Source organism: Tauraco erythrolophus, chromosome 18, assembly GCF_009769465.1.
Source record: "Tauraco erythrolophus isolate bTauEry1 chromosome 18, bTauEry1.pri, whole genome shotgun sequence".
In the NCBI taxonomy this organism is placed as follows: Eukaryota; Metazoa; Chordata; class Aves; order Musophagiformes; family Musophagidae; genus Tauraco; species Tauraco erythrolophus.
This window is the reverse complement of record NC_141482.1, coordinates 17,307,948-17,444,871: the sequence shown is the minus strand read 5'-3', so window position 1 is coordinate 17,444,871 and position 136,924 is coordinate 17,307,948. Positions and strand designations below refer to the sequence as shown.

Genomic DNA, 136,924 nt, shown 5'->3' with positions numbered 1-136,924 from the left:
TCAGAGGAGGGGGGTAGCAGCTGTCAAGGGTAAATGATTTCAAGCCTCGGAGACAGAAATCCAATGCAGCATTGGCCTTTCTGCCAAGGGCCGGGGAAAAGATCACTTTATAAATGTGACACATGGATTGGTATAAATCTAGAAGATATTTGCTTCCTGCTGGCTGTGTCCTGTTTGATAAAAAGCAAGTGCTGTTCGCTGCTGCAGGACCGTGTAGGTTTGTAAAATACCTTTGTCCTTTGCATACGGCGTTGTTAGCGTTGGTCTCTGAAAATCTCCCTCGGTTTTCTGATGTTGAGCTGTTGCCATTCCAGTTGTTGCTGATAGTGGAGAGAGCTAACGTGGGATTTCTGTAGTGTGCGAGCTCCAACGAGGATGAATGGATGTGGCCACGATTCCTTGTGACTGGCTAGTCCAGTGGATTCCTGCAGTGTACCAGTCCCTCCTCTTTGTCATGTGGAGTTCTCCCATCCAGACATTTTAAGGACTGGGAGTCCACGTTTTTTTTAGAACCAAAATCTCTTGTTTATTGTCTTGGAACGGCGTGAATGTAAGTGCCATCAAAATGCACTTAGTACCAGTAAATTTGATGGAAAGAAGCTCATCTGTAGGACACTTAGTCCTGAATGCAAATTAAATAGATCCGAAGCGGATGCTGCTAGAGATATTGTGCTGATATATGTTAGAGAAAGCAAAGAGTCAAATCAAAGAGAGGGAAGCAGTGTCAGCACGTGAGACAGGATCTTTCTGGATTGAAATCCCACTGCAGGAAGAATATGGTTTGAGCACTGTAGTATTGATTACCTGTATGGGATGGTGACATGAGTGGGATGGGGCTAAGACAGGTTGGGCTTGAGAACGTAGGAAATCCAATAATAACGGAAGACTTGGACTGGTGGTGTTATTGTAATGGAGTTTGCTGAAGAAATTGAAATTTTCTCTCTCATACAAGTTTGCTGCATAGAGTCGCTAAGCAAAGAACCTTCAACACCAGAAGCAGCTCGGGATTTAATCCTGAACAGGAGATGGGACACAAAATGTGGCTTAAGGTGTGAAGGGGTCTGGTTTGTTTTCTTATTTTGAGAACCTCTGTTGAATAGTGAATGCAACATAGTCAAGTAGAGGAGAGGGAAGAGGTTACACAAGAAAATCTATATCGTCAGTGTTTTATTAAAAGAAGGGCATTGAAATCAAGAAACAAGGAAAATAGCAGGATTGTGTTTATAGGTGTCAGCGAGGTGGCTAAAGTTATACTACAGTTGTACAGTAAATGTACAATGACAACAAGAAACACTTTACAAGGATTTAAAAAATAAAAAGAAAGTACTAAAATAAAATATTGATTTTTCTTTTTCTTTAGAAAAAGACTTGAAAATAGAAGTGAAAGCTTATCCAAGTGAGGAAAACACAGAAGAACATAAGCTCAGGGCAGTTCAATGTAGCCCTACAAAATGAAAGAGCACAATGGACCTTCTGGAAAGAAGGTGTCCATGGGCATAGGCGGCTGGGGCGGATTTATTGTAACGTGGCAGGAGCAAAAAGCCCCAGTGTGCGCTGAAGAGAACTGGAAGGAAAACGAGCCTTTGCCAAACTGTGTTGGTTTTTCGTTGACACTCACTTTCAGAAGGTGTAGGGAAGCTCTTGTGGCTCTTTTCCAAAGAGCCTTCCGTTGGTAAACCCCTCGTTTATAAAAGCCCGGCTCACCCAGGTTTGCTTCCAGTGCAGTGAGGCTTCCAGGGGCTGCTCTGCGTTCCCGAAGGGTCTGGACCACGTCGCTGTACTCGCTCTTCTGCGTTTTGCTGGGTCATTGTTCCAGCCATCCAAAGCTCTGTTTTCTGCCTTTCCTGCTTTGGTTAGGAGGAACCTTTGGATGAAAGTTCTGTGAAGAAGATGATTCTCACCTTTGAGAAGAGATCTTACAAAAACCAGGAGCTGCGGATCAAGTTTCCTGACAATCCAGAGAAGTAAGATTATGCCCAGCCCCTCTCTATTACCCTGTTTTCCTTTAACTTTAGGTCTCAGCCTGAAATAAATTTCTTGACCATACAGATGTGTTTAGTTACATGAAGTTTATGTTGCAGCATTTATTGCCACTTAGTTCTTCTAAACTGTATTTGAAACTAACTTGGTTAGTTAAAAATGGCGTTGTTGAGATGCTGGTGGTGGCCGGAATATGGGCGGCAGTACGAAGAGAATAATTAGCAGCAAAGGGAAAAAGTTGTAGTTTATTAAATTCTTGCTGGTGTTAATATGTTGGACTGGGAAACTTCCCTACTAAAACTCGAGTTTATGTTTTTATTTTGGGAGTGCGCAGATTCGGTCAGGGTTGGTTAGTTCTGGTTTAGGTGTCCCAGTAAGGGACTCGGTCTCACTTGGGGTGGGCTGGAGGATGGAGATCCTGGACTGGTGAGCTTTACTTTCCCAGTAATTAAAGATTTCACGCCACCGGTCTGCGCGAAGGCGTGCTTGCGTACGCAGTCAGCGGTCCGTGTGGGAAGAAGATAGTTTTGTGTTATGGAGCTTTCGGACACCGTGGTGCGCCACACGGCTGGATGGGGTCTGAAAGCCAGGCTTGGTGCGTCATTCTTTCCACTCCTGTTCTGGTGTGGTTCTGGGGAGCCTCTTCCACCTTCCGTGGAGTTTTGTTAAGCATACTAAATTTAATTTCTTCCTGCACTTGAGTGCCATTATTTTTTTCCAGTTTACTGTCCTTTCCCTTACCCAAATTCTTTTTGTGAACTTTACTTCAGACTAACGCAACCCACATACTGGTACGTGGCAGCTGGGGAAGATGCATCACTCTGGAAAGTTTATTTTATTTTATACACAAGGCTTTTTGCATGTGTAGCTACCACTGCTTTTTTTAAAAATTTTTTTTAAGTTCTAGAACTGATGTACAGAATTGGAACAAATCTGCTTATTTACTCTATGTAAATCACATAGTGGGAGGGCTTATCCTACGGCGTGATTGAGGTTCGAGGGGCAGGCTGCCTCTGGGAGTTCTGGAGCCAGCGACGTGCCGGGCTGCGAGCAGCTGGGGTGGCGAGTCTTACCCGGTGTCTCCTGGGAGGTGCTGGTCTCTGGTTTTGTACGTTGAGCACAACCGATGTACTTACTGCCTTTTTGTCAACCGTTTTTGTCTTGCCTCAGGTTCATGGAATCCGAACTGGATTTAAATGACATCATTCAGGAAATGCATGTCATCGCCACGATGCCAGACCTGTATCACCTGCTGGTGGAGCTGAACGCCGTGCAGTCTCTCCTCGGGCTGCTGGGACATGACAACACAGATATCCTTCAGCTGTTAAAGCAGCTCTCGTGTGAGAGGCTTTCTGCAGACTTTTCTGTAATCTCTGATTTCCTGCTTGCACCGGCTCCTGGGTATGTTTCTCGCTTCTTTCCCACCGCACTGAATTTGTCTTTTTTTTTTCCAAGTGAAAGCCGCCTTTGTTCAAGTGATATTGATTCTGAATTTTTGCAGTGCTGTTATTCTCCTTTCGTGTTTTATGGACCTTTCATCTAGGCTTGAGTGGCTGTGTTAGTGTGAACAGACGAACGACACAGGGAAAGCTGAAGTGTGGGCTCAGCAGCGTCTGGCCTTGAACTGTGTGGAGACTGGATCAGGAGTGGGACCGATTTACCCCTTTGTGTTGAGGTCGGCACGTGTTCAGCTGTTTGCCGTGAACCAGCTCACCACAGTGCTACACCTGAGTGTGTAAATGCCGTGAATTCTTCATGTGTGCAGACCTTTAGTCCGGTGTGCTCAGAGCGTGAGGCTGTGGGTGGCCCCTCTGGTGTGTAAATCCAGAGGCGATTCCGTGCTCAGTTAGTTCTGGTGTCTGTGACCCTCATCCCTCGGTGCACCTGTCCCCTGCTCCTCTAAAGATCTGAAGACGTTTCAGAGGGAGTTTTCTGCCTGTACTGTTCAAGATTTTGGTAGTTTTGAACAAAACCTGCCGTTTCTTTAATATCCTGGTGCCTTGACGCTCAGCTGGTGCACGGAACCCCGCCTGGCGTACCTTTGTGCGGTCTGCAAAAGCAGAGCTCAGCCCGCGTTGCCCGTAAAATGCCCTGCAGGAGGTTAAGCTGAGAAATTGTGGCACGGTTTGAGAGATGGTGTGCCCGCGTCCTGGCAGACGTTGGTGAGTGGAGGGAGCAGTGAAGCGCGGCGGAAAGGGCACTGGACTTAGATGTGGGACTACAGCAGGCTTTTCTTTTCTCTTTTTTATTGATTCATGGCCTTAGGAAAGTAATTTATTCTTTACTCCCATTCTTTGTGTGAAGTAGATAATGCTCCCCAGCTTTTCTGAGGTGTTTTGAAACACGCAGTATTAAAAGGACTGTTAGTGCTAAATGTTGTGGTTCGATGCACAGATCTTGGTTTTCTTTTGTATCACTTTTCCTTATAGCACTATGTGTTAAGAATTCATAATTCATTCTTTCCAAGTGGGTGCAGTGATCAGAAGATAAAACCAAAACATAAATATGTTATTGCATACCGGTTTGTATTAGGGAGCCCCGCTTATGTCCTTGGCTATTTTGACTTATGTCTAGCTGAACCTTGACGTGGCAAATGCTGGTCCCTGCAAAACAGCAAACACCACAGCTCTCCTTGTCTGTGGTCTGTAATGTAATTTACTCTCAAGTAAATGTTTGTTAACAATTTACTGTTGTGCAGCGGGAAATGCCGACCATGCATAACCAGTTTCATGGCTACCATAGCTTCATTACTTGTTTTTTTTACCAGACACCGCAGGCTTTTTGTGTGCTATATGCATGGCATGAAAAGCTTGTACAGAATTTCTCATTCAAAAGGAAAATATAAACTGTGAGGATTTTGACTGGGATAGCGGAGCTGATTCATAGCGGAGCGTGCAGGAATACAGCTCGCTTTGTCCTTCCAGCCATGACAAGCTGTGTCCTGGGGTCACTGCTGCTGTCAAGGGCTTGTCGGTGTTTCCACTGTGAACTCTTTTTAATTGGTTTGCAACTTGCCTGTCAGTTAGTTTATGGGTAGAGATTTGGCCTGTGAATTGCAATTTTGGGGAAAGTGTATTTCTTGTTATAAAACTGAAGTGTTTTCAGATGGATTGGAAGCAGGACCCAGGCTGTAGTAGTGCCTCTTCACTCTTTATGTATGGAGCAGCTTCTGCTGCTGCTTATGTGCAGGATAGAAATGCTGTTAAAGTGAAGCACCTAAACATAAAACTAAATTGATACAGCTCAAGTTTTCTAATCACTTTTTGTTAAAACAAATGGAAAAAGATTTTTAAAATGAGTTCTTCAAGGAGAGAACTGAACAAATGGCTCTTCAGATGTGATTTAAATGTAGTGTCTTGAGGGACTAATGCAAGGAGACAAAAGCAATGTCGAGGGACAGCAAATAATCTGCTGAATGATTCATGCAGTTTTACACAAAACATGTGAATGAAAGATGATCACTGACAAGAATTTATTAATGAGACACAGGAAAGCTTCAAGTGAGGTTTTGCTTTTCTATCTCCTTAATTTTATAGGACAACTGATACTCTCACTGGAAGCCTCAACAGAAGCTCCCTAGACAGGAATGCCTTGCAAGATGAGCTCCTCTGACTGCTGGAGTTCTTTCCTGTGTGCTCTCAGGAAAATCTGGCTTAGTTGTCCTTATAGCACGGGGTAGGCAGCAGTAGTCTTCAGTTAGTTCCTCCCACAGCCTCTTCTGCGGCTTCGTGAAACCCCGGTCCCTCAGTCTTTCCTCATACACTGTGTGCCAGCCCTGACCACCTCAGTGGTCCTCCACTCTCCCGAGTCCAGTATTTCAGAGTCTCTCTTTTATTGGGAAAGCCCACAACTGAACAAAATATCTAGATGTTGCCTCATGAGTGCCAAGCAGGAGGCAGGAATCCCTTCTCTTGACCTGCTGGTTTTGCTCCTGCTAATGCAGTGCAGGCTGTGATTAGCCTTCGTCGCTGCATTGGCATGCTGCTGACTCGCCTGCAACTTGTCCACCACAACTTCCAGATTCTCCTCCGCAGAGCTTACCTCTCCAGTCAGCCCCAGTGCAAGGGCTTGTTCCCTCCCAGGTGCGGGACTTCGCATCTGTTGAACTTCACCAGGTTCCTACTGGCCTGTTCCTCCAGCGTTTCTTAATTAATAGTTGATTCCATGCAGAATAAATGTAAGGCAGGTTATTTTCTCTCAACTTGCTTATCGAGTTGCACTCCAGCTTGCTTTTAAAGATGGTACTTGCACCTGTGACCATGTGTTTGTACAAGCAGGAGTGACTGCCCAGTGAGGAATAACCACCCTTCTCTTCGGGTCCTGGTGGCAGCTGCAACTGGAAGTGACATCTACCCATCAAAAAATGTACCGATTGGCTTGGTTAAGGATTCATGTAGAGCGTACAGACAGCAGTGGTCTTACTGATACACATCTTCTGCAGCGCCTGGACCTAGGTTAGCTTGGGCTGGGACAGGCAGCTCTCCTGCAGTCTGTCCTGAGACTAGATAAGTCACGACCGTAACCTTGCTAAGAAATGATACATGAAAATACTTTCCCTGCTGCTGCTTGTGTCTGAGCAAAGGCACAAATAGGAGAACTGGGAGGCTGGATTGTTAGCCTGTGCATTTTAAAGAGATTCATCACAGAGTTGTTATATAGGACGTGCAGAAAACTGCGTATCCTGTTCTACCCCAGGGGGACGCGGGCAAGATTGATCAGCATGTCTGAGAGAATAGCAAAGTGGGTCTAATGAGGTGGAATACGTCTCGACGTACAAGAGAGCCGTGTAGCAGTCAGGGGAACTGTGTGTTATGCAGCCCAGAGTTAATGAGTGAAAATTGGGCTGGCAGAAGCTGTGCTGCTCCTGCGAGGTCTGCGGTGAGAGGAGCACGCTGCCCTAATTGGGCTGGGCAGAAGGGGGTGATGGCTCCTGCTTCCTGCAGCGGCCTCGTTAGGTGTGTGCTCTGGCAGGGTAGCAGGGCTACCGCTGGGAGCAGAATACCCAAATGGGATTATTATAACTCGTTTCTCTTTGCCTATATTCAGGCCTGACAATGCAAAATGGTGCCTAGTTATACCAACTCCAGCAATTTTGATTTGGAAAAATAAAAAATAAATATCATCAAGAAACAGAAAAATTTCCTGATACAGTGAGCACACAATCATGTTTGTTTTTATTGTTCCTAATTGTTAGGATTCCCTGATTTCGGTGCTTGTGAGGACTGTCTGCTGAAGTAGTCTCTCTGCTCTTGGCTCTGACGTGCCCGTGCCCCACTGCTGTAACTTACAACGGGCTGTTTTGAATCGTGTCATGAGCTCCCTGGCCTAAGAGCAATCTGCTCGTGGTACTAAATGTGTGTGTGCCTCCGTGTTGGTCGTCCTTAACGTCTAGCACATGTTTCCATAGCTGTGGTCGACTTACTTCAAGAGCTGACTGATATAGATACTCTCCATGAGAGTGAAGAAGGAGCTGAAGTCCTCATAGACGCTCTAGTAAGTAGTAAACTCCGGATTATTTCAGTGGCTGAGCAACGTCTGCCTTGCACAGCGCGGCAGCACGTACTCTGAGCTGCCACGCTTTCTGCACCTCTGGTTATCCGCATCGCCAGCACCGCAATGGAGTTAGCCAGGTCAGGAGCCTGCTCTCTTGGAGCTGAAATGCTGTGTGGAGGACCACGATGGTGTTTTTGATGGAATGCAGAGTTTGAGGTGGAGGTTCGTCTTGCACCTTGTTAGACCACTTCTTTTTTGGAAGGAACACGCTCATATTGCAAAATCTGTGTAGGCTAGGAGATTTTTTCATGCAGGGAGGGAGAATGAAGTAATATTTGTGACTTGGACAGTGTCCTATTGAAAATAGGAACTTGATTTGCATTTTTCTTGCTTCTTGTGGAAGAGGGTGACTCTGTTCAACAGTGAAAAATTGAAGTTTGTGGCAGGGCTCGGGTTATCTGAAGGACAGCGGGGCCATTGTCATCTTTCAGTCTGACCTCTTGCACGGGAGATCAGTTGTCTTCTACCCAGTGACTTTTATTTCAAACCCAAAAATCTGTGCTTGAACTGGGACATCTGTTGTTGTAGTGAGGGTGCACGTTTTTCTTAATAAGAAGTAAAACCCTGGAAGTTTTCATGTAACAGAGCTAATGCTCAGAGGAGGGGCTAGAGGTAATGATGCTTTTTGGCGTAGAGATTAACCCCAGAAAATTATCTACGTGCAGTAGAAGGTGCATTGCTCAGTCTTAAGTGCTCCCTGCCTGGTTGACTCTCTTGAGCCTCTCGACCTCCGTGGTGGTGGACTTCCCCTTTTCCCAGAATTTGCGCTGGATGCCTCCTTCTCCTCAGCTGTGGGAGGAGGACACCGAACCGAGCAGAAGCCCTCCAGAGAAGTGATGCCCAGCAAAACTTGAGTTTTGCACATCTGTGAACAGAGCTTCTGCCAGCGAACCGCTGCATTTGCAAATCGCTGGGGCTGCAACTTGTTCTGTAACTGTTGTGTTGAAATTGAAGGATGGGGAATCTCGCGTTTTCTTGTGTTTGCTTTGTTTGGCTGCTCTGCTTTCTCCTACAGTCCTTCTTGTCCAGTCACTATAATGTTGCCTTCCAAAGGTTAATGACGGTGGCCCGGAGCTGAGTTCCTCCAGCTGGCCTCTGGGCTGTTCTTAATTACTCTGCCTTCGTGGAAAGATTGCTGGATGAATGAAGTGGGAGCGAGGAACTGCTAGAGAAGATGTTTTCTATAAAATGTACAGAGAGGTAGTAAATCAAGCAAAGTTCTTTCTCTGTTTTCCTTGTCACCAGACCACTGATAATAGCCAAGTTTTAGAGGTTTTATTGTCCTCTTTGAAAGAAACAGGTCAGGCGTATCTTGGGAGAAATGTTTAGATGTCTGCATTTTACCTTTTTTTTTAAGAAAGTAGGTATAGTGTAGGGTGTCTGTGAAGATTGTTGCACTGCCTTCCACAAATACTTGCATTTTTTCTAGGTGTTCACTGAGCCCAAAGCTGGATAACAGTGTTTGAATTGGAAATGTTATTTTGTTTGACTTTTCCAAGCTCGTGTCTGCAATGGAAAGTTAGCCAAATCAAGCTGGACTCTGTCCAACTGCAGCTTTCAAAGCATACTTCTCGTGTTAGCTTTTTGACTGGGAGGCTCCACCTGCAGATGTAGGTTCTTGCTCCTGCTGTTGGTTTGTCGGGGTTTCGTTAGCTTGCTGAAGCCAGCTCGATATGTTCATCTTGCTAGGATTTAAATGCAGGGCTTCAGCTGGTGTTCCTGCAGCTTTTGGATTTGAGTCTGCGTGTGTGAGCGTTGTTCCTTCAGCTATTTGCACCTGTTAAGGTGGAAGACGCACAAAAATGTCGGCAGACCTGCAGTAAAGGGCTGAAGCGGAGCTGCTTGCCGAGCTGACAGCCGGCCCATCCGTGGTGGTGTGCGGTGCCTCGCGCTTAAGAATTCCAAGGGATTATAAATCAATCAGGCTGGTTCAGGAAATAAGACTCTGACAAGGTGCATGCTTTCCTCCAGATGTTTTTTCTGTTTAATCTGAAACACAAAAGTTGTTTAATTAATTAGGACAAACACAGTGGCAGATTTACTTGGTGATTCCTTCGCTTCCTCTGAGATTTTAGAGGAAGGTTGTTAATGTCTCCTGATCATGTCTAGCAGGATTTTTCAGTAGGGCTTAGTGATTTTTATTATTCATTAACCCCTGCCCGTTCTTTCTCCTTCATCTTCCTTTTTTCAGTCATCTTTCTTTTTATCTTCCCCATAACCCCGGTGATGTAGGTGGAGGGCCAGGTCGTGGCCTTGTTGGTCCAGAACTTGGAGCGGCTGGACGAGAGTGTGAAAGAGGAAGCCGATGGTGTCCACAACACGCTGGGTAAGTGGCTGTTGCACAGCCTCTCGCTTCCTGCTGGGTTTTGCACAAAGGGGAGATGAGTTATCCCTCCTGTTCCTTTCCTCCCACCCTCCTTTCCCCTTGAGCTGCCGACACGAGGGAGGAGGACCTGGTGCAGCTTTCGCTTGAGCGCAGCGTTGGCTCGCGGCAAGGCCAGGTCCCTTCAGCCAGCGTCTGTCGCGGGCTGCTGGAAGGGGCTTCTCCCGAAGCAGTTACGCAGGGAGGTGCTGCTGCACGGGTGGAACTCTGCGCTGCACCAGGAGGAGTGCTCCACTGCCTGTGTAATTACCACGTACCTATCTGTGAGCTCTACGTACTTCGTTACAAGAGCTGTTTATATCTTAGCAATATATTTAACTTCCAGGTATTAAAACATTTGGATTTTGTGTAAGCACATCGTTACCTCTGTTCTCCCATCTTTGCACAGCACAGTCCCTGCCTCGCAGGGGGCTGCTGTTATTAGCGCTCCGTTCACTCATCCGGGGGTGTGATCTCCCGAGCACCGGGAGGATGAGAGACTGGAAACATGAGTTTTGGCATTTTTGCTGCTGCTGTTGTTAGTTTAGTTCTGTGCAGTGGAAATTGCTGCTGGAGGCAAGGGAAGGTATCCTCGGCTTCTTTCAGCAGGACCTGGTGTCGCACTGAGGACGGGCTGTGTGGGCCGTGTAGAAGCTGAGAGGGCATCGTACACCTGAGCTTAAGTCTCACTCAAAAAAAGATAGTTTTGCAAATGATGCAACTTTGAGAAGAGCAATGCAGCCCTAGGAAGCACCTGTCAGGGCAGTGTTGATACAGGCCTGAGCTGAACTGCAGGTGTGGAAAACCAGCTGTTTTTTTGTCTTTCTTCTCAGCAATCGTTGAGAACATGGCAGAGTTCCGCCCGGAGATGTGCACGGAAGCTGCGCAGCAGGGCCTCATGCAGTGGTTGCTCAAGAGGCTGAAGGTGAGCGTGTTTTCCTGTTGTCGTTTGGGAGAGATCCCAAGAAAAACTGTCAGGCCACTGCTCTGGAACCTGCAGTGCTTCCGACGGTGTTTGGTGCAGCGTTCAAGGCCCTGGCTCTTGCAGCCTGTGCGGGTTATCTCTGGGATAAGTTCTAACGTTTGTGAATACAGTGGATTCAAAACTCGCCTCAAACCAGGAAGCGTGTCCCTTTGAACTTATTACAAACTAGCAAAATTGAAGGATTTGACTTTATGTGTAAGAAGCTCTACACAATGTGACACAAGTCTGTGAGCAGAAGTGCTCTCATTTTCGTAGTGTTTGCCTGGAGAAGTGTCTAATGTTGAGTCTTCTTGAACTTCTTTGGTTTTTACTTGTTTCTGTGGGAGTTCTTTTTGGTTAACACTTCCCTCATCCTGCCGTGAGAACGATGGTCTTTCCTGCAGAGCTGGACCCTTCACGTGGCTGCAGAGCAGCACTGGGGCTGCAGCCGCCGCTGTGCTCGTCCCCAGTAGCCGCAATCCCGCTGCACTCCTGGCTCACGCCTCGGGAGTGCTGCAACTGCCAGCACCCACCTTCCCCCGACAGCCCAGTGCCTGGGAACCTGCACATCGCTTAAAATAAGCCAGTTTTGCATGTGTGCGTGTCGGAGAAGCCAAGTTAAGGACAAAATGTTACAATTCAGGGTTTGTATCCTCTGTGGGTTTAGTTTAAATGGACGTACTTTTGTCTTTATGCTGTAAACATCTTACAGTAGAAAGTGTCTTTTTTCTGTTCGTATGATTCCTGTGGGGTGGATTTCTGCTCTGTGGCTAAGACCTGTAGGAATGTAAAAAGCTGATCGGTGAGCAGGGAAACTAAGAAAGACCATTTTATGCCTTTGCTTCCTACATCTCTAATGCTGTTTCGAGTTTCAGGTCATGTCTTCGTTTAACTGCTGCTGGCAGTGGCTTTTTCTTCAAAGTCATCTAATTGCCTTTTGAATTCAAAATTGCTTTTTGATATTCTTAGCATCCTGTGGCAGTGAGTTACACAGCTTAACTCTGTCTTGTGTGAAAAGATGCCTAAACATTCCCTGCAAAATACTGTGGGAAAGGAATGGATAGCTCAGCTTTCTCACAGAGCTCGTGAAGGGAATTTAGCGAACAGATTCCGGCTTTTTCTAGCCCCGTTGGGAAGGCATTAGCCCTTCCACACTTCGGTGTCTTTATGGCTAGAAGGCCTCTGAGTCACGGAAATGCTCTCAGCTTCCAAAGTGTGCACATACCCGTCTGTGCCCCTCCGATGCTCGTTAGCAGAAGCAACCTATAATTTCTCACTACAGGTAGGAACGGAATTATGTTCCTTTTGCTTAAAAACACAAAGTGAAGTTAATTTTATTCCAGGCAGCTCTGTACTGCTGCCTGCCTTGTAATTACTGTGGCAGCTGGCAGGCTTGGAAAGGAAAATAATCACAACTTGGATTCCCCTGCCTGGTGCCATGGAAAATGGATGGTAAAGGCCCTCGAAACTTGGTGCTGAGTGTGTCTTTCCGTTGCCTTGGCACGCGTTGACTTTGTCTGGCTGTGGGGACGCGGGCTCAGGCAGTGGTTTTTCTTACTTAGATGCTGTCGCAGGGAGCCGCGCGCTAATGAAACCCTCGCTCAGGCACCTTCGTGTTGCAGCACGTGGTCTGGAATCTCTCGCTCTGACAGATGTGGTTAGAATTAAACCAGGATCTCAGCACCTGGGTGGAGCGTTGTGCTGCTGAGGAATGCCTGTGGGATGAGTTTTAAAATCAGGGTTCTGTCTAGGCACAGCAAGGACATCTGGCACACAGCGGAGTGTGGATTTCTGTTCTGTGACTACCTTTCAGTTGCATAGTTGTGTTCTGACTGTCAGAACCCCTTCAGAAAGCTTAACAGCTCCCTTCTCCCAGTATAGGCTGGGTTTGGTGATGCTGTGTGCAGCCTGGAGAGAGCAGAGCGTTATTTCCGTAGGACGGCGGTTGGTGCCCACTGTGGTAGGAGCCCGCAGAGCTGCGCAGCCCCGAGCACCTGCCGCCTTCCCCAGCTCGTGCCACTGCCCGCTTGCAAGTGCTACGTGGCCGCCGTAAGCACCGTCGCCTGCAGAGCAGTCGGGGCTCCCGTCGGATGAAAAGCTTGGTTTGAAGGCAGTGCTCTGTGGCGTTTGGGATCTTCCTGCTTTTCGTGTTTTTGGGGTGCGTGGTGCCCGTGCGTTGTGACCGTGCCTTCGGTAGCAGGTTGGCATAACGGGCCCGCGTGTGGCCTGGCGCCGGCGGGTCCGCTCGGTCACGCCGCAGCTACTCGTGCGTTTGGGGACAAATGCTACATTTTAAGCCTAGTGCTTATTGCTCCTCTTGAACAGTGGAGTATAAATAGCTGGTAACTGTATTTTTTAAATTGTTTTGTTGATTTTATGAATTCCTTCAGTAAACAGTTTGTGTTATTATCTGATGAGTTCATATTTGGTCTTTCTGTAGAGGAAGCTGCTTTGGCAGCATGCAAAAACATTGGATCCAGTTCAGAATCCCATTTCAGGGATACTTTTTTTCCTTCAAATTCAGCATTTTGATTTCATTATAAATTTTTTTTTAACATATTTGAGTATAGAGGGAATGTAAGAAATGAAATTTATGTGCAGACTAAAGCCATCTCACGTTCTTCTGTTTGTGACATTGTGATCCTCATACAGAGGCAGTTACTATTTAATGTAACTGTGATGTATTTTCTGAAATTCTGGTTTTGATGGCAGGTGCAGACTTTTAGAATAGGGAGAAGCCCCATGTGCTCATATAACATCATGGAAAACTTTATCACAGGAAAGAGATTCCGTGTTGCAAACAACTGGAGACCGTTTGCAGGGGTTTTGAGCCTGCTTATGTAGGAGGGTGTGAAGGAGCAGAGCTGAGCTTCTACGCACGCGTGCGTGAGTGCGCGCCCTCGCCCCATCACCCCTGCGTCGGAGAGAGCGGTTACTGTTTTGTCACTGAGCCCCACAGCAAAATTACTGCTCTTGTATTTGGGTTTGTGTTGCTCATACCTTTGGTGATTTCATTAATGTGTCCTTCAAATCAATGAAATGCAGAGCCGTGCCCTGATGAGTCTCTTGTTCCTTCTTCACCAACAGGCTAAGATGCCTTTTGATGCCAACAAGCTGTACTGCAGTGAGGTGCTGGCAATTTTGCTCCAGAATAACGATGGTGAGACCTGCCCGTGGTATGGATGTTCTGTTGGGGTGGGATCCAGGCTTCCTTCAGGTCACAGCAGCACTCTCCTGCCTTTGGCTTCCCTTGGCTTGTGCCCTCTCCCGTACGCATGCGCCCTCTCTTCCTCTGCAGCGTTGCTACTTCATCAAGCCGTATTGATTTTGGTCGTTGATGTATCAGTGTTAGATGGCTGTAAAATCTGACAGTTAGCTTCATTTTTCTTTCTCTTTTTCCCCCTTCCCCCCACCTCCGTCTAGACAACAGAGAATTGCTTGGGGAGCTGGATGGGATCGATGTGCTGCTTCAGCAGTTATCCGTGAGTAATTCACATGCGCCCTCTGTACCGGCGGGAGGCTGGGGCTGGGTGTGAGGGGGGAGCACACTGTGGGTGTAGCACTGTCCTAGCAGCCTGTAGATTCTGAAGCACAGCAGTGCTGTGTGTTTAGTGGTGGCATAGTCCCTGAGTAACTTCCACGCAGGTGTGTCATCCGTGGTAAGTGAGGTTAATCCCCGTTTTACAGATGTTAACGTGCAGGTACACAGAAGTTAAATTATTTTGTTATCGTGACATGGCACGTTGGAGATAGGCAGGGTTACAGTTTGGCCATCTTCAACATTCCTCACTCCAGGCACTGGGCTGCATTGTGCCTACGTTTGAGCTAGCTGAAGGTAATTCTTAGTCCCCTGACATCTCTTGAGGCAACACTGTTGGGAGGTTCGGGTGCTGCAGAGCAGACCCCTCACGTACCCGTTATGCCAAGGAGTTCTCCGGTAACGAGCGTATCCGCACACTTCTGTGAACCGTGCAGTCGGTGAGTTTGCCCTTCCCTTCGCAGGCCCTGCGTTGTCTTCCAGCTGCACAGGTGTGGGGTACAGTCAGGGCAGCAAAGAGGGCAGCAGAGTTACGAGAGAGAATGCATCAGCGACGTGTGTGGCTGCTGCTCTGATGCCTGCAGGCTCACGCGCGTCAGATGCTGAAGGCTTGTGATGTAAAGTGTTCGTGTATGCTCTGAAAGGGAGCCCTCCCTTTTGGGGTAATTCTGCTTTCTTTGCCATGCAGGTGTTTAAACGACACAACCCCAGTACAGCAGAAGAACAGGAAATGATGGAGAACCTGTTTGACTCCCTCTGCTCCTGCCTAATGCTCAGTTCGAATCGCGATCGCTTCCTCAAGGGCGAAGGCCTACAGCTGATGAATCTGATGCTGAGGTACCCGGATAACTTCGTGATTTTCTTGCCTGCTTTTGACTGGATATTTGTGGTTTTCTGTTTATAAAATTTCTGCGTTAGCATATTTGTTTGTTTTCTGTTTCTTTTTTTCCAGCATGTAAGCTGAACCTTCTCAGATGTATGAGCTCCACTCTGTGTCTTTAGCTTTGTTTCCTGACAAATGGGGTTACTACATTAGGTGCTGGAAAGTAACAGTGCGGGTCTGTGGGGCAGACACCCAGATGAGAGATATGGTAGGTCAGGCTGCTAATCCTCTAAGGATTTAAGAGACCTCCGTGAGGGCAAGCGAGACCCTTTGGATGTCTCTGGGGAAAACGTTTTTCCTTTTGTTCCACAGTTCAAGCTTCACTGTGTTGTGTATCCTCTGAGCTGGTGAATTTTTTGTGGATGTTGATACAAAAATTGCTTTTGTGAAATAGGCATAAGTATGCATTTCTTCTTGCAACGTGTTTTGTCACACTGTGAATCTCCAGGGCTTCTCTGCTCTCTCTTCACATTTACTTTTGAGCTTGGTATTGAATCGTCTCTGAGCTGGCTGCCTTCCTCCAGACCTCAGGAGTGGGCGCAGTGGGGCTGGCTCCGGCTTTCCCGGTGTGCTGAGCGGCGTGCGGTGCCAGGTTAGCAAACGCCAACAAGAAATGATGTATTCCTGCAGTGCGTGGCTGGGTAATGTGCAGCAGCAGGGAACTGAATAAATAACCAAACGTAGATTATTCAAATAGGAACACTGTGTTTTCTTGAGGCTAATTAAAGAAAATCTCCCAAACTAAGAAGGAGAGGGAAGCCTTCCTCCGCCTCGAGTACTAAGCTGCTAAGCTCGACTTGCAGAACTAATTACTTGGCGTCCTTGTGCCATGTGGGTGGGACTCAGTGTTTGGATTTTTAATAGTTTTTTTTCCTCATTTTTGGACTCTACTGTTCACCACTTTCTGTACTAGGACCCCAGCTGGAAAATTATGACAAGAGGAAAATTTCTCCCTGGATGCGTTTCTCCTCCGCCCCAGTAGTTGTGAAGGGGTTTGCAGGGACAAAATGTGACTTAACTGCCAGCAGCAGCTGTGTCTGATGGAAGGACTTTCCCAGACCTCAATCTTTTGGTGCTTAGGAACCTAATTAATTCTACAGTCTGAATGGGATTGGTAAAGTGGCAATGGAAGAAGTAACAATTCATGGAATATTTTCTGGAAGCCTATATCACTACTGTCCATAAGCACGGACTGTACTGACAGTTGATTTTTATTTTTTTAAACTCTTCTGTCTAGTTCAGATAAGTAGAAAAGTTGAAATTCTTCTTACCTGGCTGTGAGCAAATAATGTGAGTTGACAGCTGACTGAGTCTTGTCCCCAAACGGTCTCTCTTCTGGCCCTGACTTGTCCTACACTGCACATCTCATTTAGAGAGGGCAGCACCTAGTTGGACAGAGCGAGTAAACTTCTTGCTTCTAGTGGTGTCTTCAGACTAGAGTTGAAGGTGTTCAGCTGGTGCTTGTATTGCTGATTCATGTTTTTCTTCTTTTGAAGAGCTGCCAACCACTTCCTTAGTATTTCCCACTATCCGTGTTGTTGACGTGTCAGTTCTTTCCTGTGCATGATTTTCTTCTTTTAATACTCCTAATGAATGAAACGTCAGGATTCTGACACAGGTGATCATGCATGTAACCTAAAACACGTGAGAGCAGTGATGTCAGCACATCCTTAAAGCTGCTTCTGTACTTCGGAGTGGCTGGCTGGGTCAGAGCTGCGATGCTGTTGGTAGGTGTGATATTTCCTTATCGGTGTCGGAAGCTTGCTCTGGTAGGTGTGACACAGGTGGGGCTGCATCTGTCTTGTTTAAGTAGTTAACTCAGGTCTTCAGAACTGCAGGGACGTGGTGCTGAGCTCTGCCGTCGCTTGGCATCTCTTGAAAACCAGCTCTTTGGGTTCTGAGTGTTGGTGCTTTGCCAGTAGTAAGTAGCAAGAGAATGAATGACGTCGGAGTCCAGTGCCCTTCGGAGAGCACGGGAGACGATTGGCGCGAAAGCACTGGTTTGTGCTGATGAGAGTTAGGGAATGGATGCTGGGAGAAGGCGGCTGCTGGAGGAGGAGAAGCTGTGGGCACGCTCAGCTGCTGCCGTGGGCCGTTACTTGCTCCTGCAGGTGGTGGTGTGATGGAAGGGAGAAAGCTCCGCGGGATGCGGCGCTCCTGAGGAGAGCAGAGCGCGTTTCTGTAGCTTTCAAAGCACCGAACGAAGCAAAGCGCCTGAGAACCGAGCTGCTGGGTTTTGGTGTGTGTTTGCTTGTGGGTTTTTTACATATTTTAATATCCAGAAGATATTAAATGGCTCTTAGTTCTGTTAACATTGATATCATCAGGAGCTCTCTTGGTGTATGCTTCAGAGCTCCGGCAGGTGCTGGGTTTTGCCTCCCACTGCTTTGGCACCGCAGGCTGGCACTGGGAGTAGGGAGGGGGCCCTGGTGGGTGTTATCTGGAGCTGCACGGGAGTGTCACGCTTCTGTATCTTCTCGATAACTTCATGATAAACAACAAAGAACAGAAATGCCATTCAGCTGTGATTGACCACCTCGCCCACAAATAGGGCAGAGTATTTTTCTCTCCTGTCGGTGTCTTCTGAACACTGGAGGGAGAGATGTGTTATTTTTTGTTTTTACTTTGAAGGCGGTTAATCATTGTACCATAGTCTGTGCAGATGAAAGGACAAATAAGCAAAGTTGAAAGTTTATTGATGTGAAGTGAGATAGATAAGCTGTGTGAGAATAAAGATATCAGGCTTGAATCTCCATTACTGTCTCGGAGAAGGTAACATTCTGTATCGTGCTACCCGGTCCATCTTGCCAGGTTGTTCTCTTAATAACGGTCGTGCACACAGACCTGCGGAGAAGTGCAGCACCTTTCAGCTGAGCATTTAACATGCTCGAGAGGTTCCTACGGACAGTAACAAAAACAGGACTGCTTTCCGTCGCGCTGAGCCTTGGACGGTATGGCCAGCAGCGAGAGATGTTGTTCTCTGCGAACGTCTGCTGGTTTATGGGGAGACACTGGTTACACCTGGAGACGAGCGTGATGTAGCTGATGTGCTTTCCGTGTGTGTCCTGGGCTTGGTGTGGTCTCGGACTTGCAGTGCTGAGGGGGACGTGCTGTTGACCATGGGGAGTGGAGCTTCACCGAGCAGGTATGGGAGGTGAGCCGAGGGGCTTGGGAGGAGACCAGGCTGAGGAGAACAGAGCCCATGACAGCAGAAATGAAATGGGCAGTTTTGAAGTAGGATGAGAGCACGGGTGTGTATAATTATTTGGTTTGCACCTCTGCATCAATGGAGGCTCGTTTGTTTTATGGAGCACCTTTATCAAAAATAAGATGTTTTGTGAAGGTGGTGGCTACCAGCGGAAGGTTTATAAATGTCACACAGAATTAAATTCAGGGTTTTTTTAGGTCAGGAAGCACTTTTAGTACACAGTCCCTCAGCCTTGCCTTGGTAACCTAAATGCAGTTTACCTTACAAAGCCAAGAGAGAAAAACAGGCTTGTAATGTCGGTTCCCTGCGCACGCTGACAGGAGGCTTATTGCTTTTGCTGTAAAATCGTGTTCAGGTTTGGAGGAGACGCGGCCGCTCGGCTCCCAGGGGATGTGTCAGGAAGATTCTCTTGCATAGGAAAAATGACACATGGCTTTCCCAGTTACTCACTGGAGGTGTGTGTGTGCGCGCACAGACGTGCAGCACTGGGAGCTTACGGAAACGCGCTCCGTCACTTGGGCAGCGCCGCCGTCCGTTCCGCAGCGGTTCGGCGGCTTTTGCTGACCCTTGGAAAAGCGTTTGCTCCTGCACAGCGAAAACAGGCTGAGAATGGACAGCTCTGTGCAGCTCCCCAAAGCTTGACTGTAGCTATTTCAGGGTATATTTTTCATGATTATTAAAATCCTTTTATGTTTTCTTGTCCTGCTGTTCCTAATGACCCCATGGAAACTTAGACTGTCTCTTTACTAAATCTTCCGGTTAATTAAACAGAACTGTTTATGCAGCACTTTTCCAGGAAATCTAATATTCTGCTTTTGCAAGCGTGTTGGAAAGTGAGAGGTTGCGTTAACGCTAATGTGGAAAGTCCAAACAGTGTTAGCAGCTCTTCTTTTTGAAATAATAACTGCACCAAAAGCGTTATCTTGGATGCAAAGGTGTTGAAAGGAGGAAAACAATGGTCAGCCAATAAAGTTGTAATTGGGAGTTCTCTGGGAAGGCTGAGGTCACTCCGTTCGGTGAGACTCACGTACGCTTGTCTCTGAATTAGTGTTCAGCTGAAAGTTACCTCAATAAGCACAGATGAGACTAAGATAAACTGCTTGCCCTCTGGCAGAATAAATATTTCAAATAAAATCAACTCTAGACAGTCCAGTCAAGCAGCTATTGATCTCTAAAAGCCTGAACTTAAACCCAATGAATATTCCAGAGATCAGCTCTGTGCAACCTTCCTAAATGCTGATCAATATGCAATTACTTCCCTGAAAACATTTCTTATATTGTCCGGCCTAAGAAGCACTTTATTTTTAGCTCCCTGTAGAGGGAGGGTGGGGGTGCTGAGCCACCCCCCTGCACTGCTCTTCGCTCCTGGGTAGAACCCGCTGCTGCACCAGCTCCCAGCTGCACTGGTGCTTCCAACAGCCGCTTCGTGCCCATTGGAAGTGCCCGCGGCTGCGCTGGGCAAAGCACTTTTCTTCTAGGCCTGGGGTTAATGTGTTGGGGTTTAGTTTGCACGTTGTTATGGGCTCACCAAGTTTGGTCTGTGGGGGGGAGGCGTTTCTGCAGCTCTCCATGTGCAAGCTCTGGAGGAGGAGATGCTGCTGATGGCCACGGGGGCCGGTGGCCAGTGGCCAGGCAGGCTGGTCCCGCACTCTTGGGTTTGGCTTGGTGTGTGCAGGGGCAGTGTGGGTGCTGCTGCCTCTGCGGGGGAACGAGCCAGGGGCTGAACTGCCCGAGCAGTTTGCTCCTTATGGATCCTTATTCCGGGTCAGCAACAATCTGAGCGCCGTACGGTCGTGCAGAGCAGCTGGAGTGTGTCCCAGCAGAGCTGTGCCCCAGGGGAAGATCACGGTGTGTTTTGGGGGGGGTTATTTTTTAATGTGTGCACGTAGCTGTGTGTTTGTTAGAGAATGAGTTATCTTAGAGAAGGGAAAAGCAGAGGAGATTGCCGTGCATGTGGGGTGGAAAGTGGTGGGGCTTGTGACCATCCTGCCCCGGGGCGAACGTGCTGCTGGGCTGGCCTGGCCTGGGGGGTGCTGGGGGCTCTCGTTCCTCAGCTCACGTTAGCTCCTGCTGACGTTTTCCTGCTCTGTGTGTTTAAGGGCTCTATTAGCGACTACTTTTTCAGTTCACATTTCACAAGACATTTTATTTTTTTCCTGGATGAATTATAAATTCCTCTGTTTCTGGTTTGAGAGGTACAGGACTTGTGGAGATGGCTTTCAGACTGGCTGTGCGTTATCGGTGTGAGCTAACCAGCGCCAGCGTTCCGAACGCACGTTAAAACACAATAGCCCGGAATCTATCTGCGTCCTTCCCAACGGGATTTCCGGAGATGGGGCTTTCCGCGTTATCGCTGACCACCAAGCTACGCTTAGCAAACTTGCACCTTTTTGAAACTGAATTAGTACTAGATCTAAATCCTGATCTTTTTGGTGGCGGTATTTGCCTCGTGTACCCCACCCAGGCTCCCCTGCCGTTTTGTGCTAGTGTTTGCAAGGTGGTGAAGAAATAATTTCTTCAATAGCTGAGAAATAAAAAATAAAATCATAGCAATAAAATGTATAAAATGAAATAAAAATAAAATAGAAAATAAAAATAAATAGAAGACCTTTAAAAAGGAATAACCAAGAGAATATTCTCAACTGCAGTTTTGGAAAGATAATTTTTTTGATGTAATGTTTTGGCTTATGGAAGAAAATCTTGCTTAGAGCTTGTGCTCAGACTCCTCCTGCTTTCCTTGTCATATTCACTTCCCTTTCCATTGTCTCTTTAGTGTGGTCCAAAGCTTCTCATGTCCCTGAAAAGTTTAACTTGCAGCTTTCTTTTCACAGAGAGAAGAAGATTTCCCGCAGCAGTGCCCTGAAGGTGCTGGACCACGCCATGATTGGGCCCGAGGGCACAGATAACTGTCACAAGTTTGTCGACATTCTTGGTCTGAGGACCATCTTTCCACTCTTCATGAAATCACCCAAAAAGATAAAGAAAGTTGGAACAACTGAAAAAGAACATGAAGGTAGGTGTGCTTCCACGTCCTCCTTATGGTAGCGGAGGAGGCGAGCGGAAGGCCAGTGTCGGAAAAGTACCCGCGGCGAGGAGGGAATGGCACGTCACCAGTCTCTTCATGGCTCCTCCTGCAGCTCCTGGGTCCGGGCAGCCTGCCCCTGGCTGGTGGCGACACACTTGCCCTGCTTATTTGGGCATCAGCAGGTCCTGGCGGTTCCGTTTCATCTGCTGTTAATAAGTTATTTTACTCCTGTAGGGTCTGTTGTTTGAAGCTCTTGACTCTTTGATGCAAAACTCTTTTGAAGAGAGTAATGAGGCAACTACACATGTCACCTCAGAAGCGGGGTTTTCATGGCTCCGAGCACTGAAGTGTGACTCGATGAACATCAGGCATAGCAGAAATAAACTGCATGCTTTTGAAGTTGCTTTTTTTTTTCTTCTGTTTTTTTCCTCTCTACCCTGGAAAACTCCACTTTAACAGAAATCTGCTGTGGAGCACAACTGCAAGGCCTTATGCTGAACTGAATCTAGGGTCAGTCCCTCCTGCTTCTGGTAACACCACCTTTTCCGTTGTGTTAATAATTGACTGTGTCTTGAAAGAAACTTTGGATACTGCCAGTGATGCTTGAGGTTTTGTGCCAGTTCATTACTCATCTTGGATCCGTAAAGGGTGAATATCGTCAAAAGCTGAAGAGGAGTGAGTGCGTCTCAGGCTTGCGTGGTGTCCATCCTTTGCCTCTTGCAGCAAACCAAGGGAAAACGAAGGAAACAGCAACAAAATGGGAGCTCTAAACCCAAGTGCCTTGCTGTGATACTGTCCTCGCAGCTCCGTTGGACCCGATGTCCCAACGAGCTCCAAAGCAGAGGCAGGGAGGTGCTGCGTCCCGCAGACCCCGCCGGGCGCTGCGCTGGAGCACCGGCTGGGACTGAGCAGTGGGGTGGGCGGCTGCGTGTTCTCGTTATCCCTGAGGACAGAGTGCTGAGGAAGAGGAGGGGCAAATTCAGCTGGCAGCCGTTTTCTTCCTGAAAAGCGGGCCAGTGGTGAGCTGGTGACTACGTTTGTTCTGCAGCACCGACGGTAAACGATGAAGTGCTCCGCTAACGAAGGTGGCGGCGTGGCGAGGCACGCGTGCCTGCGATAGCCGCCGGGGTGGGCTCTGGGGCGGCAGTGCCAGGGGCTGTGCCACCCGTGTGGCCGCGGCTGCATTCCGGGCACGGGTGCAGAGAAGGGCTCACCCGCAGCCCAGTGCCCGCCTGGCGCCGGTTCACGCACAGGCTGCCGGTGCCTGTGTCGTGCTGCGTGTCTCGGGTGGGTGGTGGTGAGGGAGAAATGCTGTTCTGGGGTTTGCGTAATAAAACTGCAGGGAGCAGTTGCACTTAGGTGATGGATTTAGGGGATGTTTTGAAATCTTCATTTGCAGTATGGAAATAAGGTTGTTTAATTCTTACTGAGAGAAAGCTCGAGCTCCAAAACGAGCTTTTGAGTAGAGAGATTTGGGTCTGTGGCTCGTGTCACTGACTTAATTTTTCAGTTTGGGAAAGTAAGTTAATCTCTGTCTCATCTGCTTCATCTTGCGACTGCAGGTGACATCTGTGTGCAATCTTGGCTGCTGTGGGATTAGGTAGCAGTCTGGAAAGCCCTAAAGGGGTCAGTTCCTAACTATTTCTGTGATAGGAAAAAAATCAAATCTGCCCTCAGGAAAATGGAGCGATCCGTGCAAACAGTCTTCGTATCGTACCTCCATCTCATTAACATTCAGAAGCAATGGAGGACATTAAGATGAGTCTAGAAATCAGTTTTATTAAAATAAACCCTCCCTAAAACGCTGCGGTAGTAGGTCCAATTTTCTTTGTTTTGCATCGCTGGGCAGGTGAGTTACTGAATTTCTAACGATGGGAGTTAATTGAGATGTTTAACAGGGTTCCCCGGAGCCCGTCGCAGCCATTGTCCTGACACGTGTACAAGCAGCACAGTGTGTGTTTTCGCTTGGCCAAACGTTGCACCAGCACCGCGCCGATTGCGCCGTGCTCGGGGGCACTGCCGGCTGACGGTGGGCTCCCGAGAGCCCCCGGCTGAGCGGGAGCACTGCAGGCTCCGTGCTGCTGGCCGGTTTTAAAGGCAACGGTGCCGGTCTGGCGTGACTGAGAGTCGATGCCCGCTGTGCTGATCCTCAGAACGTGCTTCGTTCTGCGTATCTCTGTGTTTGTTTATCAAAAAGAATCGTACGTGCTGGTATTCAGTCTTCTCTTGTCGTCTCTTGTAAAAACTTCATCCCGTGTTCAAACTGTTTTAAAAAAAAAACCAATAATGAGAATGAACTACTTCTGCTAGGGGAGTGTTCCTGTGTGTCAAATGGAGAACATGTTCCTTTACAGGATTAACTGGAATGGCTTTGTAGCAGAGGGAGCAGTATTTGTTAAAAAGCAGTTCTGAGGAGCTGCGCTGTGAACGCGGTGGCTGTAATGCCGTCGAGACTGCGTCGGGACAGACGCCCGTGGTTATGCTGCTAAAAATGGAATTCTTAATGGGCTATTAACCCTGGAGCCTAATTACAGCTGCTTAAAGGACAACCTTGGTAAAGTGCTTCAGCAGTGGGTGAGGTACCGCACAGCTCTGCCAGCGGGGTTCGTCCGCCGAGACTCTCCCTCCGCCGTCTGTCCTGGCGTCCCTTTGTCTGCGGCGGCAGCGGGGCTGGGGGCTGCTGTGGTTGTGTTCCTGGCACAGACACTCTCCTCATTGGGCATCCGATGCTCCTTCATTAGAGCACAAAATCCTTCCTGTGTGTCGGATGGTGGCAGGAAGATACTCCCCTTGTCTTTGTTCTATAGTAATATTGCTTTTACATAGCAGATAGTCCATAAAATAATATTTATTTTATTGTCTTGAAGGTGGTGTTCTGAATGCAACAAAATAGTAAATACCCTGGTGAAAAAAAATCTCAACGTGACTCGGCGAGCTTTTATTTATTACAGAAATTTATAATCCAAATTAAATTTGATAAGAATAACTTTTCTGTAATGTATTTCTCTCTTTTTTTAAAAAGCTAGCATAAAAGTGCCAGTGCTGGTTAGCTATGTTTTAAACACTGTCAGTGTTCAAAAATTATTTTACTCTAGGGAACCTGTGAACAATTTAAACCAAACTGCACATATTTATGCTTTATCTACACTGTGTAATTAGGAGAAAAGAAAGAGAAAATTTCTTAACCATCTTTATGGATGATCTGAGCCTGAAGATTTGCCTGAAGATACACGTTATCTACCCTTAAATTTTGCCTGATTTTGTACAGATCGTGATATACTTCTGAGAGTGTTAGTTTTGGGAGAAAAATCTCCTTTGAAGCAATTTCCCTTTTTCGGAGGCAGTGAAGCAACTCAAAACATAAATATTTTGCAGTTGAAGACAAAAATGACTTAGAGATTTCCTGTGTTCATGGGGCCAAAATACTTGTGGCCATCCAGCTGGGTTGGCCACCCTGAAAGAGAACCAGCCCGTCGTTGCGGAGGGCCGTGTGTCTCGGGCAGGTTTGTTGTGGGTTCGAAGGGTGGTGGGGAATTAATGCCGAGCACTACTGCAGAGCGGCACTGAATTCCGCGCGAAGCTCGGGATTTGGTGTTGTGATGGACGGCTCCCTGTGATCTGCTCGGTTAAGGACTGTGATCCTTCTAAAAGCGCCATCCAGACGGGTGTCAAGCCAGGGACGGAGCGCTGCGTGCGAAATGCGGTACGGCGTAGCCTGGCGGCAGCCTTCTGCTGTGGCGTGTCTCCGTGCTGAGCGAGTAGCACACAGTGGTGCCGTGCAGCCTGCCCGCAGTCGGCAGGTACACGCGTACGTCGTACGTGTGAGTCGGTGAGGGGGGGTCTCTGCGTTCTGACGGGGCACCCCGGGGGCGCCCTGGCTGCCTCGTGGCTTCCGTGGAGCTGAGCTGGAAGGGCGGTGAGGCGAGTGTCCAGTGTGTGAATTTGGCTCGGGTGGTTCTTGGCGTAAATATAGGGTAAGGTTTGGAATAATCCTTCTGTATTGTGGGTTTTGAAAGGCGGGGATGCTGCGCGAGTGTCTGTGTTCCGAAAACTCTTCTGTCACAGAATGTTATGGTTTGAAGTGGGGGGGGGAGGTCCGGGTGGCAGAAGCTGCCCATCACACCGGACTCCCGTCCCCCTCGGGGCTTGAGCCAATCGGCGCCTCTGCGAATTGCCCTATTTACGTCGGACAAAGGAACCGGAAAGGTGTGCCTGTGCCCAGGAGCAAGGAGAAGGGAGAGGGTGCGCAGCATGTCCTTGGAGGTCACCTCCTGAGACAAGCCTTTAATTCTCATCAGTCTTCTCTCCAGGGATGCTAAATACACCTCCGAATCACTCAGGGGTGCCCAGGGCTTCAGACTGGTTTGGGAAGAGCCAACTGATCCACCGCCCTGGCGTCCTCCATCAGCCCAGGAATCCGTGAAGGAGTCTGTAAAAGCATCGCCAGCATCCTTCTGGTTGGGATGTGGCAGGCACGAGCAGATTTCAGCCCAGAGCTCTTCACTGGACCTGGACCTCCCCCCCCCACTTCAAACCATAACACAGAGCCACGGGCCGGCTTATCCTCACTGTCCACGAGGGTCCAAGGGCTCTTGGCACAGGACTTCCCGCTGCAACAGTTGAGCCCAAGCGTTGGGTGATAACCTGGAATTCTTGAACAGTCGTGGTGCACTGAAAATGGAGAAATGGAGAAAACACAAATTCCTTCTGAAGCGGAGAGTCCGTAGCGAGGCCATCGTGACTTGATGGGCTGTACGTTCTCCTGCTCTTTCTCGGGGTGGTTATTTGCAGTCTCGTTTTGCTCGCTTGGAGAGTCTAATGAACTAAAAAAGGATGTTTGTCCGATTCATCTTCATTTAAATGCTTTCTCTTGTCTTAGATGTCGGTTTTACTTAGGAATGCTTAGTTTGATAACCTGAGAATTAGTTCAACAAATTTCCAAACGAGAATTCCTGTCACTGCGGGTTTTTGCCTGTTCGCTCCCTGACCATAAAGAAGCCTCTTCTGGAGATGCTCAGCTCTACGCTTCCTTGAGAAAACAACTGCAGCAAAACCCAGTTCTTGGGAAGTGTGCTCTTGCCCCTTTGTACCACCCACTGAAAGGCAGCAAAGCCCTTGGAATGAGCACCTCCTGCAGAACTAGGCTCCCTGGGCACGGCAGAGCGAAAGGCAGCGGCAGAAAAACGGCCTGATAGAGAGTTGTCTTTGTGAGCTGAACACCCGCGGCCAGCCAGCACAAGGTATGGCTCATTTGGTGGTCGTCTGAAGCGAATGCGTAGGGCAGGCATCAGTCTGTTTAAACAGAACTTTACTATGCCAACTTGTTATTTTACCACCAGCCTTCTGGAATTCGGCAGGAATCTGTTAGTCGAGTGAGCCACGATGCTGAATGCAGAGTTCAATTTATCTCAAAGTTAGCGTTCTCTGGTACAAGAACACCACAAAAGTAAACTTGCTCAGTTGATAGAATTTTGGTTTACATTCAGCGTGATGGTTGGATTCCAGCTCCCCAGGGGCATTGTGTGTGGAGCTTTTCTACCTTTCCAGACCCCACTGTACCCATCAGTAAACCCAATATTTTAAGATTTTTCTTGGCAAAATACCATGATATTTGAGTGGACTGGCGGCCCTTTGGACATGCCACGGGCTTTGTCCAGGTTTCCCAGCAAACAGACCTGAAGCCACCGAGTTTTGTGCTTAGGAAGGGTAGAAGTTTCTGAAAGAGGTGCCTTTTATTTTTTTTTCCCTGGTACTTTCCTGCTCCGAATTAGAAACCAGTTTATCTTCAGAGTTCTTTACAGGACAGAAGGCTCTTAAATGTCTTCTACTGGCTTCACCGGAATACCAGGCTCACCCACCTGCACCCAGCAGCTCTCGCCTTCCCCTCCTCGTCTGCATCAGTATTGCAGGGGAGCGTGCTTGGGCTTCCTCCCCTGCGAGGCAGATGTCCGTTCTAATGAAATAAAAAAAAGGGGGGGGAGGGGAATAATAAAGGCAGAGGAGTGTAATGTTACGGCTTGATTTGACAGGACCTCCTGCTGTTGCAGCTGCCAGTGCCAGCCATGGAATAGATTAATCTGTATTCCAACACGCCGCGGCTGAAGTCAAGATCGATCTAATTAGGGTGTTTTAAACACTGCTTGCATGCTGAAGTCTTCGTGCCTGTCTGGAGAGGGAAGGGCTCCCGAGAGTCCGAGGGGATCCGGCTCGGAGCAGGACCCCGGTGCAGCTGGGTGGGCACAGGTGGTGTGACCTGCAGAGGACCAGGGACGTGGCTGGCATGGTGCACCGCGCTGGGGCGTCGGTGTGGTGGAGAGCCGCAGCATGGGCCGGTGAACCAGCCGGTGGGGCAGAAAATGGGATTGTCTGCTATGAATCCTCTGTCTTCCCATGTCCATGAATTTGTGAGACTTTTGGATGTTTATATGAAAAACCCCTTGTTCCTGATGCATACTAGCTGCCAGCCGGGGACTTATTCCTTTGAAGGAGCCTTTGGTGGTGCTGAGCTCGGCTCGTTTTGGTGTTTGCCAAATCCATTTAGTCGTTCTTAGAAACGGGGGCCAGGCAGCAAGCGCTGCTGCCCGCCTGTCTGCTGCCATCCTTGAGTGACTGCTCGTTGTTGGCTGAGCCTTGCCAGGTTATTCCCGAGCTCCCAAAGCGCTGGGAGGCAGGCAGGCTGCCCGCGGCGGCGCCCGGGGGCCATGTGCAGCTTGTGGCCTCTGTCAGCAGAGATCAAAGCTGGGCGGCTGCAGGTTTTGCTTTCTGAGGACTCGAACAACACCAGCTACTAGTTGTTTTCCAAAGAAGATCCAACCCAGAGCAAATGCTGTGATTATGGACTTGTGAGATTTGGCATACGGGAGATAGGTACTGGTGCGGTTCGTGGGAGAGTGGTGAGACCCCCCCGTCTGCCCAACGCTTCGCTCCAGGTCAGCACTCTCACTTCTCGTTGCTTGTGTAAATGCTTTAATTTGTTGACTAATGGATTCGGGCACTTATCCCATAGCACTTCTCTTACCCCAAGGTTTGCCCTGATTTGGCCGGTGTCCCTGCACGTGGATGTTGGTGTTTATTGGGCCAGGAGTTGCATTACGGCATAATTGTGATTTCTGGGGGGGAGCATGGAACGCACTCGTGTGCCTTTTCAGGAAGCTGATCAAGAAAAATGTTTAGATAGGCCAGAAGTGTTTCTGTACAGTATTTTTTTTAATATTTTGACCAGGCAACTAGGTATTTCTTGGATTTTCTGGAGTGATATATTGAAAGAATAACCTCATTCTTAAAAAACCTGTGTCAGCTTCTTTAGACTTCTCAGTAGTTTTAAAGATTTTATTGATAAAATGGATGAATATCTGCATATGAGCACCGAAGCAAAAATGATGGCTAAAATATGTTTCCTAGTAACGGAGTATTGAAAAAAAGCAATGAAGATATATCATTGGTGAGAGTATTACTACTAAAATACTGTGTCAACACTGCTAAACACTTCCAAAAGAAGGAGGCTTGGGAAAAAAATAGTGTGAAATACAGAACGCTGGCTTCTTTCTGTAACAGCAGAGCATCTGTTGGTGTGTATTAAAAATAAGTGTCCTCATTTTTTTTAGGTTTTTTTTTTTTTCACCTGAAGAAAATAGGATCTTGCAAGGACTTCGGAGGCTTTTACGGTATTTTTTAATGCAGGCACTTAATGTGGTGTCGTTTTTTGTGGAATAACCGTTTCTCCGCAGCGAGAGCGTGCCCCGACATACCCGGAGCCATCCTTCACCCCGTGTTATCCTGTCGAAATGACGGAGCAGCCGCACGGTGCTGGCCACCCGATAAACCTGTTATCTCCCCTGCTCCTCCTGCCAGCAGCTCTCCCAATCTCTTTGGTACATGAAAAATTGACACCGCCTCAGGCAGAAATCTGTTTCTAAGGAAGCTACATTTATAAGCAGCTAACGAAACGGGGTGGGTGCGTGTGCACAGGCTCTTCTGTGTGCTGCCCCCGGGTAGCGCGCGGAGAATCTGTCGCAGAGCGGGCAGAGGCGGCACGGAGCGGAGCGGCAGGCTGGGCGCTTCGCCCCTCGCGGGAGCGTACGCTGGCGGCGCGGGAGCTCCCCGCAAACGCGTCCGTGCCGCTTGGGCTCTGCACGCCGCGGCAGTCGATCGGGGCTTCTGGTGGCCCCGGGCTAGGCAGCGCCGTGGCAGTGCACGTGAAGGCAGTTTGATGGCAATAAGATGATGTTCCCTTTCCTCTGCGCGGGGCGTTTTCCTCTCCGAAAATAAGAAATCTTGACACCCCTTCTCCTCTCCCCACCACAGCGGGTGAGGAAATGTTTATGGCCGTTATTGTTCGCGTGTCTTAATCAGCAGGATTAAAGTGAGGACATCTTGGAGAAGTTACAGCTTTGAATGTGTTGAAATACCTAAACCATAAGGTCTGTGCTTAACGCAGACTGTAGGAAGCAATTCCAAACGATTTGGCAAGGGAGGGAAACTCCTGCCTCTCTCGTTTGCTTTGTGCCTCTGTGCCTGGTTTTGTTTCCCCGTATCAAAACCGTGTGCTCCTTGGTGCTGCCAGTGTCGTTCTGGTGTTGCACATTTTGCAAGTGATTTGCACCTCTGCGTCTCCCGTGCCTGCGTAGGAGTGATACCGGGGTGCAGGGACGTGTGGCCTCTCTGCCTCCCTTTCGCAAGGAGAGGAACGCGGACACGGTCCCCAGGCTCCATCCCCGGCTCCCGGGGCCGGGCAGTTTCCTCCCCCCTGGAAACGTTTGTCCACGGGCAGAATGAAAGAGAGCCAGAGCTCGAGGGTTGTAGCTTGAGAGCTTGACTTGATGTTTCAAACCAGGTATGAATTTATGTGTATATTGTGTATAAATTGCACATAAAACTGGTGCATCCTTCTGAAGAAACACGGCCAGAGGAGCACTTCTGTACCGCCCCGAGGTCTGGTACAGCCAAATGTTCGTGGTTAAAGAAGCCAGAGACACCGTGTCCGTGTGAGGAAGCGTGCTTTTGGAGAGGATGTTCTGTCCCTCCAGGGCACAGAGCTCAAGCTCCCGTCTGAAACGCTGTTCTCAACCACTGCTTGAACCCGGTGCTTCGCAGCAGCCGGCGGCGGTCGGGCAGCGCACCGTGTCGGTGAGGGACGGCGTGCGGCGGGGGTGCTGGCACGTGTGCTCAGGTGGGGCTTCTGCAGCAATGCCACATGGCCGTGGGAACCTCCTCTGGTGGTCCCCCACCAAGGGACATCCGTGTTCCTGCAGAATTCCTCAGAGCTCGGTCCTGCTCCCCAGGACCCAGTGCTGCTCTGGGTTCGAGCACTGGTTCGGTCACCTTTCCCAGTGAAGCTGTGGTTGGATGTTAACACCGACGTCTCCCGTGTGCTTGCAGCGTTGACTTTCTACTTGGCTCCAACGTTTGTGCTGTAAAATATGACCCCCAAGTGCAATTGAGAAGCTGTAGAACACGTTTATTTGATTGTTTCTGGTTTGTAGTGGCACATTCATATTCAGTGCACGGGATTTTCTGTAAACAAAAGTGGTTTGTTTGAGGATTTTTTTTCCTCTGGCTAATACCAGTTAGGTCTCTGCAGGAGTGGCACGCTGGCTCCTCAAGCTTTCCTCTTTCAGTGACCGTTCGCTGTTGGGCAAACTGAGGGTCGTTTGAGTGGCAGCGCGGGCTTCAGGGTGCTGTGCCTTTAGCTGTGACGGAGGGTGCCAAAAGGAGAGCGTGTGCCAACCTGGGGAGGTGAACTGGAGCAGAACTGGGGCTTTACGTAAGGCGCTGTTTCCAGGTCACCGAGGAGAAGCAGGATGTGAGCAGCAGGAGCGGTGTGGCAGTGCCCTGCTCGCTGGGCTGCGATGGGTGAGGAGCCGTCCGTGCTCCCCGCGGGCACGGCGTGCGGCTCTCGCCGCCCCTCTGCCTCCGCTCACCGCCATGGGAAGGAACCAGGGTTCCGCTTATCAATGGCTACGCGCGGAAGCGCTAGTAGTAAATTTAATGGCATGTTACAGAGAAAATAAGCTCCTGTTCCTGCTCTCAGCATGCAATTTTCATTTTGTATCTCCAGAACATGTCTGCTCCATCCTGGCCTCCCTTCTGCGAAACCTGAGAGGGCAGCAGAGGACACGGTTGCTGAATAAATTCACAGAGAATGACAGTGAGAAGGTGAGTGCTGAGGCTGTGTCTGCAGTGTCTGGGCTGCCGGGCTGGGAGGACGCTGGCTAACGGCAGGGTGCCTGCGCGCCCGCCGAGTGCCTGAGAGCTGGTACTGTCGCTGCCTGGAGAGACTGGTGCTCTCACGGGCCGTGGTTCTCACGTTCATGTCGTTATCTGCAAACTGGAGAACTGGAAATGCCTTTAGAGCCCGGCCGCTCACACACGTGCTCCTGTTTCCGGGTGCTCTTGCACAAGGTGGTAGCGATTCTCAGTGCCGTGTCTCTGCGCTGAAGGCTGATCATGTAACACATGTTGTGTGGTGTGACCTCGTGCTGGCTCTGCGGGACCAGGGCAGTGTGGAAAGGTGCCGTTTTTTTCTAGTGAAGCTTTTTTGCAGAGTTTAGGAATTGCTATAGTACATGTTTAACATTACCCATTCCTCTCCCAGAATGTGTCACTTTAGTGGTGTTTACTCTGAGAAGTTCTTTCCAAATATTTACATGGTGGTGGATAGATCAAACAGCTGCGGAACAGAAACAGCAGCTTTTGCAAACCAGTAATTCCCAAGAGATTTGTAAATTCCGCCACTGGGGAAATACTGGTTCCTTTGTATTCCTCATTAGTGTCTCTTAAAGGTGTTTTTCATAACCTGTTCTACCAATTGCAGAAAATTCCCCGTTACTAGATAGGCTTTCAGTTGCCTAATACAGCTCAGAGGAGAGCAGGAGAGCCGTGACACATCTGGTACGTTTGAAGTAAGCCTGGCTGCGTGCAGCACAGACAGACAGGTCCAGTGAAGAAACTGGGAGAACTGGAGAACCACAGCACAGGAGAGCGAGCGAGCCAGGGACACGTGTCTATTTGCTGCCTTTTAGCTGGAGCTGACGAGACCATATTGTGATGTGGGATTACATCAAATGCCTGCAGACTCAGCGTGTTCATCCAACCAACACGTGTGCCGTCCGTCTGTAATGTATTCCCTCCTCTGAGTGACAGAATTGCCTGTTACTTTCTGAAGACTGCAGCTGGGAGGAAAACAACATAGCATGAAGGATTAAAGATGATTGCATTGTTCTTTTTTCTTGCTTAGGTCTCTCTCTTCTGCCCTTGCAGGTTGATAGGCTGATGGAACTGTATTTTAAGTACCTGGATGCCATGCAGGCGGCTGATAAGAAGATTGATGGAGAGAAACATGTACGTATTGCTTAAGTTTTGCCAGCTCGTGTCTACAACACCTCTGCGCAGGCGTGTGGTCTGTACACAACTTCTGGCTCAGCCAGGTCACTCTTCTGAGCCGTCCCCTCGTACCTGTGCTGTTACCTCTCAGTTCTTGTTGCTCCGCTCTCCAGTTCCCAGTTAACCTCAGATAAAATGGGCTGAGAACTTCTCTGTGGAAAGTGCTTCTGGCCTTTTCTTAGAGTGAACTTTGCTGCGAGGGCCCGAGTCTGTGCTTCGGTTCGCCTTCGCTTTTACTTGGCTGCAGTCCTGCTTGGTTTGGCAGATGGGGAGTAAGTGAAATGCAGAGAGACAATTACATGATAATGTGCGAGACCTCCTACCCTGGTCTGTGGAGTTCAGATCAGCCGCGAGAACGCGTCTAGTTTGATTAGTTAGATGAGGCTGCAGCCAAAGGCTGGTGCGCTCCCTGCACACCAGCAGTGAATCGTTTTGAATGACATGAGCCTTGGTACCACACAGTACTTTCTTGGAACCGAGGCTGGAACAGACTTTTTGAAAGAGGACGAGCTGTTGGAGTCAGGAAGCAGCTTGCAGAGCTGTTAGCGAGCTTGGCTGCCTTCCCGCAAGATTATCAGTATCAGCACTGAAGAGGGTGTGAGATTGATTAGCGCTGACAGAGAGTAATCACTGCAGCCGCTGTCCCCGCACGCGGGCAAGCTCGGCGTGCCACGGGCCACAGCCCCCCACCAGGCTCCGACACACAGCTGTCTGCCCACGGCCAAAGCCACTTCTCTGGGCACTGGCAAACATTCCGAGGGCATCGGAGCTCAGCAGCACTGCTGCTGCTCAGAAAGGCACAGGGGTGAGTGATGAATGGAGATGCTTTTGCTGCCAGCGTTCGCGCTCCATATGGACACCTGCAGCTTCAGAAACGAACGGTGGCCTGAAGAAAAACAGCCTTTACCCTTTCCTGCCATCCCTCCGCGCTCCATTCATCCTCCTCAGAACAGAGCAAGAAATTGTTTTTTCTGTACACTTTAGTGTTGGTGTGTGGGTTTAGAACTCAAAAACCAGAATGAATTTCTCTGCCTGAGGTCTCACCGTGTATGGGCAGCTGCTCTGCAGAGCCCTTGAACGTGACGTGCAGAGCTCATGTCCGTGCCCTTTGTCCAAAAAGATCCTGAAGCGGCCTGCAGGTGCTAAGCAAGGGAGAAGGGAATTTGGGGAGAAGCTTGTGCAGAAGCTCTTTCATTAGTAATATTAACCCATTCATGTTTACTGATGCACAAAAGAAGAGAAACCAGAGAACCTCAGATTTTCCTCCTGTATCCAGAAGGCCACTGTGCCTTTGCCCCACTGCAGGGCTCTGTGGGCAGGAATGGGCAGAATAAATGGATCTCGATTCTTCCCTCCTGTTAGAGCTAATAATAGGATTTGGCAGAAGCATCTCATGTGCGCGATATATTGGGCACAGTGTGTAAGAAAAACGATGTCGAGGTTCATTCCTGGCTTGGAACACTCTTGGACTTACCACTTGCTGTGTTCTGTAGCGTTCTCAAATGGTCAGTGGGAGACGGTCTGCCGAGATCTGAAGTGGCTCAAGCGTTTTCCCCACGCAGAAGTAGGCAAAAGCCATCGCTGTGTGTCAAATCACGGCATCGTCTGGCTGTGACAGGATTTATGGAGCACTTTAATGTTTCTAGTTGTGGCACATGAATCATTGAAGTGGATGGTAGGAACACTTGGTCCTTTAGAAACTGTGCTATGTCGCTTGAGGGCTTTTGACCTTTCTCTTGCAGTAGAGGATATAGTACCCCAAAAATCTGTTACACAGATCCTCACCGTTCTCCCTGCCCCAAAAAAAAAGTACGTGATGGGATTTTGCAGGTTCAGCCTGTACTGATGAGAGTGGGGTCCAAGTCTGATGGATGGAGTGTCCTGGATGGAGTGTCCTGGTGTAAGTCCTGCGTTACAAGAAGTTAAAACCTGATTATACAAGGAAAGAGTGTATCATACCTGATGTTCTGTCTTTAGCAGTGCAGCTGCCATGAGAAGCTCCTGCTCTTGCAGTTCTCTTCCTTTTTCTTTCTTTTAGCTTGGCTTATTGTAGTGATGTGGTTTGTAGCCCAGCCCTGGATAGCTGAAGGTGGAAGGGAGGGGGGCAGTTTCCGAAGCCAGCTGTTTCAGAGGAAGAACGGTTGTAATGAAACTGTACCCTGAATCTGGACAATGGAACAGGATGAGGTCCACTGAGTCCCTTCTCAGTGTTACCCACTTGTTTGCTTCTGTGGAATCTGTTCAGAAGTGATCAGAGGTGATAACGTAGTGATTACCCTGATTGCCATGTGAAACGCGGGAGTGAAGTCGGTGGGAGTGTTTGTCTCCAACACCTGGTGCCTGTCTTAGCACTTTTCTCAGAGTTAGTTAATGAAACCTAGAAAATATCTTGTCTGCCTCTCAAATTCTTTAATTCTTTCTGTAGGAAATGGTGCAAAGCCCTATGGCTTTTATCCCCCTCTGAAATGAGGCATGATTACAGGTGGCAGCAATAGCCTTGGTATCTCTAACGATGGTAGGAAAAGTTGGGAGATGGTTTAATATTTTTATAGTTCCACAGAAATTTATGCTCAGCAGGTCTGTTTGATAAAATATTCTCACCAGACACTTTGCTCCGTAATGACTTACAAATTACATGCTAATTGTGCTACAGTTAAGTCATTCCATCCTTGAAAGGGAGAGGTGGAACTGCTAGCATGAGAGCAGTGTCCACAGATCCGGGTACCTGGAATAGGGGTTTGCATTAGCCCGTCGTTTCAGCTCGGTTCAGAAGGACCGAATTGCCTGGAGTTGTGCTGGGGGCAGGACGGAGGTCCGGGCCGGGTCTGCGTGAGTGCGAGCGGAAGGAGGACGGTGGTGTTCACGGGAGGGCGTGCGTGTTGTGGGGCGCAGCCAAATCCGCGCTGTCGGACTGCCAGCTCGTCCGGCAAACGGCCCGCCAGCTGAGGTGAGCTTTGCTCACACTGGTGGCTGCTTTGCTCAGACTGGTGGCTCTTTAGATGTCATGGCTGCCCCAGCATGGTTCCCGTTTCCTGCTGCTGAGGCTGAGCTCGTGCTGTCGCAGGAGCTGTTGCTCTGTTCCTCCTGGCTCGAAGCGATGGTTTGCTTTGTGGCAGTCACGACGAGCTGTCCAGCTCCTGCAGGTTGGTAGCTCAACACACAGAAATTCAGGCTTGTTTCTACTTGTAAGGCAGAAATGAAGGAAATCCTTCCCACGTCAGAGGGCTCTGATGTTTTTTTGTGTGGTTCTGAGAGCTTCTTGGTGTGACCTGGATGCCTGCCTGCTCCCCTGGCTGCAGCAGCATCCATGACTTGACTGGGGCTCGATCCTCACTGTTCCATGTTTCAGGGAGAACAGTGGTCAGTCTGCTGAAGAGACCATGTCATCCACATCCTCTGCTTCTGAAAGAGGCTTCTGGGGAGGTCGTTGTCACAGCTGTGAGCTCAAAGCAGATGGTGCTGGGCAGTCCTTGTCGTGATGGTCTGACTTCACCCGAGGCTTCTGCTTGCTCCTCTCCTGTTGCCAGTGTATCCTGCGTGTCCCTTCTGACCAAGGGCTTAGCGCTGACCTTGACTTTAGCTATCTGCCTGTGGTCTGGAAGCACCTCCTGAGCATGGCTGCATCCCATGCGCCTCCCCGGGAATACAGACAGGAAGTAGTAAGGGGAGAGAATGTGCACTTGGTGTAGGAGACAAGTTGGGATAGTTGTTTTCATGCACGGCCTTTTGGAGCCTTCTCATCTCTGGTGGCCTGGAGTGGCTGCGCTGTCCCACCCGGTGAGGAAGCAAAACCAGGATCCTGGCATGCTCTTGTTGATCAGTGCCCATCAGCTGAGTGTGCTGGGGAAGGGCAGCGGCAGGGGAGGGAGGAGGAGGAGGATGAGGATGTGGAGAATCTTTTGGGCCCTATTCCGGTGACTACGTGAAGCAGATGTGATCTTTTGTATAACGTTGGCAGATCCATTGTATCTTTAGGTTTTCAGTCTCTACTTGACACCTTGAGTCCTGTCAGTCCTGCCTCATTAGTGGGAGAGAAGCTCATTTTAGCTTCACAGAAGCCCATCTTACTGCTGTCTTCTCCCATCAGCGAGGGGCATCTCAGTAGATATTGTTGGCAGATTAGAGATGGCATCTGAGTGCTCATTTGGAGGTGAGCGACTTGACAGCTTTGAAAGAGAGACAAAGTGGGCAGGCGGCTCTTCGGTACTGTACCGGCAGGCACATTAGCATGTAAAGGGTGGTTGTGGGTTTTTGTCAAAAAAAAGACTGTGGAGAGACACCTTAACACTGTACTTGTCTTCTAATTCGCATCTGCTTAATTTACTGGCACAAAATAATCTTGCTTCTGTGTCGAGAGGGGCTGCTATAGCTGCTGCCTTCCCTGCGTAATCAGGACGGCAGTTGCCTGGATTGGGCGCCCGTGCTCGCCGCGCTCGGAGCAGAATGCAGAGCAGGCACGGCCTTTGTTTCCTGCTGTGGAGATTCAAAATCCTGGCCTGTCCGTGTTTTTCTGTGCAGGAATTTAGCACTGTTGAGGAGAGCAGCCAATAAGCCTGTGTGCAGTGAGGAGGGTAAGCGGTAGATTTGGGAACGAGTGCCTTGTCCTCTTTCTGGAATGGAGTTTTTGGATATTTCAGTCAATATTCCGGTCTCTTGCCAGCCAGACTCAACGTTGCTTAGCTTTAGAGACCGGGTTTGGTCAGATTCATGCAATTGGCAGGGATGTAGGGAGAGGAAAGTCACTGCTTGCGCAAAACGGGATTTTTCTTTTCACTGGCAAGAGCTTGCATGAAGTTTTGACCAATCGTGCCTGTGCCCATGATTCTGAGAACCTGGAGTGAGTTACAGTGGTGCAGGTGCTGGAATCTACAGGATCTGATCCCGAAGCATCCTGGAGTGTAGCAAAAGCATTTGACTTCATGGCATTGGTAACTAGGCGTTGTTTTTTAAACTCAACTTGTTCTCTCACTGGCAAGCGAGATTTCTCGGAGGAAAGCAGAAGAATTTCATTACCTGTGCTCTCCTCTCTCGCTTCGGCAGGCAGTGGTAGACAGCGGTGCTTCTAAGTCACTTAACCAGCTTTCTGTATGGTGAGCATCCCGTGCACTCTCTCCAGTGAGAAGCACACAGGGTTAATTTTCCTTCTTGTGCCTAAAAGACTCTGCCTGCCATTGTACCGAGGACTTGGCTGGGCAGAGCAGGAAGGTTTGGTAGCCTACATCAGCTTTGGTGCCGGTGACCTTGCGTGTGTTTGCCTGGAGCATGTGCACCCCGAGGAAGCACGTCTTGTTGAGCATTGCCGGTACGGTGCTCTGGTAGCTGGTGATGGCTCTAATGAGAAAATATTGCTCGGCTGGCGTGGCCCACCTGCCAGCTGGCTGCGTGATCCATCACGCGAGCTGCAGCGAGCCAGTGGGGTCTGACAAGCTGCTTCCTTTATTTAAGAACAAAACAAAAAAACCCCAAAATGCAGAAGGTCACAGGTGACATCAGTTATTTTGGCCTGTCAGTCTTCGTGAAAATGGACGGCAGGTTCAGCTGGTGGACGTGGCCGGCCCTTCTCGGGGGGAAACCCCTCCAAGCTTATTGCCAGGCTGCTTCTGCCAGTGTTTTGGAGAAGATGCTCCATCCGAACGAGGCGAATGGAATGGCCTTGTGCCTTCTGCCGTCGGCCTCCGTCTGCGCAGGTCTCGCTGGAGAAACCAGCGTCTGTGGTTCTCGTCTGTGCAGAGAAAGACCGAACCATTGGCGTCCCTGCAGAAGCCAGTGGTCTTCTGCTGCCAGACCCCAGCTGGGGTTTGGCCCCGTCAGTGTCCTGAACAAATAAAGCTGGAAGAGCAAGGCTGGGCGTGGTGAAGCTGTACTCGTGCAGCATTTTCAGACCTGTTTTCTCCTTCACCAATTGGTGATAAAGTTGGAAGTCTGATAGAACTTTGAGTCTGCTGGAGTCATGTTCTGCACTGCTTAACAGCACCCTCAGATGGCCAGTAAAAGAGCAGGTTTTTCGTTCCATTTTGACAAAGAACTTGCAACTCATAGATACGCTGGTTTGTTCCATATTCACAGTCTCTAATCGCTCAATTTAGAAATGTAATTTGATGTTTAAATTAAAATTTTAATTTGCAGATGGACACACTTCACAACCAGCAAAGGCTGAACCTTGTCAGAATCGAATGAAATGGTTTGTGAATTTAAATGAATTATTAAAAGACGTACTTCTTTGGCGGGAAATATATGGACGTTAACGTTTTGGGGAACAAAGCATTTCTTAAGAAACGGCAAATATCACCAACGTTTTGCCACTACCAACGGGAAGTACTTGGAGAGACAGTCATCACAGCTTTTCTTTGTGTTGCTGTGCAGGACATGGTGCGCCGGGGAGAGATAATAGACGATGACATGGAAGATGAATTCTATCTCCGTCGCCTGGATGCTGGCCTCTTCGTTCTACAGCTCATCTGTTACATCATGGCAGAGATCTGTAATGCCAACGTTCCCCAGGTAAAACTGTACACGAGGTTGGCAGGTCACCTGTGTTTCCATCCATGATACAAACAAGACTAAGTCCGTGCAAATACTGCCTCATTGAATAATCTCCTCTTGAATTTTTTTGAGGAGGAAACCTTCTGCTTATTGCGCTTGTGACCATTCAGTTTCGTCGGGTTGTAGCAGTCAGGAGGACGTCAGTGGGCACAGAAGCTGATCGTTGTCGCTGAATTCATACAGTCTGCCACGAGTGAGGTCACAGTCTGAAATGGAAAGGCCCTGTTTATGCTGAGAGGGTAGTGGAAGGGGATGTTCTCTCAGAAGGTCTCACAAAGGTGTAGGCTACAACAGGGGGCTTTTCTTGATCCTTGCAAAATACTGCATCCCTGCCAGCGTGAACACATTGGGGTTGGTGACTATGTCATGTGGTTACTCGCACCTGTGCCACATGCCTTCCCGAATGTTTCCGAGTACGTGTTCTGGGACTGTGGACTAGCAAGGCTGAGTTGGGCTTCATGTTGCTCAACGTTTTCTGCTCTTCCTTCAAAGAAAGTGAGAATAAAGAGGTTGTGCATGGTTTTGTGTTACATTGGTTATTACTTTCTTCTCTTTCCTGTCCCTGGTCAGATTCGTCAGAGAGTCCATCAAATTCTGAACATGAGAGGCAGCTCCATTAAAATTGTTCGACACATCCTAAAGGGTGAGTTGAGATATTCCTATGCATGTGCCTCGTGTCTACCAGGAACTGCTTGGTCATCACGTTCTGGGATGAGCCTTCACATGTAATTCTCCTTGACTTCATGAGCATCTTCAGGCAGCAGTTGAGGGGTGCTGGGAGATCTGGGCAGGGCTGGAATCACCCTGATAAGAGGTGTGCTGTACCTTGGAGTTAGGACACTGGCTGTTGTCTGCTGTCGTGGAACAGCTCATCACTTCATGCTGCCATCAGCTGCAGGCTGGCTGGAGCTCGCTGCTGACATTAACGCTAGAGTAAATATTTAAGGGAGGTGTGTATGCATGCTAGAGGGAAGAAGAGTGGCGTCTCATCTTTCATTAACATGGCCCTGCACTTTACCAGCTGCACCATATTAGTATCCGTGGTGTATTTGTCTTCTTCTTAGTGTCAGATTAATATGGATTATAGCATTAAAGTATCCTCTGTAGCTTTAAAATGTAGCTGTTGTGATTTGCAATCCCGATTTTAAAGTACTGCTTGTTATTTTTAATGCTTACGTTGAACTAGAGCCAGGCTCATTTGAGCTGTGGCCCTTGTCTGGAGCCTCCTGTCCGCCAGCAGAGGCGGCCGATTGAGCGGGGCAGGCAGAGGGCAGGACTGGCACTGCCCACAGCCCGCTCTGCGCTGCCAGGCTCAGCGAGAGGGCTGGTGGTCTGCTGCCCACAGGAGGTGCCTCCTCCTTCGGCAGACGTGTCTGCTCCTGAGGGGCTCTGTTGTTTTCGGTGAGGGGCAAGAAGTGTCTCTCTCTCCTGGAGAGGAAAGGAGGTGGGCAGCACCTCTGGGATACTGGGCTGTAGGTTGTGTTGGTTTGGGATCTCCGCTTTCTTTGGGAACGACGACGAGGTGGTCCTGGCCTTTTCTCTGTGCTCCCCCTGCCCCACAGTGCTGGCAGGTACAGGCAGCTTTTTCCTTGCAGATCCTGTTGTTTTTCCCTCTTCCCATATGCAGGAAGGAAGGGGATCAGAGGGATGCTGGCGTGACGAAATTGAGAGTGATTTTCTGACAGCGGGAGGTTGCCCGCAGCCATAGGCCATCTCTGGCCCTTGTCCTTTGCCAGCAAGTGCGGGTTGATGCCAGCTGATGAAGAGGGGACTGGATGATGGCATTTCTGCTTTCAGCTGCGACACGTGACAGCTCCTGCCTCCAGACTGTCCCTTTGCACCCTGGGGCACGGCTCACGTCTGCTTTCAGGTTCCCACGCTTGACCTGGGCCGCAGGTGCCGCGGGGTTTGCTGGCACACCTCAGGGCATGTCCTGGCCTTGCTGACTGGCACCCCCAGCTGCATGGGAGGGCAGCTGCCTGAAAACGTCGCCTGGTTCTTCCTTTCACAGGCAGCGACTCACATGGGGAAACTTTCCCGGTGGTTTCATCGCGTCTCGCGCGCTGCGCGTGGTACGGCAGCGCGGTGCGCTCAGCGGTGGCACGGCCTCGTCCTGAAGAGGCCACAAGTGGCACATGGCTGTTACGGGTGATGGATACAGTATTTTGGGCTCTCCCCCGCGCTCGTGCCTGTCAGTTTGAGAGACTTGGGCCATCACAACTGTCAGTGACCTTAAATTTGTTGGTGAGCCCTTGGGAAACGCTGGAATGGGGCCCAAAAGATTCCTGCCAGGCAGGAGCAGCACTGAGCTTCTCTGCAGGCAGTGCTGGTGAAACTGGAGTTTGTCAGTAGTTGCACGACAATGTCCATGTCCGCTGTCGGTGTAGATTCACTCCGCTTTTAACGGGAGCGATGCCGCAGAGAAGCAGCCGCCCCCCGGAGGAGCCGGTTCCCTGAGCACAGCGTGTCCCTTGGAGTCGTTCGGTTGTGAACCCTGAAGTGTGGCTCCTGGGGGGCTGGGGGGCAGCAGGAGATCTCCGAAATTTAATTGTTGTCTGAACTGTAGGACTCTCTATCCCAAAGGACTGAGAGATCAGGAGCCTTGAGCCTTGGCTGGAGCATTTCCAGGCCACCTTCAACTTGCTCTCAGGACATGAGGGCTGGTTTATTTTTACTTTTCGTTCTGTGTTTTGCTCTTGTTCAGTTTTATTTTTCTATTTTTGCATACTAATTAGGTGCTTGGTTTTTAGTTTGATTTTTATGGCCTACATATTCTCCATGTTTCTCTGGCAACCTGACAGCTGATGGATCCCTTGGGATTGCTCAGAATTACTTATGATGCAAGAGAGGAAGCAAGACTGGTTTCTTATGGTAGGGCTTTCAAGGGGGAGGAGTGGGCAGGGAATAACCGAAGGCTCATTAAATGCATTCCTGCAGGCTGACCAGTCCTGCCACAGTTCCCTTTTCCTAAAGATCAAGCATTACTTGTGATGGGACAGGTAGTTTATCCTTTGGAAGAAAACAGCTGGATGGTGTGTGCCTTGACTGGGGCAATGTTTTGGGGGATGGAGACTGGTCTTCATGTCAGCAAGTGGTGTCTGTATCTTGGCAGTTCCTGGTCTCCAGCTCTCTCATCAGGAACGGAGTGAGGCACAGACCTCACTAATTGGTGATACTGGGCCCCGGAACGGGAAAGCAGGCCGTTCCTTACTGATCCGGAGAGACCAGCCTTTGGTACCCGCTCCCTGGGGAGCCCTGCAGAGCCGAGGTGCAGAGGTCCCTCCCCAGAGGCACTGGCAGGTGATGCCCAGTTAAACATCTGGTGCCAGTGAAGGTAATGGGCACGCCAGGGAGCCGGGAAGGCGGAATGGCACTACTGAGTGTCATGAACCAAACCTGCTCACATGGGTGATGAAAAAGAAAAGGGAGGTGTGTTATGAGGGCTGTGCTAAACTTGGCCTGTGGTCTCTCAGTGTGTGCAGGCTTTAGAGCTTCCAATATCCATTGCCAGCCTCAATATTTCCCTATTGATTTTTCCTGTTCCGTAACCGTTGTGTTTTGTCTAATGAAGCAGAAACCAATCTTCGGTCCTTCCCCTTTGTGTAGCTACAGCAGTGCCTGAGCTCTGTTTAACTGCTGGCTTTTGATTTTTTTTTGATTTAGCTTACATTTGATTTTTTTGCTGTCTCACTGAAGTGGTGGAATTTTAAATAAAAAAGTAAATACATAAAAGCTCAGTGGGAGATTTATTTTTTTTTCTCTGAGCCTGGTTCTGAGGGTTTTACCTGATCTCTTCAAATCAGCATTATCAACTGTTGGTAGCCCAGTAAACAGCCTGCCTTGGAAGTGTCTGGGATTTTAGTCGTGTGTGATACCTAAACGTTTAGAAGGAAAAACACGGAAGTTTTGGACAAGACTGGAGGAATCCATGGCTTGCCTTTGTCTGAGTGATCTCACTGGGACAGTGGAAGGGCAGTGTCACTAGTGGCACTGGGCAGCTTCCCTGCTTGAGTGGTGTGTTCAAGGACTCTGGCAGTCCTTACAGCTAAAACCGGCGCTGGCCATCGCCATCCCTCCTCCGTCTGAGGGAGGAGTTCCCTGTGCCAGTTCCCTGTGCCAGTCCCCTGCTCCGGGACACAAGGAGATGAGGGTCACTTGCAGCAAACCTCAGCGTTACCCGCCTGCTCTTGTTACAGGTACTGTAGCGGTTTATAAATATTAAAAAGGTTTCTCCCAGAGGCCTGGCACAGAAGTCTGCTTCTTGTACACGGAGAGAGGGAGTGCACGTGGGAGGGAAGACTCCCACATCAGCTAACTTCTCCCTGTCCTCACTCCTTTCAGTGCTCTTACAATAAAGGCTTTGATGGAGCTCAGAAGCATGTAGCAGTGCTGAACGTATAAATATTAAAGCAAACTTTCTACAGCAACTTACCATTCAGATGCTGAATACAAGCTGCTCCGTTGGTTTAGGAAGAAGGGAAAGGATGCGAGAAGGCGGAGGCTGGAAAACACTGCCGAACCAGGAGGCAGTCTGCTCCTGATTTACTAAGATTTGTTCAGCTCCTTGATTTCGCAGCTCAAAACCTGCTTTTCATTTTTTCTTTTTAAACTGTCTTTGGATACGCAGGTTCTGGTGGCAGGAAGGAGGGAGCTGGTGCGGGATAAGAGCTGCCAGCTTTCCGTGAACGTCAGGGAGGAGAGCTGCAGAGGGAATTTTTGGTTCCACAGCGTTTGGCTGTGTGCGTGGATGGGCAAGACCGTGATCAGGGTCTGGTGTCCTCTGCCTGAAAACATGGAGTTTGTTTTGTAGTTAAATCTGAACTGGTGTGTTTTCTTCCGTGTAAGTTAAAAGCACGTGTAGATTGGGGAATTGGTCTCCACGTGACAGAAGTCCTCACCCAGGAGGTTTGGAGAGCAGACAGGTTAAACCCAGGGCGAGGGGTGTTTGACGGGGTGTCACCGCCCCTGCCTGGCCTTCCCTGGGGCACTCGCACTAAAAGGGGCCTGGAAAGCCGGTGCTGTCCGGGACTGGTTTGTGTTTCTTGGGCTGCGAGAGGGCAGCGGTACGACTGTCTGCTTCGAGCAGCTGCCAGTGGGCTGCTCGCCGGGATAATGGGGAGCCGGGGGAGCAGCGGGACACGCACCTTCTGAACGGCTCTACACCGGGGTGCCGGTGCTGCCGCGGGGTGCCGGTGCTGCTCGTGCTCCGCGGTGAGCCGAGCTGGAGGTTCCCGCTGCCGTCTCCGTTTGCTACAAACGCTTTTAATGAGGGGTCAGTAGGTGTTTATTATGCAAAGCTTTAACCCTGGGGATGGGAGGGAAACCATCGATGCTCCTGGCATAAATCCCCGTTCAGTTGTTTGCGGTGGGCGCGGGTTTAGATTCTGCTGTGGTGGCTGCAGGAGGAGTTGCCCGTCGTTCATTAGTGTCTCACTCAAAGCCTGTTGTCTGTCTGCTTTCTCCCCCGCAGAGTACGCGGAGAACATCGGGGACGGGAAGAACCAGGAGTTTCGGGAGAGCGAGCAGAAGCGGATCCTGGATCTGCTGGAGAATTTCTGAAAACTGGGGGGGCAAATTCTGTGTCAGCCCACGAGGACGCGGCATCTGGTTCTCCCTCTGCCTGCTGCCCTCCTCCAGCCTTGATCACACGATGAAAGTGATGTTTCTGTGAAACTGCTTCTCAATGGGATTTTGGAGAAATTAAAGATAGTTTGGGTTTTTTTAATTCCTTGTTTGTTATTTAAGGAGTCTGCTGCGAGTGAGGCTGCAGCTGCATCCCTTGCAGTAGAGCAGCATGACATTTTTCCTTTTTTTTAGAATTTTTTTTCCCCCAGTCAAAATGCAGACATCAGTGTGAGACAGTACTGCAGCAGGGTGGGCGTTAGAGGGAGGGTGAGGAGGAAGCTCAAGAGCTTGTTAGCAAGTTACTCCAGCCTGATACTTCAGTGGGAGCGTACAGCCCGCTGTGCCGGCGCGATCTGGGGAGGTGGAGGCGTTGGTACGTGTCCAGTTCAATTGTTCTTCAGTGGCAGAGGGAAACCAGGAGTCAACCACATTAGCTGTTCCTGGGAAGTCTCCCCAAAAGTGAGGCAGAGTCAGAGGCAAAGTTTGGCACAGGGCAGTTGGCCGTCGCCCCTCCTGATGGGGACGTTGGAGTGAGTCTGTCCACGTTGTGCTCAAAGCCAAGAGGAATCGACGAAATGCCCAAGTTCCACCGGCTGCCTTTGGCAGTCGGCTTTAGGTCTTGGCTGTGCTTGTTCTGTGGAAAATCAGTTTTCTGATCCCTGGGCTGGGAGTTTGGCTTTTTATAGCAGCGATAAGTTCACCAGTAGAAGAGGGAAGCCCCACTGGGGCCCTGGGCAGGGGCTGTGGGAGCTGCAGACAGGCCGAGTGATTTGCCTCTGACCGACGGAGCGGCTGCGGCGGACAGACCGCGGCGCGTTTTCCTCTGACCCTGCTGCACTCGCCGTGTCGTTTCAGACGCCGGCGTGCCAGACCCCGCCGCCTCCCCGAGCAGCGGCTCCCAACTGGGACCAGAAGTAGCGGAGAATATTTTCCAGCATCCTCTTTTCTCCTGCTAAAGTTAATGACTGTCATCACAAAACATCGCAGCTCCAGCAAGCTGGGCCGTGCCTCATTTGGAGAGATTTGCATGCTGGCAGCATTCATTTTTTATCTCCAAGAAAAATGCATTGTCAGGGAAGCTTAAAGGCTTCCTTCAATCATGAGCGCGCCGGCACTGCTGGCCTGGGTGCTATCAAACGCCGTTATTCCGGGCATCAACGTGGAAGTCATGGTTTCAGCAGCCACAAAAAGCTGCAAAAATACATTTTTGTTGCAGAACTTGTTTGAATTCCTCATTTTTCTTGTTTTCAACCTCCTTCCTTAAAGGTTTTTTTCCCTTTGTCTTTCGGATGCGTTTAGTTTTTTACTTTACTTGAGTCTTGGAATTGTTCTTTTTCTGCACCACGGGCAGTGGATTCGTGGCCACAGCTGGTCTCTGGTTTTCCTCCAGGAAGATGATCTGTTGTTCCCTGTCTCCTGGGGTTTGAAAAGCCAAGGAGAAGGGGAGGGGGTGGAGGAAGGAGGTTTATGAAACAGCTTTGACTGAAAAGGGCCACGTATTTGGGGGGGAAAGGGCTGGGAGGTTCTTGAAAATTGCTTGAGCACAAGATAAGTTGTTTTTTCAAGCTGAATGTACCACCTTTAACCCAACTTCACCGGGTTTGCCACACGTGTGTGTACGGTCGTGAGCGGGTGCGGTGCCCGACTGCTGCTCCGAGTGGGCTCCTTTCGGGTGGGGAGAACCAGCGGCGTTCCTGGTGGGAGGGAAAGCCTCTGTCCTGCGTTGCTGCTCCGGCTGCAGTTTTACTTTCGGAAAGTGAATTTCTCCTCCTTTGCCGTTTCCATTCCAGGTGCGTTCGCTGGGTCGCTGAATGGGGAGACTCTGGGCTGGAAGCCGTTCCCCGCTCCGATGGCTGGCCGGCTCGCTTCCCGGGAGCGCTGCTGCCGGAGGGAGCTCAGGCTGCTCGTAATGAATGTTCCTCTCGTACCAGACAGCTTTTCTTCGATTGTTTTTCTTCCCTTTTGTAATTTGTTAGCTCTTCACAGCGCTTCACCAAATCCTTTAAGTCTCTGGATGGTTCACTGAAAGAATTGGGATCGAAGCAGTGGGGATTTAACGTGGCGCAGACCCCGCGATTGCGGGGGGAGCTGCCGCTGCCGGGGCGAGGGTCTGTCCTGGAGCGGGTGTTGGGAGCCAGGAACGCGCCCGAGCTTTAACGGCTCTCCCTGGGTTGTTCCATGGTGGTCACCTTCTGGGTTTTTTCGTTTGCACCGTGTCAGTGGCTGCTACGGGTTGTGCCAGTGAACCCTGGCCAGGGGGGTTCGTGGCAAGGGACGGTGGGTGAAGGAACCAAAGGTGCAGTGCCGTGGCGGTGCTGTGGCGTGTGGGCTCGCTGGACTCCCAGCGTGGTGGGGAAGGGTCCCGGCATTGCTCTGGGGGCCAGCGGTCAGTGCTGGCCTGGCTCAGGAGAAAGGGTCATGACTTTCCCACCTGGAATGGGGACAACTGATGATGGGGACTGGACTCAGCATCGTCCGGTGAGCTGGTGTTCGCTGTGCCGGGCAGCATGGGCTGCCAAGGGGTGGCTGGCGCATGGGACAGCCAGAGCCACTGCCTGCTCCCTAGCCCGGGTGGCCGCGGTAGGAGCCAGTGCCCGTGCCATGGCCCGAGTTAGAGGTGGCACTGGGAGATCATGGCTTTCTCCCGGGGGCCGCAGGGCTGGGGAGGTGATGCCACTCCCTGGTGCCCCTCATGAAACCAGGGCACCGTAGCCGGCAGGGCACTGCCGCGGTGCTGCACCGCGACGTGCCACAGCCGCAGCCTCTCCAGGGGATGGCACGGGAACCCAGGGCTGAGTGGCCTGATGGCAGCGGCAGCTCCTGTGCCAGCAGGACAGTTCTGCCTCGGGAGAAGGAACGCCTGGGAGGGGTGTTCTCACTTTCCTTTTCCTTCCGGAGCCGAAGGAGATGTTTGCAGGGACTAGAAAAAGCCGAAGCGCCCATATCCACCTGAGCACAACCCGCCCGTCGCGTCTCTCCGATAGGTCTGGATGCTCCAGATGTTGCTGAGGAATTAGCACGGAGCTTGTTAGTGCAAGTCAGGCTTTTACCAGATGGATGATGGATTATTCTCTCCTCCTAATTTCCAAACTCCTTCAGAGGGAGAAACCCCACTGCACAGAAGTTGGGATCCTCTGCCTGGCACTCTCGGTGCTCCGGAGGGACCAAAAGCAGCTCCCTGCCCTGTCTGGGACGTGGAACCCGTTACCTTGTTCCAAGTCCTGCTAAAGCACAAAAACCCTTCAGCCTCCCCAGGGCCCGATGGGTGTTGGTGACCCGGGGTGCTGCATCGGGCTCTGGCTCCCTGGCACTTTGGCACTGCCCTGGCACTGCCCCAGCACAGACAGGAGGTTGGAGCCCTCTGCTCCTCCCTGTGCCCCTGCTGTGCCCGGGGCCGTCCCTATCCATGGGTTGGCCTCTGAGCTTGCATTGCTGCCTGGAGAAATCCTCACTCCATAAGTATTTTCAGCAGATAAATAATGAAATCCAGTGAGGAGAGGGAGATGCCCAGAGAGGGCAATAACCAATAAATCCTGATTTTGGTTTGGGCCTGCGGAGCTGAGCTGCTCTCTCAAAAGCTGGGTTGATGTGTGCGGTGCCGGGGGCAGGGAGATGCCTCTGCCCCAACCGCGGTCGGGGGAGCCTTCGGCACCCGGCTCCGCCGCGCAGCTGCGCCCCGACCGCGAGCCCTGCTGCTGGGAGACGCCGGATCCTCTGCCTCGGTCCTCGGGATGGGTCGGATGCCCACCTGGGCCCGCTGTTATTAATTAAGATAATTATTCAGCCTAATGTGCCGCTGCAGGCCAGCTCATTTTGGCTGTAAGGCCGAGCGGCACAGAAGAGCCTCGGAGGGACAAGGACGGCCGTGAGCCTCAGCAGCTGTGGAGAACGTCGTTACTGTAATTGGGGGATTAAAGGGTTGAGCTAATAACAGCCCTTTTCTTCACAAAGCATTTGTGGGTGGTGGACAGTGGGGTTTGTTCCCAGGTTTAACCCCTTCTGCTTTTTTTTTTGACCCTGGGTTAAAGTTCGGGGCAGCAGCACCACTGTTGGCTTTTGGGTGGGATGGTTTTTGGGAGCGGGGCAAGGGGGCGGCTGGAGGTGGCGGCGGAGGCACCTCACTGGGTGACGGGAGCTGGGTGGCTTCGTCTGGTTCATCCGTGAGCCCTCGGCACGTCACGCCACGCGTTCGGTCCCCTGCCCGCCCGAGGGCTGGGGGCTGGTGGGAGATCTCCGTACTGGGAGATGCGAAAACCTTCCCAAGGCAGGGATGGCCGGAGCAGCGCCGCGCCGAGCAGCAGGAGCAGAGGCCGGAGTGCCCCTGGGAAGAGCCCCGGTGTGGGTTTTGGGCAGGACATGGGGCTGACGCACCCACCACTGCCCATGCTCTGCCGGTGTGCCGAGTGCCAGCTGGGCTGCAGCACGGAGGCAGCGGAGCGTGCGGGGAGGGAGACCAGTCTCCATCGCGCCGCTCGTTGGGCCGTGTTTTCTTGTCTCTGATTGTAAACAGATTTGACTAAAGAGGTAAATTAGAAGTTAATTAGAGGGAACATGATTGATGAGGCGCTCTGGCGATGGGGAGGTGGGAAACCTGCACTGGCAGAAGGAGAGGGGAGGGTGTTCTGCAGCGGGAGCGTCGCCCCCGTCCCCGCAGTGCCCCACGCTCCCCCTTCCCTCTGCAGCAGGACCCTGGGACGTGGGGTCGGGGGCTCTGCTCCCCCGGGGAAGCACCAGGGCTTGGCCAGCAGCAGCAGCTGCTGCAGGAGGGGGTGTGAGCCCATCACCTGGGCATCTGGGCTGACTCCAGAGCCACGTGCCAATCCCAGGGGGTCCCTCTGCGGTGGCACCGACCTGGGTTGGGTACTGGGTGCACAAAGCTACTGAGCGTCGGTGGAGGATTTGGAAAGCTGGGGAGGAGCAAGGGACGGGTGGGGGGGATGCTGTCCCGGCTTTGGGGGGCTGTCTGCATCCTCTGTGCTCCGTGCGGGCACTCGCCCCGGTGGGGTTTGCCCGGGCCAGGACTTCTGGGCTCAGCCAGGGCTGGGGCGAGTCCTGGGGAAGCTGGTGGGGGATGGAGGAGGCAGAGGGATGGTCCCACCAGCCCCACGGTGGGTAACTGGCCGGGAGCCCTGGGGAGGGTGGCGGGCGGCACCGGCGAAGGTGGCGGAGCCCAACTGCAGCAGCGCCGGTTTCCTCCCGCCGGAGCTGGCGGCACTTCGCCACGGCCACAGGAGACCAGCGCCGTCCTCACCGCGTGTCTGAACCCGCTGAATGCGAAACGGGGAGGAACAAGTGCAAATCATGACTGAGGAATAGCTCTTGACATCCCGGGAGAGAGGCCCAGACTGCACTAAATACAAAGAGACACTGTCAAAATTGGGAAACAAACCTTCCGCACCACAAATAAGTCACTTAAACTATTGATTTTTATCTTTTTAGATAATTTTTTTCTCATAAGACCTGGGCTTCAGGGCAGACTTTTCTCATATGGCAGTCAATAACCTGGACGGGGAGGGGATGGTTGGTTTGGCGTTTTGGTTTGTGGGGTTGGGGTTTTTTTTACATTCAATTTTTGGTCCTTAAAACGATGGTTTGGAAAGAGGGAACTGTTGCCGAAATGACTGACGCCTGTGACAGCACTTCCCTCCTTCGGGAACCTGGCGGTGGGTTCTGCGGAGGAGGAAGGAGTTAATGGACTGGAAATGGGCATGAATCGTTCTCTGAAGGAATGGTTCTTCTCCAGTAATTTCCTTCTGAATTTTATGCTTTGGATAACCTCGCCCTGCGCGGGGGCTGCTCTGGGCAGAGACCTGGGGCTCCGGGACCCCACGGTGGTGGGTGGAGGTTCCCATCGCCGTCCCCCACACCAGGACCCCTGGGGCTTCCCCAGAGCGGGGGGCACGGGGCTGCAGGGGTCCTGAGCCGGGCAGGGGGATGGAGCCGCTGCGCTTCCATGCCCCAGGGATGCTCTTCCAGCTGCGGGAAGGGCTGTGCCCGTAGTGGCAGGGGAGCCCCTGGCGGTGCTGGAGCCCAAACCCTGCGGCTGGCATGCCCGGGGCAGGGCTCCCTCTGCACCCAAAGCCCTCCCCCAGGCCTGCCCCCTGCCCGACTTATTTTTTATCATTATTTTTTGTTGTTAAGGTGTGCTTGGGTTGTGTTTGCCCCCTGAGCTCCCACCCCCCCGCCTCCCCTGCCTGCTTCACGTCGGGGGGTTTCACATGGGCGCTGTCTCCGCGGCTTATTGCGCCGGGATGATTTGCGGAGGAGGCGGTTGTAATGTTGGATGTCGTAACGTTGTTCTCCTGCAGCGCACGCAGACCTTTGCAAATAATCTAATAACACAGGAATGTCAAACTTCAGCTGTGGAAGGAAATCCTTCCATACAGGGATTGTCAAGCCTCTAAACAAGTATCAGAAACGAGCTCGGTGTCAGCGTAGAGGGCGTTTGTTCTGCCCGTCAGAGAGATGAACAACCCAATCCGCTCTCCCAGGCAGCCGCGGATGCGAGTGTTGGCTCACGGGGCTCCGTGCCCGGCCCCGCAGCTCGCAGGGGCGCGGGACTGGCTGCCCTTGGAGGGGCAGGGGGGGCGAGAGTGGCGGTGGGCAGAGCACGCAGGGTGGGCAGTGGGCAGGATGGGCAGGGTTGCCAGCAGGAAGGACTGACCCCCTCTCCCTTTGGTTCTGGGTGTCCTTGGGGAGCACCGGGCCAGGGCCATGTCACCGGGTGACGGTCCCTGCGCCCCGGCTGCAGCGAACGGATCCTCCCGGCTGCCCCGCAGGGTCTGGGTCCTCCCGGAGCCCCAGTCAGGGGGATCCCCCAGGAGGTGCCACTGATGGGGCTGGGTCCTCCCACCCTTCCAACCTCTCATCCAGCTCTTCAGAGCTTCACTGCAGCCTCTGGCTCCGCAGGCTCGGCTCTACGCAGCCCAGGGAAAACACACACACGAACCCCGCGGGAGCGCGAGCTGTGATCGCGGGGGACGTGGTGCCACTGGGGTCTTCACGGTGTTCCTATATGGGAACAGCCACTGGTTTCCCCCTTCTTGCAGATGCCCACCCTGAGCAGTACCGATGGCACATGCAAAATTGAACAGTAAGTGGAAAACCTGGTGCTAAGGGAGATAAGGAACGTTTCATCCGTGAGAGCAAGTCCCTGGGCATGTTCAGCTGGAACAGGAGCCCTGCGAGGGAGGCACCAGCTATTTAAGAGCAAGAGCGAGCGCACAGATAAGGGACCTCGTTACGCAGCGAGCGCCGGCGCCCGTCTGCTCCGGGAGCCGGGGGCTCTGCTCTCGCTCCGTGCGCGAGCGACCTTCCCTCCTATCCCTGTCAGCCGCACACGGGTTCATCGGGGCAGCGTCTGCTCTGCGCCGTTTCACTGATGAATTAAAGTTGAGGAGGAAAATGAAACCTTCCAAGTGCGCCCGAGACGCGCGGACGCTTGGCTCTTGCCTTCCCGTCTGCTGGGCCCCGGCACAGACCCGGTGCCCGTTTGTCATCCTGCTGCGGCGGCAGAAAATCAGCTGGAAATGGGACTTAATTCAGGCTCCGCAGCTGGAGGTGTTCCCAGCTCCGGGAGGAATTTATGCTCCCTTTGCTTCCTTGTGGCATGATTTAAATATCTCTGATGATGCACTGGAAGATCCCGGCAGGTTTCAGCTGTTGAGGTGCAGTTACGCACCTCAGCACCCACCGTCCCAGTGGGTGGGGGCTGTGCCAGGGCTGCAGGAGCTGGGATGGGGATGGGGACCCTGCTGTGCCTGGGACACGTGTCCCTGCTGGGTGACGTCCCCGGCTCCCGCTCCAACTGCACCCGCAGGTGAGTCCTTTCCAAAGAGGGGGTGTCAGCTCTGCAGGGACACCCTTCGTAGGTGTGTTTGGAGCATGGGGTCACTCAGGTCCCCTCAGCGGACGGTGGCATGGGAGGGACCCTGAACCATGCAGCACCACGAGCCCGGACTGCCCGAACCACGGGGCTCGCTCCTGCTTGGCCTTTGCCGCCCCCTATTTCGGTGTGCAGGTGGTTTTCCTCCACGTGTGACTCTGGGCGATCCGGTGCTTTTGCTTTGCTCAGGATCCGGCCCCGAGCTGCTGCCCAGCGGCAGCTGTAGCTGTTTGCCAGCTCCCGGCTGGGGGCACCGTAATCCACCATCCTGGGCAGGGGCTGGAGCCTTGTGCTGGCCCAGGGTAAGTGTCTCTGCTCAGAGCACGGAATCCGTCCCTGGGACCCCACTGGGGCACAAGGGCTGTTCCCCCCTGGGCACAGCGAGGAGCTGCCCAGGCCCAGGCGGCCAGTCACTCCCGAGCTCCTCCAGCATCCTCCTCCTCCTCCTCTTCCTCCCACTCTTCTCGGCATCGTGCAGCTGCCACTGGCTCCCAGAAGCTTTCCCTCGGGAAGGCCAGAGCCCTTTGCTGCTGCTGCTGTCTCGCTGTCCCAAAGCAGGACCCTCCTGGCCCGTCCCTCACCGCTGCTCCCGGCGTCCGAGCCCAGAGCGGGTGACGGCCTTGGGCAGAGCCCAGTGCTCCGCGCCGCCTTCGCGGGGCTTTGTTCTGACACGCGGAAAACGCTGCAGCAGGTAGAACGTTTTAAAGCTGTTGGTTTGTAACGCAGGTTTGAGGCAGCGCAGCTGCGGCGGTGGGTCGGGCGCGAGGCTCTTCCCGCCGAGCCCAGGGCTCGGCCTCGCAGGGCGGCGATGGGAGAAACACTCCGGCTCTTTCTGCTGGAGCATCCCTGCTGAGGGAAGGGCGAGGAAATACAGTTTGTATTTTCAAGTCCAATTTAAAGAATCTCTTTGCAGCAAACATCTGTCATCTCATGGCAGAAAACACCTGAAATCATCTGATTTTTGCTGTTTATCTAGAGAGCAAACATCCTTCGGATTGCTGCGTAACGCACAGGTGACACCGCGTGCGTGAAGCCCGTGTCGGTGCCTTCGCTCCCGCCGCGAAGGTCGGTGTTCAGGGTGGGGAGAAACTGCCCCCGGGCTCCTCTTTAGTCTTAGACTTTTTGGAATCGGTGTATAAATTGCTCAGGTCACGGTGCCGCGGTTCCGACCCGCTGCCAGGTGCAGTCTGGGGAAAGGCTGGTGCTGTCGGGGCGTTTGGCTCGGATTGGCACAGCCGAAGGGAGAGCAGGATTAATGCTTTTCGTGGCAGCAGCAGGTTTTGTTCCCGGCGGGGCTGTTCGGAACAGCCTTTCCCTGGGGGAGCGGTTGGTTCGGGAGCTCCCGGCCTGGCTGCACTGCGACCGGGTCGGGTTTGAGCCCCCGCGCACCGGGGGGGCTCCGGGTTTGTCATGTCGAGATGAATCTTGCACGGTCCGGGCAGCGCTCCCCGACACCCGCGGGGGATCGTCCCTTAACGTTTGAAAAAAGGAAAAAATCCGCATCGCCCCCCCCCCCGAGCCGCGCCGTGTCCCTTGTTCGCAGGGGGGGTGGGGGGCAGCGCCTGACCCCGCTCCCAGGGCTGCAGCACGAGCCCCGGGGGGAGCGGCCGAGGGGGCGGGAGCCCGAGCCCCGCTCCGGCCTCGTCCCGCTGCTCCAGAAATCGTTTATTTTCCCCGGCGGGAGGGGCGAGGTGCGTCCACCGGCCCCGCGCCGCCCGGGGAGGGAGACGGGGGGCGGCAGGGGCTGCTCGGGGCACCGCTTCCCCCCCCCCAGGTACCGCTCCCCCCCTCCCCGGGCACCGCTCCCTCCCCCGGTACCCCCCCGCACCGCCCCCCCGGTACCGCCCCCCCCGCACCGCCCCCCCGGTACCGCCCCCCCCGGTACCGCTCCCCGCGGGGCCCGGGCGGGGCGGGGCGGGCGCTGTCCCGGGTGCTGAAGCCGCCGCCGGGCGCGGGGCGGGCCGGGGTCCCGGTGCGGAGCCCGTTCCTGGCGGGGCCCCGCGCGGGGCGGGGGGGGGGGGGGGGGGGGGGGGGGTGTCTCGCGGCCCCGCCCCGCGCAGTTCAAGAACGAACCGTGGGAAAAACTTTGGGGCGCGCGCGGGGCCGGGATCCCTCCGCCGGGCGGGGGAGGCTCCGGGCGAGCCGCGGCACCGCCTCGGCGCGCGGCGCCCTCCGCGCGAGGGAAGAGCTCCGCAGCGCGGCGGCGCCGGGACCGCGGCGCAGCCCCGGGGACAGGGCTCGGCCCGGCGGCGCCGCCGCCCCCGGGACGGACGCGCCCGCGGCAAGATGGGCGCCCTGGCCCTGGCCCTGGGGATTTTCCACTACCTGGGGCTCTACCTGCAGCTCGGCGCCGCCTCCCGGCACCCCCCGTGGGACGCCCCGGCGGCGGGCAGCGGTGAGCGCGGGCAGCGGGGCGGGCGGCGGGCGGTGCCGGGGCGGCGGCGCGGGATCCGGGGCTCCGGCGGTGGCTGCCCCGGGCGGGCGGGGGGGGGCGGCTGCGCTCGGGGCGCTCCCGGGGCTCGGTCCCCCGCGGTGCCGCTCCACAGCGCTGCCGGTCCCCCGCGGGTGCCGGTCCCTGGCGGTCTCGGCCGCGCGGGGCTGGCGGCGGGTCGGGGCGGCCCCTACCCGGGCAGCGGGACGGGGGGCGGGGGGTCCGGATGCCCGCGGCGGCTCTGGGCTCCGCCGCCGCGGGAGGCACCTCGTCGCGGTCCGTCGCGCCGGCGGCTCCGGGGAGCCGGGAGCGGGGGGCGGCCCGGCCGAGCCGGGGCTGGGCTCTGCCGCTCCCGTCCCCGGGGCCCGGGGGGCGGCCTCTGCCTCCGCCGCCGGGCTCCCGAGCCGGGGGGGGCTTTGCACGTTGCGTCTCTCTGCACACCCCCGTGCAAGTGTGCACCCCCGTGCACGCCGCCGCCGATCATTGTGCGCTGCCACACACCGCGGGCAGCGGGGCTCCGCTCCCGCCTCCCGTTCCCCGCCCGCCGTGGCCCCGGTGCGCGGCGGCCCGGCGGTGCCGCCGAGCCCGGCCGGGGTCCCGCCGGGGTCTGGGAAAGGGGAACGAACCCCGTTCTGCGACCCCCTGCGGGAAGGTCCGTCGCAGCGCGGGGGCAGTTCCCGCCCGCGGGGCGCCGGGCAGGGGACGGGAGACGGAGCCCCCTCGGAGGGCAGCGCCGAGACCCCCCCTGCGCCCCGCGGGGTGCCACGGGCGGGTTGGCACGTGAGCCCGAGGAGTGACCGCGGGGTGGGTGCTGGGGGCCCGATGCCCAGATCGCAGCCGTCCCCCTCGCAGGGCTCCGGAGCTCCCGGCGGGCGGAGGGAGCTGCTCTCTGCCCCGAGGAGCCTCCAGGCACGGGAAGCCCCGGGGCCGGGCCGGGCCGGGCCGGTGTGCAGCGTCCTGCGGCGATGCGGTGCGTGGGCCGGCGGGCACCTGCCTGCGCGGGAATGCGGTGACGGGGTAAAGGCAGGTGGGTTTCCGGCCCTGGCAGCCCGGCGTGCCGGAAGGAGCTGTGGGCGAAGAGCCTCCATTAGCCGCTGCCGCTCCCCTCAGAAATTCAGCAATAGGCAAATAAATAGTGAAATGGTCGCGGTGAGGGAGCGGGGAGCGAAGGAGAAGAAATATTCTGGGAGAGCGCGTGCACTTCGGAGCCACATTACAGCTCGCTACTCCGAGCAGTTCTGCAGCAACTCACTTAATCACAACAGAAACCTTTATTAACGATCCTGAAAAGCAGTGAATAAGTGGGTCATGTATAATAAGCCATTTGTGTTCCGTAGGTGAATACCAATTTGATAAAAGCCGTGCGCGCTGAAAACCTGTATAAATTGCTGTTTAGCAGATCGGAGATTGATCATTTCATTACTCGCCGGTGCAGCTTTCCCTCCGCACCGTGAGAGCCCGGTGGGTCGGGGGCATGGAGTGGGAGAGGGGCCGGGACCGAAGGGATGGGTTTGGCCATGGCCAGTGGGCCCTGCCAGACCCTGCCCGCAGCAGGCAGCGCCTAGAGCTCACCGCCGTCTCTGCCCGGTGCAGGCGGCCTGGTGGAGCCTTTGCTGCACCGCGAGGGCCTGGCACAGACCGGGAGCCCATTCGCTGTTATCTCTGACTTGTCCGCAGCAGATGCAGCGAGGGATTGAACGGGAGCAGGGCTTGCTCCGTAGGCGGCGGCGATGGCTGTGGACATGGCGTGGGGTGAGGGTGGCTCCCCCACCCTGCCTCCCTGCCGGTGTCAGCAGTGTGCTGCCGCACGCGTGGCAGCCAGGGCTGCTCAGGGAGGGAAGAAGTCTCCATCAAAGAAAGTCCTTTCCCTGCCTCCACAGCAGAGGCTCTGTCTCGAGCGGGGATGGAGTGAGGATGGAGCAGGGATGGGCTCTGTCTGCCCTGCTGCCCCCAGGAGAGCACCCGAGCTGCAGGATCCCTCCTGCCATCCCTCCCCTACCCACAGCGTTGCCTCTCGCCTCCTCTCCTCTCCTCGGGCTGGCGCCTTCAATTATTCATGCCCCCCGTTGCAGACAGCCTGTGCACGCTGGGCTGGTGCCATCGGCTTTCAAACCGGCGCTGGCTGGGAAGCTCCAGCCACCTTCCCGGCCTGGCGGCTCCGGGAGCAGGGCAGGGAGAGCCGCTGGCGAGCAGCTCGCATTCCCGAGGAGGAGCCCGGCTCCTTCCTCGCGTGTTTGCGAGCCTCAGCGTCAATAAAGCTGCCGTGTAAGGGCTGAGGCTGCAGGGAGCGGTGCCCCCGCTCCCGGGGGCGCTGCCGTGTAAGGGCTGAGGCTGCAGGGAGCGGTGCCCCCGCTCCCGGGGGCGCTGCCCTTCTCCTCTCTCACGCACCCCGATGATTATTCTATCAATTACTTTCATAAACACTTTGCATTCCACCGGATTTTTTCGTGCTTCCTGATGGGAATTCTCCACCCGATGTGTTTTTCCTGCTGCTGTTCGTGCAGTCATTCAACGCAATTACTTCTGACACCTCTCCTCATCAAATGTCTGTGCTTTCTTTTCCCTTGAAGAAGCTGACAGACGATGGGCCAGACACTGGGAATTATTACGTTAGGGCAGTGACAGCTAATTTTAATCATAACGTTCCCCGTGAGCGAGGCAGCAAATCAAACCAGCAGCCGGTGCGGCTGCACGCGGTCTGGGAGCCGGGGGCAGCGCCGCGGTGCCGGGGCAGGGAGCGGGAGCCCGGATGGAGCTGGGGAACCGGCAGCTCCGCTTCACTGCCCCCTTCAGTGAGTGCCACTCTGGGGGCCGGGACCGGGCGGGCACCCAGGCGGGCACCTGGTTGGGTGCTCTCTCTGTCGAGGCTGCCCTGGGATTTTGGTTCACGGTGCAAGAAGGACTCGTGCTCCTCGGGACGGACAGCCCTTCCTGGCCCCGTCCGCCAGTGGCTCTGCCTTTATCCCTGCTCCGCTTCCCCTTGGCCGTTTCCCTGGCTGCGGGTTTATCTCTCGCCTGGCTGCCCCCTCCCTATGGCTCCGGCTGCGACGGACGCGTGGCTGGACACTGGGGCTGGCAGCTGGGCTCAGCCGTGCCAGGTGTGTTGGTGTCTTGCACCACATGCTCTACACGGAGCTGGTCCAGGACGAGCTCACCAGTGAGCGGGGTGAGCAGAGCTGGGCAGGAGGGTGCTGTACCTGTGAGCAATGGGTGCTGCCGGCTCTGTGGGACAGGCACTGGCACCGTGCACGGCGTGGGCAGCTCTCTCTGCAGCAGCTGCTGGTGCCGATCGCTTGTTTTGGGTGCTGGATGTCAGACTGGGAGGGCTGATCTCCACTGGAGCGGAGCTCCTGTCTGCCCCATCCTGGTTCCTACCCGCTGCCAGGCACCCTGCCTGCTGGGAGTCATGCCCTGCCTGCCGGGAGTCGGCACCAGAGTGAAGGGCGGCTGCACGGTGCTGCCGGCGGTCCTGCCGGGAGCCGTAACAGCCGTTTTAGGATTTTCCTACTTAGACTGTCAAACATCGGCTCCTCCTCGTTCCCCTGGGAGGGAATTGTCTGAGAACCACGACTGCCGGGAGCCGGCTGCGAGCCGCGAGGCCCCTTGCCTGGGCAAAGCTGCTGGTAGCCAGGGCCGGGCTGGGGAGGGTTCTCACCGCTGGTGTCTCTCCCGCCGTGATGGTGAAACGTGGGCAGCGGGGAGGCTGCCGGGGGGGGCAGGAGGGGGGGACACAGCCCAGCTGTGATGGTTCACTGCCAGAAATACCTGCAGGTTTCAAGGTTACTTCCAGCTCCCTGGCCAGGTGAGCTCTGGCCTGACCGCAATCACCGAATTAGCTGGATTATTTTTGGTTTTAATTTATGCTGCAAATTTGAGCTAATTCTGCTGCTGATCTGGCAGTAAATAGGGGCAGAGAAACGGCACTCCCATCCCCAGCGTGCCAGTGGGATCCCTCCCATCCCCGGCTGGTGTTTGCAGTGCTCCCGCCTGATGTGGGAAATCCTTGGAAAGGGCGATTGCGGGATTGCCGGAGCAGAGCGGTGCTCCCGCCGTGCCCGGGCCGGGCTGCGAGCGGCTTGGTGCCGGCTGGATGCTCACTGGGCCGGCACCTGCCAGCACAGCTGGGGCTTCTGTGAGCGGTTCTGTGGCTGGATCCTCCGGGGCTCCAGCCCCAGCCCTCGTCCCGTCCCTGCCCGCCCTTTGCCGCGGCACAGCTGCCGGAGTCCGAGCTGCCTGCCCTGCTCTCACCGGTGACGCCGGCCGCTGCGCCGCTGTGTTGATGCAGCGGTTTGTGGCCATGATGTGTTTTTGGTGACCCGGGGTCGGCGGCCCTGCTCGCAGCCTTGTCAGGAGGAGACGCGTTGGCAGATGTTAACGGGCAGATGGGAAGAGGGGGCGGCTCTAGCCTGACCCGCGTAGCAGACGCCGGCGACCCTCGTGTCCCTGCTGCGGTGACGGCGCGGGCCCGGCGCAGCCAGAGCAATACCCGGGCTCCTGCTCCTGGATCCATCCAGGGGGATTCCTCCTGTGCCTTCTCACCGCACCGGGTGGTGGAGGGGCCCCTTGGCACCAAGGAGGGTCCATCCCTTCCTGGGTTGCTGCCCGGTGCACACACTGGCATTGCTGCCGGTGGGACACGGGTGCCTCCGTGGCCGAGGCTGTCCCGCTGCGTCGGCGAGGGGGGACGCGGTGCCTGGGGAGGGGAAGGGGCCGCCGGCTGCGGCTGCTGTCAGACGCGTTTGCTTTTCCTGCAGCGGTGCAGGCGCGGGGCGACACAAACCCAGCCAGGGACACGGGGCAGGGTTTGTGTGGGATCGCCAGCAGGAAGGGCAGGAGGGGCAGGGGCACCGACATGCCGGTACCCTTGGCAGATGCAGGTGCTGGTGGGTTCAACTCGCTCGGACGTGGCCTGGCAGGGCCAGGCTGCCAGTGGGATGCGGCTGCTGACGCCACTTGGGATCAGGCTCCGCAGGAGCTGCTGGGAACGTGCCTTCGGCCGGGGCTGGAGTGCCCCTTGCCCCAGTGCGGACCCACGGCTGCAGCGGCCACGTCCAGAGCCGGTTCCCTTCCCACCGCGTCTCCTGGCACGCTGCTCCTGCCGGGGCGCGGGGAGGGGGCTGCCGAGGGAGCGGGGGACGGGAGCGCGAGGCTGAGCCGGCAATTAGTCCTCTGAGTGTCTTGACTCACCGAACCATAATAAACCATGAATTATGACTGGGAGCTTTGTGAAGGGAAGAATAAGCCACACTTGGCAGCCCACGGCGGAGCAGCAGCAGCCACAGGAAGGGATGGCGGGTGGCAGAGGCTGCTCTGGCAGCACCATCCTGCACCCGCCTGCCCACAGACCTCCCGCTCCCCCGGGGCTGGGGGCTTCCCAGCCTCCCCCGGCTCTGCGCTGCCTGGCATAGGACAGAGCCAGCCCCTGCCACCGCTGCCCACCCAGTCCCTGCCACCCCTCCGGCCCGGCTGCGGCTCTGGTGAGGGGCTCCTGCTCGGATGGGCAGAGAAAGCAGCGTCCGATTGCCCGGTGCCGTAACGGTTCGGTGGGGCCCACACCTCGCAGAGCAGGCGTGAGCACTGGCGGGGTGAGTCGCACGCGTTTGCAAACGTCCAACGCGTATTTAGTCGCCCTCCGAGGTGCGACTACGCGAGCGTTAACCTCTCCGTGTGCCCACGTCGCTGTGTAAGCCGTGGCCATCCCAGCAGCCGGCGGTTGGTGCCGTGCGTGGGCCGTGATGGGGGCACCAGGAAAGCCAGCGTGGCTCCTCGCAGGGCTCCACTGGAACTGTGGGCAGTGGGCAGCGGGCAGCGGGCAGCAGGGGCAGGCAGTGGGCAGGGTCCTGGCCAGGCTCGGTGATGCACGACCTGACCTTGCCCCTGGCACAGGTGAGTGGGGACCTCTCCCACCCCTGCTGCCCGCTGGCTGCTGGCAGCTGTCCTGCCCATGCCAAGCGGGTGCCACGGCGATGGATCCTGCCCGCCGTGGGGAGGGAGCGCGGCAGCCTGTATATCTCTGGTTTATGAGAGCACCAAGCTGTCCCAGCAGGCGTTTTCAATTCCGTTTATCTGTGTTTCCCCATTGAGTTCATTTTATTTCCCCTGATTTTTGTTTCCTGGAAGATTTATTGATCCTGATTTTCTCAGTTTATGACAGGTAGCAGGCCATAAAGCACGCGGAGCAGCCAGCCCGTCACCGGCCCCCTCCCTGCCGCCGGGAGGACGCGGCACCAATGTCAGTGGCGGGGAGAGGGACGGCGCTGGGCGATGGGGGGACTGGGGGTGGGCAGGGGGCCGGGGTGTGGGTCGGCTCCGGCAGCTCGGCTGTCCCCTGCCCCTGCCGGCAGTGTCAGTGGGAGCGGGGTCCGTGCCCGGCCGTGGGGTGGGGGCTGCCCGGGGGGGGCTCGGATCTCCTCTGCCCGGGACGTGGTGACCCACCGTTACTGGGAGCCTTTTTTGCTTTTCCCTGTAACCGCCCAAACGCTCCTTCCCGGCCCAACAGCAGCGAGGAGGCGACCCATGTGCTTCCAGCGCCGGCTGCTCCGCGCGCTCCGTCTCGCTCGCCCAGAACTCATCGGTACTCGGGAACTGGAAATGCCCCAGAGCTGAGGGGCGAGCCGGCCTGGCCTGAGCCCCCTCCCCTGGCACCTTTCCTGGGTGTCCACTGCGTCCTGCTCTCATGGTGCCATGCGGGACTGTCCTGCCACGATCCCAGGGCTGGTCACTGCACTGGCAGTGCCCTGGCTGCCCCTTGGCGGGGGTGTCCTGGGGTGACTGCTGGTTGGGGGGCAGCACAGCCCAACGCCCTGTGGGCACGAGCTGCATGGGCATCCCCTGGCAGGGGGTCCTGGAGCCCCCTCCCCACACAGGGACCCGGGCTGGGAAGCGGGGATGGAGGGGAGGGCAGAGAGGCAGAGGAGGGATGTGGGGGGCTGCAGTGGGTCTGCGGTCCCCAGGCCGTGGGAGGGGGCGCCTGGGGCAGGGGCTGCCTCCGGGGAGGCCGGACACTGCGGGGCCGGTGGGTGCCCGCTGGGACCTGCCCTCCTTTGGATGCTCTTTGGGGCATCGAGCCCCGGGGTTAATGGATGAATCCGCTCCCCAATTACCATCTGAAAGAAAGGAGAATTTGGCAGCCTTTTGCCAAATTCCCATCCGCAGGAGGGGATTTTAATTGCGTTTGGAGTAATTTGGACACAACTGGAGCCCTCATGCCATCACCCCCACCTCTGCTCCGCACGCCCGGCCAGGACCGCGGGGTCTGGGGGGCTGCTGGGACCCTCTGGCGTCGGCCGTGGCTCCTCCGTCAGGCATCCTGCGGAGCAAACGCCCGATCCTGGGCCATGGCTGGGGAATGACTGTGCGAGTGTTGGGGAATGGCTGGACGTATCGGCCCTGGCACTGCCGCGGCAGGAGCGCGGATGAGCCCTTTGCCATGTGCCGAGGAGCCGCTGGCACTGGGCAGTGCCGGACCCTCCTGCTCTTCCCAAAACCTTCAACTGCCGGAGCGGTTCCCCGGGCCGGGATTCCCTCTGCTCTCCGGTGCAGAGCCATGCGGCCGCCAGCACCGGGCTCCCGGGTGAGCAGGGATGCAGGAGCCGTGCCGGGAACCCCGCCGGGAGCCCCGGGCTTGTTAAACCCCTCGTGCTGGGTGTTTCCCTCGGTCCCCCCGCTAAGATGGATTAAAGGAAAGCGATAAGTATATGGGATTTCCGTGCCTCCGGAGGGACGGGAAGATATTAAAGGTATTAATTTTTCCGTCTGGGCTGATAATCGTTCATTTTCAGAGGGGATCAGGGCTCGCCGAGGAGCCCCGGGGAGCTGCGCGCTGCTCCCAATGGGGTGCGTGTCCCGGGGGGCTCTGGTGGCACTGGAGGGACCTACATGGTGACTGTGAGCCGGCAGTGCCGGTGGCACAAGGTGGCTGGCAAAGACGAGAGGGCACAGGGCGCCTGGCATGGGTATGGCAGGACCCTGATCCGGCCTCTGTGACCATCCAGGGCTGGGCAGGGACAGGCAGGGATGGGCAGGGACGGGCAGGCAGGCAGGGCTGGGCAGGGACAGGCAGGGATGGGCAGGGACGGGCAGGCAGGCAGGGATGGGCAGGGACAGGCAGGGATGGGCAGGGCTGGCCGGCCCCACGCTGGACCAGGTTCATCCCGGTGCTGCTGCCAGCCCCAAAGTGATGCTCCTCAGGTGGTGGGGACAGGGCAGGTGGCCCTCGCATCCTGCAGCCCCTGCCTCTGCCTGCCTCCGTGCCCACGATGGTGGCGGGGCAGTGCAGGAGGTTGGCAGCTCTGGGCCCTGCTGTGCCGGCACTGGGGGAGCTCAGCCCCCCGTCCCTGTGCCATGCCGTGCCTCGCTGGGGAGAAGCCACCGCAGATTGTGACAATAACGTTTGCTGGTGACCTGCGCGCCGGGGCCGCCGTTACGGAGGAACAATAATCTCTCCAGAGGAGATGAAAAGAATTCTAATTACATCTCCCAACAATATTTGTTTTGAGCGCGGAAAGCAAACCATATGGCATGTGGGAGACTGTTTGGGGGCCGCATTAAACAAGGATTTGTTTTTCGTTTCTGCGCCGATCCAAGCGGAGATGCGGTCATGCCGCGTTTGGTCGTTGCGTCTCAGGGGTGCGGGGTCCCACGCCCGCTCTGGGGCCGGGGGTCCCGTGGGGCGGCGGGGGGGACCCAGAGGCTCCTGCTCCTTCCCTTTGCTCCCGCTGCTCTTTGCAAAGCGCTGTGGGCTGGGGGGGCCAGGCTGGGTGAGGGGCAGCCGGGGACGGGAGGCGTCCACCTGTGTGGCGGGGATGTGCCCCCTCCACCGGGGAGGGGTCCAGGTGCTCCCGGTGACCCCACGTGCGTGGCCAGCGGCATCGTCCCTCGGCGGCGTGGTGGCACGTCCCCGCAGCCCTCGCTCTGTCTCCTGCAGCCCTCTTCACCGAGACCCCCCACGACGTGACGGCGCAGGCGGGCGAGGACGTGGAGATGGCGTGCTCCTTCCGGGGCAGCGGCTCGCCCTCCTACTCCCTCGAGATACAGTGGTGGTACGTCCGCAACCACAAGGACTGGACGGACAAACAGACGTGGGCTTCCAACCAGGTAACGCCCCTCGTCCTCCCCCTCCAGCAGCAGCACCGGGAGCCCGAGCTCTTCCCCGCGGCCCCGGGGTTCGCTTGCAGCCGCTGTTGGGGCTCGGGGGACCCAGCGCTGACCCGACCCGCACACAGCGGGGTCTCGCCTCGCCCCGCTCCATGCCTATGGGCAGAGAGAGCTGAGGGGTCCCTTGGTGCAGGACCGTGTGTTGGGGGCACCACATCCGAGGACGCTCCATGGCTGTCCTGCCCGCCGTGCCCTGGCACCAGTCCCCCAGAGGCTTTGCCTTTGTGCTGGTCCCTGCTCCCAGCTCGTCACCCGCTCGTCCCATCGCATCCATCCCTGCATCCTCCGCCCCCCCTGTTTTCCCCATTTCCGAGTGTTTCGGTCCCAGCAAACAGCTGTCTCTCTCTCTTTCTGTTCACACAGAGATAAGGGGCAAATAATGGGCAGGCAGCTTTAGGTATTTTAATGAGCCTTTATTGCAGTGTCTTTGGCAGAGCTGCTGCTGGTGTTGCCATGCAGTGAGAAGCACCGGGAAGCTGCTGGGATCATGGGGGCCGTGGGGGGGGGGGGGGGGCGTGGCAGGGCAAGGGCTGCTGTGGTGCCCGGAGCAGGGAGCGGGCATGGGAGCGGGCTGTGCGGCACTGCGGGCACCCCGGCCCCCTGGACACCCGGGCCCTGGTGCTGCTGGTGGCTGCCAGGGGCACCCGGGGTGCTGCCCGGCTCTTTAGCAGATTCGGGGCTGTTTGTGGTAATCGGGGCGGTGGCGGCTGTGGGGGGCCGGGGTCGGGGGGACAGGGATCGCGGCCACAGTGCCTGTGCTGCCGTGGGCAGAGCTCTGGCCCCAGCCCCGGTCCCAGGGAGCACCCGCTGACGGAGCCGAAGTTGAACTGCGGCAGCGACACGCGGGCGAGCGCCCCATCCGCCCCAGTGCTCCGGTGCTGCCCTTCCCACCCCTTCCCGGCTCCCACCTGCCCCAGTGCCAGGGCTTGCTGGGGCTGAGCAGCCCCCTGCTCCCTGCTCCCTGCTCCCTGCTCCCCTCTCCCCTCTCCCATCTCCCTTTTCCCTTCTCCCTCCTCCTCGCTCGGGGCAGCCAGCCTGGGGGTGGGCAGGGGTCCGGTGGTCTCCTGCCTCCTCCCAGCCAAGCTGATGGTTTCTCTTCCCTCTCTGGTCTCCCTCCCCATCCTGCTCTTCCCACAGCTGAAGGCATCGCTGCCGGAGGAGCCTGGGAAGGACGCGACAAAAATAAGCGTGAGTTCCCGTGACGGCTCCTGCGGGGGCTGCGGTCGAGGGCTCGGCTGGAACGTTCCGTGCGACGGCGGCGCTCAGCGTTGTGTGGGGCTGGGGGCAGGGTCCCGCGGCACGGGGGGACGTAATTGCACTCTGGGACGTAATCGATGCGTGTGCACGTGTAACCAGGATTTATTTCACAGCGTTCGGGGTGCGACGCTTCTGCCGTCTCCTCCGGATGGAGCCGGCAGGGAGTGGGTTGAGTTTTAAACCGTTTTGGGTTTGTTACTGCAAATGCCCTCGATCATTAAGTGTTTGCAGAGTAGGGGAGATACACGGACACGGGTGAGACACCACCACGAGCGGTTCTGACCCGACGTGCGTCGCGGCCACGGAGGCGACTGAGAACAAACGGCGGCGTCAAACAGCGCGGAACGGTGTAAAACATCCGCAGAAACCGCCGCGTCGGGCCCCCCCTCGGCCGTTTTTTATCGGCCAAAACACACCCGGTGCTGGAGGTGCCGGTGCCGGCGCTGCCCGGGGCCGGCGCTTTGCCAGGACGCGGAGAGGGAAACCGCTGCCGCCCTTCGCCGCGCGGTAGCAAACACGACGGGTCGGGGTTTATTTTTCCCCCTTCTTTTAAAACACGGCGCTGCTTCGCCAGCCAGCAGCGGCACGGGGCCGCGCTGGGGCCGGGCACCGCCGCAGCCGTCTGTCCGCCCCCGCCTGAGCCTGCGAAGCCGTGAGCGCTGCCACCGGGCGTGAAACGATCCCTCGCGCTCATGGCCGAGCCGTGGGCCGGGGCTCGGTGACCCGCTGGGCAGCGGCTGCTGGTGGCACCAGCAAATGGGGATTTTCTTTTATTGGTTCTAAATTTCCCAGCCATGAATTTGGTAAGTGGCTCCTCGCTCTTCTGCCACAAAGGGGTTTTTGGGAAGCTCCTTTCCCACGATGTCCTGTCCCCCCCGGACCCCCACTCCCGGCGCTGCAGGATCAGTGCTTGTGGCTGCACGTGGGCTCTGAGCCGCCTTTGGGGTGGCCCTGGCCACGACGTGGCACCGGCCGCAGCGTGTAGGGTGGCCACACGCAGCTGCTCGCGTGTGCTCACATGTGCACGCGTGTGCTCACATGTGCACACGCTGGCTGCCCCCACGGCCGGTGCCGGGCCCCCGTTCCCGCGCCGCTGCCCCGTTTCGGTGCTGTCCCCTTTGCCTTTCGGGCCGGGAGTTTGCGGCTCTTTGGTTGCGGCTCCCGGCCCCGTTTCTAAACACCATAAAATCCTCAGCTAACAAATGCAGTGGCAAGTAGAAAAATGGCCTTTGCCATCCGGTGTGATTATAGGGAACAGAGCCAGGGGCCTCGGGGCGGGTGATAAATCTGATTTATTGACCCAGCCCAGCAGCAGCCGCAGCTCTGGCCGGTGAGTGAGTCTTAAATTTCATTGGGTGATAAATACTGAGAGCGAATCAATTTGGTAGAAAAGCTAATTAGCCGGCGTGGTTCCGCATCGATCTCTGCGCCCGGCGTGGCCGTGGCCGGGCACGCGCCGGGGGACTCCATCACCCCGTGGGCTGGGGCCGGGGTCCCCCCACGCCACCTGCCCGCCTTCGCCCACCATCACCATGGCCGCCCCAGCACGTGGCCGGGGCGCAGTGTGGCGGCAGGCGGTCGGGGGTGGCACTGCCCCGGGTGTCTGGGGGCTGTGGGGGTCCCGGGAGCCGCCTGACCCCCGTCTGCCCGCTGCAGGTGGTGAAGGTGGTTGGCAGCAACATCTCCCATAAGCTGCGGCTGTCGCGGGTGAAGCCGGCGGACGAGGGGACGTACGAGTGCCGGGTGATCGACTCCAGCGACGGCAAGGCGCGGCACCACAAGGTGAAGGCGTACCTGCGGGTGGAGGCAGCGGGGGGCGCGGGGCACCCCCAGGACACCCAGCTGCGGGGCGCCCCGCTGCCGGACCCCGCCGTGCCGGGCTCTGCCCACGCGCATCACCACCACCACCACCACAAAGCTGGGAAGGAGCTGAGGAAGCGCTCGGCGGACGCGTCCTGCGTGCTGTAGGCGGGTGGTGCCAGGGGGACGCTGGAGCCCCCCACCACCCCGGACTCAGCGGAGCTGGAGAGGGTCCCGCGCCCCCCGCCAGAGACTGGCCCCACCGCCCTGTCTTGCCCACCGCCCCCCCCTCCCACTGGCCGCTGCCGCTGCGGTTTCTCCCCCAGCCCTGTGGCGCAGTGGTGCCAGGGCTCATTGCGGGAGTGGGTCCGCGCCAGGGGGGCATCGCTGGGACCATGCCCGAGGTGTATGCCCACATGTGGTGGTCCCCATCCCCACTGGCCCCGTTTGGGTGGGTACCCCGCTGCTTGCTGCCGCCCGCGGTGCCACGGGCCGTGCTGTTCCCCAGCTTTGCGTGCCCGGCGGAGGCCCCCCCGGCCCGTGGGACCCTCCCTGCCATCCCTTGTGCTTTGCAGAACCAACCGTCCGTTCCCGTAGGAGGCCCCGTTTAGTTGCTCTCTTCCAGCCCCGCAGTGCGTATATAAGTTCCAGCATCCATCTTATAGCCCATGGACATCGCCTCTCCCTGCCCCTGCCCGCCCCACAGCTGCCCCAGCACGCCACGGCCTGAGCTCAGCGGAGAAGGATGGCATGGTATGGCACGGCATGGCACGGCACAGTGTGCTCCTGGCACACTCCCCAGCACAGCCATGGTGCTGTGGGCTGTGCCGCAGCATCGCCCAGCCTGCCCGTGGTCCGTGTGTGCCCGGGGAGCCGTGCCATCAGAGCTGGCCCGTTTCACCCATTGCTCCTCCCGGCCCTTTGCATTTCATAGAGGACGGGGGGTTCGGCCGTCAGCCCTGGCTGCCCTCGCTCCGTCCCCGCTGCCCGTGCTGGTGTGGCCACCGTTCCCAGCTGAGCTCCCCTTCCTCCCATGCCGCAGCACCGTGCCACCCCTGGCCGGGTCTGGCTCATGGGCCCCTGCGTTCGGTGTAAATGGCAGAGCCAGTCCCGGTGCCCCCGTGGGTAAAGACCGCTGCTGGGGATGGGGCTGCAGGGAGGGAGACTGGGGTCCTGGGTCTCCCCATCCAGGTGCCAGGCGCTGCTCTCCTGCCACTGCTCGCCCATGCCGCCACGCCTGCCACCACCAGCCCCGCTGCAGATAATAAAGCTCTTTAAACGAAGGCTCTGCGGGTCTGTGGTCTCTGTCCCCGGCACGGCGAGGGGACGCAGCTGTGGCACGATCCTGGCTAAAAAGAGTCACAGCTGGGGCTGCCCCTGGGCTGGGGTGGGTGGGGATGGGAATGGGATGGGCTGGGGATGAGGATGAAGATGAAGATGAGGAGGGGCATCATCAGCTGCAGCTGAGGGCTCAGAGAATTTAAAAGCTGCAGCTGGGGAGCTCTGTGCCTGGGAGGAGGGTGATGCTGCCCTGGGGGTGCAGGATATGGCCATGTCCCAGGTGAGTGGGGACTGCTCTGTACCGTGGCCATGGGGTGCTGGGTGTGTGGGGGAGGCTGGGTGGACTGTGGGGGGTCCGACCCCTCTCTGTGCTGCTGGGTGCCTGGAGCAAAGGCCTTGTCTCTGGCCAGGTGGGAGGTTGGGGTCTGCAAGGTGAGGGGTGCTGGCTGCCCCCTGGGGCTGGGCTCTGCCCCAGCTGTGGCAGAGGAGCTGCCAGTGCCCAGCTCAGCCCCAGCTGCCTGGAGCCCCCCGGCTGCTTTGCGATTTGTCACGCGTTCAGGTAACAAAAGCAAAAGCCACTGGCCCGGTGTCAGCCACTGCTGGTGGCACGGCAAGGGCACAGCATGGCACGACCGTGGGGTGCGGCAGAGCCATGATTGCCTTCGCCACCTGCGGTGGGTTTCGCCTGCAGAGATGCGGTCTCAGGGGTGCGCACGCCAGGGTCCCTTGTCAGGGCACCCATGAAGCAGGTGCAGGGCAGGGGGCTGGGGGTGGAAATGCTGCTTTGCCACACGCCGTAACAGCCGCCGCGCCGTCGCTCTCCCTGGCAGAGCCGCGGGGGCTCGTGCCGCGCTCGGATGCTCCTTGTCAGGGAACCGTATCGCTGGGAGGGAGGAGAGGGAGCCGGAGACGTCGGCCACCGGCGCAATAAAAAACACTCTACAGAGGAGGAAAACAGCCGGAGCTGCTCTGGGGAGGGTAAAAGGCTGCAAATCACCTCAAATGGAGAGGAAACAAATTGCTGTGTGGTGGAGTAATTTGCAAAACCTAGAGGCGAGCTTTAAAAATAACAGGTTTTATTAGAAGAGATTAATTTTGCTGAGTTTACAGGAAATCTTGGGAGCGGGAGTCGGAGGAGAGGACCCTGTGGGCGCTCCGTGCAGGAGCTGGCAGTGCCCAGCCCCAGGGCTGTGCGTGGGGCTGTGCCCCCCGGTCTCCCCATGTTTGTGGCTGGGTTTGCACAGCGGAGGCGGCTGGACGCGGTGTCTCACTGTGCGTGGGGCAGGGGCTGGGCTGGAGCAGGGTGGCAGGATGGCCTGGCACGTGCCCCCCGTGCTGCCCCTCCAGCTTTGCGGAGGGTCCTCCGGGATGGTGAGGGTGCTCGATGGGTTGGAGCTCGATGGTGCTGCCCAGAGTGCTGCCCCAGCTCGGTCCTGGTCCTGGCCCTGGTGGGCTGGGGGCTGCTCGGGTGTTTGCCAGGGGAGAAGGGTGCGGGCATGGCAGCAGAACCCCTGGGCTCGCTTGCCAACGGGCTGAGCTTAACATGCCAGTCACTGCTGGGAGGAACCAGCCTCATGAAAATGCCATTTCCACGCAGTCACTCTCTGGCCATTATCCTGCTTCAGACAAAAGCAATTTACTCTGCCTGTAATAAAGCAGGGGCGATAACGAAGCTGGGAAGAGCCGTGACAGGCGGCAGCGTGACGGAGACGGGCCGGCCTCTCCCTGCCACCCCCACCGCACCGCCAACTGCGGGCTGGGGACGGCGGCCGCGGGGAAAACCTCCGGGAGAGCCAAGAAGCCTGGAGAGCACCGGGAGAAACCGGCACAGGGACTCGGCGGGTGTCTCGGCACAGTGGGCTGTGCCAGCGGCCTGGCTGGGGGGATGCGGACGGTTCCCGGGTACCAGGGCATGGAACAGCACAGTGACCAACGCAACGACCCCCTCGGTGCCAGGCGGGAGGGTGGCCTGGGGCAGCGGGCACCAGCCGTCCCTGCCTGCAGTGCTCTGCCCTGCCCGGTGGGGAATGCCCAGCCAGAGACCAAGACACTGCACGGGAAGACGCGTTTGCCCCTTTGACGCAGGGGGAAGGGCAGGGGTGTCCCAGGAGGGACTGAGCGGTGGGTCCTGCCCTGTTCCCGAGGGGCACAGCAGTGCTGTGCCCTCGTTGTAAGGACCCTGGTCCCCGCTGTCCCAGTGCTGCGTGCCCATCGCCCACGGGGTGAACCGTGGCAGCAGCCCCCACGCCCCATCAGCACCCTCACGAGTGTGGCTTCTCCCGCAGCTGGCGCTGCTGCCCGGCTCAGCGGCGAGGGCCCCTCAGCCCCCACACCAGACGGCTGCTCGCGCGTCCCAGCTGCGGCGAGTCCCGCACCGCCGGGCCGCTCCTGCGTCCCAGAGGTGACCGATTCGAGCCGCACAGATAAATCACTTCTCCGCCTGCAGCTGCTGCTTCCCACCAGGCTGGTTTGGGGGCTGATACCAAGCTGCAGGAAGATGGCACGGGTTTCCCATGTCAGTGTTTTGCTGGTACCCCCCTGGCAAGAGCCGCAGCCCGTGACAGGCCCCTGGCAGCCCCATTCCACCGGCTGCAGAGAGGGCAGGGACAGGCAGTGGGCAGAGGAGACCAGAACAGATGGTTTGGGCAGGAGCACCATCGCGGTGCTGCCGATGCGTCACCTGCGAGCTCCAGCCAGCGCCGAAGGCGAGGCAGAGACGGGCAGGATGCCGCCTGTGCACCTGATGGATGAGTTTTATCAAGCGCTACAACAATCCAGAAAATTCTGCACTAACCCCCGGGTGCTCTGGAGACCAAAGGTAATACTTCACCTTCCTGCCTCTCCTGTCGTCCCCTGTCAGATCAACTCTGAAGGGTTCCGTGGCACAAAACCCAACCGAGGGTGAAGCACTGAATGTACGTTAAAAAAAGCAAAAGAGGGTAAAAGCTGAACTGCAGCCCTGCCCTACATGGTAAAAAGCCACTGACTTGCGTTTTCCCAGGAGAAGCAACCAGGAGCGAAGCCTCAACAGAACCAAGGAGACAAGGGGAGGTGACCTCAGCTGTGGGCATCAGCAGCAGCCCCTTGGTCCCAAGAGTTGGTGCACGTTTTGGACGCTGGCCCAGGATCCCTGACAGTGACACGCGAAGCCTGTTCCACGTAACAATGTTTATTGCTTTGGTTTTCACGTTTCTGCACTTGCTTCCAAATTTACAGCCAAGAGCTGCCCCTTCGCTTTACAGCATGAAACTTTCCCAAGCGGCTGCCAGGAGGCAGCCGGCTGCTGCTCCAGGTGACGCTGATGAACCCAGGGGACACGTGGTCTGGGAGCAGCCACGTAAAGCACCACCAGCTGAACGTCTCTGGGGACGGAGCCTGGCGGACTCAGGAGCTGGAGGACGCTACAGCAGCTCCCGGGTGAGCGGTGAGCCCGTGCCGTGTTCTGGAGGGGGGGCCCGTTGGCAGGGGCAGCGAGCAGGCCCCAAAGACTCGTTGCCCTCTCTGCTCACCATGTTATACCTGCTCAAGCAAACCGCGGCACTGCCGTGGTACCGCCGTGCTCCCACGCACGCACCCGCCTGGGAGGCTGTACGGGGGCACGGGGAGACACTTCATCTAATTCTCCTTGGGGTGGGTGTTGGAAATCTGAGAGGTCTAAGAAATGGCCTGGGAGAACAGCAGGCAATCTGGGAAGGAGGAGCAGCCTTAAATCACTTGTGAGTTGTAAATCAGGGCTGGCTCTTCTCCTGAAGAATGTCTTGCACTTGGTGAGAATTGGGGAGCACAAGGCATTCGGCCAGTCTTAGCAAACTGTAAGGAACAGCCTCCACGTTCCTAAGAGGAGATGTTCTCCCCAGTAATACTGGTGAGGAGTTTATTGGAAATGCATTTTAACTTTTTCTGATATTAACTGGTTTTAAAAAGAAAAGGTTTTTGACGCACACCAAACGGGGTGCTCTCCCTCGGAAGGGTTAAGGCCAGAAAAAGCTTTTCTTTTGAGCTGGCAATCGTCTGGCTGGGAACGGGAGGGAGTATCACAGTTGTGAGGAGCGGTGTGTGGGGGCGCTGAAGGGGCATCACCCAGAGATCCAGTGCTGGGAAGTCATTTCTGGAAAATGACCCTCTCAGTACTGAAGAACCTGAAACAGATGTGCTCTGGCCCCTGGACCTCTCCCCAGCACCGAGTGCAGAGAAGTACAAGTCCGGAGGAACTGGGTCAATGTACCCACCTCGTCCTCAAACATCATTTAAAAAAAAATAAGCTTCTGCCCATGGGGAAGGTGTCTCCGGCAGTACCCTGGAGTGGCTGATCCTTCCTTTGCCTCTGGAATGACTCGGGGCCCACCTGACGGGATTTTCCCAGGTGAGCTCTATCCCGGTGGTTCCTCTTTCCTCTCCCAGCCGCGGCGTGGGTCTGTCAGGGGGGAGATGCCTCCTGCGTGCCAGCCCGCAGCGTCCCGCTCTCCCGCAGCCGCAGCCTCCCCAGCAGGAACAGCACGTTGTCGGTGAACTCGTTCCGCTGCCTCCCCACCCCGCTCAGCTCCACGGGCCGCAGGCTGGCGTGGGGCGGCTCGTACCGCTCCGGGCAGCAGACCTCGTTCAGGAGGAGCCAGGTGCTGTCAGGGTCCATGTCCATTAAGTGGAGGAAAACACTTTGGGAAACAGTAGGAAGAAAAGAAAGCAGAGTGAGGAGAAGGCCCTTTGATGGGCACCCAACAGGGTCGTCACCAGAGAGCTTCGATGCTGCCCGCAGCCTCGGACAGCTGAGCAGACCGGAGGCTCGTTAGAGAGCGCCGTTCCCTGGCCCCTGAGCCCAGGAGAAGGCAGTGCGGTGGTGTCACTCCACCGGCCAAGTGTGACAAGAACGGTTGTTACGATACACACTCAGTATCGGCACCAGACAAGCAGCTGGTGAAGGACGGCCCACGGCCCTGGGCTGCTCCCAGCACCAGGGGCTGCTGCTGGCAAAAGCCTTTCGAGCTCAGCCTGTCCCCAGCGCTGGAGAAGCGGCTGCGGAGCATCGCAGGGGCTGCTCACACCGGGCGTGCTCTGCACAGCTGCTCCTGCAGAGCTCTTCGAGGAAGCTGGCTATGTTGTTCAACACCCTCTCTTGTTTTGGGGGAGTGAGAGGGTCAACCCATCTGGGCCTCTGTCTCCTTCCAGAGGTGGTAAGAACAAGGGTATTTCTGGACAGAAAATATTCCCGTCCAGCCTGGGCCACAGGTGAAGCTGAACGCTGTACTGAGGGCTTTTGCTTATGTGAGGTCTCCTCTCATCCCAAGTCTTTATTAGCTGCCTCCAAATTTTCTTCCTTCTGCAGAGCACCTTTCACAAAGCAGGATTTTCTTTAAAAAAAAAAAACAAACCCAAAACCTTCTTTAACAATAGAATGGAGGAAGGGAGGAATGACAACTTCCTGAAGGCTTTAGTTTGGTGTTGATGGATTTCAGTTGGAATTTAAATACCCTGGGTAAGACGGGGATCTGACTCCAGCTGTGAGCTGCTGTAACAGAGCTGGGGACAGTCCTGCTGGGAGCAGGAAGCTCTGAGAAGCCAAAGAGCACACGGCTGATCTGTGTGACCTACACTTACTCGTTCCTTCCTGCCAGTTCTCGCTGTCGGTGGCCTTCGGGCTTGGGTAGGTCTGTGCCGGGGTCTAATGCACAGAAGGCGTTTGGGCTGAGCTGGTATGAAATTCTCTGGCTGTGCCACGTATAACATTAAACCAGAATTTGCAGGCTGCCCTGCCAGCACTGCACGGCCTCTTCCTGCGTGGTGCTGAGCTCTGCGTGCTCCCGCAGAGCCTGCGAGCACAACGGCCGGGCGAGGTAACGGGAAGGGACATCAAGGGCAGGTCTGTCGTGTTCCCTCGAGCAGCGCAGGGCAGAACTCCCCTCTCTAAAATCAAAGATCACCTGCTACAAAAGCCACTCAAAATCCAGACCTGATGGCTGTCAAAACTTCTCCTGAAGAACTTTCATCCCCAAAGTGAGCTCGCTTCCCACGCAGAGCGGGCGGAAAGGCCTTTTAGAAGCTCTTCTCCGAGAGGGAGTGCAGGGCCACGGGGAACCTGACAAAGCGCTGAAACGAGCTGGAGGCACTCAAAGGTCCCTCACCTCACGGGCACCTTGTGGCTGTGCGACCTGTCACTGCACGAGCAGCCAAAGCTGCTGCTTTTGCCCGCCTGGCATTAACCCCCTGCTCGTCTCTCCGTGCCAGGCTGCGAACAGCAACGAGGGAGACGCCGCCACGGGAAGGTGTTGGCAGTGACCCCTCCGGAAGGTGCCTGCAGTGCCAGTCTGCTCCAGAGGAGCCTGGCGAGACCCTGCTCCGCAGTGACAGCTGCGCTTGGCAGCGACACACCAGCAACGTGCCTGCGCTGCGGGGACGGCCGCACGCAGGTGAGCTCTCGGGGCTGCCCGCTCCCTCGGCCATTCCAGCTCTGCTGGCTGGAGCAGGGAGGGCTGGCCCCACGCAAGGGGCCAGTAAAGCCTGGGCAGGGGTACAGGGCGGGCAGGGGCACAGGGTGGGCAGGCAGGCTGGAGCAGGCTCTAGAGCTTGCACCTGCTGACACCCCTGCACCAGCTCTCCGAGCCCCACGGCTGCCAGCGCTCTCCTGGCGCTCGCCTGGCATGGCTGCCCGCCTGCCAGCAAACAGCAGGTCCCCGCAGTGTCCCCTCGCTTACGACGTGCTGCTGCTGGTGGGCAGCTGCACAGAAATGATCCTCAGTTCTTACGGCTGGGTGGAGAGGGCCGGGCACGAAAGATGCATCGCGGGGAACTAAACATGGGAACAGGGCACACTATCCAGCTGGCTCCCACTTCCCCAGGAATATACCTTTACTTTCACAGCAAAGATACCCTGCTCTCCAAGCTCTGCCCTGGCAGCTGCTCTGGAGAGGGGAGCCCTCAGGAGATGAGCCGAACCCTGGAGAACTCCCCTGCCCCTGGCGCCCGTAACGGCCTGGGCTGTGATTATCTCCTGACAACCAGGAGTGCCCTGCAGCTTAAGGAACAACTTGACTTTTACATTTTCAAACTAACTCTGGGGTAGTTTCTAAGCAACCTGTTTCCATGGTAAAGAATCCTGGGGTTAATCCAGGTTTGTTTTCTGTTGTTGCTTTTTTTTTTTTTTAAACTTAAATATCATTTTATTGAGTTTTGCCTTGTACAGGTGGCTGCTTTACTGTACTTCAGCCCAGCTTGCGAACGACAGCTGTCAATAAGGATCCAATAAACTACACAATCAAACCAAGAGGTACAGTGTGTGATCAACTTTGGTATGTAAAATGGTCCAAAATTAGCTCATATTTGTTTCAGTTGTGCTAAACAACCTATGCTACTAGCACAGAGCAGTTTGGCTGCTCTGTTGCCTTGTCTCTTCCCAAGCCCTCAGCAAAGGCACGGCACAGCGAACAGGCTGGCAAAAAGGGCAAATCTCTCTGGCTTTTGCATCTCTGCTGAACGTTTAACTAGATACAGTTCACCATGGGCTTCAGTAAGACCTGGGGATGTTTCTTCTGCATCTTGGAAAAAAACCCATTCCTATCCAGACTGTGGACTGAAAGGTCAAATGGTAAACTTCACAGGCTGCAAACATCCATTAGGAATTAACAGTAAATTTCAAAACAGTCACTTCAAACTGAGAAAATGCAGAACTATTTGTGATGTGTTGACATAAGCCAACGACAATTTCTTAATCTCTTTTCCTTCAAAGTTTTTTTTTTTCCCAAAGTGAAAAGTTTGTCAGGGATGATGCAGCTTAACAAACTGATGAGAAGCTCAGATTGGCATATTGTGACCCCCAGTTTACACCACCTGCTCCCCTGCCTGGCCCCAGACCACCACCCCTGAGCTGCTCAAGTGTTTCTGGTCACTCTACCCACAGTCACACTGGCTTATTTTCAATGAAAGCAAAGATGTATCTCGTGTTCCCTGGCCTTCCCAGACTCCTCCTTCAGTATTTTTCTTGCCAGGCTTTGGACAATATTCCTCTCCTGGAATACTCCCAGCAGTCATCTTAGGATAAAGCCTATTGTCCCATTTTTCTCTTCCTCAGACATACTGGAGCATGTTTTTTTCCCAGCATCTATTTTTGCCTGTTGGGTATTGCATGAAGCTGCAGTTACAAAATTCACTTACTCCCACTGGTTCATCTAATAAAACTACAGGGTCCCATAAATGGGATTAAGCAGCCTCCTTGGGGCATGATAACATCCCTGGAAGACAGCCAAAACTCCCTTCTTTTTTCTTTTTGTGGCTCCAGCACCACGGCCAAAAATTCCTGCTTAGCCCTTCGCATACCTGCAGAACCTTCACTTAGTGCAGGGAGTTACTGGGCTGCGACTGACTTCGTAAGACCCGACCTTGTTCTTGGCAGGTCACCACTCACGAGCTGAGTAAGGACCCAAAAAGCTGAGCAAAGGCCAGTTAGTATAAATCAATATGGCAAGCTGATTCCAAACATCTTTTTACCTTGTACGATTTCTGCAGTGATAAAAGTGAGTTATGTGGCATACGTCAGCACTCGTGCTGCGGCCAAGATTAGTTCTGGTCCGTCTGTTTTTAGAAGCATTTAAAACGCAGAATTTTTCATGCAGCAGGCTGATAGCGTTGCTCTTGCCCAGAGGGAAAGGGCCTTACTTGTGACAACCCCAGTCAGTTTGCAGGATTGCTTTCCAGAACGTGGAGAGCAAGGAAAAGGAGCGGAGCCTACGGGAATCTGGTGGTTAAGCAGCTGGAGAAGGGAAACCGAAGCACGGCTGAGAAGTGATTCTTATCCTGGCACTGGGGCTGACTGTTATGGTGCAAACTAATTTTGACTTTTCTAAGCTGAAACCTCGTATCACGTGTGCTATAGTTAAAAGTGATTGTGACCTGTTTAACTCTGATCCACCCAGGTTCCACGAGCAGGGATCAGATGGGACAAAACTGAAAAAAAATCAAAAAAAAACCCCCAAACTACAAGTACTGCCACGTGCACGGTGAGTACCAGGCCACACATGACGCGTGCCTCAGTGCATATACGTGCCTGGCCAACAGAGCTATAGGGGAGGCAGCTGTTCACAGGAGCCCTGCTTTGTTCAGTGAAATGTGTACTGCATGCTGCACCAAAGCTATGGGGGGGAGCGGTGTAACGGGTTGCATTTTCCCCTTAAAACAGAATAAAAATAACATACAGGAAAGAGCTGTTCCTTGCCCTGAACTTCGCTGCCCCTTTTTCTCCAGTAACGGCGAGCCGGCCTCGCGATGCAGCTTCTAACGACCCTGTGACGTCAGAAGGCCAATTCAGTATCTCCCCCACCCTGCTGCGGGGGACACTGTACGGCTTTTCAGACTGCTTTGTTAATGATTTCAAAGCTCAAGATTCCAAATATCTGGCTAAGCCCCGGTGTTCTGCCGTGCGCCCCGGCGCAGCTCACACAGAGGAAGGCTCCATTGTGCCGAGGGCACGCGAGCCCGCGGCGAGGGGCCCCTCTGCAGAACAAACGCCGCCGCCTGCTGCGGCGCAATAAAAGCCACGACGGTAAAAATAAACCTCCTCTGGCCAGCGCAGGAACACAAACCACGGCACGGCTGGGGAGCCTCGGCACCGCTGCCCGGCCACACAAATCCCCGCGCCCCGGGAGGGCTGTGCGCAGGGGAAGGCAACGGGCAGCTCTTCCAACAGCCGGCCCTCGGAATCCGCCGTGCCAGCTGCCCCTGCTCCTCTGGGGAGGGGAGGGTTGGCCACACGGCAAGTGGGGGCTTCACCCCTGCCCTTTGGCAGAGACAGAGTACATAAGAGGCTTTCTTATCCACCCCCCATGTCTTATCCACCCCCATGTTCTGTAACCGGACTCGTTTTCTCTGCCGAAATCTCTGGCCTTGTTTCCAGGTGACAACATATGACAACAGCGATTTCTTATCCTGACAGCAGGAACATGCTGAGCAGGATTTTGTACACCAAGCAGCAAAGTATGTCTGTCAACGCCTCATAGAGCTGATGCGTGTTCACCTGAACTGTTTGTGCTCTCTTAACCTTTTCCAGCCTTCTCAGAGCAAGACTGGTGCCAAGACTGACAGCTTCCCAAACAAACCAGTCCACCTGGCAGAGCCTGGGCTGACGTGATCACAGGAGCCCAGGGAAAATGGAAGGATAACAGAAGTAAATCCCCCAGCCTGCAGAAGGTATTAAGTGATAAAATACATGGGAATGTCTGGCACAGCCTCCTGCATAGCTGTCTTCCCCTCTGCAGTTTTATGCCACCAGTGGGCCAAGAGCCCCACGTACTCCAGCACAGCAGGCGGTTAATAAAAAGCAAGTAGCACATCGTCCCCCTCTGTCCTCAAATGCACTGCAAGACAATCTGAAAGCCAGCTGTAACTCGTGGGTGAGCTGACGTCTCTAGCTCGTTTTGGGTAGTAACTGATACTTCCCCAGAGAAAGGGGTTAACTCCGAGAGACCCTGGTGTGCAGGACTCAAACGTGCCAGAGGAAGGAACAGGAAAGGTGCGAAAGGAAAGGGGTTACCGTGCTCCCCCCGCCCCGCGTTACTTGTACACCTGATACACCTGCATCTAAGAGACGTTACCTCTGGGCAGCTTCTTGCAGTTTGGTGGGTTGCCTGGCGCTGAGGTAAATCAGGCAGGCATCTGCCACTTTATTCAGGTCACTCTCGCCTGCAGAAATGGAACAGAAAAGAGGGATAGGAGGTAACCTACTCAGCAGCTGCTGCCCAACAGAATCAGCTCTAAATTGGCAGCAAGTGGCTTCTGCGCCTTTGAACCGTCTGACCCAGAGCTCTTCTGACCTCACCTCTTGAGCATCTCGCTGCAAAGCTAGGAAAGCAATCAAGGGCATTAAGAGAGGTAAGAGCGACTAGCCAGCAACCCTTCTCCCTCCTCAAAGCCAGCTCCAGAAATTTAACCTGGGAGAATTTCAGAGAGTTTCATTAAGTAGAAGAACATGACGTGCTGCATTTAAAGGGTCACCCAGAGAGAGGCCTCAAAATGGAACCAGTCGGCTTAGCCAGGAGTCTTATCTGGGCTCCAGTTAATTCAAAATAAAGCATGGCCCAGCTGCAGCAACCCAGGCACTCCACTTTACACCCACTTCTCATGCACGAGTGCATGAGCAGTCAGATTCCGCAAGGGGCTCGGAATCTTCTCTCCCATTTGTCTCTTGGGAGAGTAAAAAGTGACCAGCCCTCTCTACAAGGCTCTCAGAGAGGACAGACTAAGGCCAGCAGGACCTGAATGGGGTGAGGCTGGAGAAGATCAGGAAATCAATCCCATGGGGCAGCAGAAAGATGGGAAGCAAGCGCAGGCCTGGTCAGCTGAGATGAAAGGAGAAGAGGGAAGTCCAGCAGAGATCTCGTAAAACCTGTGCTCTCCCTGGTACTCACCCATGTCCAACTTCTCGCACAGAGAACCCAGTCCCTGCAGCACCACCAGCTGCAGCTTGAAGGCAAGCGTGTGGCTGTACACCGGCCCAGCTCTGGCACTCGCTGGGGCTTGGCTGAGGAGGGAACTGGTCAGCTTAGGCAGGACGTCTTTGGAGAATCTCTGCCTCAGAAAGTCTCCGCACTTTTGAGCCAGAGTACACAGCACCTAGTGCAGAAACACCAGTTACCAGAGGATAAGTGCACACGGAGGTCTGGAGGAGCCCAGCAGTCCTCGCCAGCCCAGGGGACAAGGCTTTCATTCTCCCTTGATAATTTTTTTGCAGTTGAGAGCAATGTGACCACACCTGCCTCAGTTTCCCATAATGAGCAGAAGGTGTGTCCTCAACTAAGAGGCCAAGTGAGCCATACCCTGCTCTTCAGTTCCACATGGCCAACGTCCTGGGACTGCCCTTCTCTCCTCAGCACAGTAAAGGTAAGAGTAGCTTGTGAAGTCTTGTTTGGAATTGCTGGAGGAGCCTCTGGTGGAAAACGCCATTAAAATATGAATCACCTTTGTGGTGGGAACAGCCTGTCTTTACAAGCATGCCAGCAAGCAGAGAGGCCAGTTGGCTACAGCAAGCGAAGGGAGGCATCCACGGGGCCAGCCCACGTGCCCAGAGCATGGCTCTCTCTTGGACCTTCTCTAAACTCGTGGTCTTAGCGTGCAGGACTGAGCTGCTGGTTTTGTTGGATTTGGCTTACACTGACACTAGGCTCCCTGTCCTGAGATTTAGGAAGGAAGGCGCTCCTTGGGGATGTCTTCTAACAAAACCCAAACAGTGCTAATTGTAATAATCCCTTGAACTTTTGAAGAGCTAATTAGTTTTTGTGTAGCAATCTGAAATTCTAGTGTGTGGCTTCCTGAATCTGGGGAATCAAAACTCTCCTTTATTCCCACCGACGGATTCTAAAATGAATCTCGCTCTGCAGAGCAGAGGAAGCCTTGGGGCTGGGAACCTCTGGAAACATGCTTTGTTGTCCACCCTGTGAGTCAGGAAGAGAACGCAGTCAATGACATGACCATGCCAGGAGCTCTTTAACAGCGTCGTTACGAGGCTTTGCTTAACCTCCCCCTCCCCTGCCAACACCTCAATCGCAAAACAATCCTGTCCCTTCAGTCTAAGGCTTCCAAAAGGAGACGCTGAGACTGTGGCTCCAGCAAGGGCAAGCTGCACTATACGGTGCCTCTGACAGCTGCTTCGGCTGTAAAACAACTGTTTTCCTCTTCCCTGCAATAGCCACTAACACTGCTGTTTCCCCAAGAACAGCGTCAAGGTTTTGTCTGTCGACAAGCTGCAGTGGGAGTGGTACAAGCCTACCCACTGCAGGGTGGTGGCCCTGTGTTCCCAACCGCATTTCAAAATCCCTCTGCAAGCTCAGTGCTTCCCTCACGGGCCACAGCGATGCCTGAGCTGCTTGCCTTCTGGGCACCAGCTTGAGGGCTGTTGGCAGAGAGTCGCTGCTGTACCTTGAAGGCTCTGAGCACTGCCAGAGGGTCATCGCTAATCAGCCGGGTGACGAGAGCTGGCCAGACACGATGAGCCATGGGAAGCAGATGGTTTCCGTGAGGATGCAGCACAGTTACACAGAGCTCCAGTATGTCCAGGACCTGGGCAGGAGGAATAGATAACAGACTGCCAGAGCACTGCAGGGCCAGCAGCACCAGGCATTCAGGTGGATCCCCAGTTCCACCACGGGCAGCCAGGAGAAAGAAGGGTTTTAATACAAAAGGGCACCATTTTACCTCAGCATGAACTGGGGTAACAGAACAGGGCATAGAGCACAGACCTGCTCAGAAAGGGACAAGAAGCACAGTGGCGTAACTTGTGCTGGGCTGGAACCAGGGTGTGACTCTGGGCCCGATCCTGCAGGCTGGGCTGTGCACTGGGACCCTACGGCTCCTGCGGCACGGCAGCCGGAGCAGCTGGCAGTGCTGGGGCTCTGGGGTGCGGATCTGGGTTACGCCTGCCTCGGATCTGGGTTACGCCTGCCTCGCTGCTGCCTCTTCTGTCTCGCTTGGCAGCTTAAAAGGAGGCCACCTTCAAAGGATTTTCATAATTAAAAAAACCCCAGGCTTTCAGCCCTGCTTATCATCACCCCAGCAACTTCAGAAACGTTCATCAGTCTGTGCACCACAGTCTGAGGAAGGGGGATGGGAGGCCTAGATGGGAGAAAGACGCTTCTGCGTCCTCCACCAAAGGCTGAGGCACAGGACTTGACTATCACGACTATCAAGGGAAGGTGCCTGATACAAAGCCACCCGTAAGATTCAGTTCAGCTTGGCTGCTGTCCCTAAAACAGACTACTCCCAGAAAACTGTCTCCCTTTCTCTTGCCAGACTCGGAGGGTATGTCCTGAAGGGCAGCGCTAACCTCATCACGGCAGGAAGCCCAACGCACATCGTGCACGTGTGGACGAACTACAGCCCCCTTCGTGGGCACCGCCGGTGCCCTCAAACCCGGCGTTCACGAACCTTCAGCCGCACTCGGAGGTTTCTGTCCGACAGCAAGTGGATGCACCGCTCCATCACGTCTTTGGCCAGTTGAGCATGGCTTGGCAGTGGAGCTTCTCCTTCTGTGTCAGAGCTGTTTGGCTCTGGATTAGCAAGGGGGGGAACGTCATCTGGAAGACAAAACCATTACTGAAGCCATGAAAACGACTTGGGTGTTCTGGGAGATCATGATACCCACCCACAACCACTCTGCGAATTCCCAAGTGCAGCTTTTGGCATTTTTTAACGTATTTTGATACAGTCAAGTCCGGGCCTGAGTTCTGCGAGTTGTGTCAGGTTCGGTTAAGAGTGTGGGACTAGGGAAGGTTTGCTTCCTCGACTGGACAACGCAGTTGGTCTGACATTTGCAGTCTCTCCTCACCATGGACTTATTTCCCATTGATTTTTATTAAAAATGAAAACCCTGGGTATTTAAAGATGAAGTATTTAAAGGTCAGGATTGCAGCACAGCCCAGTAAAGACTAAAAGGTTCCCTACACGAATGTCTGCAGGGCCTGCCAAGGCCAAGTGAGAAGGGAGCGGTGGCATCATTAGCCGGTAGAAAACGATACAGGGATTCCCGAGAGAGGGTGAGGAAAACGCAGCAGGATCCTGGAAAGAGGAAACTCTGGGTCCTGAACCCAAATGGCCTGTTATGAGGTAAGGAAACACACAGTGTGTGTGTGTCTTAGAGCTAGACAAGGCTTGATCTGCAAATGTTTCACTCTCCGCATAGAACAAGGCAGGAACATCCAGCAGCACCTCACACGAGCGAAGGTCAGCTCAAAGCAGACCCAAGACTGTCAGAAGTGTGCCAGGCACTCAGCCTGGTCCCAAGTCCCCCATCTGACAAAAGGAAACCTCAGATGTCACTGCCTTACTCCACGTTGAGCACACTCTTCTCCAGTCCCCCACAGTACTGACCTGCCTCCTCATCCGCTGCGTCAGGAAGATCGCCCTCTGCCATCTGCTTCTGTCTGACATAGTCAAGGAAGAATCGTTCCACTTCTTGACTCGTCACCACCTGCTGCCCCCGGGACAAAGTCCTGCTCCGCCACTCGGCCGCCTGCCTGTGCTGGTGCTCCTCACGGCAGGACGATCCAAACCACTGGACTGCAAAAAAGGAACCGACACGTCACTGAGCAATCACGATCCCCTCCTGCAAGTCAGCAAGGTGCCACAGACTCCCCGAGAGACAAACGTGACTCTCGGGTCTCATGGGACTGAACTACAGAATCGGGCACCTGCTGTCACATCACTGTGACCTCCCTGATGCTATGAGAATGTTAAAACTCTGATTTAAGAAGGAATGCACTCCCTGTGCTTCCACAGAATATTTACGGGAGCAGTAAACACACCCTTTCTCAACCACTAATGGCCATGTTCCTGCAAGTCTGCAGGCCAGAGAAACAGAAACTGGTTGTGAGGAGGGGAAGCTATTGGTGATCTTTGCCTGAGACCTGGGCCACCAAGCAAAGTTCCCATCGCTGCCGTACTTCAGCTACTTGCAATCTCCCATGGCAAGTCGACAGGTCAAAGACAAGCACCCTTAGTGACAGCAAGAATGAATTATGCAAAGTAAACATCACTTAGATACCTAAAGCTGCCATGACTGAGTGGAGGACCCCGAGGAAAGTGGAAGCCTGGTTATTGTAAGACTGGTCTAGTGCAGACAAGACATCTTGGATAACGTCTTCTACCAGTGGCAGCAAGCTGGCATCTGAATGCCTCAGCATAGTGTCCAGGACCTGGGAAGCATGTGGCTGATGTGCCAGCTGGCGCAAATTCAGGGAGATCCCATTCACCAGGTAGTCAGAATTCTCATTAATCAAACACTGCACAGAGTCGTAACTGCAGGCCTCGCATATGTCTACCAGCGTCCCCAGTGCCGTCTCGCTGATGAGCAGACTCTTGTCACCGGCCTTTTCCAACACAGGGTAGAGAGCTGACAGCAGAAGCAGCCGGAACTCCTTCCCGAGGACAGCAGCGAAGCAGCCGACGCCTTCCAGCTGGATGCAGATCTGCCAGATGTTGCTGTTCATGGTGCGGGTCGTTACGTGCGGCTCCGGGGGCGGGAGGAGAACGCTGCTGCTCGCAGCTCCTGGACGGGCAGTACGTCCCGAAGGCTGCACAGAGAGCTCACGGCTGATTTCTTCTGTATCAATGCTGGTGATCAAATACCAGTTCGCCTGGTCTGTGTATTCATCGAGAATGGACGTTACGGACCCTTTGAGATCATCCATGTTCAGCGAAACGTCCCTTTCCAGAAGGATATCCACCCCTATCCCAGCAGCTCCTGCAACCAGCTCATTGAGGACCATTGCTGCCTGCTTTCGGTACATGCCAGACTCGCCGTACAGCCCCAGGAAGTGATCCACAAGCAAATAGAGGTTCCCATAGTAGCCGAGAACACGGCACACTTGCTGAAGGAGCTGGAAAACTTTCTCCTCCGTGAAGAAGCGGAAGTATTTCTTCTGACATCTGCCCTTTGGCACACGGTGCTGCAAGGAGCCCGGAGGTCTACAGGTGCTCTCGCAGCCCCAGCGTCTGTCCTCCACTATCTTCACGTCTGTCACGTCCAACTCCAGGACTTGCATCAGCGCTTTGGACAGACGGTGAAGGTGAGAGACAGAGTTGAGGACAATGTTGATCTTGGGGCCCAGCAGCTTCAGATAGCCCAGCAACAAGCTCAAGGTGGAAACCTTGCCCGTGTCATCCTGAGAGTTCATCAGGCGAGGAAGAGCTGTGGCAAGGGAGTGGAGGTTCTCGGAGAGGACGTCAGCAAGAGCCCTGTTCTGAGCTACGATCCTCTGCTCTGCAATGCCCTGCAGAACCTCCTTACACCTGCTTTGGACTTCGCTGCTCTCATCGTTCACCAGCCCGACCAAGGCCTTTAAAAGGTGACTGAATGAGCTCACCAGCGACCGACTGCAGTTCCTCAGTAAGTGGTGGACCAGTTCCACCAGCTCCAGTCGCACTTTCCAGTGGGGGTGAACTGAAGAAAATTCAACCGTTTTATGCAGGAGGAGGGAGAGTTTTTCGGCAGTACTTTTACTCCAGTCAGGTCCTCTATGGACCATTAGCTCTGATATTCTGCTTTGTTCCACTGGCAGCTTTTCTTTATTCTTTGGGATTCTGGCTAGCTGTGCATCGGCCATTACCAAGCCAACAATCAGATAAAAGAGTCTGATGGCAGAAACAGTGGTTTTGTGACCTTGTTTGATGTCTCCGGTAATAACCCGAGACAGCGTAATGCAAGTCCCGGGCAGAAAAGACGCAAACAAATCCCCACATCGCTGTGCCTCGTCTTCGTCCAGGCGCCGGTGCTCCCGGCAGTCGCACTGCAGGACCAGGACCTGCAGGCACTTCAAGGCAGAGATCTTGATTTGCTTCGCTTTCTCCCGCTCTGCCAGGCCCAGGAGCAGAGACACAGCGAACCCCAAGAGAGGAAGGGCGGAAGGCTGGTACAGCGACAGGACAACGTCCCCGTGGGCGGAATGCAGCAGGGTGTGCAGCGCCTGGATCACGGCCAGCGTCAGCTCCTCGGACGGCGCGCCGGGCCGGCCGGAGCGAGCCGGGGGCGAGAGGCAGGCGCAGAGCTCGGAGAGCAGCTCCCGCAGGAGCTCCCGCCGCCTCACGCGGGTGGCGGCGAGCACGGAGGCGATGCACTGCAGCAGGCGCTGCACCAGGCGCTCGGGCGCGGGCCCCGGCGCCCGCAGGGCGAAGCGCAGCGGGAAGAGCACGTACTCCTGCAGCTCCTGCAGCGCCGCGGCGCTCACCGCCGCCAGCCGCGCCTGCAGCCGCGCCACGTTCTCCACGGTCTGCGCCCGCGTCAGCTGCACGCAGACGGGCCGCAGGGCGCCGAACGCCTCCCGCGGGGTGTCGAAGACGGCCATGCCGGGCGCCGGGGCGGCCTCCCGGGCTCCCACCGGGGCTGGGTGCGCGGGGCCGGGCCCGGGGCGGCCCCCGAGGGCCGGCGCGCCTACCTGCTCCCGGAGCGGGGCGGCCACGCGTGGGAAGTGACGTGGGGATAACCGGGACCGTGAGCGCGACAAAGAGACCCCACCGGAGGGCAGCGCGGGGAGCGCCGTGAGAAAAGTCCCGGGCGCGCACAATGCGCATGCGTCACCCCCCGCGGTGCCTTGGCGGGCTCGGCTGTGTGCGGCCGCGCATGCGCTGTGTTCCGCCCCGCCCGGCGCGCGCGGTCGGTGCCGGGCGGAGCCGTTCCGCCTCCCTCCGGCGCTCCGTACGATGCTGCCCTCCGACCCGCCGCGGCGGGGTGAGAGGTCGGGCGGCCATCTTGTGGCGGCGGCGGCTTCGGCTTCTTGTCGCTGAGGCTGCGTCGCGCCGTCCCCCGCGGGCGGAGCGGAGCGGGCCCGGCGCGGGCCGGGCTGCCGCCATGTCCTCCTTCTCGGAGTCGGCGCTGGAGAAGAAGCTGTCGGAGCTGAGCAACTCGCAGCAGAGCGTGCAGACGCTGTCGCTGTGGCTCATCCACCACCGCAAGCACGCGGGGCCCATCGTCTCCGTCTGGCACCGGGAGCTCCGCAAAGGTGCGTGTCCGGCGGCCGCCGCCTTTCGGCGGGACGCGCGGGCCCCGGCTCTGCCCGCCGCACCGGCGGCGCGGGGACCCGCTCCGGCTGCCGGTGGCGGGGGGGGCCGCCCGGGAGCGGGACCGCGGCGAGGGGCCGGCCCGTCCGCACGGCGCTCTCCGAGCTCTCGGCGCAAACTTCGTGCTGTTTAGTTTTGGGGTTTTGCTTCTAAATTTGGGGTTTGGGCGCGTGCTGAGCCGTTCCGGAATTGCGCTGCGGGATTAAGGGGTAAAGCACAAGCGGTTGCGGAGGTCTGTAAGGGCGCGTTGGCGCAGGAATCGTGCAGGAATGTTTTGTGCTTTTTCTCCTTGCGGATTGCCTTCACCGGAGCTTGCCTGCCCAAGTGCTAGTAGCTTCCCAGGCGCCTTGGCAATGGAGCCGGGGGCTCTGCCAGTGCCAGCGCTGGTGCCCTGTGCCCCCGGGCAGCTGAGGAACCAGCCAGGGTCACCTCTGTCCTGGGCAGCCAGCGGTGTTGGCCCCTGGGAGCGGGGGGTGCTGGTGAAGCTCAGGCTGGAGCATGTTTCCCGTGGTCCCTGGAGTGCGTGATGTAGGAATTGTTGGAAGATGTGAGTTGACCCGCTGTGGACACCAGCGCTTTTGTCCCACCTCGTGTTTACGGCCGCTGCGCTCTGGGCTCCCACGGGGTCTGGCCGCAGCAAAACAGGGAGTGATGATGTCAAGATGGGAAAAACTTATGGTAGATGGAAGAAATTTAACGTGACTTTGGCACGTCATTGTCTGGAAAAATATTTGAGTCTCCACAGTAGCTTTCTTCTGCAGTTTCACTGTTCTCAATTAAGTGGTTCTATACCAAGTGTTTTTCCTGAAGTTAATTAACGAAAAATAAATCTGTTGTTACATTAAATTGCTGGTAGGTTAGAACAGCTTGTTTGAATCATGTGTTTAAAGTTTATTTTTTATGCAGCTTTCCTCAGAGTTGAGGTGTCACTGTGTGCAAAAAGTATTAAACTCACGTTGGTTTAATAAATCAGTTAGAAAAAATGCAGCGGAAGTGAGGAGATCAAGAACTACTTGACTTGAAGGCCTCTGGTTTGTCTTGGCAATGTGGAAATATTCTGAACTTTGTTTTTAGGATAAAAAACTGTAAGCAACTTTGAAAACCATGTGAACGATTGCAGGTGAAAGAAGTGAGAACTAAATGCAAACTCTCTCTCTTTTTTTCCTTTTTTTCCCCCTTCCCAGCAAAATCGAGTAGGAAACTTACTTTCCTATATTTGGCAAACGATGTCATCCAGAACAGTAAGAGGAAAGGTCCTGAATTTACTAGGGAGTTTGAGTCTGTTCTTGTGGATGCTTTCTCTCACGTTGCCAGGTATGTGCTGTTATGTATTCCTTCAACTTTTCTCTCTCTTGAGTTGTGTTCTTGTCGTACAAAGTTCCATTCAGTTGGATTTTGTTGGGTTTTTGTTTGTTTGGGGTTTTTTTTTAAGCCTCAGGGATGCTTGTACCCTGTCTCTAGGAGAGATTGGATTCTGACTACTTCAGGGCTGGGAACTGTTTACTGTTAATGCTTCTCTTTGGGGAAGCTTGTTGGTACGTGTGTCAGCCCCCTCCCAGCGTTGCACGTTTGTTCTCTGCGTGCAGCTCCTGCGCGCTTTGTTTGGATCGTAACCAGAAGATCGTGCGGATCTGTTCGTGGGCGGTGAGACCGTAGTTGTGTGTGTTCGTTAAAGCCGTGTAACGAACGGCTCTTCCCCGTTGTCAGGAGACTGTAAAAGAGCTGATGTTTTGGGATCTTCTGGTCTTCAAGTCTTCTGGTTTGAGCGTGGCTTCTGTTTGCATCGCTGGTGTTAATGGTTGGCTGATGGTTAGTCTCCTTCATAGGGGAAGAAGGAGTTTTGTAGTAACAGGGAGGAACTGATGCAGCTACCATCCTGTCAGAAACGGTTCCCTACGCAGCATAATCTTTCCTTTTATCTCAGCTGAACGGCGTTACGTGCCGTGTGTTCAGCGGAACGCTGCTCGGGATGGCTGGCTGGCTCCAGTGCACTCCAGTGCCTAATGATCCAGACAACCTGCTTTTTGATTGGGATGTTATTGACTGAAACAGCTGTTTGAAGTTAATGCTCTGAATTGTAAACGTGTCAACTTGGGGGTGTTTTATAACTCTTCTTGCAAAATCTGAATGATAGCAAGTTTCTTCCTTCAAAACTTTCCCTGCTTTTACTTTGGGATGGGAATGTGGGGCACTTTCAGGCAATCTTTGGTCCGAATAAATGGGGAAAATTGGCCACAAATGTGTTTTGCGCAGTTTGTCTCAGACAACGTGCAAAAGATTCTGTACAAATATTACAAGGGATGCAGCTGCTGGTTTGGAAGATGCTCTAAAGAATGTTTTTCAGCTGACCTGTAATTATTTCAACAGAGAGGCAGATGAAGGCTGCAAAAAGCCCTTGGAACGATTGCTTAACATCTGGCAGGAGAGGAGTGTGTATGGCAGTGAGTTCATACAGCAGCTGAAGCTTTCGATGGAAGACTCCAACAGCCCCCAAACTAAAGGTAAATATGTGTTGCTTCTGCTGTGGCCTTTGCTTTGTTTGTAAATTGGAACGTGGTTTGCTGAAAGTATCGTGAGGAGTTGAGTTGAGTTGAGCTCTGGGCTCCTGTTGTTGGGTTGTTGCTGGAGCTGGTTGTGGGGATTCCTTGGGGTTGTCTTAAGAGAAGGCTGATTTTCGTTGAGCTGGCAGTTCCAGTTTGAGAGTTGTGACTTGTGGCTGGCAGTAAGCTAAACTTGAGGTGATTTCTGCTTCTGCTCACATGGACAGAATGCTCCGGGGCTGCCTTTTGATGTGAAGACGAGTCAGTAGGGTTCAGGGAACTGCTGCGTCCACCTCGTGAGTGAAAATTGTCCACTCCATGTCCCTGAGAATGGTCAGCTGGCTTATTGTAATGGTTTATTCCATATTGTTAGTGCTTTCATTCTCATACTGGTTTTTTTATTTGCATAGTTACTATATTTTACTATGATTTTAAATAATTGAAGGCTGGAATATATGCCCAGAAGCTGGTCTTATACCAGCTGATGTCGTTTGGGGAAAACAATAACGTTGCATCATTTAACCTTGTTAGCACATCACAGTTATAACCTTATTATTGCGTGAGAGCGGTGTGAGAACCAGGGTATTGGCTTCTCCCAGTTACTGAGCTTTTGTTCTGCTTTGGCAGATGCTGCCTCTTCTATTTAACTGGTAGTACTGCCGTGGGAAGAGGGGGCAGTAGGATGCCTAACCCGAGGAAGGTGAGGGTCATTAAGAATCCAGAGTGTTCTGGTCAGGGGAATATTTGTCCAGTGTCTCCAAACGAGCTAAAACAACACTGGTGCTTTGGCCGAGCTGCGCTCTGTTCCCCGCAGAGGTGCCATACTTTGGGACAGAGTTGGGTTCATCCGTGGAAAAGTGCTCTTATGCCGTTCTCAGGTGGTGAAAACAAACAAGATGTGTCTACTGAAGCTGTGAATTAATGTGAAGACATGAGCATGAATATGAGACACCATGTGAAGACATACATCCTTGGCTGTGGTTTTGTGGTTTCTCGCATGCTTCTTCGGGCAGAATTGCTGGACGGTGCTTTGGCAGCTTACACCAGAGGCCTTCCAACTTAGATGTTCAGAAAGCGTTGCCTTTTTTCCCCCAAACGCTGGGAGACCAGCTGACCTGACTGAAGGAGCTTCCTCTTGCGTGTCAGGGCAGAGGGAATCTTTGCTTGGAGTGGTGGGAGAGGGGAAGGGTGGAGGTGTCCAGCCCCTACATGAAATACCTCACATCGGGGTCTTTCTGGTGTCTGGGTGCGATGGATGAGACACCTGTTGTCACGAGAGGACGGAGTTTCCGTGCCTGAATGCCTGCTGAGCTGATGAATGGTTTCAGACCCTCGGTTAATTTAAGGTGCCAAGATAAGCGTTTCACCAGTGTTTGATTTTTGATCTAAACAAAACGATACTGTGCGTCCAAAAAACAGGGCTGTGATTTCCTGCAAACTGATGACCAGCTGGTGCTCAATGTCATCGTCCCTTGGGCTGGTGGTATCAATCGCTCCTGCTGCTGTTATCACCCCAACTTAAAAACGATTTTACAAAACCAAACCCTTCCTAAGTGTAACAGAGCTTTTTCTCTGGGAAGCAGAATGAAGAAAGCAAAATGTTTTAAGAGCTGCTGTGTGTGCGTCCTTACTTGGCGAGAAACTTGGTTTTTGTCGGGGTAATTGGAGATATTAATGTAGCATCTCTTATTTGAGAGAACAGTTCAGGCCATATCATGGGTGTGAATATTGACTGCTGCCTTTTCAATTCATTGTAAACAAGAAATTGACATTTTTGAAATAAGAGAAGAAGAATTTTGACTGACTTGTTTTCGAATTAACTTCTTAATGATAAGAGCTAGTTTCACATGGGTTTTTTATGGATTTCTGAGATAAATTGGTGTTTGTCCAGTTTCTGGTGGGCGACTATGTTGCAGAAGGCTGTGTTGTAGTTACTCTATTCGGTCTTCAAACAGGTGAACATAAGTGAGATGGACAATAATGTATCATGTTTTACAGATGTAACGTTTATTATAAAAGTGGAAAACCATAGTACAGCGCTCCTCCAAAACCATTCTGCGTTCCTGGGTTGGTATACACCCAAGGCAGACGCAGCTGAGAAACAGGCAGTGTTAGTGTCTTAAACTGGTGCAAGGTTGTGCCATTAAAACAACATTTTGAAGCTCTTTAAGGGTATCTGGTGCTGTGATAATGAGTATTCTTTTCTTCAGGCCAAGGAATGGCAACAGGTGCGGTACAGGTGGTTCTCCGCGGCGTTTTCATGTTGCAGTGTGTCAGATTCCTGGGCTGATGGGTGCTGCTTTCGGAGCAGGATGGCTCTGCTTGGCTGCAGAGCACCGGTTACGCTTGGAGTTGTGGAACCTGCCAGAATAGAGCAGAGTCCTGTGCTGGTGAGGAGAGACATCTTAAAGCTGGTTGGTGTGTGTTTCGGTGGAACAGCTGATTTCCTGTTGGGCAGTAGCAAGGCCTTGGGTGAACGTTCAACAAGTTCCTGGCAGTGAGCAGAACTGGTTGCACAGATAATGAAGCTTTGCCTTCGGAGGGGTGGAGGGAAGAGTACCGGCCCTTTCTAAGTGTTGTATTCCTGGTTCTGACTTCCTCAGTGGCGCAGCGTGCTGCCGTGTTTTAGCCTGTCGGTCCCGTAAGGAAGTATGCAAATACCTAGAAATGAGCTCTTGAATATGGATATCTTAAATTGTTTTAACAGGAAATGTAGTCATTAAGCTTGCATTTGCGTTCTCATCAATCTTGTTTTTATTAGAATGTTTCTTTTTGCAAGCAATAGGCAGGAGATGAACCACCCGTTTGTGTTAAAGCCTGGGAAAAGGGGGTCCGTAGAGGTTTGGTGCCAAATCCTTTGGGTAGCATAACCCGTACTGCTGATGTTTTCTTCTCGCTGTCTTTGTGACAAGCAGTTGAAGGAGGACGTCGGATGTGCTCTGAGCTAGGAGTGTCTCACTGTGACGCGGAACTGAACTGGTTCTGTCTCTTTTGCTCTGGTTGTGTCTGCATTGCAGATTCCAGCCCGGGAAGTCAGACCCACATTAAAACATGGAGAGAAGCATCAGAGAGCAGAGCAGGCAGGAACGCTTCCGAGGATAACTGGAGCAAAGGCACCTGTGGACAGGGCCAGGTGTAATTTTGGAGCAAGTCAACTCCGGCTGTGCTCGACCTAGGAGAGGCTGCCAACAAATGTCTTTTGTGATCAGAACTTAACCATGAGTAACCTACCCCCAGAGAAGGAAGGGGTTAGAACAGTTGGAGGGCACCTGGACCGTTAGGTTTCTCTTGTTTTGTTTATCTTCTGGTGTTCTGGGATGGTCTTCTGTTTTCTGTAGGAAAGCCGTCTATTTTTGTTGTCCTTGTGTTCAATGTTTTGTCCTAAATCACTTTCCAAAAGTGTTTTTCCTATCAGTTTACTCGAATCTTGCACAAGTTGCTAAACTCCTGGTGCTTGGAACCTAAAACTACAAAAGTTTAGTTTTAGTTATAGTTTGGAGAGGCTTGTGTTTTGTTACGCTGATTGAGGATGGGAGCCCTGCCAACAGTAAAAAACTACTGTAACTCGGGCAGCCTGCCTTTCAGGGAAACAGTTACCTGCAGAACCTCCGAAGTAGGAACCCCTGTTTCACAAGTTTGCCTGTTATTCTGGAACTACAGTAGCTGATCAATGGGGTTTCCTTGTGGGTTTCCCTGTAGACAGAAGTTTCTGCTCATGCGACTTGTCCTGTAACTGTTAGAAAAGGCACATGATGTAGCTGTGCTGAGACTGATAACTCCTCGTGTGAATTAATTTTTTTTTTAAAAAAAAATGTGAACCCTTTGCTTAGTTCCCTCCAGTGAAAGGCATTATCTACGTGGGGAGTTCTTCACCATGTGGTGTGGCTCCTTCTTGGATGAGGAGGTGAACGTAGCCTCATGAGAGAAGATGATAATTTTATATTGCCTTCAGATTAAAAAAAAACCCAACACATAAACCCACTGTTTTTAACAGAGCAAAGTTTTAAACTCCTAGTTACGCTTTTAGATGTGTATGTACAGATTCCACAGTTGGTTCCTCTTACTGTGCCTGTGAGCCTGGAGTCAAACCAAGGACGCCTGTCTCACCTCTAAAACCAGTCGTCAAGAGATGAGAACAAGGTGAACACCCAGGATGGGACCACCTCCCGTGTTGCCAGCTTACAGGAAAAACTCACGCTTTGTCACTGAGGTCTTTGACACTGTAAGCTTCCTCAAGCCACCAGAGATGGTTTGAAGACTGAAAAGTTGGTGGAGAAATACCTTTACAAGTCTCCCTGGACACTGCCACAGCATGGTAACAGCAACCTGGAGTTTCGCTGCGAAGCTGCTACAGCAGCAATTGTCTGTCATTTTGGAGAAATGAAGTGTTGTGCTTTTGGAAGGCTTCTAGGGAGTGGTTCAGTTTGAGCTGTGAAGACGACCTCAATGAAGCAGGAAAGCTGGCTTTGTCTCTAGTAGTGGCTTCTCTGTCTTCTTTATGTCTGTGTCAAGAATGGGCTCTGGATTTTCCTGGAAGAAGCTGTCCATATTCCACAAGGATATCTTGCTTGTTTCAGAAGATGGGTGTTACACACCGTTGTTGAATGCTGATCCGTTTTAGACGCTCTTGATGCTGGCTTTCCTCTCCTGTTGGATTTGACAGCCTTTTTCAGAAGTGTAGACCGTGGTGGTTAATTACTTCTGGCTAGCAGGTCTTGAAAGTGACCCAGGCAGGGTGATCTCTAATTTGTGCCTTCTTCCTGCTCTCTTTCAGAGGTCGTTTCCCATCAAATGCTCTTGAGTTTGAAAACAAGTGTGTGTGGTTTTTCCTGTTTTGCTGAAATGGAGATGGTGTTCCTAGGATTCTTCAGTGAGGTCTTCTGCATCCTTGCATGTACAGACACACGTGTGGGCAAAATCGACCTTTTAGTGCTGTTTTGCATTTGAGTGTTTGGAATATGGTGCCAACATTTGAGTCCAACTGTGGTCATCCTTCTCTTTAGAGAGCTTCATCATTGTAGCGTCTGGTACAGTTTTTTTGAAGTAGAGATAGTGAAGGTGGGCAGATCTGGCACCCAGACGAGTTGCTTATATGTGTCTTTAGTTGCAGAGGAGAAGAAGTCTTTAAAGCGGACTTTTCAGCAGATACAAGAAGAGGAAGATGACGATTACCCTGGGAGCTACTCACCCCAAGACCCCAGTGCTGGGCCACTGCTGGTATGTGGGCTGGGTCGGGAGTGGGAGGTGTTGTGAGAGGCACCTCCTGGGTGGTGCAGCCACGAGGTGGAGCTGCCAACAAGTAAAATGCTTTTAATGGAGAAATTCAGTTGGGGGTTGAGAAGTCCATGTGAAATGGAACAGATTCTTTTCTCATATTGAAACACCGTGCCACTTGTGGGCAATTTCCGGCAGTCTAAACCAAGGTCTGAGCAGTCCTGCCAGTAAAGGATCCCGAAGGACTGCTGGAACAGACCATGGAATTCCTCCTAAGACCAGTGTGTCATCTCTCAAACCCAAAGTCGTAAGACAGTTGAAAATTATTTTTTGTAGGACATCTCTCTCCATGTGTATATTAAAAAGCTCAGCCTGCGATGGATTTGTAAGGAGTTGGTTAGGAAGACCAGTTCTGGAGACTTTATCCTGAGGCTGACATGTTAGTGGTGTGGAAATAGCAGGAATGAAATAGAGGATCCTTCTGACCATTTAAGGCTACAAAATGAACATATGTTTAACCATTGCCTATTTGAAAAGGATAAAATAATACACCATCCATCTGGTAGAGTGTAAACATTGAAAAATAAAAATAAATAACAGTTGTCAAGGAAATAAGTGAGGGTTTTTGTTGTTTTTACCTCCAGATGCCTTGCAGATTATGGTTTCTTTTGATTATAAGCATCGTGTTTGTTACTGTTGGAAATCATTAGCAGTTTGCAAAGATGTAGTAAATATTAAGTAATGAACTTCTTTATTTTTCAGATTAAAAAAATATTTATTTGAACTTTTTCAGTATTTTTGTTGGTTTTCAAACTATCGAAATGTAGTTTAAACATCAGTCGTGGTGTTCACAGAGCTAGAGTCCCAGTTTCAAAAACCTCCCGTTGAAACATCAGTATTTTTTAAAACAAAGAAGCAGTGCTTTTTTCTTCTTGTTCAGGGAGTCTTTATCTTTCTCCTTTTTTTATTTTTTTTGAGCAGGAAGGAAATACGGTGTCAGGGGAGGTCCTCTTAAGGCTGTCCTTATCCACATGCTTTTAAGCTGGGATGGATTTCGAGTGTATTCATTTAAACTGCCACATTTTTTGTGTGTGCTGAAACCAGCCGGGAGGTGAAGTCGAGGGGATGCGGTGGGTGCAGTTGAGTTGCAGAGCACAGGGTGCTTCCCAAGAGCCCTGAGCTCGGGCAGGGCAGCAATGGCTTTGCAAAGTCAGGGCAGCATCAAGGTTGCTTTAACAGGGATAGCTTTTGTGTCATCATACACTTTTTTATGGTAGGTAGCCAGTTACAAAATTCTGAATCTTACAAGGATGGAAATCTGACACAGTTTTGTTTGAACTGATACAAGCTTGGTTTTAGGTATTTTTTGCTATGTCAGAATGTACCTTTGGAACAGAACAAAGGTGTAATTGTGCTCCTGCGAGTCTTAAGAGAAAGCAACAGGGAGCTCAGCTAAAAGCTAAGAATCTCCATTGGATGTTACACAGAGGGCTGATGGCTGTCTCAGGCTGGTGAGCTCATGTACTTCTCAGCTTTGTCTTAAACCATCACTTCTCTTAACTCAAGTGAGAAGTTTTCCACTGCAGAGTCTTGCAAAAGATGAACCTACTGTAATTATGCACAAGTTCCTCCACACTGGGATAGTGTAAACTTAGTGAATACTCTCTGTGCTAGGAAGCAACAGTTTAAAAATTAATTGAAGAAAATATTCCCAAAATGGTTGCTTTCAGGGCTGGGTGACCTCAGATGCAGTAGCCACATCCACAGGAAATGACATAAAAGTTACTTGGTTTTAATGTCAGCTTGCTTGTCTTGTAGACTGAGGATTTGATCAAAGCCCTACAGGACCTGGAAAATGCAGCGTCAGGAGATGCGACAGTTCGGCAAAAGATTGCCTCCCTGCCTCAGGAAGTCCAGGATGTTTCCTTACTGGAGAAGATTACAGGTATGAAACTGGCAGATGAATGAACACGGGCCCAAAGAATAACTTGGACATCAAAGAGTTTTTTCTTTAAATACTCACAGCGTGTGGTGGAGTGAAATCCTGCTTTTGTGTCCTTGTTTTGTAGCGTTTGGGTAATTAATAGTAAATAGTGAAATTGAAGATGAAGCTTACGTAGCTTCTTCCATGTATTTTTTTTGGCTGGAACGAAGGCTTTCGTACTTGGAGAGCACCAACAGCGTTTTGCAAGAATGTAAAGGAAATAGGGCCAGAGCTCTCAAAGTGGATGTGTTTGAATTTGGACACCTTGACTGTTAGATGTTTTTGAGTTTTATCAGACTGCTGAGTACACACATACTGCTTGATTGCTACAGAAAAGGAAACTCGCTACTCCCGTTAGTCTGCCAGTCTTTGTTTAAACAGACTTTTGCAATTGTGTTTGAAAAGTAATCTTAATAGAAGCATTTAAAGGTTGAACTGGTTTCACTCTTGTTCCTGGAAGTACTTGTCATTTAAAACTCATTATGAGCTGTCACTTATTCGATCCTTTATAACGTGCCCTTACAGTGTCCAGCTGTGAAGACTGACGTGCAATTCATATATTTGCTTACATTGATACATGTCAATGTAATAACATTGGTCTTCTATATCAATAACTCATTGATATCTCTGAGTTATTCAGAGAAAAGAGGAATCAAGAAGTGCACATTGTGTTTAAATGTGAAAACCACCTGATTTGTTTAACGGAATTCTGAAAGTACAGCCCAGAGTTTTAGTTTAACTGGCCTGTTTGTAGAGGCTATTTATGAATTTATTGCCCCCCAGGCCTGTCATTGACATCTCTGCAAGGATGAAACGCATCAGTCATGTCAGGGTCTAAAACACCCCCTTCCTGGGTCGGTGGTCCTGCCTGTTTCCTTTCTATCCACTGTGATAAGAACTCTTATTTTTCTGTCAAGCCAGAAGTGTATTTGTGAATGAGAAGTTATGGTGTGTGTGGCTGGGGAAGTGTAGCCCTTCTGTCAAAGGTGAAAGTTGTAAACTTTGTCCCCTGAATTACCCAACGCTTTTGTGTGTAGACAAGGAGGCGGCCGAACGCCTTTCCAAGACGGTGGACGAAGCGTGCCTGCTACTCGCCGAGTACAACGGCCGGCTGGCAGCAGAGCTGGAGGACCGGCGCCAGCTGGCACGCATGCTGATCGAGTACACCCAGAACCAGAAGGATGTACTGACAGAGAAGGAGAAGAAGCTGGAAGTGAGTACTGGTAACACTGGTGCTGGCAAGCCGATTGCTCACCAAATGCTCCCAATGACTCCTGATTTATGTGTTTCTCTCAAGGGAGAAGATTCTCTGTGTTATCTTTAGATCCAGAGTAACACAGGGCTAAGAAAGTGGTGTAAAAGTCTGGAGAAGACAAATCTTTTCTGATATTCGGTCTAGTATGTTTTTATATGGACATGGAAGGCCCAGAACTCAATGCTTTTTAAAGAAAAATAAGCTCACCTAAGAAAGTTTCTTCAGATTTACTCTATATTTTTTATGAAATCCCCGTTTCCAAAAACTTGAGCTCTCTTGGCTGTAATTAGCTGGGTTTTGTTGGTTGGTTTTGTGTTCTTTCCCTTATTGGTGGGTGCCCCTCATCTGCCTTCCCAGCCCCTGCGTGATACGGGGATGCAGTTTTTGGATCTTCTGGTACCCGGCTGTTCCCAGCCACTCTTACAGCTTCGGTGGTGGGGCGTGGGTCGGGCTGGTACCAAAGGACACGACTTGTGTTTCGTGCCGTGGTGCCCTTGCGTGAGGAGGGCAGGATGCTCTGGAACATCCCGCGCCGGCAGCGGAGCATCCCCTGTGCGTCCCGGAGCGAGCCGCTGGAACGCGCTCTCGGGGGATGTCCTGTCGGCGCCGCGCCGGGGCACTGCGGTGGGAGTTCAGTGCGTGGCCGTGGGCGCGCGCTGCCATCGGGGCGCTGCGGCGAGGGCTGCCTCTGGGCTGCGGGCTGCTGGTTCGTGTGAACAGCTGTTGCTGGGTGGGACTGGAGTTGCTGTGGAGGACAAAATCTCCTGGAAGGAGACTGTGCTGTACCAATGGCAGGCTCTGTTTACTGTCATGGCAAACCTGATCCTCTGACGGCTAGGCAACATTGTCCGAGGTAATTTCCGTTTGAATGTTTTCTTTGTCATGTGTGTTTATACTAGAGTTTCTCCATGGCTTGTGACTGTGAAAGCCTTGCTTTTCCAGAGCAGCATTTTTTCCAAATCAGCCAAACAAGTCAGAGTTGGCGTGGGTGGGTGTTAGTAATTCTGTTGGCTCCTTTAGCTCGAACTTCTTCAAGCACAGTGTCTGTCCTATGAGCGAGTAACTAAAGGTGCTGCCAGACACAGGTAGGAACGATGCCATAAAACCAAATTGTGTTTGGCACCCCATTTATTTGCTGAACACTAGTGAAAGTCTTGGGTCATTTTTTGTTTTCTTGCTGAAAGAAAGACACCTGCCTAGTAGAAACATATATAAGTGTGTGTGTGTGTGTACGAACATATATAAATTATAGACATATTGCAGTTTACTTTTTTAAAAAAGGCAAGAAACAGGTAGCAAAATTCTGCACAGCAATGTTTTGAAAAGCCCAGAGCAATCCATAAATTCGAGTCAGTTTGAGACTGTGAAATTAAGAAATTCACAGTGACAACATTAAATGGAAGTTTCTAACGTGCTCGCTGAACTGGTGTAACAATTGTGTTGGTTTTGGTTTTGGAAAATACCCTTTTGGTAAGGAATGCTACGTGAAAACTAACTCTGGCAGAGGCAGAAATGAAATCCTGAAAATTAAGCGGTTCGCTGGCTGAGCTACTTTGTTGATAGGAATAATCCTGCTGATGGCAGCAAGGCAGGTTGCTCGCCCGCCGCGAAGTGTAAACACATTCTTTAATATGCTGGAAACTAAAGAATGATCTTATTAAATATCTGTCAAATCTCAAATCTTAGCTGAGGGATATTGCCTGATTAAAGCATCCCATTGTTCTTGAGTTGTAGAGGGTTAATAAACAGTGGAAGATGTTGGTTACGGAGACGGAAGGCCGTATCTGCTCATCAGCTTTGTTTGAGTCTTTGATGTTCTGGCAGTAATGTTATTGATAAGCCTGGATTTTTCTTTGTAGTGCTAATAAGCATTTTAATAGAAGCATCTGAAATTCTTGTAGCAATTAAGAATGTATTAAAACCCACAACATTTACTCAAGCAAAGACTGAAATAAGAACATAACTTGAAACAATCTAATTTTACATATTTTCTCATTGTATGCTTTGCTCTCTCAACACATCTTTTCCAGAATCTTTGGCACTGTCGACTGTAAGTTTTTTCTCTTGTGAAGTGAGTTCCCTGGCTGCCAGATGAGATGGCGTTTTTAGGTAGAAGATGGATTGTTTACTCACTGTCCTAATCTAGCCAGGGCTGCGAGTTGGGGAAGGGGGTTTCTGGTAGTACTGTGACTCAGGGCTTTGTTTTAAGATTCGGAAATGTCTGATTTGGAAATCACTCTGGATATTTCTTGTGTTTTATTTACTCACAAAGCAAAGTCTTTCACTATGACAGTAATGAAAGTAGCTAATCTACATCTTTCGAAAAGCAGCTTTTGTGGTCTAAAGAGCTGCAGTTGCTTGCTAATCCTATTAATGCTGTCCCTCACGAAACAGCAAATTCTCCAAACGCGTACATAAACTCAGCGTGTTTATGTCTAGTGGGCCGATGCTCAAAATGCTTTGCAATGTCAAAACCCTGCGACGCAGAGCTCTTGTCATCAGGTGCAGAAAAGCTGTTTAATTAAGGGGCAGTGTGCTGAGAAAGGTGGTTTTGGACAACGAATTACACCGTTACGCTTCAGCACTGATGCAGACTGGCACGGGTACGGACTGAAACAGCGCAGCGCTGAGAAGCGCTTGTAATTCCAGGGAGAAGGCTGGCACAGAGCCTGAAGATCATAACATATGGACAAACCCTGCTTTTAGGGTAGCAACTGAAAAAATTGGAAGTGTAATAATTAGGATTACTTTGGGGGAGGAGGGGAAGATTGTAGGCTAAAAATGCTTGGAAGGAGAAGGTAGAATTACTTTTAGTTCTGGCAATCAGCTGCAGAGCGAAATCAGCCGAACCAAAGCTGGTGCTGAACAGCCTGTTACAAGGCATTATTCTGAAGGGTAAATACTCCTTAGGTTAACTTCCTGAGAGGTACGGTGGCTTCTGTTGTTCAACATCTGACCATTGAATTCCTTTGGAAATGGTGTTTCATCTCGGTGAGAAACGGTGGGCTCGATACTGCAGCTGCCGTATGATCTGCCATGGCCCGGGCTGGGCAGGGGTCAGCCTCGGCTTTCAGAGCCGCTGTCAGGAAATAAAATCCATCTTCAGACAGGCACAGAAACAAGAACTGGTGTTCCTACACGGATGAGATAAGGCGCCTTTGTATCTCGCGTGAGCACTCAGCTGCCGCTGCAAGCGCCCGGGTTGGTGTTATTTCTGGCTCTCGCTGCCCCAGTTACAATTACGGGGTACGATCCGCCGGGGAGGCGCTTCGTCCTGCGGCACCTCATCTGCGGCACTTCCAGAGGGAAGGATTGGCTTTTGAAGTCGGTGTAGCCTTTGTGAATGCGTGGCAGGCAGGTAGAAAAAAATCCAGGGAATCTATTTGTGTAAAACTGAAGTGTGCCCGCAAGGGGGGAGATATCCGGGAGAACATTTCCATGGTGGTGACTGTAAAATGAAGTCAACTAAATAGATGATGGGACTAGAAGAACCAGGTGAAAGCAGTGCTGGAAAATGGGAAATTGTGGGGGGGCTTTGTGGGTACCTAAAACAACTACTGACAGTAGAAAATGTGGAGTAAGTGGAGGGGGCGGTGTTATAATCTACTGGGGAGAAGGGGGGACTAGAGAGGAGAACAATGTGCGTTCCGAGTGTTTGGATTTGCAGTCAGAGATGCTGAGTTCTTCCCCGCGCCCCGCGAATGGGTTCTGTGCCCGTGTTTGCGAAGGGTGGCTGAGGAACATGCACCGTGTACATGTGCCATATGTACAGTGTGTGCGGGGGGCACGTGTGCGTACGCACTCATGGCTGTGTGTGCGTACATGTGCGTATTTAAGATCCAGTTTAGGAGAATTTTTCTGATTGTTGACTGCACCTGAAAAATTGTGACTTAGACTCCTGCTGAGAGCCGCGGGGCTTTTCAGATGTCGGTGATTTTAATATTCCTGGCTTCAAGGCACCTTTAATAAGGTGTTAGAGCTGTGCCCGTGTGAATTTGCAAGCCCTCTTTGATAGTGCATCTCCAAAGGATGAAGAACAATCTCACTTGAGGCTTTCTGGACTGCCTGGCACTACACATTTTCTTGAAATACGATTTAGTTCAGCGGGTTAATATGCAATTTATTGCTGTGTTGCCTCCACTGCTCAGGTTTTTGTTGCGTGTCGCTGTTGCCGTGCCTTTGGCTGCTGCCTTCCTCCCAGGCGAGGATTCTTGGCTTGTGGCGTGTTCACTGCAGTGGTTTAGGCAGGGAACAAGAGATGAAGGGTTAGTTGTTCTGCCAGGAAACAAAAGTGTCGGTGCTGTACACGGATGCGAGTAGCAGGAGACAGCGGTGGGAGCGGGGCAGCGCAGGGGCTGTGCCGCTCTGCCCCCTGGGCAGGGCACGCAGATCCTGGGCGGGAGCACCCAGGCACGGAGCATCATGTTCAGGTCTGCAAAACCCAACTGCTGAGTAACGCGGCAAAAAGTGACTAACGGTTCCTCAGTGTTTCCAGCTGTGAGCCGGCCGTGCCGGTGGGCGTGGGACGAGGAGGAAGGCTGTGGCACCGCGATACGATAAACCAGCGCTGCGGTCAGGCTGGCTCTGGGGTGCAGCTTGTGGCTCGAGGCAACAGCTGTGGTTTTTGCACAATGCAGAAGTAGAATTTCGTCACTTTGTAGGTGTTCATCATTACAGTAGTACTGCAAATGAAATCATACTGAAATAAAAAATAAAAGCAAGCAGAAATAATCCAATGTTAATACGTAATGTTTTTACACTTTTTACTGAAGCGAACCAGTCTATAACTACTCTTTTGCTTAGCAATCTGAAGCATTAGGATGCTTGGAGAGGTGAATATGTAGCTGTTTGGTTGTGCCCTAATGTTGATTTTTGTGGTGAACATCATTTGTGCCTTCCCAGTGTTTACTGGGGGAAGGATACGCTGCAAATGAAGCCAGGTTTCATCGCCAGTGTACGGCAGCAGCCTGGGCCAGTTCTGAGAGAGCTTTTCAACCTTGCAGAGGCTGGTAGATGAGGAGGAGGTGTCTCCAGCGGCTGGAGAAGTGCTCTGCATCCTCTCGAAACGGCCTCTGTTGCTGACTCCTCTTCTGGACAATTCGGAGTTGTCCTCAGTAAAGAGGAGAGCAGGAGACAAGTTATGGTTTCCGAGCACGCGATTGTGCCAAGAGCAGAAATGCCATCTCTGGTGAAGTGTGGTGAATGATGCTGCGAAGGAAAGAAGCCTTGTCAAATTTAAAAGAGCAAGACTGTGAACAAATTTAAGGCATGAAAATCAACTGTGGCTCTGTAAGGAAATACATCGTTCAAGCTCCGATTCCCGGACCGCACCGTTCGGGTTTGTTGGCTAGTGCTGCTGCCAGATAAGGCAAACAGCTTCACCGCTGGCACTGTGCCTTGCTGCCCAGGTGGGTTCTGCTGCGCTCAGCTTGTGAAATGGAAGACGTTTCCCTCCCTGTTGCCTGACTCCTGGCAGGGGCAGGTGGTCTGCGTGGCTATTGGGAAGCCCTCGAGGCGGTGCCGCGCTGACGGCAGCGCTGCTTTCCAGCTCTCCCAGGTATGGAGGATATTCTGTCCCCTCGGCAGCGCAGTCGGGCGCTCGGGACACGGACCATGTGCTGTGCAGCTGGAGGCATTTCTGCGCTTTTCTCGGTGGGTTCGTGGCTGCCGTGCCGAGAGGCCGTTTCCATGTGGGCACACGGCAGCCTTGTGCCGGGGCCGCGCAGCTGCGGGGCTTTTCTAAGGTGGCACGAGTGTGTCCTGCTCCAGCAGGTGTCTGGACCAAGGATTTCAGAGGACTGTGGGCTCTGGATCAGGCCTTAAACGTGTCTAATCTCTCACTTGGGTTGGGCTGAATTTGCATGGAAATCGGCACATTTGTGGATAATTCATGTTTTGTTTCTGGTTCTTTTCTGTCTTGGTTTTTGTGTGAATGTTTGCAGCTGCCTTCTTTTGACCGAGACTGCTTTTATTCCTAGGACTGCAGGGTTTCTTTACAAGGCAGGTTCTTGTTTGTTTTGCAGACAGACTCTTCAAAAACTTGCTTTCGATGAGGTCTGGGTGGTTATAACTGATGTGGAGGACGCTGCTCCCCCCTCCCTGCCCCGCCAGTTGAGCTGTTAGTGATTCTGCTTGGCACGCTGGCACTGCCTGCCGCCGTCACGTGGGGAAGATCGATTTGTGCTCACGCGGCGTGAAATACAGGATGGAATACGGTTTTAAAACTGGGCTTATTCAAACGTGAAGCTTGAGAGAACATGGAAGGAGGTGGGTTTGAAGGCAGGAGAGAAGTGCTGATACGCTTTTTGCATTGGAGAAGGGGAATTTGGAACCACTCTGGAAGAGGCCAAACAGAATAGCCTGGCAGGAGGCGAAGCGAGCGCCTGCGTAGCATGCAGACCGGGGATGCTCCGTGCCGAGTCGTTGTGGAGCACAGAACCCAAATCAAATGGCAGGCTTTTTAAAAAGTCAGCTAACAGTCATCTATGCTAAAAACATGTTGGATGTCCTCTAGGTGTGTGTATACTGGCAACACTGGTTGATAGTAATCCATCTTAGATAATAAAGAACAACCTTTGGGGAGAACAAACAAACAAACAAACAAAAACAACCCCTCACTGTTCTAATTTTTGATATGCTGTGTCTGAATATTCTGTCAGGACTAAGCCAAGGGCTTACGTGTGGTGTTCACATTCTCTCTGAGCAGGAGCTTGACTGCCCTTGCTCTGGAAAGCTTTTCGTTTTTGATGTTTTCTCCCAACACTCTTGACATGCTCATTTCTTACAAATATGCTGTCATTGTGACATTCTGACATATTTTAATGAGTATGTTTTAAAAGTACCTTACATGGGTGAAGTGGCAAGCAGCGAAAGCTAAGGAATGCCGAATCACCCCGCCGTGGTAGTGTTGTACATTTAATGTTTTTAAATAGAGGTTTTATATGACCATGTAATTACTGTCAAACCTCTCACTTCACTAGGTGCTCTTCAGATTTCTTTTGAGCCTCTGGTGCGTTTTTTCTGACTTCTGTGGTCTCTTGCTTTCACACATCTGGCTCAAGCTACAGCATATCAAAACTGAGACCGGCTGCTCTTTCTGTTCACTTTCTGAATTCTCATTAATGCTTAACTAGATGTTTTTCAGTAGGTGCAATTGCTGTGATGACTTACAGTGTGTTACTGCTTGACCCAGAACAGGAACGGAAGCGTCCAGTGCAAATTCTAAGCTAAAATAACATGAAGTCTGTGCTGCGTAACTCGACAGGGTGAGCCAGGCCATGCAGCAGACCTCAGAACGAATCCCTGTCGTGTCAGTCACGGTCAGTTTTATAATGTTCAAGCAATTCAAAATTCTTTTGAATGAAACGTTTCCGTCAGATTTGCTCAGCGGTGTTTAATTCTGATTTTGGGTTTGTTTCAAGGACTAAGTATCTAATTCGCTCGGCCGCTGTGGAAGCGGAACGCCGCGTGCTGAAAGGGCGTGTGGACGAGCAAAGGCATTCGTGTGGCACAGCGCCAGTTTTTCTGTATCATCCTGAAACTCCTGCTTACAGCAAAGATCTTGTTATTTTGTCTAAAAAAAGCAAATAGCATCCAAATACTATTAATCTTAATGGAAGCTTACTATGCAGCGAGGCAATTAGCTCGGCACACGGAGAACAAACGAAGACCTCAGCAGTGGTTTCTTTTAAGTGCACTTCATATTTTTTCAGTTTTGTAGAACAGAGGGACCTTATGCAGAAACCTGCAAGATGCAGTTTCAAAGCATGTCATGGGCTACACGAAAAACGTGGATTCCCATAAAACCTGCTTCCAGAGTCCTCCGTTGCAGAATATGGCCACAACTCGGTTTATGGAAAAGAAAAGCCCCTGCACCTGGAAGGGGGTGACGTGTCTCTGCTTGTGCGTGTTCCTGAGCGGAGCTGGGGTGTGCTCCTGGGCAGTAGCAATGGCAAATACAAGTAAATGTATGAAGGTGACAAGATCCAGGGTGCGTCTCCCTGGGAGGTGTTTCTGCGATGTTGCAGCGGGACTTGGGAATTCTCCGCTTCTGGGAGCAGCTGCCCACAAGTGGGCTGCCTCCAGGCTCCGTCTTCGACACCCTGTCTCTAGATCGGATCGTTGTCTCGATCTTGCAGTGGTGCCCGGCAGGTGCTTCGGTGCCGTTGGCACTCCCGTGCCCAGCTTTGGCATCCGGTCTCTAAGCCCTTCGCCGCTCGGCCGCGAACCGGCACAGTGTTTCGGTGCCAGAGCAGATGGAAGGTGTTAAGTGCACCAGAGATCGCTAACGTCGCCGGCGTTGTGTGCCCGATCTGTCCGGCAAGGTTCATCTCTTCTAGGAAATCCTAGTTCCTGGATTACTCTCTTGGAACATCATTTCCATTCCTGAATTTAGTGACGTTTTTCTGAGCCAGAGTTTTTAATCATTTTGGGGCTGTTGCTGCCTTTTCCTTGTGAGTATTTTTTTTCTCTTTCTCTCTCTCTCTCTTTTTTTTTTTTTTAACAGATAGGATTTAGGCCTCACTGCTTTAACAAAAACTTGTGTGTGGACTAGTTAGTGCCTACGTTAACCTTCTAGTAAGGTAGGATTCCTTGGAACTGAACAGAGCAGAGTGCTCTGTTTACTGTCTCTCTCTTTCCCCAGTGTTGGCTTCCACGTTCTCTTTGGGAAGTACACTAGGTGTCGGAATGCAGTACTTCCACGGCTTTCCTCTTTATCTGCTTTTGTTCTGTATTCCTGATTAAGTATCTGGGGTTTTCCTCCTGTTCTTGTTCTCTTCATAACATGACATTTTTGACTTGTTTCCCTGTTTGAGTATTTTCCCCAATGGTATGGCATGGGATGTGGGGTGCGTTCTTATTTTGATCCTGATTCTTTGTCTTCCATTAAAACAAAACAAATACTCACAATCCTAAATTAATGAGCACACCTTCTCCTGAGTTGTTTTTTTCTCGTTGTTCTCCTCTAGGCGTGTGAACAGTGCACTTTGGTCGATGAAGCTGATAGAGCTTTGTTTGAATTTCAGTATATATAGAATCATAGAATGGTTTGGGTTGGAAGGGACCTTCAAGATCATCTAGTTCCAACCCCCCTGCCATGGGCAGGGACACCCTCCACTACACCAGGTTGCTCAAAGCCCCATCCAGCCTGGCCTTGAACACTTCCAGGGATGGGGCAGCCACAGCTTCTCTGGGCAACCTGGTCCAGTACCTCACCACCCTCAGAGTGAAAAATTTCTTCCTTAGATCTAATCTAAGTCTACCGTCTTTCACTTTAAAGCCATTGCCCCTTGTCCTATCACTACACGCTCTCTCCAGCTTTTTTGTAGCCCCTTTAAGTACTGGAAGGCTGCTATAAGATCTCCCTGGAGCCTTCTCTTCTCCTGGCTGAACAGCCCCAACTCTCTCAGCCTGTGTTCATAGCAGAGGTGCTCCAGCCCTTGGATCATCTTTGTGGCCTCCTCTGGACTGGCTCCAACAGTTCCATGTCCTCCTTATGTTGAGGTCCCCAGAGCTGAAGGCAGTACTGCATGTGGGGTCTCATGAGAGCATCAATAGTTACCTACCACTGTAGGTGGCACTGCCTACTTTTCTGGCAGACAATATCAACATTCATCTGCCTATTTCCCAATCCCTTTGCTTGAAAAGGAGAAAGAAATGTGCTTGCTGTTGACCTGGGGCCCTAGAGTTTGGGTCCAGATGTGTTCGAGTCTGGTTTTCATTTAGGGTGGTGTTGGCGCAGTTGTTCCCAAGATCAGGAAGTTGTGGAGTTGGTGGTTTGGTAGTGAGAGGGCTCTAGATAGGGTTTCTAGGGCTTAGGGTCCTAGATCACTCGTTGACTCTAGACCATGTGCTAGATGACGTTCTAGATCACTTGTTGTTTCTAGAGCGGGTTCTAGATCACTTGTTGGTTCTAGATTGGGGTTGAGTATGATTCCTGATTGTTATGTACTCAATTTCATGTTCAGGAAGATGGTCTTGAACTTCAACTCACTTCTTGGGTCAAGACAAGTTGTTTTGTTTTTTGGATTACGATCTAGCTTACTGCTTGTTTGTAGAGCATGGTTCTAGACCATGTTCTAGTCCACTTGTCAGTTCTAGAGCATGTTCCAGACCATGTTCTAGGTCACTTGTTGGTTCTAGAGCATGTTCTAGGTCGGGTTCCAGGACAGCGGTTTGTTCTAGAGGAGAGAGTGGGTTTTTCTTTACTTTTTTTCTTCTTTTGAGAGGAAGGCTCATAGAATGGTGGTCCTGTCATCCTCCCATAGCAGAGTAGAGGGGCAGAATCCCCTCCCTTGACCTGCTGCCCACGCTGCTTTGGATGCAGCCCAGGACACGGTTGGCTTTCTGGGCTGCCAGCGCACGGTGACGGCTCATGTTGAGCTTCTCATCAACCAACACTCCCAAGTCCTTCTCCTCAGGGCTGCTCTCAATCCATTCTCCATCCATCCAATCCCTTTCAAACACAATCACTAGGAAGTGTCAATATTCTCAGAAGTCTTCTGAAAACACATTCACATGAAGTTCACTTGCATAGTTCATCTTTTGTATTTTCTACAATGACTCGCCTGTCTTGTTCCACAACTCTCTCTGATATTTCACTGGTTCATTTCTACGTTTTTCAAACTCCAATGAATTATCCACTGTCAATTCTTTCCCAGCTGCTTTCCGGAATGCTTTGGTCCATCTCATCTTTCTGGGATTTTGCTTCCTTTCGAAGTTTCTGTGGCATTTTGAGTTGCAGAATCTAAATATCTTGCAGTCGTTGCGCATGGACGTGACGCCATGGCCTGGGTAGATGGGCCTGGAGCAGAAGCAGCACTTCTCGATCCGCATGGCCGGACCCCGCTGCGCCGCAGGCCCTGCCGGGAGGACGTGCCCCGTGTACGTTAACAGAAGTGTTTGGTTACCACGCTGTGTTGGCTCCCTGAGCCTCGTGAAAGGATTTCAGTTTGAAAGTGGCTGTTCAAGGACATTCTTATTTGATGCTGGCAGGAAATTTCTGGTATATGTTGATGTAGCCATCACAGGCATAGGGGTGTTCTGGGTTGTAATCAGCTGCTGCTCTCGCTATTCTAATTCAAAGTAATGAAACACAGAGTGTAAACTCGTTGGAGTAACCCCACAGGAACTGCTCTGCTTTGATATTTGGAGAAGGTGAAGAGAATTTCTGCCATTCAGAAGGTTAGAAAGATTGGATTAAAGTTGTAAATTCTTCTTCAGAAAGACGCTTTGACTAAATGTGCGCCTAGTTTTATTTGATCTTCAAAGATAAACTTCTGTTCTCTTGTAAACCGTTCTCTTTGCCAAGAAATTAAGAAATGAAAAGTCAGTTAACGTTGCAGCTGACTGTACGGAAGCCTGTTCCGCGTACGATTTTTCTGAAGCTCACTGTTTCGTGCGCTCTGGAGATGCCATGGAACAGATGCCATGCAGAGCTGGGTGTAGATGGAGCACTCGGAAAGAAATGATGCGATACTGGGGTTTTATTACTTAAAGAGCTGTCTTCTGTGACTGTTATGTAAATGTTTAGAATCACAAAACTTTGAAAATTACATGAATATTGATGTTTAATTGAGCTTCTGTGTTGGATAACCTGGATGTGTGTCGGTCTGCTCTTAAATGGCCTCTAAACGTAATTTAACACGGTGTGGTTCGTTCTTTCATTCTCAGGATCCAAACTCTTCCTCTGTTTCCGCGTTACGAAATACTGGGCAGTGTTACCTGGTGTCTCTGAGGTTGTGGAGGTTCTGAAGATGGACAGATATCGCTTCCTGGAGTTTTAATGCTCAATCCAGGCCTCATTTGTGGAAAAACCCCTTGCACGTTTCCTCTTCTGGGACTTTCCGATGAAAATCGGAAGATTTTAGTGTCTGTGTTTTCCTTGGTTTCAGTGCAGTGTGGATGTGTCTTTCTCCAGTTCACGTTCAGTGCTCGTACACGTTTGTGGTGTCTGCCAAGGTGCCAGTCTCATGGCACAGCTGCTGTGGTTGCTGTCGTGACTTGCCTGACAGCTCATGGAGGAGGCTTTCCCAACAGCACTTGTGTTCGATAGCGAAGCTCGGGTTATCTAAACATTCAAAATCGATCAAACTTGGAAAAAACGAGCCCTTTGGCAGCACAGCCATGCCAACACCCCGGCGTGCCTCACCCGCCGCCCTTGTTGGCAGAGCTGTGTCTGAGGAGCGCTCCGGCAGCGTTCCTCCTCCGGCAGCGGGTGGAACTCAGTAACGCAGGGAAGGATCCGAGGACGGAGCACCAGTGCAGTGACACGTCTCTCGGGTACTGTGCCAGGCCCTGCTGGGTGCAGGTCTGGGGGCGTTTGACATCACTTCTGTGAGTGCCACAGGGCAGGGTTGTGGGATTGGGATGCCCAAGCTCGTGGACAGGCTGCAAATTTGGGTGCAGATGAGAGGGTCTGCAGTCAGCCCAGCAGTTGCCCAGGGAACCAGTGCCTTGCTGGCTGCTCCCAGAATCCTCCCCTGGAACACACTGCTAGCTTAGCTGAATGAACAGTGCTTCTCGTTGTGCTTAACCTGTGTTCTCCTGTCTCTTTCCCTCAGGAATACAAGCAGAAGCTTGCTCGGGTAACCCAGGTCCGCAAGGAGCTGAAATCCCACATCCAGAGCCTTCCGGATCTGTCGCTGCTGCCCAATGTGACGGGAGGTCTGGCACCTCTGCCGTCTGCTGGCGACCTGTTCTCGACAGACTAGAACAAACGTGTCCCCCAGCGCCCACTGTTGCCAGCAGAAGTCAGAGGACTGGTGTTGACTGGAAATCCAGTCTTCCGAGATCTGCGGTAGGAAGGAAGGTGCAGACTGTGCTTTCAGCCTCTCGGCTGCTCACGCTCACCCTCTCTGCGAACACTGGCTCACGTTGAGGGGAGGAAGAAGAGCGAGTTCTTGCGAGCTCTGAAGGGAGCGGGGAGAGTCCACGTAGGCAAATTTGCTCGTATTTTTCCATGCTCTTTAGTTGCTGTTTGCTCTTAGCACTTGTTACCCCCACAAAAGTCGCAAGAATCATGTACATACATAGCTGGGAAGTTTTCAAAGAAAGGTTGACCATATAATGTTTTTCTCTGTGAAAGTATTGTATTATTTCTGAATAAGTCTTGTCTGTTTTCGTTGGGTTTCTGAACCTCATCTCTGAGAGCAGTAGAGTGGCTGCTGGGCTTCGCAGGGACGTGTGTCTGCAGGTTCTGTACCATGTCAGCGTAAGGAGAAGGCATCTACTGAGAAATATTTCCTTACATCTACAGTTCCTCGTGCCGTTGTGGGACTGACACGAAGATAGTTCCCGTTTGGCACGTCTGTAAATTGAAACTCACCACAGGCAATAAAAATAAGCAGCTTTTCTTTGTGAATTAGAGATGGCTTCAGAATTTACGCTCTGCTGAGCAATGCAGAACTGGATATTACCTAAGTGGGAGTGGAAGTAAATTTTGTTCCAGCTACCTTAGATTTATGCCACATTTTTCTTCTTCGTTGTACGGAGTTAGATGGTCGCAGGAGCTTTGGTGTAAGGAGCTGAGAGGTTGGGCTGGTGCGTTGCTGCTGGTGATGTGCCGGTGACAGGCACTGTCCCATCTGCTCCGAGGGTGCTTACGCTGAAATGCCATTCTGTACGTTCTCTCCATGGCTTTAGTGAAGTTGTCTGATGCACAGAAGTTAAATGTGGTATAAATATTTATTTATATAGGAAATAGACCCCTATATACGCACATATCCTGTATGCACACGTACCATGTCCATGCATGTAGATACTAGAAGGATGTACTTAATTTTGTGTCACAGATTATTGTGAGTTAATTTTTATAATCAGGAAAAGTTGGAAAAAAAAAAAAAACAAACCAACATTTAAAATCCTCTTTGTTGCATTATGTTGCTAGCTAATGTTTTAGCTGCCACGGGTGTAGTTAGGTTTCAGTTTGTGTGTGAGGTCTAACAAGCTGGACTGATCACTGAAAACCATTCCAATTTGGATAACAATTCTGTTTAAATTTAGCACCTCTCACTATAAAACATTTTTTAAGTTTCTGGAAACACTTGGTGTGATAATACAGGTTTGGTACCACAGAGGCTGAGATGAGTTACGTGATGTGCCGTGTTTGTGCCTCCCCGTCGCCCTGAGCTGCTGTTGTCAAAGACGTGAGAGGAAGCCTGCAGCTTGTTCCGCGTCCTCGTTAATTTATTTTGCAGGGTACTCCGAGCCTGTTCAGCACTCAGTTAAAACAAGGAATGCAGTGTTTTTGGGTCATTGTGTTGTTAAGAAGCTCTCGTCCTTTTCTTACTGACACTTCGTTTTGTCCTTTTTTCAAACTCCTGCGCCCTACTGCCCAGCCAAGGAATGTCTTTTTCTCTTTAGTTTACAGGAGATTTTCCAGTGGCAGAACTGTTCTTTCCATGAATTGATTTGATTGTGCAGCTTTTTATGGTCCAAGTGTTATTTAGATAAAGCACTGTACATTCTCTCTGCTTTTGCCAAAAATGAGAAACAAAAAGCCCCCCCCCAAACCTGGAAAACCTGAACCAAAAGACTCATTTCTGTCCTGTCTCAGCTCATGGCGTTGCCCTGGGGCTGTCTCAACCGGTAATTATTTTGACCGTTGGTTGAATGTGTATCCATTATAGGACAAAAATTTATCATAAAAAATATTATGTAGACAAATGTGTTGACATCTCACACTGTAGTTTTGGGCAGATCTTCTGTGAGAGAGTCGTATGTCCTTTTTTTTTTTTAATTGCAATGTATTGATTTTTTTTTTTTTTCAAATATATGTGTGTGTTTTATTTTGCTTAATTTAAATGAAGTCTCGTGGTTTTTAATTTTATTTGTTTTACTTTTTGGGCAAAGGGCATCTGGTGAACTGGGTGACGTTCTCTCAAGGTTGAACAGATTTCCCCAAGGTGTGTCTTTTTTTAACAAAAGCTTAAACCTGTATATGAATTGATTTAGGAATTAATTTAGACATATAGGCTGCCAGTTGTGACAGCAGTATATTCTGAAATGTCTCATAGATCTCTATTTTTGAATAAAGAGGGTGTCGTTGAATAGTAGTGGCTTTACTTTTTTTCCACGATGCTCTGGCACACCCAGGGGTTGGGGTCAGGGGTTTTGCCCCCTGAAGTCGGAGGCGGTGGCTGCCCATCGGTGCTGACGTTGGCATCTGTGGCCGCCGGACAGCCCGTGAGCCACATCGGTACCCGACCTCCGCAGGCGATGACTGCAACGAACACCATTAAAGTACGCTGCCCCACGCTGCCCTCTGGTTTGGGGGGCACGAGGCAACCGCAGACCAGCCTCTGAACTCACAGATTGACTCGTGGTGTGGTGTCAGTAACGACTCTGAAAAACACCGAGACAAAAGGCAAACCTGGGAGGCAGGAGCGGGGCGTTGCTGTGCGAGCGTCAGGAGCTGCCATACCGCCTGGTGGGAGCCTTGTGTTGGGGGGGTCTTCACGTCTTCTGGGGTGTTAATTTTCTTGGAGGTTTGGGGGGGCTGAGGGGTTCTTCAGTTAACTACTCTGCAATGGTCTCTGGGCAAACTTAGTAATTGTTTCACGGGCCCTGGAGAGTGGCTGTGAAGCCGCTCATGGTTTTGTACCAATTGACAAACGTTCCATGAAAGAGGGTGCGTTTCGCACCGCTTCGATACGCGGCGTGCGGCGGTGATACGCAGCCTTCTGCGAGGAGCGGGTCTGAGGGGGCCCTTCCAGCTGAAAGCCACCTTCGCACCGTGTTTGTAGGAACCAGAGTGAGGTTTTCAAAGGCATAAAACGTGCCTGGGTACTGAATGTCCTCTGCTGCCTTTCAGAATTTATTTTTTTTTTTTTTTTTCAAGAACTGAAGTGCCCCCGACGGCAGCTTTCCGTGCAGTTACGTGCTGCGGGGCACCGTGTGTTCCCTTCGCCGCTCTCACCGGCTCTCGCTGCGGAACGCACCCCGTGGTGGCTTTCGCGTCTGGAGGAGGTGAGAGCTCGATCTCGGCTCACAACCCGCGAGTCTGTAGGATCGCGGATACGGCGGGGATGGGCACGCAGCGCTGGCAGGGCTGTGGCGCCGCGGTGTGCTGCGCCCGCCTGGCGTCTCGCCCCGCAGCGGGGTGGCTGCCCACTTTGCCCCGTTATTGACTCGGGCCAAGTGTCGATAGGTTCCCTGGCCAGTCCTAAACTTTATGTATGTTTAGACAGAAAAAGCATAAAAAGCACCTTGTGCCACCTGGAAAAAAATTACCTCGTAAAATGTTTGAGTGCAATGTGGTTGTAGACACTGTGCTGGGCACGTGGCACGGTGAGCCCGGGACGGGTGTCTGCCCGGGGTGGCACTCGCCGTTGGGGACGTGCTCTGGGCACCAGCTGCCCTTTCGCTGCTTGGACTTTGCCAGGTTTGGGGTCCGCCAGGTTTCCCAGGGCTGGTGGTGGTTTGGAGGTTTCTGGATGAACAAGGAAGGAAAATGAGTCGGGTGGCTCAGGAGCCCCCGGAGGTTCAGTGTTGCTGCAACGCAACAACAAAGGATTTTGCGTCAGCGCTGAGACGTTGTTTTTGTAGCCCCTGAGAGAGCAGCTTCTTGTCTCCAGAGCCAAGGGAAATGAAAGTGAAGTTGGAATCAGTGGTTTGTAACGCAGGAAAAAATGTTCCTCTTAGAGCAAGTAAGGAGTGTCAGGTTGAAAACTTCGTGGTGCAGGAAATACCAGAGCTGCTTTCACCGTGCAGACGGCGGTTTGGTGGATGATGGAGTGGGGGGGAGAGGCTGGCTGGGTCGAGCAGCACCTGATTTGGAAGGAAGGATGGAAGTTTGGGGTGTCACGTACCGGCAGGTTTGGATTTTGCAGCTTTGTGTTGGCTGCGAGGGGATCGTGACGGGCAGGGGGGCTCGGGGGTGTCCAGCTCGGGCTTCTCGGGGGAGTCCAGGAGGCAAATAAGCTTCTTTCAGGGACTGTGCTGTGAAAAGCCAAGTCTCTGGAAATAGGATTGAAAGGAGATGGGTGTGAATTACCACGTAAATGCCATCGTGTCTTCCAGAGAGCTGCTGCAGCCTTTCCCTTCTCCTTCCTCCCCCCCTTTTTCCACTTGCAGGAATCCTGCGAAAAGTCCGCTGGAAGGCAACAGGAGGTAGAAAATTGTTTCTTTATTTGTATTTTCAGCCGGGGCTTCACACAGCACCGTGCAGCAAGAAGTTAATGAAGGCTGATCCCCGGCCAAGCCTCCGCGGGTGCTGGAGCAGACGCGACTTGGTGGCTCTGCTGGCGCAGAGCGCGGGGGGCTGCTCACGCGGGAGCATCCGAGGCCCGGACGGAGGCTCCTGGCTGCGGATCGCCGTGCGCAGGGTGGGGGACGGGGCCCGGGGGGGGCTTCACCTGGGAGGAGAGCAGCAGCACTTGGAACATGCCCTGAATCCCGCACTTGGCATCCCCTTCTCCTGGTTACCAGCCTGCCCGGCGGCTGCTGCGTGAGGCAGGGACGGTGACATCGGCCACTCGTTGCCGCGGCAGACGATTGAGCTGCTGCTGCAGTTGTCAAATCCGGGTTTTGAGATATTTTGTGTGCTGTCCAGGGGGTGGAGGCTGGAGCGTGTGTTAACACAGGACACACACTCGTGCTCTCGCCCTGCATCTGTCGCGTATTTTCTGGCACGGAGTTGGCTGTGGAGCGTTTTTCTTCACCTAAACCAGTCCAAGTGTCTTTTCACAGCGTTGCTGATGCTCTGGGGCGAGGGAAGCGTGGTGTTTGTCTCGGGAGATGGAGTAGCTGCAGACAGGTCCGTTTTGTTTCCATCGGCCTCACTGCCAGCAGTGGCAGCGCAAACCCAAAGTCTCTCGGCTGCCCTTGGGCTGCTCTGGGTCTCAGGGAGGAACCTGACGGTGAAGCGTCGCGGATGCCCCTGCCGGGACGTGACACCTGCGGCGGCCACGTCTCCTCCATCCCCGAGCGGGCAGGGATCCTCCATGGGAGAGGGCAGGGATCCTCTGTGGGAGCAGCCAGCGCGGGCTCCAGCGGTGCCACCCCGCGGGGGAGACGTTCGCTTAAGGTAAAGGAGCCCTTTGGGCGCAGAAACACCCACCGGGCGCAGCAGCCAGGGGCAGGTGCTGGGCAGCCCCTTGAGCCCGGACCCCCGACTGGCTGCAGATACACGACCGCTCTCCAAGCTTTCCCCGGCTCGGGATTCGATGTGGCGTCGCAGCCTGGCCGCTCGTCGCTGGGCTTCGTGCTGCTGCTGAAACGAATCGGTGTGCACTAATAAATGGTGAGCAGGTTTAGGGTCTGCTCTTTTTTCCACTGGGAGGAGACGGGCGCCTGATGGAAAGCAGCCCATCTGCTGCCAGCGCCTCTGGCTCTGGCCAGTGCCCACACCAGCCTGTCCATGCGTGCCAGCCCAGGCAGGAGCAGTGCCAGGGGCAGCATGCAGACTGCCCTGCGGAGCAGAGGAGAGCCGGGATCAAACTGGTGGCGCTGGGCTCATGGGCTCTGCCCTTCCTTCCTGGGCTGCGCAGCGGCATCAGGCAGGCACAGGGAGGCTGTTTGAGGGGTCGCTCCGCGCAACGGCCTCGCTGGACAAAGCGTCTCTCCGTGGTGTCTCCTGCACCTCCTGTGGTCTTGGAAAAGGGGGATGGCTTCCCACGGCAGCTCTTGCCATCCGGGTTCTATTATGTGTTTTTTCTCTCGGTGCCCCAGGTGTCCCATCGCTTGCGTGAGCGTAGAAACGCGTCCGTGTTTGCAGAGGAGGCGGGAGAGCTCTGGAGGGGCGGTGGGCTTCGCAAATCCCGGAGCTGTGCGTGTGCGCGCTCTGATTTACGGTAGTTTTTTCTAGTCTCAATCCATCAACGAAGGGAAGTTAAAGGTCCTCAAGTCTAAAATGAGTTTACAGTCACTTCTTGGCCAGTCAGCATCTCTGGTGAGCTGGGATGTATCGACAACCTCTCCTCTGCACGCCAGCAGTCTGCGTTGCTGTGGCACTGGGGCTGATGCTGAATTACGAATTCCATGCGATGGGGGCTGTTAATATTTAATTTATAAATTATTGCTTGCATGGCAAGAGTGCCAAAGAGTCTCCTGGATGTAGCACAGCGTTCGGGGCCCCAGGGAAGCTGTCCCCAGGCTCCGGCAGCCAGAGGGCCCCGCGGTGGCGGTGGGACCGGCCACGCTGGTCCGGCAGTGCCGGAAGGACGAGCGTGTGGGGCCAACACCCCCGGGCTCGGCAGAGGTGCCTCGAGGAACTCGTTGGGCTGCAAACAGCCTGGAAGGGGGTGGTTGCTGGATAATGGGAGAAAAACCAGCCCCAAAGAGCCCAACCCTGGAGCCAAACCATAAACGCAGCATTTGGAGTCTCTTACGAGCTCGTTCCTCGTCAAAGCCGCCACGCGCTGCCGAGGCTCAGATGGATGGGAGTGACCTTCAGAAATAGCTGTGCTAATGTTTATTTTATCAGGGCCCAGCTCCGAACCGAAGGAGCTGCCGGTTATTTTTAAACCAGGCATGGAGCAGCGTGAAGCCTGGCTCAGCACAGCTGCTGGTAACAAATGGGCTTTAAAGTGCGGCCGTGCAGCACGGCGTCCACGGCGTTAACTCCTTCGGGGCTGTCCGTGCTCCTGGGACTCATGTCTGGGGGGTTGATGCTGCCGGGGCTGGGGGCCAGGGTGGTCCCCACCACTCACCCCGCTGCTGCGGGAGGAGGAAACCCTTGTTCCCGTCTCTCCTGGAGCTCCTGTCCCATTCCCGCGCTGCGGGGCAGTGGGTACTCGTGGGTCCTGTCCCTCAGGAGCTGCTCCGCAGCCGTGCCGTGGGCCGGACGCTTCGTCCCCGCGGTGGTCCCAGCCGTGTTCTCTGGCTGCGCTTGAGAGCAGCAGGACAGAGAGATGTGGTGCTGGAATCTCCACAAGGTGCGGGGAGGAAGATGCTGTGGCTGTCCCGGAGAGTTGTCTTGGGAGATTCTGGCAGCCAAACAACCCACTGCCACGCACCAGCCGGACCCGGCAGCGCCCGGTGCAGCCCCTTGCCTGGAGCAGGAGCCGAGGCCGGGATGGGGCTCGGGCAGCTCCTGCCAGCCCAGCCTGGGGAGAGCAGGGCCGGGGCGCTGGGATGTCCAGCTGTGGATCATCTGCCAAGCTCTGGAGAGGAGCAGCTGTGTCCAGAATGCTGCACGGGGAGATTTGATCTCATCTTAAAGATAAACAGAGAGAGCAGCTGGAGGACGGGCTGTCTTGGGTCAGCAGCGCTCCCAGCTCCCAGCCAGCCTGTATCGGGACTGGGATGGGGGACTGGGACTGCTGGGTGGGAGCTCACCCAGGGGTCTCCTCGTGCTACAGACCATCCTCTGGTTCGGGTGGGCGATGCCCAGGTGGGTGCGTCCCCTCTGCCTGGGGCTGCTGGGCTGTGGGACCCCCCGGCCGCAGCAGGAGACCACCCATTCTGTAACGGTTTTCTGGTGTTTGTTTACAGGGCAGGGAGGTTCCCACGACATTTGTGGGGAGAAGGCAGCGGGTTGTGTTCTGGCATGGGAAGTGTTTATCTTTGGCAGTGCCTTGACCCCTCTTCCAGGCTTGAGGCACATCCCTGCCCTCCTCCCGCATCCTTGCGCTCAGTCACCCCTTCTCTGGCTGCCTGGCTGCGCCAAATCTGTTTGTTTCATTTCCCGTACGGGTTTTCTCTCCCATCCTCAGCCACTGCCCGGTGCCGTCCCTGCTCCGGGCGTCTGCGTTGGCCCCTGGGGCCGCACTGCCTCGGAGGCTGATGCCAGTTTGCACTGTGCCGTGGGTGCTGCCAAGTCATGCTGCGGGACTGGGAGAGCCGCGGGGGTCACCGTGCTTTCTGGGTACCACCCAAGCTGCAGAGCACCCCGGGAATGCCGGGCTGTGCCAGTGCAGCGGCTCGGGGGCAGCCGACAGCGGGACCTGAGTGCAGCAAAGCACCGGCCGCGGCGCTGAACCCACAGTGTCAGCCTGGGCTGGGGGTGAACTCACCCCCCACCCACTTGGGCATTGGGCAAGGAGCTGCTGGGTGCCTCTGCTCCGAAAGGATGCTCGAAAGAGCCGGGTCTGGCTTTAAAAGTGAAAAATAGAGTTTTTATTCAGTGCTTGCATAGTTCATCCCTACCCAGGTAACGTCCCACCCCCCCTGCTCTGTTTGCTGCGACAGGAGCGTTATGCAGGCGAACACCCCGCTGCGGCTGCGCGGCGGGCGCTACGCGGCACGTATCTCTGGCCATAAATAGCCTTGCTCTGGGTGTATATAGTGTATAAACAGCTTTGTGCTCACAGGACACGATCTTTTCTCTACGGAATTGCGTTCAGAGGGTTGCGACGGCACGTGTGAGCGCGGCTGGAGTCCAGCCGGTGCTGGAGGAGGTTCTGCTCTTGCTCTATGGAATCTGCTCCGCAGCCCCGAGGCTGTCGGTGCCGTGGGGAGAGGAGGGGGCTGGGTGCTGTGCGGGGGTCCCTGCTGCACCCAGGCCAGGGCATGGGCGAGACGGGGACGTTTCCACCCCGCGGGGTGAGGGGAAGGGAGTGAACCGAGCGGCTGCCGCAGGGAGCCCCCAAACACCCCCGGCGCCCCCCTCCTGCCCCTGCTGCCATCACTTCTCTCCCCACAGCACCGAGCACTCCCGGGGAGGAGCGTGGCACCACGGCCGCCACGTCGGCATCGGGCTGAGCTTCGGCTGTCGTCCTTCTGCACGCTGCTGGGACGGGCTGGGGCTAAAGCGGGTGGGCAGCCGGCGAGCCCCGGTGCGGGAGGGGAGGCGGGGGCTCTGTGCCGGGGGGGCCGCGGCAGCCGCTCACTTGGGCTGGGGCGCGATGATGACGTTGCGGTAGCCCTTCACCCCCGCCAGCTTGTCGCTCTCGAAGTCCACCATCAGCTTGTGCAGCCCCGCCTGGCTCGGCACGAAGTCCAGCCTGAACTTGGCCTCCGCCTGCGGCTCCACGGGCTCCTCGCTGGGGAGGGCAGGGGGTCAGCAGGGTGGCTGCTTCCCTCCTGCTGACCTGTCACCCACCCTGTGCCCGCAGTGCTGCGGGACAGTGCGGGGACCCGGGAACAGGGACCCCCCCCCGGCATGGCTGAGCCCCCCGTCCCCAGCGCGGTGTGGGGCCAAGATGCTCCGAGCCCGCAGCAGAGCCAGCCCATGGGGCTGCCCTCCCTGGGGGGCTCTGGGCACAAAAATCCACCCCCACCCCGTTCCCAGGGGCCCAGCTGGGTGGAAGGAGGAAAAGCTCTTACAGCTCCTTGATGTGCTGCCCGTCGGTGAGGCCGGAGCCCTCCACCACGAACACGCCGTTGTTGAGGGGGACGGCCAGGGGGTTCACCAGGCTGATCTCCGCCACCAGCTTCCGCTTCTGCATCGGCTCCCCTAAAATCTGCAAGCAGGCAGGGATGGACCCCAGCACGGCCCCACCTGGGGGCCGCGGTGCCCACCCTGCCCCGAGCAGCTCCCTGGGGATGGGGGTCCTCAGGAAGGCAGCCCCACGCAGCGATGTGGGACCTGCTGCCTCAGCCTCGCCGTGGTGGGACTACCCCATCCTGGGGCTTGGGTCGCTGGAACCGAGCCCTGGGGTGACCGCAGCACCCCCCGGAATGGGAATTGTCCCCTCCCAACGCGGCCGGGCCAGAGCGTGGAGCTCACCCTGATCTTGATCTCGGGATTCTGGACGTAGATGTCGCGGATGGCCACGATGATGTCACCGCTCTGGTGCTCGGTCAGCAGAGCCACCACCTTGATGAAGTTGTCCTGGCTCAGGCTCTCCCTGTAGTCCTCGTACCGGATCTGCAGCGGCACGCACTTCTCTGGAAGGGGGGGCGGGGGGGAATGGGGGCTCACCTCCAGCCCAGCACCCGCGGCCCCATCCTGGTACCCGGCTGGTCCCGGCTCCCCGGGAGCTTCTCCAGGCACCTCGCAAGGGCAGGACGGTCCCGGAGAACCAGGGTCCCCCTGGCACTGGGGACACCCCTGCAGGGAAGGGGCAGGGCTGGAGCACCCCCAAACAAGCCTGAGCTGGGGGGGGTCTTGCCTAATCGCTTCCCCCCAAAAACGGGTTATATTCAGCTGCGTTTGTTACGACCCCGGCAGGAGAGCGGGTCTTGGCTTGGGTTAAAATGAGGCTGTTCCAGGACAGCAGATGTATCGCGTTTCCAAGCCCAGAAGGGTCTGTGGAAAACAGTCATAAATCAAAACTCTGGTTTAATTACCAGGCGGTAACGCTAATTTGTAACAAAGGCAAATGAAGGTTCAGCGGGTCCGCACCAGGCAGCTCTGCAGCGAAATGCTGCGGGACATTGTGCCCGCCTGAGGAGGAGACCTGGCATGTGGTCGGGCACGGCGGTGCCCTGCCAAGGGTACCCATCCCCGGCCCCGCAGCCTCACCGCAGACCCCAGAGATGCAGGTGAACGTGGCAAAAACCGCTGCCCTGACCCTGGGCCCACCGACGCGCCCCCTCCTCGCTGCCAGCAGGTCTCTTACCCTCCTGGGGCGCGAGGGCGATGTCCGGCAGGTCCGTCATGCCGCACTGGGGCCCGATGGTGCCGTTGTAGCTGGCGGTCCGGGCGCACAGCATGAGCCGGCACACCCGCTCCGTGTCGCTGTCGTTCCCGATGACGGCGAAGACGTCGAAGTCGCAGCCGTTGTTCGCGCCCGTCGACAGCTTGATCTTGAGGTGCAGCCCCCCGTGCTCCTCCCCGAGGGAGCACTTCTCGTGCTCCGCCTTCGCAAACACTTCCCTCTCCTTTTCAGACCCTGCGGCACATGGAAAACCGCAGGTCCGGGGAGGGCACGGTCCAGGCTGCTTTGCCCGGATTCCTGGAGCCCTCCCAGTGCAGCAGCTGCATTAATTGTTTCCCAGCTGTTTCCCAGCAGCCACCTCCCAGTGCGTCTCTGCCCCCACTGCTGCCCCGTACCCTCTGGGTACTTGTAGGTGTGGGTGATGTCCTCCCTGCTGTCTCTGCCCACGCTCTTGGTGCTGATGTTCTTCCCCACCACCGAGGAGTGGGTGCTCTTCTTCTCCGACCCGTCGCGCCGCACCACCCAGTACACCACGTCGGCGTTCACCTCCGCGAAGACGAAGGGGATGTCGTACTTCAGCTGCAGGTCGCCCTCCTTGATGGCTTTGACGGGCGCTGGCCCGCAGCAGAACACCCCTGGGAGGGAGCGGAGCCGCCGTCACCGCCTGGGGTTTGGCCACCGCAGGGGCGAGACACAGTCGTGGCGAGGGGTGGCCATGCTGTGCTGTGCCATGCCCTGCCAGGGGCAGGATGGAGCACCTGGGCAGCGTGTGCCATACCTTCGCTCTTCTCCTGGGGCGTTGGGTCCAGTGCCTGCCACCCATCGTAGCCAGGTGCCAAGTCTGGACGGGCCATCCAGGACTCCACCCAGCAGTGGAAGTTCCTGCAAGGGAAGGCGGGATGCCGTGACGTGGGCTCCGGGGAAGGGGCAGACGCCCCCCCGGGCTGGGCAGGCCGGCTCCGGCCGCGCTGCTCACCAGATCGAGTCCCTGGAGCGCCGGTCCTCCTCCCCCATCTCGCTGACGTAGCGGTCGATGACCAGGTTGCCGTTGGTGTCGTGGGCTGAGTAGTAGTTGGTCACCACCCGGCTGGGGATGCCCAGGCACCGCATGACTGCGGGGACACGGGGCAGGGTGAGACAGGGCCCCGGCTCACACGACTCCTGCCCTGGCAAGTCCCAGGTGTGCACGGCCCCAGGTGTGCCCGGCTCCTGTCCCACGGAGCCTGGGGTTTGCACAGCTCCTGCCCTGCCCTTCCCACCCCAAGAGGTGCCCGGTGACCGATCCCCCAGGACAAGCCGGCTCCTGCAGTGGCCATGGGACTGGCATGCTGCGGGCGAGCCGGGTGGCCCACGGCACAGACAGTCTGCCGGGTTTTGATACCGCAGTAGAAAAAAGGCACAGAAGAGGCTGCGGGCGCTTCCGAGGCGGTGCCCGGGCAGCGGCGCGCTGCAGCCGCCTGTTTCATCTCACGGCGAGCGGAGCTCCCCGGGGAGCAGGGAGGTGGTTGTGACGCTTCAAAGGAAGGCTACAAACTTCTGAGAGCCGCGGAAAATCCACTTTAGTTTTCTGCTATTTCTCTCCTCTAAAAAGGATCTCGTGTATCCGTGATACAGAACCGCTCGCGCGATCCCGCAGCGCGTTTCTCCGGGCAGAACCGCGCACGTGTGTGCGTCTCGACAGAAGCCAGCCCAGCGTTTTCCTCCTTTCGCCCTAGCCTGGGGTGGGAGATGGGGCAGGGGGTACACAGGTGACACAGGAAGGGGACACAGGAGCTGTCTGCGCTCACCAGTACACGCCACGGCAGCGAAGACCCAGCACTGGCCATACTTGACTGGTTGGCACCCAAACTTCTTCCACCTCTTGAGGATATCCGCACTCCCGATCCAGGACATGGGGCTCATCCCGTCCTCGTAACAGTTGTCCCACCGCCCCACCAGCACCCCCCGGTCCTCGTCGTTACAATTCACCTGCGGCATGACAAGAGAGGGGCAGGAGAAGGCTGGTGAGGGAGGGAAAGCACCTTCCCTCCCAGCTCACGCACGCTGTCACCCCCATTAGCATGACGGGGACGTAATTGGGGATAGATTTTAGAAACACGTCCTCCCGCCGGGGATTTGGGTTATGACATGCAGCAGCTGCTGGCACGTGCCCACCTCTGCTATTCCTCTTCTCTTAAAAGGATTTTATATACATACAGAGAGAGGTGAGATCAATCTATCTATCTATCCATCTATCTATCCGTCTGTCTGTCTATCTCAGGACTCACCATGGCGCTCACCACCCTGCCGATGTACACGGGGTCGTTGCGGCGGGAGCAATCCCGGTTCTGGTCCTTCAGGAATTTGGGGTTTGTGTCCAGCAGCTTGAGGCAGATGGGCAAGACCTCCTCCTCGAACTGGGGCAGAGGGGGGACAAAAGGTGCGTGAGGTCCCCACGGTATGGGGGGGGTTCTGTGCTGCCTCCCCGGCTCGCTGCGACGCCCTGCAAGGGGGTAACACATCCCCAGGGTCCCCTCCCCGAGCTGGCACCCACCGAGTGACTCCCCCCATTTGTGCCAGCACAACGAGGGGCTGGTGCGGAGGCTCAGCTGGCAAAGCCCAAGGTTGGGCTCCTGCCCTTGCACCGGGGCCGGATCCTGCTTCCTGCGGCTGCTGCCGCACAGGGGTCAGGCACGGACCTGACCTCCGGGGAGAACCACCTATTTCCCATCACTGGCTGAGTCACAGCCCTTCCCCGAACCGCAGCGTGCATCCTGCGGGGAGCCCGCCGGCCCCCCAGGACCGCCTGGAGCACGGGAAGGGCGGCTGTGGGGGGCTGCAGCTCGGGGCGCGGGCGCTGCCTTATCAGCACGGCCGGCACGGCGACGGCTCACGCGTTATCGGGCAACGGCTCCTGGCAAAGCGTGGCCGCCCCGATTAGGAGCAAGTGGCCCCGGGGCCCCCAGGAGCCGTGCGGGAACGCAACGCTCCCGCACTCGGCCACGCGTCCGGGTCGGCGCGTTCCCTCTCGGTAACGGTGGTGAGATCCCGGCTGGTTTGTCCCATGGCTGCGTGGCGTGGCGGATCCGTAGCGGTGCCGGCTGTGTTTGGGGCGACACACCTGGCAGCAGCCCCGCACCCCACAGCATCAGGGCCACACGGGCTGCGCTCGGCTGGGGGTCCCGGGGGGGAGGGGGCCGCTCACCTGGCTGAAGTCCCAGGGGATGGAGGTGATGTAGTCGGGGGAGCCCTGGTAGATGAGCCCCTGCTGAGACAGCACGTACTCACGGCGCTCCTCCTCGTCCCGGAGGAAGACGGTGTCCTCTGCGGGGGCAGCGAGAGATGGGGCCAGGTCAGGGCTCTGCCCCCCAGCCCCCAGCCTGCTCAGAGCTCCCCCTCCCCAGGGATGGGACATGGGACAGGTCTGGTGGGAAATGAGGCAACAGAGGCTGGAACTGCTCCCATCTGGAAAAGCTGCTGGAGAATTTCAAGCCAGTTTGATTTCAGCTGATGAGAAAATATCAGTGGGCTTGTGGTTTCCTTTTCCATTCTTTCTTGTTTCTCTCTTTACTCCCTTTGCTTTATGGACTTGGGTCTTTTCCCAGGAGGGGGAACCTCCCTGGTGGGAGAGGGGAGCTGTGGGATCCAGGAGCGCTGGCTGAGAACGCAGCTGAAGCCATTTCGCTCTCACAGCAGTTATTGCTGGAAAAATCACTATTTACTGGAAATGTTTTCAGGAAAAAAATCCCAACACGTACAACCCCAGCACCAGTGCTCGAAGCTTCCTAAAGCCCTTATCTCAGCAGAGCCGGAGCCAGCAGGAAGGGTTTGGGATTCAGGAAAGGGGCCGGTACAGGCCAGGGGTGCGGGACAGCTCGGGGCTGCTCCTGGGGACAGAGGAAGAACACAGGGAGATGAAAATCCGGCTGTTGTTTGTCCAGAGTCATTAAATTCTGCAGCACCGATCCTCCCTTCTGTGTCGGGCTGCCCGAATGTCACCAGGACAGTGACACCCCTGGGAGTGCCCGGGGCTCAGCACAGAGCCCACAGCTGGGCACCCGGCCCGGAAGCAGAGGGGGTGGGCAGGGCTGGGGCAGGTGGGGGAAATTAGGGGAAATTAGGGGCAATTAAGGGCTTTGCAGGGCTTTTCCTCTGCTCACCACTCGGCTGGGAGCAGCTGTCGGGGGCTTCACACCAGCATTGCAGAGGTGAGCTCCCGTGGGGCACCATGTGGTGGGGGCAGCTGGATGGGGCATTGGGTGTTTGGGGTGCTGGCAAAGGGGCTGTGTGTCCTGGGGTGGGGGCAGCACTTATGGCCCTGACCTGCTGGGGTGACCATGTGGAGGTGGAAGCAAAGTGGGGATTTCTGCTTAGACCTGAGCTCCAGGCTTGGGGCACCCGGGGTCTGCAGCGGTGCGAGACCCCCAGGGATGTGCTGCCCCAGCAGAGCTGGGGGGCAGCTTGTCCTTGCCTTACCTGGGGACCCCCTGCCTCAGGAGGGCCAAAGCCTCACCTGCGTGCCAGGCGTTAAAGAGCAGAATGAATTCCCCGATGTGGCAGCTGGTGCCCTGGTAGCCGGTGGAGGTCTCCAGCGTCAGGCTGTAGCGACCGACGCAGGCGCTGGTGGGGGAGCAGAGCGAGACGGAGAGGGAGGCCCCGTCCTGCTGCTGCACCACGGCGCTCCAGCCCGATTCATCCGGGAAGTCGGTTACGGCGAAGTGGAACCTGGTTCCTGATGTCTCGATGGGGCAGGGTCCTGCCAAGAAAGAGCTCATCAGCTCTCCTGGTGCTCAGGGGCCCTGGGAGCTCCACGCCATGGGGGCTGTGCCACGGGGACCTGCCCCACAGTGCTCCCGTGCCCTCTGCCCTGCGGTGGCTGCCAGGACCTTGGTTCCTGCAACCCAGGCGTGTTCGCTGTTTGCTTTGTCGGGTATCGGGGGCGCAGGCAGCCCAGCCCCAGGACGTTCAAGCATGTCACTTGCTGTTTGGGAAGGGGTGGGATGGAGGGACTCGTCCCATGGGTGCCCGAGGGCCAGGAGAGTGGAGGGGTACCCATCCTGGTGCCCACCCCAGGGCCATGTCTGCTCCCCTCGGCTGCACCTGCTCCTGCCTCGGCTCCGAGTGGAGCGACCGAGTCGCTGTGCCCGCCACTGCCAGGGTGCTCTCAGCAGGAGCCCCGCCACGTGCGCGCAGCCTCAGGCGCTGCCGCAAACATCCCACGACTGCGATTACATCAGTGGCCGCGCCGAGGACAGCGCGATCCGCGGCTGCGTCCAAGCCACCTGCGCCCAGCGGGCTCCAAAAGCCGCTCCTCCGGGAGCCGCGAGCCCAGCCCGGGCCAGGCACGGCTCCGTGGCGATGCCGGGGCCACCGTCATCTGCCGCCCCCACGGAGAGCAGAGGGCCTCGGGCTGGGCTCCCGCCAGCCTTCGCCCGCAGCGTGGGCAGGGTGCCAGGCGAGTCACCAAAAATACTCATGAACTCATGCGAGTGACACAGTTTCTCCTGTCTGTCCTTTCGGGGAGGTCGGGTTGAGCTTTTATGCCCTTGTGCCAGCGCCAGGGCTGAGCTACAGCCCACTGGGGCAAGGCACCGGCTGGGGGCAGCCAGTGCCAGCCGGTGCCTTTGCCCCCGTGGGCTGGACTGAGCCCACCGCGTCTTGGGAGCGTTTAGGGGAAAAGAACAAAGAGCGTTTTGCGCTGCGAGGACACTCGGCTGCAGTTTCGCTTTGAATTCTGGCTCCGTTGACGCAGCAGGACGCTGCAGCCCCAAAAATAACTCTTGCCCAAGAAAGTTTCCTCTCCCTTTGCTCCGAGCTGGCGGGGCTGAGCCCCCGCCCGCCGGCTGAGCCCAGCTCCGGCCGCGGAGGGGACGCCCCGGTCCCCGCCGCCCCTCACGGGCTCCCCGGGTTCGGAGCCACCGGGACCCGCCGGATGCTGCTCTCAGCTCCCAGCTCCAGGGGCAGCGGGGCTGAGCGCTGCGGAGGCTCAACGGGAACGTTTCCTTTCTCCAGGGTTTGTGTTTCCGGAGCAAACCCCGCTCCGGGGATGTCGGAGTGCGGGGGGGGGGCTCGGTAAAAAAGCCACTGGGAAAAGTGCTGTGAGACTCCCCGGCCGAAAAGATGCACTTTTGCTGACGTTTCTCAGAAGGGCAACAGACTCGGGCGGGTTCCCTGGCCGCAGCCGAGGCCCTTCCTGGTGAGCCAGTGGCTCCAGTGTGGCTCCGAGTCCGGCTGTGGGAGGAGGAGGAGGAGGTGGCAGCTTTTTGTTCTATTTCTTTATCACGTCCCTTCAGCCCTCGTTATGGAGCCCAGTTTCCACCTTTTCTCTCCATCTGGGTGCAAAAGCTGTGCCCAGCACCAGCCTCTGCGGGGGGGGACGGGGACAGGGATGGGGCAGGTGCCTCGGAGCAGCCCCCGTGCAAGGCCGGGGTGAGCCCAGAGGCAGAGTGCAGCTCGCCCTGCGGTGGGTGCTCACTGGCAGCGCAGGGCATGGCGGCACTCACCCGTCTCGACGTTGAAGGCGAGTTTGTCCACCCCCTCCTCGTAGCCTCTGCCCGCGAAGTGCAGGATGATGGTGAAAGGCTGCCCCCGCCGTACCACCAGCTGCTGGCACCCCATCGCTGCCGTCCGGTGCTCCCGGCCGTTTTGCTCGCACTGCAGGTCCCATGTCTCCAGCACCAGATCTGCAAAGGTGGCAGCGTGTACAGCTCTCCTGTGCCGCGCGCTCCAGGGCGCAGCCGTGCCCCGCGCATGCAGCCCCTGCATTCGGACAGAAGGGATTGCTACTGCCTGAGCCCTGGGTCTTTGGACCTTGGTGCCGGGGTTTGGCAGCCTCCTCTGCCCAGGCTGCCCTGTTCTCCCCCAGTGCTCCCAACACCTGGAGCGGCAGCCGTGCCAGGCTCTGCAGGCTGGGCTTGAGCCCACTGGGGCAGGATTCCTGTAGCCAGCTGGCAGCCAAGCTGATAGCGTAGTGCTGCTCTCCCGACTGAGTTGTGCTGTATTTCTTGTGCCACGGTGCTGCCCTCCATGGTACCACCACGGAGGAGGGGCACTGTGTGCTGCCAGAGCCGTGCCATGTTCACGGCTTACGGCATCCAGCACCGGAGCAAAGCCCAGGGCTCATCTGCGCTTTCTGGGAGGCATGGAGCCTGTTGGCTGAGGCTTGCTGTGTGCCCCCACCCCAAACGAGCGCCGCTGAGCCTGGAGAATGCCAGGGATGGTTCTGTGCCCCAGCCAGGCTGAGGGCAGCTCTCCGGCAGCTTTACCGCTCTGCGACTGCTGACAAATCGGAGGGACAGCCCGTAAGTTCAGTGACAAAGGGGGTGTCTGATTCCCCGGCCGCGGGCTCTGCTCTGCCTCCCAGCCCAGACAGGGCCATGCCAGAGCAGCCAGCGGCTGCGTCCCCACCGCCCCGGGCGCTGCGCTGGAGCGATGTGATATTTTTCATCATCGCTTAAGGCCCGTGACCCTTGAACGCTCTGCCAACAGGCGGGTTAGCTGCCAGAATAAGCAAAAGTGTTTATTGCAGGAGAGCACACAGCGAGCTCAGCGCCTGCCAGGGACTGGGGCGGCTCGGAGGGGCCCTGCGCGTCTCGCTGTCCCGTGCCACAGCTCTCCCCGGCCGGTGCCGGATGGAAATGGCTGACCCTGAGCTCACTGTTCCCAGAGCTAAATGGAAATCCCACTCCTGGATCCCGGGCATGGGGACTCCCACTGTGTGCACCCAGGGGAGCCAGGCAGGCTCATCTCTGGTCCCCACTGCGCTGCCAGAGCTGCTGCAACAGCTGGGACTGTCTGTAAATAAGGGCGAAGTTCCTGCAGATGGTCCGCTGGGACCCTGGAGCAGGGACAGAGCACAGAAAGGACCTTTCCCTTCCCGCCTCCCCCTTCGTAGGCAGCAGCACAGCTCCGAGCTACAGCACACGCACTGTGTGACTGCAAGCCTCGCTGACGCTGAGCCGAACGCGGTGCAGATAAGCGTGTTGAGAGAGCAGGAGCAGGGCTGCTCCTTGTCCCAGTCACCAGGGTGGTCGTCCTCAGGGGATTTAGCAAAAAGCAGAGTTTCAAAGCGCAGGTGCCTCTTCCCAAATTCTTCCCCAACAGTGCTGAGAGACAAGTGAGGAGGGGGCTGCCAGGGCGTGCAGACGGCAGTGGGGTCCCAGGCACCACCATGCAGGAGCAAGGGCTGCCCGGGGTGCAGTGGCTCAGTTTTGTGCCGGGAGCTGGCGGTGCCTGTGTCGGTGCCCGGCCAGAGGTACCCGTGTTGGTACCGCTGCTGTGGTGCCAGGAGCCGGGCCAGCCTGCGGTGCTGCTGAGCACTGGGGCAGAGCGACGCGGTCGCACCCGGCGGGCTGCGCGCCCATCGGTATCGCCCAGTCCCGCTTCCCGGGAGCTCGGAGGCAGCTCTGTGGGAGCCGGGGGGTGATTCACCCCTCACGCCAGCTCGAGGGGGGGGGTCTGAAGGCCAGAAGCGTTCCCGGTGCCTGAGCCTCCACAAATCCTCCTCAGACCAGGGTGGGACGTAGGCACATGTTCCCATCCAGCTGTCAACGCTCTTCTCCGAGAGCGCCGAAAGCTTTAAATAGCACCAGGCTCCGTTCTGCAAATACCGGCGTCGCTCTGGCGGGGGGGGGCACCGGACCCTGCGCGGAACCGCGCTCTTCTTGTCGCCGTCCTCTGTCTCAGTCTGTCCCCTTCCCTGTCGCCCCACGCTGTAGCTCACGGTCCCCTGAACCGGCTCCTGCCCCGCTCGCCAGCCCCGGCTGCGGCCGCGCTTCGCTGCCGGGAGCCCCCGCGCAGGTGCCGGGACGGGGGGGGCGGCCGGGCGGGCAGCGCTCCCCGCCGGCCAGAAACCGCGACCGCCGGCGGGAGGGGATCGTCCTGCGGTCTTACCTTCGGCCATGGTGTCCTGGTCCTGGTCTCAGTCCCGGTGCCCCTCAGCGCCCGCCGCCCGGCCCCGTCGCTCGCCCCATTTATACGGCGCGCACACCCCCGGGGATGGCGGAGGGAAAGAACGGGAAAAAAGTTTCCAGGAAACGGAGCGGTTTCGGTCCCACCTATTTGAAACACCCACCCACCCCCCAACCCCCCCCAAAGAAAAAAGAACCGCCGGGGGTTCAGCTCCGCCTCAGGAGCGCCAGCCCCCGCCCGCAGCCCCCTCCCCGCCGGCCCCGGGCAGGGGCTGGAAACGGGGCGGTTAAGAGGAGGGGAGAAAAGGGGGGGGGGCGGAGAGGGGCTGTGCAGTTCACACCGAGGCGGCAGAAAGTTGGGGAATGTTTTCTCCTTATAAAGTTTTCTTCCCCCGCGCCTTATCTCCATACCCGGCCGTTCCTGGCAGCGGCTCCGGCTGCCGGGGGCTGCGGCCGGGCCCCTTCCCGTAAGTGCATCCCTAAGAGACGCAGTGGCCAGAGGAAAAACGTGCTGGAAACTTTGCTGTTTGAGGGAAAATGTGCTGGAAAACTTGCTGTTTGCTCCGAGGCACGGTGCCACGGGGAGGGGTGCATGGAGCAGGGACTGGCACTTTCCCTGGCAGCCCTTGCCCCACGCACCAGCTGTCCCTCTCCTGCCTGGGGGTCTCTGCCTGCGGCTGCCTGGCCTGGTCTGTCCCTCCCTGTGCACCCAAAGTGTGACCCAACATGCTTGGGAGCCTCTAGCAGGGGCAGGGACCCCAGGACGCCCTGGGGCTGGGGGGTTGGGAGTGCCCTCGGTCCCTGAGCAGCACTATGGCTTGTGATGGGTAAGTTCTTGAGAAGTTTCACCTCTGGAGCCAACTTTGTTTAGTTACTGTTTTTTCTTCCTGTGATTTAAGCTGACCAGTGCCCAGACCAAGGATGGGATTTGTTCCTGGTGGATCCCCATGCCAACCCCCTTCATCTGGCCCTAGGCCGAGTGCGGGATGCTGCAGTCCCTGTGCTGGAGGTGGCTGCACAATGGAAACCCTCCTCAGCCCGATGGGTCCCCTGCTGCTCCCTCAACCCCTCACCCTGTTCCTCCCAGAGGACCTTGCGGATGGCGATGTCCTGACAGCGGCTGGGGCCGGTCACTTGGTGTGCTCAGGGTGAAGTCCTGCTGTCCTCGGCTGTCCCCATGTCCCAGTGTTCCCTGTCCCAGCCATGCAGCTGGATCCACTCTGCCGGCGCTCAGGGCGGTCCTGGCGAGGGGCCCCATGGCCGCAGGCGACACGTTCTGCTCGGGCATGCCACAGCACTGTGCTGGGAGCGTTCGCAGCGAGATGTGCAACCTCTTCCGGCTCCACAAAGGGCTTTTTGGTACAGACAGTGTCACAGCGAGGTCTGAGCACACCAAAAGCGGGCACCCAGGAAAGGCCTCGTGAGCTGGGGGCTCCTGGGTACTGTAGGGGGCATGTGGCTGATTTTGCAGCGATGCTGGCCCGTGCCACCCAGCATGGCAGTGAGCAGAGGGCCCTGGAAAGGCAGTGTCCCCGGTGAAGGAGCTGAGCCATGGCCGGAGCCCCCTCCTTCATCACCATCTGTGAGGGAGATGGGGAGGGAGGTTAAAGCCGGTGCAGCAAATCCTCTCTGAGGGGAGGCCCGGGGCGGCTGGTTTTGGCGAAAGCTGTCCGTGCGCCGCACCTCCTGCGTGCACGGGCTGGGGTGTGCAGGCTGGGGGGGGCCTTCATCAGGCACACCGCCGGTGTTGGCATGGCCCGTCTCACCTTGCAGCCGCTCACCTGGAGCAGTGCCCTGGGATGCACTCTGGAGGTACTGCCTGCGAGTGCTGCCCCGTTGGTGCACCCCTGCTGGTACCGCCAAGGGTCCCACTCTCCCTGCTTGGACTTGGGAGGAAACTCTGAAAACGTCACCCTCTTCCTCCTCGCAGACCTCTCGGTGCCGGCATTGTGTGCAGAGCTGGGTTGAGCTGTTCCCACGGATGCAGGGAGGGTTCATGGCAGGTGGGGGTCCAGGGGTCTACCCGGCTCTACAGGCATCAGGGGCGCAGGAATCCCTCCCCGCTGGCATGCGGCTGCAGGGCTGGGGCCGCAGGGGGCTGGGGCAGCGGGAGCCCATGGCCCCACCGGTGGCTGCTTTCACCTGCCCGAGCTGGCCCTGCTCCCAGGGCTGCTTCCTGGAAAGGGGAGCCATCGCCATCGGCCCTGGCATGTGCCAGTGTGTTTGGGCTCTCGCTGCAGGGTGCAGGGTCCAGCTCTGCCCGTACAAGCCGACGGTTCCTCCCTCACCCTACGTGAACTTCGGATGCGCTCGGCAGCCTGAGGTCCCGCGCTCGGGATGTATTTCATGTGCTCCAGGTAATGTGTGACAAACAGCCCGTAACGGCAATCGGGAACGGACTTTTCCTGCTGGATGCAGAAGCAGGAGCAGTTCGTCGCTGCGAGGGGTGTTGGTGTGTTCGGGGTGCGCAGGGCCAGGCGAGCCGGGGCACCTGGTCAGGTGGCAGGGACTGATTTCTGTCCAGGTTTCTGGCCAAGCACAGAGCAGAACGACTGACAGCGTCAGTCCCTCCCCTGGCACCCCTGCCAGAAGCGGCAGGAGCTGAGTGCCTGCTGTCCCCCGGGGCCATCCGGGGAGCCCCGGGGTTGGTCCCAGCATCCCAGTGAGAGGAAACCTCCCTGTTTCCAGCTTTAGTGCCCACTTTGCTCCCCACCACATATCGCAGAGGCATCTGTCCGCCCAGGCACTGGAAAATGCTGTGCACGGAAGGCCAACCACGCCGGTGGTGTTATTTTACTCTCCCAGTAAGACAAGGCTGCATTAAGAGGGTGTTTGCACTGCCAGATGCCCAGAATAGCTCCTCATTTGCTGAAGGTGCTCGGCAGAGGACGGCGACTTCCCTCCCACCCACCCGGTGCTGGAGCTGGTTCAAAGGGTGCCGGTTCCGTACCTTCCCGGGCGGCGCGGGCAGCGGCTGTGTCTGCGTTCCTGGGTGTGTGCCGGGGAGGCCGGCGGCCCCCGCTGTGCCCGCACGTCCTGACTGGGCTCTTGTGTGGGCAGATAAACAAGCCGTGAGCAGGGAGGGTGTCTTCTCCGAGTCGCCCTGTTCAGTCGTCAACTGACTTTTAGCTGATCCGCCCGTTGCCCCCCGCCCCGGGGTGTTCCTCCAAGCGTGGCTTTGGCAGAGCCGCTGCCTCCCGCAGCCCGTGGCAGAGCCATCGCCTTCCCGCAGCCCTCGGAAGCCAGGGTCACCCATCTGCTCCCCGCCTGGCACGGTGACCCCGGCAGCTGGAGCCCCTCGGCGGGGAGCCCGGCACAGTCCCATCCCTGCCCCAGGCTCAGTGCTGGGGCGGCGAGTCTGGAAAGGGGGCAGCAGGGCTGGGATGTGGGTTTAGGAAAAGGTTAAAGGTGTGAAAGTATTTTGTGCTCATGACGATGGGGCTGGCAAGGAGCGTTTGTGGCTGATGGTGGGGATCCTGGCATGCAGGACGCGGCAGGTAGCCCTCGTGCACTGGAGCTGGAGAGGAGCTCTGCTCTGCAAGAATGGAAAAATGTGTCAAAAATGGGGGAAAAAAGCCTGTAGCTGCTCTGTAGTGGTGGGGACGGGGCCGAGAGCTGGGCAGCGGCAGCTGACAGGGTCCGTAAGCGCACCGCAGCCCGTGGCGAGGGAGGACGGGCTGGCGGACAGGGGAGCGGGGCCAGTGACTGCGGCACGGGCAGGTGTCACTGCTTGGGGCAGGGGCAGTGCCTGGCTCTGTGCGGGCATCACTCCTCATTTGGGGCTTTCAGTCGCTGCAGGCGGCTCTGGCACCGGGCCAGCGGTTGAGCAAGATGGGCTGGGTGCTGTGCTGGGGCTCCCGTGGCGGCAGCGCGTCAGAAGCTGGCACAAAGGGGCTCTTGTTCTCGGCCATGCGCAGTGGGCAGTGCTGGCGGGGCAGGAAGGGGCAGCTGCTCGCTAGGTCAGGCAGCGCAGGGAGCTGGCAGCCTTTCCTTTGGGAGGAGAAGCAGCTTTTCCAAGGAAAAGCAGATTGTTTTTCCACCTGGCCTCGCAGGCGGGTCCGGGGAGCCCGGCGTGCTCCAGTGCCGCAGCCACGAGGTGTCCGGTGGACGCGGCTGCGGGTGGTCGAAGCGCCCTCGGCTCGCAGGGCAGCAGCAGGGATGTGCCGGCAGAGGCTGGTGCGGTCCTGCGCTCTGGCTCGCTGCCCTCGGCACGTGCCAGCCCAGAGGCTGTGACCAAGAAGCGTGGAGCACAAACCAGCATGGCCTGGGGAGGGTGGAGGCAGCCGACTGAGAACCAGCTTCTCTGGAAATCCCAGGGCAAAGCACCCCCACCCGCTGCCGGAGGGGGGGTTGAGGAGGAATTTGTTATGTCACCGTCTTTGTTCTTCGGCCAAGGCCGTGTGTTTATTTCAGACAGGAGAAACACAAACCCCTCACGTGTCTCTTGATCTATTCGGTCTCCGAGCTCGGCCGGGGCAGGTTTCCCTGCTGCCCGCTCCAGAGGGGGCTTCCCTGGCAAAGCTCCCCAGGAACGGGACACGGGGACGGGGCAGCCCCTTCCTGCCGCCCCGGGGTGGTGGGACCTGCACGCTGGCACCTGCCACGTGCACAGGGAAGATGGGTTCTCCAGCCATGCCAAGCCTTTCCAAGCCGGTGGCCCCGGGATGGCCCCCAGACTCGTCCCAGCCACCAGCAGGGTCCCGCGGCACAGGCTGGTGGGCTGCGGCGCTGTGTGGGACAGACACGTACCCAGTGCTGGGGGACCCGTGAGTGGGGACGTGGTGTTTTGCAATCTGAACTGGTTGAACCTGGTGCGAGCTGAATTCCAGTCTGCCAGTGTCATTTCCCAGCAGTTTGCTGGAACCCCCCCAGCCCCCCAGTGCCTGCCCCTCCCAGGTGCCGCTCCCCAGCGATCCTGCACTGCCTGCGCCGCGGGCTCCGACGGGGTTTGGGGAGGAGATCAAGAGGGGTCCGCGCTCCCCAGCCGCGGTGTTGGGTGCTGGTGTTCCTCTGCGGGCGCACGCGTCTGGATTCGAACGCCCGAAGCCGTGAGATGCCGCAGGACCCGCAGGCGGGTGACGTGCGTCCCCGTGCAGGGAGTCGCCTGCCCCTGCCTGTCCCCTCGGCGGCTTCCCGGGGGTCAGTGTCCGCTGAGCCCCTGGCCCAGCACCGGCATGCTCGTGTTCCCGGCAGTGCCTGGGGATGGGGCACAGCTGGGGCGCTGGAAAGCAGCCGGGCAGTGCTGCCCTGGCCAGCTCGGATTGGGTCGGAGTTATGGCCAGCTCTGAGTTCAGCCCTTCGGCTGTTCACCGTTCACCCTTCCTGTTTTCCTTTGGTATCGCTCATTTCTTTGTTTTTTTGATTTATTTATGGCACGCCGCAGCTCCCCGGGAGCACGAGCCACCTTGGCTTGATGGCGAGCAAGACCCGAGTTTCCTCCGTCGGAGCAGGAGCTGGGGGATAACAAAGCTGCTTTGGCACCTCTCTGCTGGCTGCTGCTTCCCAAACCCCGGCGAAGCCGAGGCCGGTGCCGCAGGCTCCGTGCTGCAGCTCACCGTCCTCCTCCGTGTTCACCTGCTGAAACCAGACCCGCTCTCTGCCCCCCAGGAGCACAAATCCTGGCATGATGGCATTTCCGCTGCGGCGTGGGCCAAGTCCCCAGCCTGCGCCTCGAGACACCCGCGACTGTTCGCGGCTGAGCCCCGACGCCGGAGGATGCCAGAACAGGAATGGGCTCGCAGCAGCGCCACTGGCACCAGAACTGCTGGGGATCCCATCTGGTGGGTTCGTGTTGTCCCACTTGCAGTTGTCCCCATGCCTTTGCTGTGCCACCCATTGTCCGTGCCCGCCTCCTCGCCCGGGGCGAGGGCGCAGCCGCGGCTCTGCCGCAGCCGCACTGCCCCTTGCCCTGCCTCTTCTTCCTCCTTCTTCTCTCCGTCTCACTGTGGTTGATAACTCAGCATCCGTCCTGCCCCCGCGGTCTGCAGGGCTTAGCAGGAACCTGGCAGGGAGGAGGAGGAGGAGGAGGAGGAGGAAGAGTGTAGCTGTTGACCTTGGCCGGAGCTCTCTGCTCGGTGCTGACCCTGTTCCCGGCGGCTTGACCAGAGCGGGGAGTGCGGAGCCGTGGGGGGACGGGTGCCCTGAGACCTGTCCTGGGGG

The 136,924-nt window shown here is 54.8% G+C and overlaps 5 protein-coding genes across 8 annotated transcripts in view; 3 read left to right on the top strand and 2 right to left on the bottom strand.

The window, feature by feature from the left end:
- CTNNBL1 (catenin beta like 1) overlaps positions 1-45,157 on the top strand; it is a 53,785-nt gene extending 8,628 nt beyond the window's left edge. Inside the window, exons 3-16 of the mRNA XM_086622967.1 lie at positions 1,858-1,964; positions 3,151-3,290; positions 7,376-7,473; positions 9,766-9,859; positions 10,729-10,820; positions 13,947-14,019; positions 14,283-14,341; positions 15,086-15,234; positions 21,320-21,501; positions 31,571-31,668; positions 32,773-32,853; positions 39,259-39,396; positions 40,009-40,081; positions 44,909-45,157. Coding sequence (XP_086479093.1) covers positions 1,858-1,964; positions 3,151-3,290; positions 7,376-7,473; positions 9,766-9,859; positions 10,729-10,820; positions 13,947-14,019; positions 14,283-14,341; positions 15,086-15,234; positions 21,320-21,501; positions 31,571-31,668; positions 32,773-32,853; positions 39,259-39,396; positions 40,009-40,081; positions 44,909-44,997 — 1,473 coding nt within the window. The 3' untranslated portion in view covers positions 44,998-45,157. The remainder of the gene's footprint in view (positions 1-1,857; positions 1,965-3,150; positions 3,291-7,375; positions 7,474-9,765; positions 9,860-10,728; positions 10,821-13,946; positions 14,020-14,282; positions 14,342-15,085; positions 15,235-21,319; positions 21,502-31,570; positions 31,669-32,772; positions 32,854-39,258; positions 39,397-40,008; positions 40,082-44,908) is intronic.
- A 10,077-nt stretch (positions 45,158-55,234) lies between these two features.
- On the top strand, positions 55,235-67,760 carry VSTM2L (V-set and transmembrane domain containing 2 like). 2 transcript variants are annotated; one of them, XM_086623058.1, is made up of 4 exons: positions 55,235-55,343; positions 64,306-64,475; positions 65,673-65,723; positions 67,449-67,760. In XM_086623058.1, exons 1-4 carry the CDS (start codon positions 55,235-55,237, stop codon positions 67,758-67,760), a joined length of 642 nt encoding a protein of 213 aa, XP_086479184.1. The 2 variants fall into 2 exon arrangements, with proteins under 2 accessions (XP_086479184.1, XP_086479183.1); XM_086623057.1 differs by having other exon boundaries at positions 64,285-64,475.
- A 4,412-nt stretch (positions 67,761-72,172) lies between these two features.
- TTI1 (TELO2 interacting protein 1) lies at positions 72,173-86,686 on the bottom strand. The gene is made up of 7 exons (XM_009980515.2): positions 84,388-86,686; positions 83,715-83,903; positions 82,773-82,921; positions 81,768-81,908; positions 80,261-80,465; positions 79,448-79,535; positions 72,173-73,525 (listed from the first exon to the last, which is right to left on the bottom strand). The coding sequence occupies exons 1-7, from the start codon at positions 86,684-86,686 to the stop codon at positions 73,291-73,293; spliced, it is 3,306 nt and encodes a 1,101-aa protein (XP_009978817.2). The 3' UTR covers positions 72,173-73,290.
- Positions 86,687-87,173: 487 nt separating this feature from the next.
- Positions 87,174-113,442, top strand: RPRD1B (regulation of nuclear pre-mRNA domain containing 1B). Of its 2 annotated transcripts, XM_086622798.1 has the most exons (8): positions 87,174-87,340; positions 88,583-88,712; positions 89,766-89,861; positions 91,092-91,107; positions 95,051-95,155; positions 96,977-97,097; positions 98,174-98,349; positions 110,955-113,442. In XM_086622798.1, exons 1-8 carry the CDS (start codon positions 87,190-87,192, stop codon positions 111,102-111,104), a joined length of 945 nt encoding a protein of 314 aa, XP_086478924.1. In that variant the 5' UTR covers positions 87,174-87,189; the 3' UTR covers positions 111,105-113,442. The 2 variants fall into 2 exon arrangements, with proteins under 2 accessions (XP_086478924.1, XP_086478923.1); XM_086622797.1 differs by lacking the exon at positions 91,092-91,107 and having other exon boundaries at positions 89,766-89,899; positions 95,043-95,155; positions 96,971-97,097.
- Positions 113,443-120,154: 6,712 nt separating this feature from the next.
- On the bottom strand, positions 120,155-130,894 carry TGM2 (transglutaminase 2). 2 transcript variants are annotated; one of them, XM_086622663.1, is made up of 13 exons: positions 130,749-130,894; positions 128,360-128,539; positions 126,370-126,612; positions 125,062-125,180; positions 124,145-124,273; positions 123,665-123,845; positions 122,854-122,989; positions 122,656-122,759; positions 122,273-122,512; positions 121,839-122,111; positions 121,004-121,164; positions 120,601-120,737; positions 120,155-120,317 (listed from the first exon to the last, which is right to left on the bottom strand). In XM_086622663.1, exons 1-13 carry the CDS (start codon positions 130,756-130,758, stop codon positions 120,161-120,163), a joined length of 2,070 nt encoding a protein of 689 aa, XP_086478789.1. In that variant the 5' UTR covers positions 130,759-130,894; the 3' UTR covers positions 120,155-120,160. The 2 variants fall into 2 exon arrangements, with proteins under 2 accessions (XP_086478789.1, XP_086478790.1); XM_086622664.1 differs by lacking the exons at positions 120,155-120,317; positions 120,601-120,737; positions 121,004-121,164 and adding an exon at positions 121,271-121,525.
- Between the last annotated feature and the right edge of the window lie 6,030 nt (positions 130,895-136,924).

Bases quoted from the DNA above. Each gene is read 5' to 3' on its own strand.
- RPRD1B (XM_086622797.1), top strand. From the start codon at position 87,190: ATGTCCTCCTTCTCGGAGTCGGCGCTGGAGAAGAAGCTGTCGGAGCTG. The intron at 88,713-89,765 runs GTATGTGCTGTT...TTATTTCAACAG, and splicing joins GCTTTCTCTCACGTTGCCAG to AGAGGCAGATGAAGGCTGCA. The intron at 95,156-96,970 runs GTATGTGGGCTG...CTTGTCTTGTAG, and splicing joins CCAGTGCTGGGCCACTGCTG to ACTGAGGATTTGATCAAAGC.
- TTI1 (XM_009980515.2), bottom strand. From the start codon at position 86,686: ATGGCCGTCTTCGACACCCCGCGGGAGGCGTTCGGCGCCCTGCGGCCC. The intron at 83,904-84,387 runs GTATCTAAGTGA...CCTTTTTTGCAG, and splicing joins CTCAGTCATGGCAGCTTTAG to TCCAGTGGTTTGGATCGTCC. The intron at 80,466-81,767 runs GTACAGCAGCGA...TTTCTGCACTAG, and splicing joins CAGTGCTCAGAGCCTTCAAG to GTGCTGTGTACTCTGGCTCA.
- VSTM2L (XM_086623057.1), top strand. From the start codon at position 55,235: ATGGGCGCCCTGGCCCTGGCCCTGGGGATTTTCCACTACCTGGGGCTC. The intron at 64,476-65,672 runs GTAACGCCCCTC...CTCTTCCCACAG, and splicing joins AGACGTGGGCTTCCAACCAG to CTGAAGGCATCGCTGCCGGA. The intron at 65,724-67,448 runs GTGAGTTCCCGT...TGCCCGCTGCAG, and splicing joins AGGACGCGACAAAAATAAGC to GTGGTGAAGGTGGTTGGCAG.
- TGM2 (XM_086622663.1), bottom strand. The intron at 122,990-123,664 runs GTGAGCGCAGAC...GTGTCCCCGCAG, and splicing joins CGCTGCCGTGGCGTGTACTG to TCATGCGGTGCCTGGGCATC. The intron at 121,165-121,838 runs GTAAGAGACCTG...CCCCCCTTCCAG, and splicing joins CGCCCTCGCGCCCCAGGAGG to AGAAGTGCGTGCCGCTGCAG.